A 117,181-nucleotide genomic window follows, 5' to 3' on the forward strand; every position below is an offset into this window, starting at 1 on the left:
TGACAAGATATCAGATTAATTTTTTTTTATGAAGACAAATTAAGAATTTAACTACAAAAAAATATCAAGATACGTGTATATTGAGTTGGGCTACGTACGGTACTTCGCGAAATAAAGCGAGTGTTTTACTTCACGTCTATATCTTCAATTTTAAAGTTTAAAACGTCGATCCGAACCATTCAAGTTGATCTCCATATTAAATTTTGCTTGGAGACCAAATTTTATATTTTTTGAATTTTTTTTTACTATTTCTATAGAATTTTTGAAAATCGTTGTTTTTGATGGTATATATATATATATATATATATATATATATATATGAAGCCATATCAAGACTTTAGTCTCCTCATTTATATATAGGAAACAATTCTCGTCTCTATCATCATTCATTAATTTTATTTTCATCTAATTCTTTAGACCTTATTATTGCTTCATACAATATCATGTTAATAGATTCATAGTCACCTACAGAGCGCGCGGATCTACTTTCATTATTTCTAATTTTTTAATCAATGTAAATTGAAACTTAATTATTTTTTTTCTAAATTATACAATTCAATTTCTCATAAAATAATAAATATGTACTTGTAGCTTTGTGATTAATTTGAGTTTCACTTTGTAATTTATAAAGACTTGAGTTCAAATTATGAGGACCACACATTTTATGTACGTTTGAGCCTTCGATCTAAACGAAGGAATAGAAAAAGAAACCATTAAATGAAGATTATATAATCAAAATGTTGAGTTAAGGGCATTAAAAGAAGGAATAGAAAATGAAAACGGTTCACACGTGGGATTGTCCTCTTGTAACTTGTAACGACCGAATAGCCGCACCATCTACCACAAGACCTCTGTTGATCGTGAGAAGTCATATTATTCTAGTAATTTATAAATATATATATGTTATATATGCTGGGTGATACACATGAGTGCTCTAAAGATATGGTAAATATTGGAACCATGTTTCAAAAAAATCATTCGTTGATCCAACTGTACAAGGACCCAATAGTTATATAAAAATCTACATGTTGACATTCGTTTATGATATCAGATGTGATATTGTTGTTCGGTTTTTGGCGTCTAGTCTTTACATAAAACAAACTTTGTAAGATTGTGTTGTAATGCTGTTACAAGTTGTAATTACTTAACCTAGAAATTGCGTTACATAGTAAATCCAAAGGCAACACTAACTAAGGTATGGTTCTTTTTTCTCAGGAAAGTGTAGGCACTGCTATTTGTTTCATTGATTGAAAATCAAACCCCAAAGAGAGAATTTAGATCCAGTGAAATACATGACGACTACAATGAGATCTGAGTCGTCAGGTTTAATCTGGCACGAATCTCAAAACGGACACTCTATATCTGTTTTTTTTTTAGTAAGAACAGAGGTCAAGCCCCTGTTTTGTATAGTGGTTACGAAGTTTGGGAACCCTTTGTTGAAGTGCCACAGAAGATCTGGAGTATACCAGGATGGAAGGTGGTGTGCAATATTTGGAAGGCAAGCTAGAGATAAATCTTTGCTGTATACCATTATTATTTGTTGCATTATAATATTATGTAAACATAGAATTAGTCAAGCTAAGTTTGGAAAGTAGAATAAGGCAGATTGTTGCCTTCTTACGCATGACTCCTCTGTATATTGATATATCTCATGTAAGCAATGTACACAAGAATTGATATTCCATTAAATAAAATTGGGAGGGAAGGGAGTTTTATGGGAGTGCTGTGTTCTTTATTCCATTAAATTAATACCCTTTGGGTCCCCTGTGTGTGTGTGATGAAGGAAATCACAAAAGAAAGAGAGAGCCTGGGTGAGTTGCAAATCTCGTACCGCATTGATCTCTCGCATTTTACAATCTCCTCATCTGGTACCAAACCCAGCATACTGGTACCAACAATAGGGACCATAAGAAAAAAAACAGTGTGTCAACTGAGCCCTATAGAATGTTGCCTAATGGTTATATAGTCTTCAAATTGGAGATCTAGAGACCAAATTTCAACAGGGATTGTATTTGAGCTTTAATTTCGGGAGAGTGTGCGAGTAGTGCGTGTGTAATTACAGACTTGCAATATAAAAAAAAAGTAAAAAAGAGTACCCATCATAATACAAACCATTAAAGCTACTTTGTAGTACCTATCATGGTACAAAGCAACCTCACATTACTGGTACTTTACACAGCCTGACCTTTTTTCATAGATTGCAAACTCTTTTAACTTTTATGTAGTGGCAGGACCACTCTATCAAAATAGCTTTATGAAAGGGCATTCCACCTGTAATTACTAAATGAGGATTCTTCAAATCCCTCTGATGTTTCTTTTAATGATAAAATATCTCTGCTTATTCTTTTGACAGTTGCTCTATGGTTAACACTGCAAAGCACCATGGGCACACAGATTACATGATGTTCAATCTTTGTGCTGTACCAGTTGGTGCTTCTCACTATGAAAAGAACATTTTAAAAGGTACTTTTTTTAAAAATTGTACCAGCTCAAAACGTCTCGAGCGCTGGTAGAAATGTGTTGCAGTTGTATTTCTTTGGAAAACTCAATGAAAAGAATGAAAAAAATTGCTCAGCATCAGAATAACAGGATATATGCCGCATAGCAACCAAAATTAATCAAATTTGTTATTGCCAGAAACTACAATTGATACTAAAATTAGTACCAACCAGGTACCAATACAGATTTCTACTTCAGTGACATGCTCAAAAGGGCCAAATCAAGAAATTGACAAGCTTGACAGTTGACACCAAGACATACCAGCTAGATGTATATATGCTGACTTTAAAATGTTTTTTTTTTATGTTAAAAAATTCCATCCAACCAATTCAAAATATACAAGCACTAATTTACACAAATGGTCCTTAAATCATCATGCTTTTCCTATTTTTTTTCTTCGGAAAGCTCAATTCTCACTTCTCTCATCCAACTTAATTTCTATCCGGTCTATCAGATCAATTTCATATTAGTAAATGGATGGATGCCTTAGTCAGCAATTGGATAGCCTAATTTTTTTGATTGATGTCGAATTAGTCAAACTCATTCCTGATGAGAGCCAACAAGATTTCCCACACTTACCATGCATCTTTTTTTTTTTTTTCTGACTAAAACAATGACAGCAAGGACCACTGTGCTATGAATTGAGATGTGTACAGACTAAATAAACTATTAAACAGGAAGGACCAAAATGTAAATCTGGGACTGGTAGTACCCAAAGTACCATCTCATGCTGTTAACACTACATCTTTCCCATCCTTTAAGAAACAATCGCCAAATAGCTGCACTTGGTTGAAATGACACAAGTGTCACTATATTTTCAAATCAAGTGCCCACGCATAATGACATAACATTAAGTATTGGATTAGTTTTGTGTCATTTCTACCAAGTGCCACTACAATGATCATGACATTGGATTAGTTTTGTCAGGTACATTACCAAGTACCACTATATTTTCAAATCAAGTACACACTACTTAATGTTATGTCAACCTGTAGCTGCACTTGGTTGAAATGACATAGATGCACTTGTTAACACCACATCTTTCCCATCCTTTAAGAAACACACTCATAATAATCCATGTCAGGTACATTACCATAAGTGTCACTATATTTTCAAATATTTTCATGCCTTTTTCTCTAGAAGGCCACCATGTGTGCAAACCGAAAGCAATGCAAGTAGTGCCATCCTGTCACTCATGTTGACTCAGTCCAGGAGATGAGGATTCATTCAGTAATTTCATCGAACACTTGCAGAGCATCATTCAAGCTACCTCATTTTGCAGAACTAGGGTGTTCTTAAGTTCACCAAGCTCCTTGGTGAACTCAAGTCTAAAACCCATCGAAGAGCTTAGTGAACTCAAGTCTAAAACCCATTAAATCAGCTTCAAATGATGAATCTGAACCGTTAAAACCCACCTACCTTACAAGTGATGTGTCTACATGTGAAAATTTTAAACATTTGAATTAATTTAATATAAATTCAAGCGGTCAAAATTAGAAGGTTAATAAATTAATTTCAATGCATTCATTTTTTTAACCTTTTTTGACTGACTCTATGAAAATTAATTTCAAAATTAATTTTTTTACATGTAGATGTATCACTCGTAAATAAGCAGATTTCAACGGTTCATATTCGTTGTTTGAAGCCGATTCGATCAGTTTTAGACTTGAGTACAAATGTGTCCAAATGCCCTTATTCGCTTTTTAGAAGAAGCCTATGAAGTGGTTTAATTACCTAAAGTAAGCCTCTTACTCCTTGAACAGATAGTTAATAAGCTCACAGCCATGTAATTATCTGAAGAAAAGCTTGTATATTTGAAAAATGTGAAATACTTCAGCAAAACCTCTTCTGCGCATGCAAGCGGTAATAAAATGTTCCATGTATCTAGAGTTTTATGCATGAGAAACAACTTACTTTGTTTCCTCATAAATCTGAGATTTATTATAAATACTAGCTAACACTTTAAAGGTGACACCAGAGGCCTCAGAGCTCAATGAAGGTTCTAGAATCATGGGGCAGAGTAACAAGACATAATGGAGATAAGAGAATTGATCTGTTGTAGGTCTCATTATTGATGCGTTACCAGATAACGATCTCAGAGAACTTCCTAATATTTAAATAATTTGAAAGAACAAAACAAATTTTTCAGGCATTTCATCGAGCACCCTGTGCGCATCAGTTCGACCAATAAGGACTTTTCGAGATTGCATTTTATGGCCTTCACATGGATTAACTTTTCATATAAAAGTTTAAACTACTAGACGCTCCAAGAGCACTAGAAGTAGTAGTCTCATTTGCTAATTGCTACAGGGCCGTTTAAAGGGCATTGCAAAGAAAAGGCCCAGGGCCCGGTTTGGTACAACTCCTTGATATACTGTTCACCCAACTGCACACCAGAACAATTACAATATTCATTAAGATTTAAGAAGAGTATTAACAACATCAATGAAAAAAAATAAAGTAACTTTTTATAATAAGGCCGTGAACTTGGTTCAAGCATGACAACCAATCGGATGAACCAAGAGCAGATATTTGGATCCAGGCCCGAGGTGGAATGCAGATCGGACGATATGGATTAACACTCAAGATTTGAGGTACCCTAGGTGATATGAATCATTTACTGGCCAGTGGCCACAGTGGCCAGGGCCAAAATGTGCCATGCAGCTATGCTTAATTTTGCACGGAACAGAACGATATCTGCTAATTGCAGCAATTAAAAATTTAATTACAAAATTGTAACAATTGATAAATTAGTAATATATTTTGAAGTGTCCGTCATCATTCGCAATTTTTTTATGTCTTAATTTAAGAAATAAATAATTTTGTTGAAAAGATATAAAATAAGATATTAAAATGTCAGATTTTTTTTTTAAAGGTCAGTAGAAAAATGTCACAAAAATTGACATTAAAATGTATTGCAGGGATGAAGTAGTTCGAATTAAAGTTCGAGGAAATAATGACAAAAATTGCCCCCATGTAGTGGGAACAAAATATATTTATTACAATTGTAGATGAAGATAAGGAGATGAATATCATTGTTTCTTGCTGATTTTTGTTAAAGTTAGCTATATTTTGTTATGATGTTATTTATTTGCTTGGAATAAGATTGATCTGGTAACATTTGATTTCAATAAAATAATCGGTGAGGATATCATCACTTTTGTCATAATAAAAAGGTAGATAAATTAGATGTTTTAATAAGTTAATTATAACTTAAGAAGAACAATTTATATTTAGGCCCTTGTAGAACACACTACATGTAACAAAGCTTACTCTTTATTATTCAAATTGAGGAAGTACATATGCAAATCATATGACTTGCTAACATGATACAACAATCACTCTCTTTCACAATTTAATTATCACTTGCATCAACATTCCTCTGATATTGAGTATCGAATTGCTCCGCGCTCTGGTATTGAAACCTAGGATTAAAGATAGCCATCTCCTCCCTTCTACTATTCTTGAGTCTCCTTGCTTGTTCTATGGTAATACGATAAGAAGCTCTCAGCACATCCAAAGGTAATGCACGGAAAGTAGATGTCTTCCCGACAAGTTTATTAACCATGGCATTTTGGTTGGTTTTGAAAGAGACCCATTCAAACTGCTGCTGTTGGTCAGCCCTTTTAAGCACAACATAGTTCTGAGGGATCAGCAACAATTGTTTGCTATGGAGTTGGCCGTCAAACACTGTTTTTCCTTGGTGGTTGACTATCTGGACCCTTCCGCGTCCTCCTGTTACATACATCAAGCTATGTGCATTGATGTTCCAAAAAGGAGTAAGCACGGCATTCTGCAAAGAAAGAAGAAAATAATTGATACAAATTAATATCCATTTTCTTATATATTTGTTTCTTTTTGGCATAGAATTAAGTACTTCAATGTAAATATATATAATGCTCACCCTTCGAAGAACCACTCGGGTAGCGCTCATTTGAACATTGTTCAAAATAGGAAGTTTTTGGCTATTTAGTCTTGTGATTCTTCCACCTTGAGGGTTGAAGATATCAGCGCTATTTGGATCATTGATATTTTGTCGAATTTTCATTGTGCAGAAGTTTTCATCTAGACCGTTGGAAATAGAATAGTTACTTCCCGGTCCGAACCTCTCGTGCTCAAACCTCTCACCTTGATACCTCTCTCCCTCGAACTCTTCTCCCTGCTGACGCTGTTGTTGTTCCTCTGGGCTCCTAAAAGGTCTGAGCAATTGAAGTCCACGTTCTACTCGAACTATTTCACCTCTTTGATCATCTTGGCTCTGAAGTCTTCTAGCCAACTCTGGATTTACGCCAAAAGCTTCAGCTAATAGCTGGGTATCGAAACCATTGAGGATATTATTTCCTGATATTTGTTGTCCCAATTCATGGAACTGCTGGCCACTTTGGTGCCTTCCAGCCAGGAAAAACTCCTAAAAAAGAAAAGGGCGGTGCCATTGAGTTTTATTATAGGAAGAAAATTTGATAAAACAATATTAGTATTGAAAGCAACTGTCATATCAGTTGTTGCTTTAAATTGTAAAAACTTTTATAATTACCCTGCGTCTAGGCTCAAGCTGGTTAGCACTGTTGCTTGTGTCAAAAACCTGAACAAGCACTAGAGGGATATCACCATCATTGTAGCACCAATGAGTGACACCAGCTGGCACTGCAATCACATCTCCTTCACGGAAGCGATGAATCTTCTGGTGCTCGTCCCTTCTCCATTGTGCCTGACTGATGCCTTCCTGTTGAAGCTGTTCAGATTGTTGGAGTTGCTCAAATTGTTGGAAAGACTGATATGTTTCCGGACAACCAGGGAAAATAAACCCCGTCAGGCCTCGTCCTGTAAAAGAAAATTATAAGTTTCTAATTTGAATTTTGTTGATACCAAAGCTTAAAGTTTAATTTTTAGGAGACCTTGCACTATGTAGAAGAGAGACGGAGCATTGGCGAAGGTAGGCAATAGAAGGCCTCTTGGATCAATCGTACGACGGAGTGCAGATACACCAGCGCACCGGAGTTGTTCTTTGTTCTCCTCGTAGAATTCAGTGAGACCAGCTTGAGACTGCACACTCCTAGACGGGTTAAGTGCAGCAAGATTATCGAATCGACATGCCCTTTGACCTGCCCCAAAGCCAAATCCACGGGAGCTCTGCCATGGGCTCTGCCCACTAAAACCAAACTGTGCTAAGCACCCATGAAATAAGGCCAAGATGCAAAGAGAAAAGTAGAGAGAATAAAGAGTTGCCATTGTTGAACTCCCTTTTAATTAAACTACTAGAATTGACTGTTGTGTGAAGAGATAGGTGAGATCTACCAAGTATTTATAGGCGAACAAGATCAAAGATGTATAGGTTTGGATAAACATGAAGTTTGCATAAAAGTATATATTAGATAAGAATGATGAAATTTGGTAGTAAAAGGAATGTGTTTTTGGAGTTATACACGATGGTTGGTGAAGTATGGACAAATAAAAGTTGTAGAAACTTGAACAATAGACGAGGATAAAACAATTGCACGACTAACAAAACCATGTCGCCGCGCGCAGTGTTATTTCTTAATTACCAGAAGGATTTGTAATTTAGTAGAGAAGATAAGTGGATTTCAAGATATATATACAAAAGAGTTGGTAAAAAAGGACGGTGAAATTCTGTCAGTATGTGTAGAGGTAAGGAACTCTCCCACAATTAAAATGAATACTGCACCTAGTTTTCGTCTAGAAAAGTACTAGACAGTGTTTTCATGGATAAATCAAATTATGGTTTAGTCTAGAGAAAGCGTTGTAAACCCACCTACAAATAACAAAAAATTAGTACTGGACATTATGGAAATATAGTTAAGTTAGGGATAATTATAATCATGTACCCATTCTAAATATCCAATTTTTCCGTCAAAACTTAAAAATTACTCATTTCTTCACTAAAAAAAGAGAGAAATGTTTTGGTACCTCGAGCTATCATATTCGAGTGCGTTCTCTAAGTAGTTTAACATAAAAAAAAACCTTCCAATATTGTTTAACTTCTATTTCTAGCACTAATATTCAAATATTTAAAGTTATGTTTATAACATTTTAAAATGTTACTCACAAGCATATAAACCTTTGTCTGAAAATATTTCTAAATAGTTTTAACTCTCAACTACTTTTGTTTTCAAGCCGAAAAAGAAAAGATTCATTTCACCCACTTTTATTTTTATTTTTTCTCTGATCATTCTTATCTATTTTCTCGACGATTCGTGATAAATTTTACGAATCTAAAAATATAAAGATTTTTTACCTGATTTTCTCTTTCAAATGAGATCCATGAATAATAACTTTCGAGTTATATTTGTGTCGTAATTTTTTTAATCAAATGTTGAATGCTAATGTGCAAGTTTAGCTCCTAAATTTGTACTGATGTAAAAAACTAGGTTTGTGTAGGTAGAAGTGACAAATTCATAACCATTTTCTTTCTTGCTAAGTTTGACTTTGCAAAGCTGTCAAATTAGCTACAACAATTTATCATGTCCGTAAATCAATCTCTAAATTTTCATTTGGAGAGGATTGATAGTTATTAGCAAATTTATCAATTGATTGTTATTTGGAGAGGATTGTATATTTGAGTTTGTTTCATGTAAGGTTTTTGCACCAATGACCCTAGAACTTTCAATAACTTGTTTCCCAAAATCATGTTTTATGACAAACCGATTAAACCTTGCCCTCAGTACCCCATTAAAAGTTTCAATTAATCCAATTTTACTGGGCTCTTAGAAGTAAAACTCCATTTTTCATGTGCATCATAACATTCCAAGCCTTATTTCAAAATTACAAGTCATTTATGACAATTGTTGATATGTGATAAATTATCAACTATTGCCACACCAAGTAAAATACAGTACATAGCCTGAGAGTTTGTCAATAAGAGAAGCTGTATATTTTACATATAAAAAAAAAAGTAAGGAAGTTCTGGCTTAATTTCCCCTATAACATATAACACATTGACATACTGAATATATACTCCTTCGTACTTTCTGATCTCATAATCTATTGCCCGAGAAAAATGAAAAATCCAAAAACAATTAGAATATATACAAAAAGTATATCTAACTGGGCTATCAAAATCAAACATGTGAAAGAGTTAGTGCAGATTTACTTTCATCCCAAAAAAAAGAAAGATGCACGGTATCTAAAAATTGAGCCATATCATGGACTAGAGTGGTTATGTTCGCCATCATATGTGATAATGAGCATCGACGAGTCATTTGCATCCCGGTCAATGACCTTTTTGGCATGGCAGCCTCTTTCATGACACTTGTAGTAGCGTCTGTACAAGGGGATACAAAAAATTTGAACTACATTTGCATTTAGAAAGGATAGTAGCATTATAGAGAGAAATGTTTAGAAAAAATTAAGATGAATATATTACTGGCGATAAGGATGATCCACCAGCTTTCTCGAATCATACTTTTGCCAAGAGTACTTGTCAGCATTCTTTGCGGTTTTTGCTGGTACACGTATACTTTTATGTACTGGATGGCTCCTGGTTTTGTTAGGATATCAGATTTATATTTGTCAATTGATTGTCATGCATGTAATTTATGCTTAAAATTAATAACAACAACCTCCTAGTTATGAAAAACCTTCTTACTTCCAATAAAAAAAGGGAAAAAAGAAGAACAAAAAGAAATAAGGTGCAATAACTCACGATTCAACAGAAGGTACGTGATATATTGATGCACTTTCTTTCTCTATCTCCTTCCTCTTTTCATTCATCTCAGCAGCTGGTACAGAAAAACAGCACGGCATTGACATAGCAGGAGCTGCTGTCTCAACAGTGACAACGGATTGAACAGTGAATTCCTCCCATCCGATTGCGTGCAGATCTTCTCTCATCTCCTCTAGAGATAGAGATGCAGTGCAAAGGGATACAAGAGGCACTATGTTGGTTCTTAAGGAGGATCTGAGATGTAGAGATCTGACTGAATCCATTATCTCCGCCTAATTTAGATGAAAACTTGATATTAGAGCCTCTCAGCTAGAAATCTAGAATATCAACCAGAGAAGTACAAATCAAGTCAAAATGAAAAAAAAAAAAAAAAAAAAAAAAAAAAAAAAAAAACTGAGAAAGGAAAAAGAAAGAGGCTGATAGTATTGCACAGTGTACTAGTCTTTCACAGACTCGAAGGTTACCAGAATTCAAGTATTAATTGAATAGCTCAGTTACAATATATTAATAAATGTCATAAATTGAGACAAAATGCCTTCAATTTGTTTGAAGAAGAAATGCAGAGGTCGATGCCTCTAAAATGCCTTCAATTTGTAAGACAACAATGATGGTAACCATTGATTAAATGTTTATTTTTAACCATGGACAGGGAACGAGGAAAGATAATAAATCAACCAATATAGTATTCCATCTTCAATATGCATAAACTAACTAATTTATCAGAGATAAATCAAATTTAACCTAGAATTTCTCAAAATAGCACCGGACTACAAACTCTGATAAAAGCAAAAGCAAATAGTGTAAATTAATAGGGAAAGAAGCAAACTCCCCGGTGTTATAATAGCAGATATTAACAAAAAGTTTCTCTTCACGCACCTTATTTCGCACATTATTTTGACAGATTAAGCACGCATTTAGTAGTGTGAAACGAAATCGACTAGAATTCCATAAACTAGCCTAATTTGAGGCTGAATTGCTTTATAGTATATCTAGATTTTGATCGAGAGGAAGGGAAGAAAGTATCTACCTTTTCTTGAACTTTTTTGTTCTTTTGTCTTCTCGCTGAGCTGCCCCTGTTCGTACGATAGCAGGACAGTCGAGTAGACTAGGGACAAGTTTAAGTTTTGCTTTTTTGTTTTTTGTTTTTTTTTTCTGTCACCAGCAAAGTTATTAACGGATCGGGTGGGGCCGGTCCAACGACTTATTCGACAAATTTGATCCGAATTGTCCGTGTAAATTTTGATTAAATGAGACGATTCCAATAAGAATCGAAACTAATTACGAATTTATTAAAATTTTATAATATCAACCTTTTAAAAGTAGTCAGTAGAACAATATGATACTTCGCCCCCGATTTTTTTATAAATAAATATATATGATAATGGGTACAATTTAGCGAAACTTCGAAATATAAGAAGAACCGTTCATCAGACATTATAAACTATAAAGTTCCGCTAATTAATCTGAAATCGCTAATTAATAAAAAAAAATAGATGTTATGATTCATAACATCAATACTGTAGCATTTTTTTTTTTCAGAGATCAAAGTGAACTTCAGCCAGTTGATGTTTTAAAATGAATATGTGCAACGTATTTCACACAAATGGTTAGTTTTAAGTGCAATAAGATTCTCAGTTAATTTAATTTTATTGCTCAATTTAACAAAGATCTTTATCTGCATAACCAGTGCTGCTTTGGATCTTCATTCTTTCAATAGACCAAATTAATTATATTTGAACAACCTGGAACCCCCAAATCAGCATTTTCAGCTCTAATTTAAAGGTTATTTTGCATTTGTTAACTATTCCGGTGTTGTTTCGTCTCCTCGAGGCTTTTGAGAATTTGCTTTTGAACTTTGAAGCGACTCGTTTGGGGTCTGATCGGAATGGTCCTTTCTCACTCAAACGAGAAATAGAATCGGAATTCATTCTCAATAAGCTGATCAGAACACAGAGAGAAATGATTTGACGAGATTTCAGGAGCCCCAAATCATGTGAAAAAATCACTGGAAAACCGATGGTATTTGTCTAGAATTCGTTTTGCGAAAAGTCATTTTTACCTTTGTCTTCTTGGAGTTGACACAGAAGAGCAGTGGAGGAAGAGAACTGGGTGTCGAGGCTGGGGAGCAGTAGAGACGGAGAAGGAGAGGGGGAGAGAGAGACTGAGGGGAGGAAACTGATGAGTTATCTGATGGACTAGGAAGCAGGGAAGAAGCTGAGAAGAAGAGGGAGAGTGAAAATTGATGCGAATGGGAAGGGATAGGTGACATTTTCAATGCATGCATTGTAATTCTAATGAAAATTATGACTATTTTTCTTTGCCTTCAAATCAAATTTTTTTTTTAATTCAATCATTCCAATCATTAAAATTTAATTCTAAATCAATCCTTTTGAACTCTATTGTATTGATGAACTTTGTTTTATTTTCGTTCCAATCAGATACTTATTCAGTAGAATACATTTTGAAACATAACCTCAAGCGGTTCACTCACTGGTCGTGGGTCGGGATCATAAAAAGTAGAAAGGTAAAAAAAAAAAAATTGTTGAAGACAAAATTTAATAATTGTATAGTATTATATTGTTCTAGAAGTTCAATGCTTTGTGATATGAGAAAATGTAATGTCTCCCGGGCTACAGTCCCCCAAAAATTTCCGTGTATAAAAGCCTTCCTTTTTTAGCTTAGTTCTGACGCGTTTTTAACTGCCACAACTGCCATAATTTCAACTGCTATAATTTCAAGTACACTATGTATGTTTATAGAATTATATGTGTATGTTTATAGGATAATATGTGTATGTTTACAGGATAATATGTGTATGTTTACAGTATATTATGTGTATGTTCACAGAAATAAAAGGTAATGTTTACAGAATTATATGTGTATGTTTATATGATAACATGTGTATGTTTACAGGATAATATGTGTATGTTTACAGGATATTATGTGTATGTTCACAGAAGGTGGTCCCCAACAGCTGTCACGCGTTTTCAACAGCTGTCACGCGTTTTCAACAGCTGTTACGCGTTTTCAACAGCTGTTACGCGTTTTCAACAACTTTCACGCGTTTTTAACAGCTTTCACGCGTTTTTATGTTTACAGGATTTGTTGAATTAGTTTACAGAATTTAGTATTGATGTTTACAGGATTTAGTATTGATGTTTACAGAATTAGTTGAAAATCTCCGGGGATTTTTGGGGGACTGTTAGCTGCTTCCTTGTGATATATGTATTTTTTTTTCTAACCGGATTTTGAAAAATAATTTTAATTTTTGCATAGCTTGAAAAAAGTAACGATGATGCATTTTCATATTTGTTGAACATTTTTTGTGAGCATTCAAAATTTCGCATTTTTTTTATCTATTTTATTGTTTAATTTTAAAGTGCTTGAGAGTGTCGTTATAGTTTTCTTCTTACTATATAATTTAATTACTATCGACATGATATAAGTTGGCAACTTGCCACGACTCTCAAATAATTTAAATATAAATAATAAGACAATTAATAAAATAAAAAAATCAACCAACAATTTAAGAGTCATTTAGTAGGACATGAGATATACTCAAAACTCAATTTGTTAATGAGTCATTTAGAAGGACATGATATATTCTCAAACTCAATTTGTTAATGAGCAAGTTAAAAAGTTATAAACGAATTAGAAGTTTGAGTGATTTTGTACAAGCCTACTCGAGAGCCGAGACATTACATAGATAATCTTTTTAATACTTGACTAAAATAACCGCTTCAAGACATTTTTTTAGAGATTTGTACATGCTCAGAGCCTCAGAGTCTTCCGAAATCAAAGAGACCCTTGCATTCCTGATCTGATTGGACGTTCTTGATCTAAACAAAAATATCCTGTTACCTGCAAGAGGATATGGACTCTGCCTTTTCTAGAGCAGACTTATCCTTCCCTCCGCTTCTCCAGGAAACGAATCTGCTGAAATTCTCGTCTGTTCACAGTGTTTCTGAAATTTCCGTTTTTTGCAATCCAGCCGTTAAACTATTTTGAGATGCGTGGACATAAAATTCAGCTGTTTTGAGATGTGTGCATAAGAAAAATTGAACGGCTAGATTTAGAATTTCAGAGATTTAATACTGTTCACGGGATTGCAGCAGATTTCAATTCCTTCTCCAGTCGTCCTCCCTCCCTATACAAAGTTCTGGAGAAAATCGGAGCTTCGTGTTTGCACTCCCACCTGCTCCTATCGCACCGGTTTAATTCTGCTCTCTCTGGACGATTCTGCCCAAATCCTAGACAAAGGTACTGTCCTCTATCGCTCTCTCTCTCTCTCTCTCACTGTCTTTCTACATAGCAGTTTGAAAACTGTGCAATATATTGCTGTAGTTTAGTTATTCTCAATTCAACCAAATTAGAACTAATTGACTCTGAATTGTTCAATACAACACCGGACACAATAAATTTTCGTGATCTTTAAGAGAATTTTATAGTTTAAGTCTCATACAGGTGTTTGTCATGGTACTACCGCCGTGAAAAAAATGATGATAAATTTAATTTCAAAATGTGAAATTATTGGCTTTAAACAGAAAATTGATAAATAAAAGTTAATTCAATAAATTATAAAATTAAGTCATCTCCCATATTTTTGTTGGTTTTCTCATTTTGTTTTATTGCTCAGCAGCTCAGCATTACTTCGTCTTCCTCAGAGTCAGTGAGCGGCTCTTCAACTCAACTCGGTTAGTTTCCAAACCAAATCAGACCAAATAAGAATCAGATGGTGTCAACCTTATCTCTTGCCCCCTTCTTTTCACTATCACCTTCAGCTTCCCAATACCAATACCAATACCAATCCCCATCCCCATTCCCATTTGCTTCTCACCGAGGCCTCTGTCTTGTCTGCTACGTGTCCCCCCCGTCTAATTCTCAATCCGACAGACCATATCCATGGCGTCAGCCGCATTGGAAGGGTATGCCTGAGAAGGAGGAGAAAAGGGGGCGCTGGAAGGCGGATGCCATTTCTGACCAAGAGGCGATTCACCAATTTGATCAGTTGTTGGCTCTCAAGAACCTCCGTCAAATCAATCAATACCTCAAGGACTATACCAAATTCTCAAGCAACCCTCTCTCCACCGCCTTTTCCCTCTTCACCCGCTTAATCCAAGCCAAAGGCATCAGTCCTAATGAATACACCTATGAGATCTTGATGGATTGTTGTGCACAAATAAATCAGGTTAACCTACTGTTTGGTCTTCTGGGACGGTTTCTCAAAGAGGGTTGTAGAGCTAATGTCATGATCTTCAGTCCTATACTCAAAGGCCTCTGTTGGGAGAAAAGAACTGATGAGGCTGCTACTATAGTGCTCAACAAAATGCCCAAGTTAGGATGTATACCCAATGTAGTCTCGTATAGTATTCTTATAAATGGGCTGTGCAAGAAAGGTGAAATTGAGAAGGCAATGGATTTTGTAGATGTCATGATTTCCAAAGGGCATGAACCAAATGTTGTGACCTACAACACTCTTATAAAAGGGTTGTGCAAGAATGGTAAAATTAAGAAGGCATTAGATTTTCTAGATGTCATGATTTCCAAAAGGCATGAGCCTGATGTTGTGACCTATAGCACTCTTATAGATGGGCTGTGCAAGAATGGTGATATTGAGAAGGCAGTGGATTTTGTAGATGTCATGATTTCCAAAGGACATGAGCCTAATGTCGTGACCTACAACACTCTTATAGATGGGCTGTGCAAGAATGGTGACTTTGAGAAGGCAATGGATTTTGTAGATGTCATGATTTCTAAAGGGCATGAGCCTGATATCGTGACCTACAACACTCTTATAAAAGGGCTGTGCAGGAATGGTGAAATTGAGAAGGCATTAGATTTTCTAGATGTCATGATTTCCAAAAGGCATGAGCCTGATGTCGTGACCTACAGTACTCTTATAGACGGGCTGTGTAAGAAAAGTGAAATGGAGAAGGCATTGAAGTTTCTAGATCTCATGATTTCCAAAGGGCATGACCCTGATGTCGTGACGTACAGCACTGTTATAGATGGGCTGTGCAAGAATGGTGATATTGAGAAGGCAGTGGATTTTGTAGATGTCATGATTTCCAAAGGGCATGAGCCTAATGTCGTGACCTACAACACTCTTATAGATGGGCTGTGCAAGAATGGTGACTTTGAGAAGGCAATGGATTTTGTAGATGTCATGATTTCCAAAGGGCATGAGCCTGATATCGTGACCTACAACACTCTTATAAAAGGGCTGTGCAAGAATGGTGAAATTGAGAAGGCAATGGATTTTGTAGAAGTCATGATTTCCAAAGGACATGAGCCTGATGTCGTGACCTACAACACTCTTATAGATGGGCTGTGCAAGAATGGTGAAATTGAGAAGGCAATGGATTTTGTAGATGTCATGATTTCCAAAGGGCATGAGCCTGATATCGTGACCTACAACACTCTTATAGATGGACTGTGCAAGAATGGTGAAATTGAGAGGGCATTGAATTTTGTAGATGTCATGATTTTGAAAGGGCATGAGCCTAATTTCGTGACCTACAACACTCTTATAGATGGTCTGTGTAAGAATGGTCAAATTGAGAAGGCATTGAATTTTCTAGATGTCATGATATCCAAAGGGTATGACTCCGATGTCTTCACCTATAAGAATCTTATAAATGGGCTGAAGAAGGGTGGAATTGAATAGGCATTTCACTCTTATAGATGTTGACTGTTGCTTAATGAATTAAATGAGGCCCTCTGCTTTGCTCTTTTCTTTGACATTTCCTTGATGCCTTTCCCCCTTTCTGTTAAGCATGTGATGTGTAATTGATCTGATTTAGTGAGGCTTTGAGCCTTTGCTCCTCTCTCTGACACATCCTGATTGCTACTTCCCTTTTTCTGTGATAATGTGTTGTGGGGTAAATTAATTCCTCACTTGCATATTTCATCTTTGAGGCTGTACTTGATGTGCTTGACTTTGTGAAAACCTATACTTGGTACTTGATCTGATTTTAGCCCAAGCTGTGATTGTATAATGTCAGTATTACTTGCTTGTATTGCCTCTTGCTCATGCATTGTGCCCTTTTTGACTCAAATATAATGAAAAGGTAATACTTCTCTCTGAACAATTTAGGTTGTGATCAGAACCATCTCTTTCCATTTGAAACGAGAAATGGAATTGATGAATTTCTAAATTCTCTGATCAGAATGCACACTGTGATGAGAGTTGATTTCATTTGACAGGATTTGACAAGAAAATTATGCTCTGACAAATTCCGACAAAAAAATTTGAGATCTGGCAAGAGTTCGTTTGAGAAAAACTGATGGAGTCCACACATTTTCAGGTACCATGTTTCTTTTTTCATGTGCCTTCGATTTAGAACATTTAACACTAGTCATTTACTGCAGTGGACAATTTGATATTCATTTATCTTTGCCATTGGAAATTTTACGGTACACATTTATTGGATGTCAATTTTAGGCGTTGGAAGAGCAGCTAGGGATTCTTCCTTGGGCTATGGTTATCACCTGTGTGAAACTAACCTCTAGATATTCAGGTTTCCTTTTTTTGGTTATTTTTTTTTTTTTTTAAAACCGCTTCTGCGAAGTCATGAGGGGGAATCAAACTCTCGACCTTTGGGTACAATAACTCTAGGATTTTTTCTTAGCCAATTGTGCTACCTCCCATTTCTCTGTTTTTTATTTTTTTTATTTTTTTAAATTAAGATTTTAATTCTGTACCAAATGAAGCAGCTGTGCTGTTCAAGTAATGACAAATTATTAGGATATTTTGAATATATTGGCATGTATTTACCACAAACAGGGACATTTATACTATTAGTGTCAAAAAAGAATAAAATGCACTTTTGTTTTAATACAACTCTTTTGATCCACAGTTTGACAAGATTGGGACCGGTACATTACTGTCAGAAGCAATGAAGGTCTCAACCAGATGCGCACCGGTCTAAGTTTATGTAGAATTATCACTATCAATGCTGATTTGTATACTTCATCAGTATGACATGTCTTACCTAAAATATTAATTTTAATTATTCAGATATCTGTCATGGTTATATGAATGCAACATTAGTCATTCACCAGTAAGATAAACGCTCCTTTTGGCAAGATTCTAGGTTCCACTTCTAAATGTCGCTTTATTATATTGGAAAAATAGAAGGTCTAATCTAAGATTGGTCAAATGGGCAAATTGTAACGTTGCATAATAGGGGGTGGTTTTTTTCTATATGGAAATAAGCTTAGTGTCACTTTTTTTTTTTTTTTTTAAATATGTACTTTAAGAGCATAAAAGTCATTTTTACTCAAATGATCGTTTTTTGTTTTTATTAAACTAATGCATTGAATCATATTATGCATTGAATATTTCAATAATCAGATTATGCATTGAAGAAATGTTTTTTTAGCACAGAAAATACACAATGATGTTTTAATGGAACAGTTAATTTAAGTACAGTTGGAATGTTATCAGTTGATGATTTTTTTTTTTGTTATCCCTGTACATGGTTATATCTTCATCGATCTTGCGGGTTATTCTTTTCCCCCTTTTTTCTAATATGTATGGATCATATGCTTAATGTACAAGTTCTTTTTATAATGCAGTCACTTTTTGGTTTTTGATGAGGAATTGTAACTTTCTATTAATAATTTGCGCGGTTTTGCATTTAATATGTTTTCTATATTTGACTATGCCAAAAGGGGAAGCAAGGGTTGAAAAACCTTGAAATTAAATCGGTTTTAAGACAATGAATTAGTGCAAAAAAAGCAGCTGCAAGTGTAAGTTGACCTACTGATCAGATGTAATTTAATCCCAAAGAGTAGCATAAAAGGCAATATTATTGATTTGCATGTGCGTTAATTTTCAATCTCCAACTTTGCAATTTTTTTTTTTTTTTAAATCTTCGCAGAAGCTGCAAAGTCATGAGGGGGAATCGAACTCTCGACCTTTGGGTACAACAACTCTAGGACTTATTCCTAGCGTGTCACCTCCTCTTTCTCTCCAACTTTGCAATTTTTCACTGCACAATTTATCGACTTTTCTATTAAAACTCATTTAAAATTTATGAATTACCCATTTTACACCCTTATACTAGAAATTTAAAAATTACCAAATTTATCGACTTGGACCATATCGGTGCAACCAAGTGCCACATGGCTCTCAAAAATATATGTGTGATCAATGATGGCATTCTCAAGGTAACTAGTTCTAAATAGTGTCGCTGTTCTGCGATCAGAGCTGTAAAGGAATTAGGCACATGATGTATTTCAAGATTGATCTCCAAAAATTTTTAAAACCCTATAATCAACCGCTATACGTTATTTCAAGAAGAAATGTTGGTAAAACAATATGGCTTTTTTTCGTAAAAAAGTTGGGTTGTGGGTGCTAGTCTGCTAGATGATAAAGTTGCATTTTGGATCTGTAAGCAAGAATCCAAATTTTCAACACAATTATGGCACAATTGATTGTTATTTGAGGAGAACTGTATATTATTTGAAGTTCAAACAACCAATCTGAACCGCTCAACATGATCTCCATATGTAACTGCAACTAAATACCAAATTTTATATTTTTAAGAATATTTTTACTACTGTTGGATGGTCAGTCCAGAATCTTTAGATCATAAAATTTCCTACCAATCTAAAAAAAATAGTAAAAAAATTCTAAAAAATGTAAAATTTGGCCTCAAAGTTTATTTTCATATGAAGATCATGTTTAATGGTTCGGAACGACTATTTAGACTTTCGAAGCAAAAAAATAAATAAATCATACAGCTTGATCTGCACATTGCAAAGTACCATAGCCTTACTCATGGGAGAATTCTAAGAGGGTAGACTAGTATACTGGCTTACATGCCTAGACTAGAATTAAGGTTCAACTAATTTTCTCTTTTCCAGGGAGGAGCACCTTACTCTTTTACAATTGATTCTCATGAATGAAATTCCTCTTTTTAAAATTAATAACAACCACCTCCTAGTTATTAACAACCTTCTTACTTCCAATAAAAAGGAGGGGAAAAAAATTAAAATGCACTAACTCACAGTTCAACAGAAGGTATGAGATATATTGACACACCTTATTTCTCTATCTCCTTCATGTTCCCATTTTTCTCAGCATCTGGTACAGCACAACAGTACGGAATTGACATGGAAGGAGCTGCTGTCTCAACAGTGACAACAGATTGAACAGTGAATTTGTCCCATCCAATTGTGTGCAGATCTTCTCTCATCTCCTCTAGATATAGAGATGCAGTGCAAAGGGATAAGAGAGGCACAATGTTGGTTCTTAAGGTGGATCTGACAGGTGGGGACAGATGTAGAGATCTCACTACATCCATTATCTCTGCCTAATTACAAATAAAATCAGGCTTAATTATGATTAATTAGAAAAATAGAAGAGCTCCCCTCAGAAGCAACAGATGATTGAAAAACAAAGGCTAGAGTAGTACTAACATTTCCAGGAGCAAAGTAGAACCCAAAAGGTTTATTATTTTCTAACGGCGATTGTGGAACAGAATAAAGAAGCAAAAGACATGCATAAGCTGAGTAAAACCCAAAAGGTTAATTCCTTTCTGATGGCAATGGAACGGAAAAAAGAAGCAAGAGACATGCATAAGCCAAGTTTAATTAACCAAACATAAAACTGGTTACCTAAATATTACCAACAATCACAAAACTGAATCAATGGTGTTTTCCCTCTTTCTGGATTAGTGGGCAAGTGGCGGTAATTTCACTACTAAATTGTTGCATAAAGGAAACAAGGTCCCAAACTCCAATCAAACATGGAAATGGGATTGCATTGTTCTTTGACCCTTCGACTTAATCAAACAAAAGAAATAATATAGTCTAACTTTATAGAGAACTAACCAGAGGTTGACTCAAGAATTCCCAAAATTAGATATGCAGAGGAATAGTATTTCAGTTTTGCCTTCCAATTCTCAGTCCATCAGTACATGAAGTTCAATTTACTGAGCCACAAGAAAAAAAAAGGTTTCTTTTAATTGTTCCAACCGCTCCCTATAGAGATGGTCCGCTATGGAGACCTGGCCGCCCATGAGTGGGGCGGTCAGCTATAGATTTGTAAAACTTTTTTTTAGGGTATTAATAAAAATTTCCATATTTCATCAGACCTCCATTTTTCTTTTTTATTTAAATAGTAGTTTCATATATTATTTATTACATTAAATTTATTATCAGTTTATGATTTTTTCGTATTAAAATTTTTATTGCTGCTAATATTTTGTATATTTTCCAGTGTTTTAAATAGCGCGCTATAGCGCCGCTATAGCGTTTTCCGACCAAAAAAGCTATGGCGCTATGCCCAAATAGCGCCGCTATAGCGCGCTATTCCGCGCTATAGCGCCGCTATTTGAGCATAGCGCGATTTTTTCAACCCGTACGCTATTTCGCGATAAACGCTATTTAAACCATTGATATTTTCATATCATTTATGACTAAAGGTTATACAACCAACAAATCGATTTTTACTTGGTTGTTACTATCTTTACTATTACTATTATTATCAATATTATAAATATAATGATTATTATTATTAAAAACAGTGTTGTTTTAGTTAACGCGCAAATTATTTTGTTAGATTAATCATCTTAACAGATAAATTGTAAACTTTATTTTCAGGGTAAGTTCATGAGCGACCGCTTGCAGGCACAATCAGGAGATGTAAAACAGAAAAGCAAGATGTGATGCATGAACAAGCCACGATTAATGAGACCAAGAAGAAAAAGAAAGAAAAAAGGAAGAACGGATTAGATGTGCAGTGGAGATTGTTCATCACTCCATAGCAAGATCAAATTAAAGCAACCTGTTGGTTTGGCTTTGTTATAGAGTGATGAGCTATCTCTGTACCTGTACTGCACTCTCTCCAGAGAAGGATCAGTCTTCAGCAGTGGTACACACTGGTCTTGAATTGATTACTCCTATGTGGCTGAACAAGGGCTGATCGGGAACTCTCCTAAAAAACGGTTGGAGGTGCCTCTCTTTGCCCCAAGACGTAGTTTGGGCCTCAAAGTGCTGGGTCTTTCCTTTGCAAATGTCTCAAGTGCTGCACAAGTTAAGGTGCAAGACATCAAGAGTTCGTTCCATGTTTAAAAATTAGCTCCTCTTTACTCTTATTCATTCCATTGGAGCACTGAACGACAATATAAGAAGCTATGAATTTGAAATTGGTACTCAAAGTGGGAAACAAATGGAAGAAGTGTTCCGTATAAATGCCACTATACCAGTAGAGCACTACAGATATATTGAAATTCTAAATATGCACAATCAGCTGAAATTCATTGCAGACAGAGATTACAAAAAGACAAGAAAATATATGAAAGAAAAGATAAGAGGCAACAAATATCCATGTGGCTGCAAACATATATAAACAACAGATAACAACTATGGAATTGCGTGGTTATGTTGGCCCTTGTAAGTGACGGTGCAAATTGAAGGGTCGTTTGCATCCCGGTCAATATGCTTTTTGGCAAAGCAACCAATTTCACTGCACTTGTAATAGCGCCTGAGAATGGAGACAAATATTAGCTTAGAAGTAGAATTTACATAAATATTAGGTAGATTGAAAACGGACAGGTGGGCGCGGCTGTTATACAAGAATACAGCCTACTGCCTGCCCTCATATTTGAAGGTGAAATTACAAAGAAAAAATAAAAATAACAAAAACTAACCAGTAGGGATATTCAAATAAGATTTGGCAATAATTAACCCTCTAATTTTGTGGAAACCAAGACTGTACGAAATGTTATCTTCAAATTTTGTTACTTTGTTTTATAGCAGGATTCAAGAACTCAGCATTTACCGGTACAGTGCAAATTTGAGTACCTATCAGTGTCGGACTAAGTAACATCAAAGCAACTTTTTTATTTAATTCTAAAGCAGATCACCTGAATAAATTATGAGAAGTTTGGAAAGAGAACCCACACACAAAAAGGCCCTTAGAAAAGTATCATATTTCAAAAGAAGCTATACTAGACAATAAAAAAGTGATAGAAGCTTAGACAAGACCAAAGATATCATGGCCTAATAGTCTTTTTGCTGTAATATCATAAAATGAGTGAAAGGCAGGAATTTAAAATTTTGAAATCCAACAAAAGAAAACCTGAGCTAACCTGAAAACATGCAGCGGGTTCTTGAGTTTTGATGTACCGATACGGTTCAGAATTTGTTCTGTAAATAAAAATGGGCAGTTTTGTATATGCTAAGGGGGCTATATGACAGGGTTTTATTTGGGTTTGTTTAATTTTACATAAATATGTGAACTTTATAGAGACAGTTTTGTTTCAGTAAATTGAAACATGTGGCAATCAACGCTTAGCTTATCTTAAAAAAAAAAAAAATGAAAATAAAAGCTAACCGGTTATAAGGAAAACCGGTTATCCTCATGCTACCACTTGCACGCCAAGTGTATGGATCTGCATTTTTTGAGCTCTTGGCCAGGACTTGGATTGTTGCAATCTCCCCAGAGATCCTATTTTTTTTTAATATGAAAATAGCTCAATGAAAATATCACAAATGATGAAGTGCCTTTCCCCTTCTACTATTTGATTTTGTTGGTACCTGATAGTAGACACTGGTAATGGCTGTCAGGTCTTAGCAACCATAATAAAATTGTCAACATGCCTTCACATAATGAAGTCAGTCAAATGGCACATATTGGAACTATAGCCGCAGCTATGCAGGTACTGCTCACATAGACTAGAAAACAAGCATATATAAGGATATCAATTCCAGCTTGGCCTGTGTAACCTGACCAAGCCAGACCCAAACCGCAGTCTGTTAGAAATGTCCTACGGACCAAATTATTTGGGTTTAAATTAACATGTTACTTTCTGAAAAGTAAATATGGATTAAATCATATTGGACCGCATGGATGGGCCAAAATTTCTACCATCTCTCTAAATAGGTGCATCTGAATATGTGCAAACAAATTGGTACAACCTAATAGCTACAACTTAATAGGTGCCAAACAGACCTATAGGGTTATATATATGCAGTAACAGTTCAGATTATTTTAATCAGTCTGAATACACACATATTTCCACAAACGAAGAGAAAGTGAGAAAGAGGGGACTGTCTGTTCAGTGCTAGCACACCGACTCACAGTTGTTTTCCAACTTGTTCATGTAGATACTAGTAGACATGGCTGCTATTGTTGTGTACATCCGACATGACGATGAGGAGACGGAAAATAACAGCTAGAGTTGCAAAGAGTTTCTGCTGTGTTGCTAGTGGTAACTTCTATCTTGGATTTAATTTTACACATGAATCCTGATCCTAGTAGGAACTGAATTGAATTGTAACCCTACCCGAATTCCCTACACAGTCCACTGTTCTATCACATCAGCAGTCAAGCTGGCCCAAGCCCAGGCCAAACCTTTCTAACCGTGCCATAGTGTGTAGTACTAATGAGAGGGACATTTCTTTCGATAAAATATATGTTCACTAGGCAGTATTGATTGCAGAGACTAAAGAAATACTGAAAATATGCATTACGGATGAGTGAAAAACAATGAAAACTGCAACAACAAAAAAATAAAAATAAAAAACACCTTAGTCCAGGCAGGGTTTGAATTTTCAATTGGTCGAGTCAGGCCATGAAGTTGTGACTTACAGTCAGCTAGGCCAGGTTGGACCAAACATTTGGGTTTTTGAAAATGTGGTCCAGCACAGCCCATTGACAACCCTACTTGTAACTCTACTATTTGCTCAACTTCACCCAAAAGAGCCTCTTGATGAGCTCAATAAGGTAGTTCATATTACAGAATACAGGTACTATTTAACGTGCATTATTTTCATTTCAGCTAACAACAAGACATCTAGTCAGATCAAGCACCCATTTCAAATTGCATATTAAAATTAGGATACACAAGGCTTGTTGTAACAGCCAAGAGAAGTGATCAGGCACCTTTTGTCGCACTAGACATAAAAAATAAAGAGCTTTGCAGAGAATCATTGAGGTAGACTTACAGTTCTTTGACATACTTGTTGGCACCTTCCTCTCCTACAGAAGATTGTAAATCACTTCTTTCATCATTTCTACTCCTGTTAAAAGAATTAGAATTTACCCCAATAAAAATGGAGAACCAGAATTTTAATAAGGGCATAAAGTTATCAAAGTGTCATGCTGGCCCAAAGCAGATGCTACTGATTTGCAATCTGTGATAAAACACGGAAAGCTTTCTTTGAAAAATCAGTAAATTGCAAACCATGTACATTATTGTCCATCATTTATCAGTGAATATTGTATAACATTTCATTCTAACTGATTAACAGAGGTTCTTTTCCAGCATAACGATGATACGATTTTTACTTTTATTTTTTATGTTTTCCTTTCTGTCAAGTACAGGTTAATGTTGATGTCAACAAGTGTTTTTTTTATTTTGAAGGTTAGCAATTGTATTGATTTAGAAAAAGGATATTTACAAGTTCCTAATTCCTAACTCCACAATATTTGAAAAAAGATGTCAACAAGAGTTTTGCACAATCAAGGTCATTTTGTAAATAAAAAAAAAGCAGGGGTATTGTTTTTAGTCAATTTTTTGAAAATCTCATAATGTTGCATACTAACCGCTTGTAGGGAACACCAGATATGTTCATACAACCACTAAAGCGCCATGAGCACTTGTCAGCGCGTTTCTTGACTACAGTCCTTGCCTTCTTAGAACTGTTTATAAGTATATCACATCGAGTAATTAGGTCTCATTCCGTTCGTTTAAGGTGCTGGTAAAAGAAGCCTTTCTACAGGAAATTTGTATGTTATACAGCTCCTATGTATTACATCAGTTTAAGCATTACAAATGTGGCAAAATGCTGAATATAAGAAACAAAATATCAGATAATCAATCTCAAACCTCAAAACTTGTAAGCTAAAAACAAAAGCAGTAAAGGTACATTGACTCACAATTTCAGACTTGGCAGTTCACAAATTGACAGAGCACCATTATCCTTCTCCTTCAAATTTGCATTTGTCTGAGGAACTGGTCTCACAAAAGAGAGCGAAGGAGACATGGCTGGAACCTTTGGTTCAATTGTTTTGACAGACTGAACAGGGCATTCCTCCCATCCAATAACTTGCATGTCCCGTGTCACTTCCCGCACTGAGAGAGCAGCAGCATGAAGGGAAATGAGGGGTACTGAATTAGTACTTGTGGTGGTCCTGACAGGTGGGGTCATGTGTAGAGATCTCACTGCCTCTATTATATCCTCCTATTTCAGGAAGAATTAGATATTAGAAGTATACATTGAGCGAAGCCCAATAAATTATAAGCACACACACAGACGTGCATTTGTGTGAGAGTGCAAGCATGGGAACACAGACAGAGACTGATAAGTGTATAACAGGTACACATATGAGACTGACTACATGAAAAGTTGGAATTGAAATAATTAGCAAATAGAAGTAACTTTTTATAAATCTGACCTTGGAAGAGTTGCCCAGCTGTGTGAAACCATGAATTGAGAGGATCTGTTTCGAAAAGGTGGTGCTGGTAAATTAGAATATTGGAATCTTTTAAATCATGATTGACAGATTGAGCATGCTTGAGAGAGAGGGAGAGATACCTTTTTGAGCTGGCTTATGGTGAGGTTGTCAGTACAACCACCACTATAGAAGGTGAGGTAATCTTGTAAAATCAACGGCTTGTGTTTGTTCCCTTGCATAATTTTTCTGTGGCTCGCTTATTTCTCCTAGTTTTCATATTTGACTGAACATTGAAGTATTCATTGAATAGCTTGGTTACAATATATTAAAAAATGCCATAAATTGAGACAAAGATGCCTTCAATTTGTAAGCCAAAAATGATGCTAACCATGGACAGGGAACGAGAAAAGAGAATGAACCAATATGGTATTGCATCTTAGATATGCATAAACTAACTAATTTATCAGAGATAAATCAAAGTTGACCTAGAATTTCTCAAAATAGCACCGGACTACAACGAACTCTGATAAAAACAAAAGCAAATAGTGTAAATTAATAGGGAAAGAAGCAAATTCCCAGACAGGATTAATTTGCTCCGCGTTATAATAAGAGCAGAAATTAACTAAAAGTTTCTCTCCACGCACCTTATTTCGCACATTATTTTCACAGAAGCGTGAAACGAAATCGACTACAACTCCACAAACCAGACTAATTAGAAGCGGAAATGCTTTTGGTTGAAGAGAAGGGAAGAAACTATCAACCTTTTCTTCAACTTTTTTGTTCTTTTGTCTTCTAGCAGTGCTGCCTCTGTTCGTACGATAGCAGCATGCCAGCATGGGACAGGTAGAATAGAGACAAGTTTTGCTTTTGCTTCGTATTTATTCTCTCCAGGCTCCAGCAGGGAACCGAATCGTCTGCCCCCGGCAGAAAATTAGAGTCACTCCGGATGACCTCATTTAAAAACAGTAACAGTAATTAAATTTTTTAACAGTAACTGATCTCATTCTGCAGTGATTCTGGAGGCATGAATTTTCTGCACCCCAAGGGGCAGAAGATTCGGTTCCCCCCAGCAGAGCTATTAACGGATTGGAGTGATCCGATGTCAAATTCGGGTTCGATATTTGATCGACAAGATTTGTACTGAAAGTTGTTCGTAGTTCGTGCGAATTTAGATGCAAACACAGACGGTTCTGATTTGATTTGACATCGGATCGGACCTCCTCTAATTCTTAATGGGTCGGATTCAAATCGAGATTAATCCAATATTTTATTGACATATGGACATGGTAGTACCAGCAAATCTCAATGTATTAGAAGGTGGCTAAGTCATCTCTATAATTTTAAAATTTTAGTTATGTATATTCAAATTTTATTTTATTTTTTTTTTTTTTCATAATTTTCTATATAGGTGAGCCCCTTCTCAATCATAATCAAATATTTATTGTAATATAGTAGTTAGAACTTTAGTTATGCATATTGAAATTTAATTTAATTTTATTTTTTCATAACTTTCTATATAAGCCCTCTTAATTTGTAGTCTATTGATTAGAGGCTAGAGCTCTAATTTTCACAATTTAACGAATGATCAAATTAATTAATTTTTATAAGCTTAAATTATTGTTTTATTTTGATTATTTCGCTCTCTTATTTTTGCTAATTAAATGTATATCTAAGGATCTAACTGACTCTTAATTGAGACATAAATGCCCACATTAAGTTAGCTGGTAGACAATTGATTTAAATTGAGACTTTGTTTACATAACTGTGCTCGGCTGGACTTAGAATTTGGATTAGCTTTGTTTTTTCAAAGTGTGATCCAATTTGAATTGTAAATTTAATAAGATTAATAAAGCAACTCAACAGCTCCGCCAATTCGAAAAAAAAAAAAACAGACCTCTGATCCAAATTTTCTTTTTCCCATGAAAACTCATTGTTGAAAGAAAAGAAAAAAAAAGTAAGTTTTTGAAAAATGAGGAGGGATCCACTTACATCTTCTTTTGGTGACATCAGATTACAACTTACATTTTTAAAGTCCAAATAGTTGATCCAAACCGTTCAATATGATGGATATATTAAAATGTACTTGCAGATCAAATTTTATATTTTTATGATTTTTTTTACTATTTATTAAGATGGGTACAAAAATTTAATTGTATGAAAATAACAATTTTGTAAAATACTTAATAAATAGTAAAAAAAAAATTTAAAAATGTAAAATTTGATTTGCAAGCGCATTTTAATATATCCATCATGTTGAACGGCTTGGATCGACTGTTTAAACTTATACAACTTTGAAAATGTAAAATATAATTCAGTATCACCAAAAAAAAGTGTAAGTGAATCCCTCCTTTTGAAAAATATACTTGCGTGTCGAACACCCTTCAAGAAAAAATACCTACAAACTGATTTTAACCGTGAAAACCCATAGAAAACTCGGCTACCAAACAAGCAATGTGTTTTTGAGTTAGATGACTATGTTAGTTTATTATGAATGTACAAATTAAGAATAATTATTTTAATTCAATTGAATTATATGACTAATTATAATTTAACTTTTTTTTAATGTATGTGAAATACAGCTTTGAAGCAGCTCAAATCATATTCAGTACATTCGAATAGCATTAGTTATTAACTTCAAATTTAATTATAAATCTAATGAATAAAATTGTCTTCTAAATTATTCATATACGAATCTAAAGAACTATCAAATATACACTTTAGACTTATTTATGCGGATTATAAATATTATTCATTAACAACTCTAGTCTCAAGGCTCCAAAAGTTAAATGGGATTGATTGTTTTTCTAGAATTTAGAAATATGATTTATTTTAAATATACAGAGATTATTTTTTTTAATTTAAATTTTTTAATGGAGTTGATTTTTATTTTCGAGAAATAATGCGGTTTCATGAAATGATATAGAGAAATTAAATCCCAGGCCATACCGTTTTTTCCATTTTAAGTTTGAAACAGCCTCAGAGAGTCATAGTATTCAGATATAGAGAAACTAACAATTCGCGTGCCTACCGATTTTAACCAAAATAAAACAAAATAAATAAGGAAGCGTCTAATTGTCCACATCCTTTTGTTCATCATTTGTCCACAGCTTTAATTTGCGCGAATACTGTTAAATTACTTCTACATGTTGTATAATTATACAATATATCACATATAATATATCAGTTAATCACAAAATATCCAACAATTATTTGAAGTGGTCCCATGATAGTTAGAAAAAGATTGCAACTTGCACAATAGGATCTTGTATACTGTAAAATTGAATCTTGTATACTGTAAAAATTTTAAATAATACTGTAAATTTTCAATTGAATCTTGTATACTGTAAGATTTTCAAATAATACTGTAAATTTTCAATTGAATCTTATATACTGTAAAATTTTCACATAATACTGTAAATTTTCAATTGAATCTTGTATACTGTAAAATTTCTAAAACTAAACCATAAAATAATACCATCTATACTGTAAGATAAAATGTAACAAATGCTACATTTCAGTTTAAACTACAACCTACGAAGAATCATGTATACTGTAAAATTGCAAAATATAAACCATAAAATAATACCATGTATACTCTAAAATTGCTAAATCACATACATCCATCATCATACAAAAAATATGTTCACCACAAAACAACATATGTTCACCACAAACAACATTTGTTCAACACAAGATAAAAATATTCACCGCAACATTCAGAATAGCATAATAGCAACAAAAAAAAACCAAGCTTCTAAATAGCTAGCTATAGCGGTCTTGGACCTAGAAAGCTAAGCTACGAGGTAAAACTGCGCTAATCGAGCTACGACTGCTATAGCGCTAATAATGGTCCGCTATAGTGTGTAGCGCGTAGCGGCAATAGCGGTCCGCTATGCTACACGGGCTTATGATTTTGTAATTTTAATGGGCGTTAATATCCAGATGGGCTTTTTTTTACTTTATCAAACTATATCAATATAATGGAAAATGTGCGGGCTATACCGCTATATCAATTAAATTTTGTATTATGCATTATTGTTGGGTTTTTCAAAAATAAAAAATTAAAACAATGCCTAGGGACCTTGTCCGTGAGAAATTGAACTTCAATATGAATATTATAACTTCTTAATCAATTTGGTATTTTTTTTTTCTCGATGAGACATGTTTACTATTAGTAGAAATATAAAATATAATTTTTGAAATAAGAAAATGCTATTTGTGATAGCTTCCGCTATAGCTGCGCTATTCGCTAAAGCTTTTTTTTTTTGTCTCCCTGCTATGCCGCTATAAACGCTATTTAGAACCTTGAAAAAAACTATGGACAAATAACTTTTACATTAAAAATCTCATGTGTTCATTGTTCGGATGAGTAAGAAGTCTCATCATAAGAACAACACGTTCTTTTGAGATGTCAACCTGCATAATAATAAAATAAACAATGAAACAAATTCGATTTATAACAAATAAGAATTACAAAATAATATTACAAGTTATTTACCTAACTAAAAATCATAGAAGTGTCTGTAATGTGAAAATATTTCAATATGCACCAATACTGTAAAATTCACCATTCAATGCTGTAACTTAAATAACAAATCCTACAAAAAAACGTACTTCACATTTTCAAACATCCAGAAACTTTCATAACAGTTAGATATGACATTTTGACTTAGAATTATAGCACCTAGTCTCTTGCCAATAGTAAGAAGGTACAAACAATTTTAGAGTGGTGCAAGCCCTGTTACTAAAATTTCGAGCGAATTGAGATATTTTTCAAACATATTGAGTGTCTATGTACCAATCAGCAGGAACTAGGCAGGAACTAGACTGTGAGCAGCAAAAGAAAAGGTCATAGTGAAAATTCACAAAACTAATTCATTGAGGCATTGAGGAAAACATCTAGAAGATAAATCAAACCAGACTATCTAGTCGGCTTGAACACCACTCAATAAGTTCCCTCGCCGAACACTTCCTTCTTCAAGTACAGATCAACGATCAGCTTCCGCGAGTTGCTAGAATCATCGTCGCCTCCTCAGGTGGTCATTGTGTCTTCGATCTGATTGGTAGAGATCTGGCGGAGGTAGGGGTTACGGCGTCTGAGACCTCAAATCCGTCTTGAAATCTCGTGTGATCTATCTGTCAAGCCTATGAAATGGCAGCGATCAGAAGCTCGGTGCTATCTCTCTCTAGATCAATCTCCGATCGGATTCAAAGAGAAGAGACCGATCGGATTCAAATAGAAGAGAAGATGAGGCGATTAGTTTTGAAAATTCTAATTTGGGGGATTGGGTGTTTAAATAGGCCGTTAGAAAGTGGATAGCGGGGAGACAGTTGAAGACAATTAAACTGGAAATAAATAGTGCAGTGGACAGATGGTGGACAAAACCTAATGGACATAAATCTTTTCTGAATAAATAACATTTAGCGGCTAAATAATTAAGAATCCATCTTAATCTCTTAGCTAGATCACCATTCATGTAAACACCTGTCAAACTTGACGTGGGCTCCACACAATTTTGTCTAGACCAGTGATTGTGGCGTATTACTCCAGGCGTACTTAGTTTATATTTTGGATTCTGTCATGAGTCATGACGAATTCAAAAAATGTTACATCTTGTAATTAACATTTTATATTTTACAGTGTTCTAAACAACGCACTATAGCGTTTTTGGACCCTAAATGCTAAGTTATGGCATTAAAACACGTTATTTGAGCTATGTCCGTTATAGCGCATAGCGTGTAGCGCAAATAGCGCGCTATGCAACATGAGTTTTTTTTTTTTTCAATTTATATGAGCTTTAAATAAAGGCTCAAATTGGATTTTAACTGTGATTTTTTTTTTTGCAATTGACGTATTAAGTCTTATATTAAACTATTAATTATTAAATGAGAGATCCATCAAACGAAATCAAATAAGCTAGCTACAGTGTGCAATGCAACATAAGCTGTTTTTTTTTTCAATTTATATGGGCTTTAATTAAAGGCTCAAATTGAATATATTAAGATATTTCTTAAAGTAACAAAATGATATTTGTTATATGGTAATTTGAATATTTTTAATAGATTAAAATAGTTAATTATGTCATGATGTTTAGGTTGTTTTGAAATTTAAATAGAAAAAAGATGGATTATGCCATGATGTTAAATATATTTTGAATAGAAAAATATCGATAGTTTATGATATTAGTATTACTATGGATATTTTGAGTCGCAATTTGAACTTTGTATTAGTTCAATATGAATATTATAATTTTTTTAATCAATTTGATGTTATTTATTATTCTATTAGACTTAGATAATATTGATATTTAGTACAAATATATGATATAATTTTTATAAAAATAAAAATACGCTATGTAACATAGCTTTCGCTATAGCTTTTTTTGTAAATTTTTCGTTATAACGTGATAAACACTATTTAGAACCTTGCTATTTTATATTTTAAACCACTATTTGATAACACTCGTGCGGTCGTGCCATTCCTTTACGTCGTCAAAAACTACTGAAAGTATCCACGATTATAGGCTTATAGGTTTTGAGAATCTCCGTTGACATGCATCGTCAATTTTTCCTTCCTTTCAGGTGGTGATTTTCTCTTTCTTTTTCTTCCATGTTTTTTTTTTCTCAGTATAGAAAACCTTAATTATAACTTTAATGAAACAACTGATAAATATCAAGAAATACATGGAATATTTTCATTGATTGAGACTAAATTAATTCTTAATTAATTCTTTCCATTCCATAAAAATTTTGATCAAAGAAGTTCAATTTTAAATCAACTTTATTCTATTCTATTCCAATGAACTTAAATCATTTTTTTTTTTTAAATTTCATCAAGGTCATAAGGTTTTGACTCGAGGTAATATAGGGTTTTCCTGTGCGGAGGAGCGAAAAAAAGGTCAAAAAAGTGTAGATCGTTGTTAAAGAAAGGAAGATGAAAGATAAATCGGATCTTGATGACATCAATCGTATCTGATTTGTATGATAAAAAGATTTGAGACGGTTTTTTCGCGAGTCAAAGGTAATAAAATTTACTCCTCGATCATACATTGTAGTTTCATATATTATTTAGGAGCCTGATAGTTGTACTTCAAATAAAATCTCCGAGCTCATTTTTCAAGTAATTTAATAGAAAAAACTTCTAATATTATCTAACTTTCATTTTCAATGCTAATATTCAAACCAAGGTTCTAAATAGCGTTTATCGCGTCATAGCGGGGAGCCTCCAAAAAAAGCTATAGCGAAAGCTATTCCAAATAGCGTTTTTTATTTTTATAAAAATTATATTATATATTTGTACTAAATATCAACATTATTTAGTCTCATAGAACAATAAATAATATCAAATTGATTAAAAAATTATAATATTCATATTGAACCAATACAAAGTCCAAATTGCGACTCAAAATATCTATAGTAATACTAATATCATAAACTATCGATCTTTTTCTATTTAAAATATTTTCAACATCATAACATAATTTATCTTTTTTTCTATTTAAATTTCAAAATAACCTAGAAATTGAAAAGAAAAAAAATCATACTTCTAGTAAAATAAACAGATGATCCTTGAAGAAATTCTTGTTAGTCCCTAAATTTTTTATAATTTAGCAATTATTTATTTGATTTATCATCAGTTAAAAAAAATCCAAGAGAAAAATGGAAAAATTATTATAGCGGACTTGAATTTGATATAATGTAATATTCATTCAAATTAAACAATATCTTCACCATTTATTTATTTTAAAGCTCATATAAATTGAAAAAAAAAACAGCAAATGTTGCATAGCGCGCGCTATTTGCGATACACGCTATACGCTATAGCGGACCGCTATTACCGCTATAGCGTCTGTAGCGCAAATAGCGTGTTTTAATGCCATAGCATAGCGTTTGGTCTCCAAAAATGCTATAGCGGCGCTATAGCGTCGCTATAGCGCGCTATTTAGAACACTGATTCAAACATTTAAAACTCTATTTATAATATTTTATAATGCTATTCGCAAGTATTTAAACCTCTATCTGCAAGCATTAAAATTCTAAATCTGTATAGTTTTAACTCCTAACTATTTTTGTTTTCAAGCAAAAAACGAAAAAATTCATTTTACTCACTTTTTTTTTCTAATCATTCTCATTCATTTTCTTAACGATCGATGATGAATTTTGCGAATCTAAAAATGTGAATGTTTTTTTACCCGATTTTCTCTTTCAAATGAGATCTATGAAGAATAACTTTTGAGTTATATTTGTGTCGTAATTTTTTTTACCCACTTTAAATCTTTGTGACTTTCAGTTTTTTTTTTATTTTGCTTCAAAATAATTTAAACCTCTATTTACAAGCATATAAACCTCATTAATAACACTTTAAATATCTAGAATAAAACATATAAACCTTATGTACAAAGAATTTAAACCTCAACAATAATACTTCAAAGCATATAAACCTCAATAATAACACTGCATTTACAAAGCTCGTGTACAAAGCATATAAACCTCATGTACAAAGCCTTTAAAATTTTAATAGCTGTAGACTGAGATTTAAAAACTTAAAAATTTAAAGTGCTCATGAGTTCTACTTTAAAAAACAAATGACTTTAAAATTATTCAAAAGTATTTTTTCATGGATCTTATTTGAAAGATAAAATCGAATAGAAAATGTTCGTATTTTTAGATTCGTAAAATTCATCACAGATTGTTGGGAATATAAATTATAATGATCAGAGAAAAAATTAAAAAAAATGGGTGAAAATAATATTTCATTTTTTGGCTTGAAGACAAAAGTAGTTGAGAGTTAAAACTATCTAGAAATACTTTCAGACAGAGGTTTATATGCTTGCCAATAACATTTTAAAATGTTATAAACATAGCTTTAAATGTTTGGATATTAGCACTGGAAATGGAAGTTAGATAATATTGAAAGATTTTTTCTGTTAAACTACTTAGGGGATGCGTTCAAGTATGATGGCTCGAGGTACCATAACATTTCTCATTTATTATATTGTGCTTAAATTAACATATTTAAACCGTTGGTGTGTTTCATATCATGTCAATTACATGTGTATAAGAAATTATAATATTGGAGCCTGATAATTATATCCCAAACAAAGTCCCCGAGTGCGAACCCCCAAGTAGTTTAACAGAAAAAACTTCCAATATTATCTAACTTCTATTTCCAGCACTAATATTCAAACATTTAAAGCTCTGTTTATAACATTTTACAATGCTACTCGCAAGCATTTAAATCTCTATCTGCAAGTATTAAAATTCTAAATCTGTATAGTTTTAACTTCTAATACTTTTGTTTTCAAACTAAAAACGGAAAGATTATTTTTATTCACTTTTTTTTCAAATTTTTTCTCTGATCATTCTGATTCATTTTCTTGACCATCCGTGATGAATTTTGCGAATCTAAAAATATGAACGTTTTTTACTCGATTTTCTCTTTGAAATAAGATCCATGAAGAATAACTTTTGAGTTATATTTGTGACGTAATTTTTTTTACCACTTTAAATCTCTGTGACTTTCAGTTTTTGTTTTTGCTTCAAAATAATTTAAACCTATGTTTATAAGTATATAAACCTCATGTACAAGCATATAAATCTCATTAATAACACTTTAAATCTCTAGAATAAAACATATAAACCTCATGTACAAAGAATTTAAACCTCAACAATAACACTTCAAAGCATATAAATCTCAACAATAACACTACATTTACAAAGCTCATGTACAAAGCCTTGAAAATTTTAATGGTTGTAGACTGAGATTTAAAAACTTGAAAATTTAAAAAACAAATAACTTTAAAATTACTCAAAAGTATTTCTTCATGGATCTTATTTGAAAGAAAAAATCGAATAGAAAATATTCGTATTTTTAGATTCGTAAAATTTATCACGAATCGTCGGGAAAATAAATTATAATGATCAAAGAAAAAATAAAAAGAGTGGGTGAAAATATTTTTTTCTTTTTTGGCTTGAAAACAAAAGTAGTTGAGAGTTAAAACTATCTAGAAATACTTTCAGACAAATGTTTATATGCTTGCGAGTAACATTTTAAAATGTTATAAACATAGCTTTAAATATTTGGATATTAGCATTGAAAATGAAAGTTAGACAATATTGGAAGGTTTTTTCTGTTAAACTACTTGGGGAACGCGCTCGGGTATGATGGCTCGGGGTACCAGAACATTTCTTTATTATTTATTATATTAAATTAAGTATCAGTTATGATTTTTTTCATATTAAATTATTATTATCTCTGCTAATATTTTGCATATATTTTTATATCATTGTATGATTAAAGGTTATACAAGGAATAGTTTTTTACTTCGTTGTCACTATCTTCACTATTATTATTTGTTACTATTACTATTATTATTATTATATTATTATAATTATATTAATATTAATATTATTATTATTATTATTATTATTATTATTAAAAATTAGCTTTCAATTGAAATGAACGATAATAATTTAAAAAATGAATACTATATGAAGAGCAATCAAAATGAAGATTAATATTTGAATATTTCTCGATATAAAATGAGAGAATAAATCATAAATAAAAACAGAAGCACATAGTTTGATTAAGCATACTTATCATAGAAGACCATGTAGCATTAAAAATAATAATAGAAGTACAAAAACCCATATAATTGCAAAAAAAAAAACCCATGTAGCATAGCGGTAGCTATAGCGAGTCGCACATAGCGGTAATAGCAGTCGTTGCTGAGTTAGCGCACTTTTATCTCACATAGTGGTAATAACGGTCAGCTATTGTAGCTTAGCGTTTATAGTCCGGAAAAGCTATAGCGCCGCTATAGCTAGCTATTTAGAACAAATGGTTAAGGCCCAAATTTGTCTTGTTAGATTAATCATCTAAAGAGAGTATTTATTTAGTTAATTGTAACTAACTTCTGTTCTCAGGGTAAGTACATGCTAGATGGCTTGTTGGCACAATCAGGAGAGGTAAAACAGAAGAGCAAGATGTGATGCATGACCGAGCCACGATGAATGTGACCTAGAAGAAAAAAGAAAGAGAGAAGGAAGAATGGATTAGATATGCAGCGGAGATGGCTAGCTCATCACTCCATAACAAGACCAAACCAACCTTGGTTTGGCTTTGTTAATTGTTATGGTATGATGAGCTATCTCCGTACCTGTACTTCCTCAGGCACCTCTATAGCTTAATTATGGACTTAATTCATTCCCAGTTTTTTTTTTTATTTCTAGCTACTCCTTTAATTTCATATTTTGCTTAAATCTATATTTGTACTTGTTAAAATGCATTAAGCATAATGTGATTGTATATGGTACAATTTGTGACACTAATTGCTATGCATTTGTAGAACTCAATTAATATTTATGCTTGAATTAATTAAGCTTGGAATTATTCATTATAAGTTATTTTATTTATATTTAACTATTTATCAATTATTAAAATTTTAGTGTGTAATATATTATTTTTAAGAAACTGTGATAATTAATTTGTTAGATTTCAGTTTAATTAGAAATATTTTTAATTGGGTAAAATGAAAAATAAGATCTGCAGTCAGTCATCTTATTCCCGTGGACATACGCACGGACATGAAGGATATAACAGTGCATCGCTTATTCCCGTGGACATACGCACGGACATTATTCCTGTGGACATACGCACGGACATTATTCCTGTGGATATACGCATGGACATGAAGGAATGAAGGAATAACAGTGCATCGCTTATTTCCGTGGACATTCACATGGACATTATTCATGTGGACATACGCACGGAGATGAAGGATATAACAGTGCATTGCTTATTCCCGTGGACATACGCACGGACATAAATGTCATAACAGTGTCAACATAGATCGCTGGTCCCACGTAGTATTCGCGAGGCTATTTTAACCTTATCGCGAGGATATTTCAAAGCCTATTGCGAGGCTACTCTTATCGCGAGGCTATTTGAAGACTCTCGCGAATTCATTATTGTTATCCTCGCGAAAACCTGTATGTTCTTGTGGTGTCTGTCTCCTCCTTGAGGTACCCCTTCTGCACCAGATGAGCTCTCTCCAGAGAAGGACCAGTCTTCAGCAGTGATACACATTGGTCTTCAGTTGATTACTCCTAACGTGGCTGAACAAGGGCTGGTTAGGAGCTCTCCTAAAAAACGGGTTGGGGTGCCTCTTTTTTCAACAAGACGTAGCTTGCGCCTCAAAGTGCTGGGTCTTTCTACACAATTAGGGTGCAAGCCATAGATAATGATAGTGGATCTAGTGCACGTATACCGTTACTTACAAAATTTTCTTTTAGTAGATTAACAATTGAAGAAATCAAGAGTTTGTTCCATGTTTACAATATTTCTCTTGGGTTAGACAATGCAAGGAGATGATAGAATGGCGTTCCAGCAAGCACTTCATATCTTGGATAGAGACCAATTTGAGGCCTTTTTTTTTTACTGGCTTTAGAAAAGAATAGAAATTCAACTCATGCTAGCTGTGCCATAATAATAGATGATGTGGAGGGTGACCTTAGTATTTTATGAATCTTTTAAATGGGAATATAAGGTATCAATGCTACTAGGAAACGTCAAATCTTAGCTGAACATTATTCATGCTCATAAAATAGATATTGTAGCTGTTCAAGAAACTTAACGTATGATTTTTTTCCTCATAGGACCTTAAGAAATATTTCTTATATTATAGATGTGTGGAAATGCCAATATACCAGTAGATATATTGAAATTCTAAAATGCACAAGCTACTGAAATTCCTTGCAGACAGATTACAAAAAGACAAGAAAATATATGAAAGAAAAGATAGAGACAAAAAAGATCCATGTGGCTGCAAACATATATAAACAACAGATAACAACTATGGAATTGTATGGTTATGTTGGCCCTTGTAAGTGACGGTGCACATAGAAGGGTCGTTTGCATCCCGGTCAATATGCTTTTTGGCAAAGCAACCAATTTCACTGCACTTGTAATAGTGCCTGAGAATGTACACAAATATTTAGTTTAAAAGTATAATTTATATAAAATTTAGGCGGATTGAAAAACAACAGGTGAGCAATATTTTCTGAAAAAAGAAATGGCTGTTATAAAAGAAGCAATTTTAATAGTTTTGGTAGTATATATTAAAATGCCAGTGTTATGGTTAAGAATACAGCCTGCCCCCATAATAGAAGGTTAAATTATAAAGAAAAAGTAATAATTATAACAACTTCTAACCAGTAAGGACACTCAGTAAATAATTGGCAATTTATACTCTCTCTAATTTTGTGGAAACAAGACTGTACAAAGAGAAGTGCATCATCTTCAAATTTTGTTGCTTTGTTTTACAACAGAATTCAAGAAGTCAGCATTTACCGGGACAGTACAAACAGTGCTCTATCAGTGTCAGACTAAAGCTGATCACCTGAATAAATCATGAGAACTTTAAAAAGAAAACCCACACACAAAATGGCTCCCTTAAAAAATGTATCATATGCCAAACCAAGCCTATACTAGACAATAAGAAGTGATGGAAGCTTAGACAAGACCCAAATATATCAGACTGACAGTCTTTTTGCTGTAATATCATAAAATGAGTGAAAGGCAGGGATTTTAAAATTTTGAAATCCAACAAAAGCTAATGATGTACTGATGCAGTTCAGAATTTGCTTTGTAAATAAAATGGGTGGTTTTTGTATATGCTAAGGGGGCTACATGATAGGTTTTTTTTGGGTTTGTTTCGCTTTTACGTAAATATGTGAAGTTTATAGAGAGTTCTGTATCAGTAAAATGAAACATGTGGCAATTGCTGCTTATCTTATTTTCAAAAAAAAAAAAACAAAAAAAAAAGCTAACTGATGATAGTTTTTTTTTTTTTTTGGTTTGTTTAGCTTTTATGTAAATATGTGAAGTTTATAGAGATAGTTCTGTATCAGTAAAATGAAACATGTGACAGTTGCTGCTTATCTTATTTTCAAAATAAAATAAAAATAAAAATGCTAACCGGTGATAAGGAAGACCAATTATCCTCATGTTACCACTTCTATGCCAAGTGTATGGATCAGCATTTTTTGAGTTCTTGGCCAGGACTTGTATTGTTGCAACTTCCCCAGAGATCCTATTTTTTGATCTGAAAATAGCCCAATGAAAAAAGATCATTAATCAGGAAGTGCCTTTCCTCTTCTACTATTTGATTTTGTTGGTGCCTGATAGTAGAGTACACTAGTAACAGCTCTGTTGGATCTAGCAACAATAATAAAGTTATCACCATGCACATACTAGAGTAGACACTAGGCAGTATTGATTGCATAGATGAGTGAAAAACAATGGCAACTGCAAAATCAAGATTGTAATAAGGAGTAAAAGATGTCTACTCAGATCGGCACCCATTTTTAAAATGTGGCCCAGCCCACCAGCCCAGCCCATTGACAACCCACTTGTAATTCTACTGTTGGCTCAACTTCATCCAAAAGAGCCTCTTGATTAGCCCAATAAGGTACTTCATATTACAGAATACAGGTGGTATTTAAAGTTCATTATTTTCATTTCACCTAACAACAAGACATCTAGTCACATCAGGCATCATTCAAATTGCATATTAGAGAATACATTAAGTTCACCAGCAATTGAGTTTCATTTCTTCTGATGGCTATAGAAAATTAGGATACACAAGGCTTGTTTTAACAGCCAAGAGAAATGCTAAGCAATGTATGAAGCAAAAATAAAGAGTTTTGCAGAGAATTATTGAGGAGATTTACAGTTGTTTGACATCCTTGTTGGCACCTTCCTCTCCTACAGAGGATTGAAGATTACTTCTTTCATCATATCTCCTCCTGTTAAAAGAATTATAATTTACCCCAATTAAAAAGGAGGATTGGATTTTAAAAAGGTCATCAAGTTAATTATCAACACAGTCTCTAACATCACTTTACATTTTGGAAGGAACCACTTGATAATGGATTATTAACAATCTTGACAATTTTCTTCAGATCAAACCACATAGGTTTGAAAATATTAAAAACCAAACTTATGGATATATTGTTGGACATATAGATAGGCTACCAATCAAATTTCATGCAATATGAGTATCATTTGACAATGCATCAAGGATCGTTAATTTAAGACCATATTCGATGAACATTATTTTTTATAGGCATGATATATGCATCGTCCATATATAATGCCTACAATTTTAGATTTCAAACTTAAAAATTTATTTCGAAAATTGTCAAGATAATCCACTGTGAAGTAATCTTTCCCTTAACATGTTGTTATAGTTAATATAAATACTAAAGGTTCAAAAAGCCAATAAGAGATAGTGTTTCTTTCTCCTACAAAGAAGAGACTTTTTTTGGCAAATACTAAAAAGACTAGAGGCCATTTTGCAATTCTGGAAAATTCACCATTAGAAAATTCATCTCTTGGTTGAAAATTATAAAAGGTAGGATACAAACCGGTAATGAGGGGAGCGCTTGATGCTCATGTGACCTGTATTACTCCCTGGACAGCTCTCGTCATTTTTTGAGCTGATTGAAGAGACGAGCACTGTTTTCTTTCTTTTCTTTGCTTTCGACTTCCTACATTACATAAACAAGGTTATTCACACAGCACATCTGTTATGGCCATGACAGTGTTCTTATTAAGTAATTAGCAAACAAACTTTGACCAAATGTTTGACTACACACATTTAATAGTTGGGTACAGTACTTTCGCAACCTTATTTACCGATATCTTGGCATTCTAGGGCTCTATTTAGCAAGTAAACAGTTAAATTAGAAAAGAGAATGAAAAAGATGAAAAATATAAATTTGTCTAATTGACACCAAAATGTACTGGAATAAATACTGTCAATCATAATTTTTTTTTATAGAAACTTACTGTTCTAGTTCATCCTTGTGCACTTTTCCCATGGTTTTTAGGGAAAGCAAAGCAGATACAATCGACATAAGCTCATTTTCCTTTCCTTCTCTAACATTACTCTCCTCTTTCACCTTCAATGTCTTATTATTATTCGATGTCGCAACACAATTCGGCTGTGAGATCGAGTTGTCAATTTTACCCTTCCCAAGAGGATCTGCTTCGACCATCATGATTTATAACGAATAATCCCGAGTAAAACTAAAAGGCACAATCAGATCCTTAGAATTGACAGCATCCTTGAAATAGTCATATCCAATGGCAAGGATAACATATTTTCTGAGAGAGAGAGAGATGGAGCTACTCCATTTTTGCTACCATGGTTAGGAGAATCTATCGGCAGCTGAGGAGCCGACTATTGCGCGATTTTGCAAACCGACTGGATGGGTTTTGGTTTTACGCGAAAGAACGATCGAATCGGAAGAGTTTCACTGTGCGATTTCCGTCGATTCTTCCTCCTGTTCCTCCTAATCTGTTTGCGACTGATGTGTCCTCAGTGATGCATTTTTACAGAGTACGTTTCCTCTGAGATATCTCAATTTTTGCGTGACCAATGTGTCCGGTGCCTATTCGGGGATAGCGCAGGGGGCCAGTATTATTTTTGCTTTGAGAGTCGTGCAAAACTATTTAAACGGTTGAGAGATTCCAAAAAGTCACGCAAAGTTTGAGATATCTCAGAGGATGCGAATTCATTTTGACCGACTCTTCTAAGTCGCTGCGGTTGATGATCGGGAGAAATTGGAATTCTTATCACTAATAGGTAACTCAAATTTTGAGTTTAGATCTGGACTGCCGGATCTATTTTGGCATGAATATTAAAGGTTCCACCTCCGGACGGATTGGCACAGATTCTGATCGTACAGTCAAGTTCTAAATTTTAAATTTCAGGTACTTTAGGGTACGACTCGAGAATTGTGGGTTACTTAAAAAGGAGTAATGCTACGGTGCTATAGGTTGCATACACAGCTACGGTGCTATGGTTTAATATTTGAGTTTTCAAAATTTTAACGGTCAATTCGAACCATTCATATTAATATGTGTTTGGAGATCAAATTTTATATTTTTTGAAAAATTTTACTATTTTTTTAGATAGGTAGAAAATCAAATATTTGAATGGTGCAAAATTTTTTAAATTGAGTGATTTTCTACCTATCTAAAAAAATAGTAAAAATTTTCAAAAAAAATATAAAATTTGGTCTCCAAACACATATTAATATGAAGAACAAGATGAACGGTTCGAATCGACCGTTAGGATTTTGAAAACTCGAATATTAAGCCGTAGCATTGTAGCCCTCTATGCAACCCATAGCACCGTAGCCTTACTCATAGAAAAGAAGACAAATTTCTCGGTCCGAGTTAGGGCTGCAAACGAATTGAACTGAATCTAACTTACTCCAATTTGAATTTGGTTTGAATTAATTTCGAACTAAGTTTGATTTTAATTAATTTTGAATCGATTTTTTTACGAACTCAATTTTAAATCTTTTACGAACTTTTTTACAACAAGGAAGAGTGATCGTAGTCGCCGAAAGCGAGAGATGAAAGTCGTCTAGGGTTTTAGAACTGAAAATGATAGTTACGACTTACGAGTTATGACTTATGGCTGAACGACCTTATGTTTTAACTTTTAAGTCATCAATGGAAATCAACGGTTCACGTTAATTTGAATTTCGAACTAGAATAATTCATGAACCTATTTTGAACGAACCAGGTTGAGTTTGAATTTGGTTGGAATTAATTTCGAATCAAATTTTTTACGAATTTTTTCGAATCAAACTCAAATCAAATCACGAACTACGAATTTTTTGTGCAGCCCTAGCCCGAATGTTTAGATATTTATTGGGCCAGTAATATAAATTATAATAATCGATTTAATGAGTAAAGCTAGGGTGATGTGCTTACCAAGAGGGTTTGGTTAGTACAACTCCAAAGTATATTGAATCGATTTTAAATAACGAATTCAAATCGTTGAAATCCATGTACTTCATTAGTGATGCATGGGCATGCAAAATTATGAAAGTTTTGAGTTTATTTGCTACAAAGTCAAGCGGTCAAATAAATAAACTAATTTATAAAAAGTTTATTTCTTTGACCGCTTGACCTTGTAGCAAATAAACTCGAAACTTTCAAAATTTTGCATATACATGCGTCACTTATGAAGTACATGGATTTCAACGGTTTAGATTCGACGTTTCAAATCGATCCGATATACTTTTAGAGTTATGCTCACCAAACTCTCTTAGTGAGCACATCATACCCTAGCTTTGCTTAGGACTGCTAATGAGCTAGAACTCGCCTAAAACTCGCCCCAGCTCATTCAATCTTTCATTAAAATCCGACTCGACTCGGCTCAACTTTGAAGGGTAAAGCTCGACTCGGTTCAGTTCATTGGACTGTCTAGGCTCGACCCGAACTCGGCTCAAACCCAATTGATTGTATTTCTCCTGGTTACTATGCAAAGTGTTTTGTAATATATATTATTTTTGAATATTACGGTATAGTTTTGATGTGTATACGTACAATCTATGCAGCAAAAAGCCAAAAAGGTCGCAAATCAGTGCTGCCAGAATATAAATTTGGATATACCTGTGTAAATTTATATATATAGAGAGAGTGTGATTAATATGTATTCGGTAGCACTTCGGCCGAAGTGCTACCGATTCATTTTCCAATTTTTAAAGTCCAAATAATCGATCAAAACCGTTAGATGTCATTTCCATATTAAAATGTGCTTGGAGACCAAATTTTACATTTTTTTGGAATTTTTTTACTATTTATTAAACCACTTTGAAAATCGCTGATCCAACGGTAGCTTCTAATTTTTACTGTTTGGTAAGCCGTATATATATAGAGTGACTACACTATTTCGTGAATTAATGGAGGTGTTTTAATTTACGCTCATATCTCTAGTTTCAAAGTCTAAATAGCCGATCCAAACCGTTAGATGTTTAATTTATATTAAAATGTGCTTGGAGACCAAATTTTATATTTTTTTGGAATTTTTTTACTATTTATTAATATTTATTCAGATGGTTTGAAAATCGCTGTTTTATTAAAATTCTGCACCGTTAAAAAATAGCGATTTTCAAACCATCTTAATAAATAGTAACAAAAATTTCAAAAAATATAAAATTTGGTCTCCAAGCACATTTTAATATAGATTAAAAATCTAACGGTTTGAATCGGCTATTTAGACTTTAAAACTAGAGATATGAGCGTAAATTAAAATACCCCCATTAATTCACGAAGTAGCGTAGCCTTACTATATATATATATAGAGTTAGGCTGGGGTGCTATGGATAGCATAGTGGCCTCTATGCTACGGCTCAATATTTGAGTTTTCAAAATCCAAACGGTCGATCCGAACCGTTCATCTTATTCTCCATATTAATATCTGCTTGGAGACCAAATTTTACATTTTTCTGAATTTGTTTACTATTTATTAAGTATTTTACAAAATTGTTGATCCAACGGTGGCTGCACAAAACAGTAAAACCGTTGGATTAGCGATTTTCAAAGTGGCTTAATAAATAGTAAAAAAATTCAGAAAATTATAAAATTTGGTCTCCAAGCAGATATTAATATGGAGAATAAGATGAACGGTTCGGATCGACCGTTTGGATTTTGAAAACTTGAATATTGAGCCGTAGCATAGAGGCCACTATGCTATCCATAGCACCCCAGCCTAACTCTATTATAATTTAGCGAAACTGAGAGAGAGGAAGAGAACTGGAGAGGATTTGGACAAAAAATTTAGCTGAAGAGATTTTTAATCTGGTCTGTTGATTAAAATAATGATATACGGTATAGATTTGGAGGTTGAATGGAGGCACGAAGAATTGAGGCAGTGGAACCCTCCTCATATTATAATTTTGTTAATATATTCATCAAATATACAAAATTAAACACTTGCCAGTCCTTGCAAAAAGTGCAAAATATTTCCCTTATGTAGTCCCTTTTTTTTTTTTTGAAATGTAAAGTAGCCACTGGCAACCTGTTTCCATTAGCCACTGCAACAGTAACATACTAAAGCATCACCAAAAATCGAATAAATAAAAAACTAATGCTTGACCAGTTACAATTTGTCTCACTGCCCCCTATTAATCTTCCTATACAACTACCAGATTTTGACTTAGGGTTGAACTCTGAATCAATACCAGTAGAAAGATTACATACATTAAGTGCTTCATTTCGTACAGACCAGAACCAGAATCAGTCTTCAAATGAGTAAGTGGAGTGGCAAATGTAACCATGAAAATTAAAATATGAGCCACAAAATAATTACAAATATAACAAAATTAAATCCCTTGATGAAAATCGGACAAGCTTAATCACAAAGTGCAAATATGTCCCTACAAAAAGCGAAAATACTAAAGCAGACAATTAAGCAGTAAAGACCCTTAAAACTTCTAATTCTTCACTGGCATCATTTGAAGAGGCTGAGTGAATCCTTCGTCTTCCGAAGTTATTCCTTCTCCAATTTTTTAAATAAAGACCTAATACCATAAGATGGAATATTGTTACTTATTTAAATAAACACTTGACAAGTTGCATACAAAAATCCATTTCTAATTTTGAATTATGTCATATGTCATTTGTTGAAGATAACAAGCTTAAATTTATAATTTTAAGCTTGTTATCTTTGCTAACCTTATCATGTACAAGTTGCTGGAGTGTTATACTGGTAATAGTTAAGAGAGGGTCCATATTGCTTTAATGTGAGGTTATATTCAAATGAAATGATCACAAATTCACAACACCACAACAGCTTTGGGCCTTAAGATGTCTCACAACAAACGTTGATATTGTCAGTAAATTAATTTATAGAGGTTCAATTCTTTATGTACTCACATGCATGTTTGTGAAAGAAAGCCGGTGCTGTTTAAGAAAATTTATAATGTAGGACAGTATATTAAAAATATAACAAAAAAGATGAATAAAGGAGGAATTTTTTTTTCATGATAATTTCTATCTTTTATTATCATAGCATAATATGGTAATGCAAAAAATTGGGCTCACCATCCTAAAGGACCAGTGGAAAAGAAATGTGGAATGGGGACTGTGCAAATAGTGTTTGATTCAGGGTCAATATCGAAAATTGACAGGTAACCTTCTATATCTCATTCTTTGAGGATCACACAACTATAAAGAAAGATTAGCACTTACAACTGGCCTCTTTCTCTTTGAGCCACCTCGTTATTTTTTCCTTTCTTGGGATAACTGTTGTCGTACTAAATGAAAAAACTTCTAGATATTCAATTTTTTTTTTTTTTGACAAAACTTGAAAAGTACTTATTTTCTCACTAGAAACAAATATCTTTTCTTATTTTTCCTTTCTTTAATTAAATTTTAAATATTTATTTGATTGATTAGAACCCTGTTTTTGAACTTTCAAACTTTAAACTTTTATTTAGTTTAAAATTTTAAACTGCTTACTCAATTTTCCATCAATACAAATTCAATAGCTAAATTTGCACATTAGCATTCAACATTTGATTTAATGACTTAATTCAAAGAGATGGATAAATTAATCATTTCATCTTAAAATAAAATATTAATAATCAGCTCAAAAGAAAAGTTTAAAATTAGATTAAATAAAGAGAAAATGAGAGGTGCAGACGCATATTCACGGATAACATGAAGGAACACGAGATACTGGCAATGGAAATTGCACAAGAAGCTCAGAGTTGGTTTGGAATAACATGAGATATAGTAGCTGTTGATTAGTGACAGAAGGAAGGCCTTTAGATGTTACATGTTACAAGTTCTTTATTTACAGTACTTTCATTAATTAGTTGTAGTTATTTTATAGCTTCCTTTATTGTAATTTAAATTTCGAAAATGTACTTTTGACACCCCTGGTGTCTACATATCAATAGGAATTTGGGGGCTGGACCTCCATATTTCATCTCAAAAAATAAAGAGAAAATGAGAACTACTGTTTGTTTTTAGTGGGAAAATAAAAAAAATTCAGGTTTTGATGGGAAAATTGAATATTTAAAAGCTTTTGATGTCCAAATTTTTATTAATATCCAAAAAATACAAAAATTGACAAAAATTTGGAATCTGCCCAGTCCAAGAAATTCTTCTGTAGATTCAGTGCCTGGATCCGCAAAATAATTTCCCGGATTGGGTAGATATCCTATTTCCGGTGAATAATTTACTGGAATAGGATTTTCTAATTTTTATTTTTATTAATTAGAAGATGTTATGATTTTTTTATTTTTTAATTGAACTATTAGAAATATTTGTATATTTTTTTGAAAATAATTTCTTTTGTGTTACTAAAACTAAATAAAAATGTTTTGAATCTGAGTTATTGATCACAATCTAAAAGTCATTACTGGATAAAAGAAAAAAGAAATTATCGTAGACCTTTTAATACATTCAAATTTTTTTTGCCGCTTTCATATATTATTTAACTTATTTAATTAATTGTACTTACAGATTTCTATATTAGTATTATTATATTTTTTTCTGAAATTAGTAAAATTGATTGTCCTACAAAATCTGAAATTAGTAGAAACTGGCAACAACAAAACAAGAACAGTTGGAAGTAGCTAGAGCTTTTCTTGGCAGCAATTCCTTCCTTAAAAAAGAATTGGCAAAACAATAGAGCAGAATCAGATGGAGCTTCACTTTGCTTTGTTGTTTCTTCGAAACCATGCAGCCAATAAATTAAGAAATTGCAAGCATACCAATATCAAATATTGAGCCAAGGTAAATCACACAAAAATTAAACACCATCATTTTTTTTTTCTTCTGACACCAACTTTGGATAACTTATTGAAGAAAGAACATACTGGATGCAACAAAACTCACTCTTTATTATTCAAATTGAGAAAGTACATATGCAAATCACATGACTTGCTAACATGATACAATCACTCTATTTCACAATTTAATTATTACTTGAATCAGCATTCCTCTGATACTCAGTATCGAACTGCTCCTCACTCTGGTATTGATACCTAGGGTTAAAGATAGCCACCTCCTCCCTTCTACTATTCTTGAGTCGCCTTGCTTGTTCTATGGTAATACGATAAGAAGCCCTCAGCACATCCAAAGGTAGCGCACGGAAAGTAGATGCTTTTCCGACAAGTTTATTAACCATGGCATTTTGGTTGGTTTTGAAAGAGACCCATTCAAACTGCTGCTGTTGGTCAGCCCTTTTAAGCACAGCATAATTTTGAGGGATCAGCAACAATTGTTTGCTATGGAGTTGGCCGTCGAACACTGTTTTTCCTTGGTGGTTGACTATCTGGACCCTTCCGCGTCCTCCTGTTACATACATCAAGCTATGTGCATTGATATTCCAAAAAGGAGTAAGCACGGCATTCTGCAAAGAAAGAAGAAAAAGATTGATATAAATATGCATTACATTATACTTTTTTCTTTTTTCATAGAATTAAGCACTTCAATGTAAATATATATATCGCTCACCCTTCGAAGAACCACTCGGGTAGCGCTCATTTGAACAATGTTCAGAATAGGAAGTTTTTGGCTGTTAAGTCTTGTTATTCTTCCACCTTGTGGGTTGAAGATATCAGCACGATTTGGATCGTTGATATTTTGTCGAATTTTTATTGTGCAGAAGTTTTCATCTAGACCGTTAGAAATGGAATAGTTACTTCCCGGTCCAAACCTCTCATGCTCAAACCTTTCGCCTTGATACTGCTCTCCCTCAAACTCTTCTCCCTGCTGCTGCTGTTGCTGTTCCTCTAGGCTCCTAAAAGGTCTGAGCAATTGAAGTCCACGTTTTACGTGAACTATTTCACCTCTTTGATCATCTTGGCTCTGAAGTCTTCTGGCCAACTCTGGATTTACGCCAAAAGCTTCAGCTAATAGTTGGGTATCGAAACCGTTGAGGATATTATTTCCTGATACTTGCTGTCCCAATTCATGGAATTGCTGGCCACTTTGGTGCCTTCCAGCCAGGAAAAACTCCTACAATCAATTTCAAAAAGAAAAGATTGGTACCATTGAGTTTTATTATAGGAAGCCAATTTGATACAACATTAGCATTGAATGCAACTGTAATGTGATCAGTTGTAACTTTTAAGTTGTAAAAACTTAATTACCCTTCGTCTAGGCTCAAGCTGGTTTGCACTGTTGCTTGTGTCAAAAACCTGAACAAGCACTAGAGGGATATCACCGTCATTGTAGCACCAGTGAGTGACACCAGCGGGCACTGCAATAACATCTCCCTCACGGAAGCGGTGAACCTTCTGGTGCTCGTCCCTTGTCCATTGCGCCTGACTGATGCCTTCCTGTTGGAGCTGCTCAGATTGTTGGGGTTGCTCAAATTGTTGGAAAGACTGATATGTTTCCGGACAACCAGGGAAAACAAACCCCGTTAGGCCTCGTCCTGTACAAGAAAATTACAAGTTTCCAATTTTAATTTTGATTATACCAATAATGTTTAAAGTTTAATTTAGGAAGTTATGTGAGGCAAGTTGACCTTGCACTATGTAAAAGAGAGATGGAGCATTGGAGAAGGTAGGTAATAGAAGGCCTCTCGGCTCAATCGTACGACGGAGTGCAGATACGCCAGCGCACCGGAGTTGTTCGTTGTTTTCATCGTAGAATTCAGTGAGACCTGCTTGAGATTGCACACGCCTAGATGGGTTAAGTGCAGCAAGATTATCAAATCGACATGCCCTCTGACCTACCCCAAAGCCCAATCCACGCGAGCTCTGCCATGGGCTCTGCCCACTAAAACCAAACTGTGCTACACACCCATGAAATAAGACCAAGATGCAAAGAGAAAAGGAGAGAGAATAAAGAGTTGCCATTGTCAAACTCCCAAGTTAAACTATTGAAATTGATTGTTGTGTGAAGAGATGGTTGAGATCTACCAAGTATTTATAGGCAAACAAGAGGAGATGTATAGGTTTGAATAAACATGAAGACGTTGGTGATGTTTGTATAAAAGTATATATTAGATAAGAATGATGAAATTTGGTAGTAAAAGGTATGTGTTTTGGAGTTATACACGATGGTTGGTGAAGTATGGACAAATAAAAGTTGTAGAAGCTTGAACAATAGATGAGGATAAAACAATTGCACGACTAACAAAACCATGTCGCTGCGTGCAGTGTTATATCTTAATTACCAGAAGGATTTGTAATTTAGTAGAGAAGATAGCCAACTGTTTATAAAAAAATAAGTAGATTTCAAGATATATATACAAAAGAGTTGGTAAAAATGGACGGAGAAATTTTGTCAGTATGTGTAGAGGTAAGGAACTTACCCTCAATTAACATGTATACTGCACCTAGTTTTCAGTTAGAAAAGTACTAGACAGTGTTTTCTCTAGATAAAGCGTTGTAGACCCACCTACAAAATAACAAAATAATTAGTGGACATTATGGAAATATAGTTAAGTTTATTACACAAAGGATAATTATTGTCATACCTATTAAAAACTTTTAAATATCCAACTTTTCTATCAAAACTTGAAAATTACTCATTTCTTCACTAAAAACAAGAAACCTTCCTCACTAGTCTTTTATTTTAAAATAAAACGAATTTACCCTAATATTTAAACGAACACATTCTTGCAGTCCAATTACGATCAATAATCTTTTGCATTTTAATCAATCAAATGTTGAATGCTAATATACAAGTTTAGCTACTAAATTTGTATTGATGGAAAGACCAAGTTTGTTTTGGTAGAAGTGACAAACTGATAATCATTTTCTTTCTTGCTAAGTTTCATTTTGCAAAGCTGTCAAATTAGCTATAACACTTTATCATGTCCGTAAATCAATCTCTAAATTTTTATGTAGGGTTTTTGGCTTTTTGCACCAATGACCCTAGAACTTTCAATAACTTGTTTCCCAAAGTAATGTTTTATGACAAACTGATTAAACCTTGTCCTCATTACCCCATTAAAAGTTTCAATTAATCCAATTATACTGCGCTCTTAGAAGTGAAACTCCATTTTTCATGTGCATCATAACACTCCAAGTTTATTTCAAAATTACTAGTAATTTATGACAATTGTTTATATGTGATAAATTATCAACAATTGCCACACCAAATAAAAATACAGTACATAGCCTGAGATTTTGCCAGATTTTGCCAATAGAGTCACTGTATATTTTACATATACAAAAAGGTAAGGAAGTTCTGGCTTAATTCCCTCTATACCAAATAACACATTGAAATACTGAAAACATACTCTTTTTGTACTTTCTGATATCATAATCTATTGCCCGAGCAAAAAAAAAAATTCCAAAAACAATTAGAAAAAATTACAAAAAGTATATCTAACTGAAATATCAAAATTTAACATGTGAAAGAGTTAGTGCAGATTTACTTTCATCCAAAAAAAAAAATAAGAAGATTTATGGTATCTAAAAATTGAGCCATATATCATGGACTAGAGTGGTTATGTTCGCCATCATATGTGATAATGAGCAGCGATGAGTCATTTGCATCTCGAACAATGACTTTTTTGGCATGGCAGCCTCTTTCATGACACTTGTAGTAGCGTCTGTACAAGGGGATACAAAAGTTTTAAACTGCATTTGCATTTAGAAAGGATAGTATTATAGAGAGAAATGTTTGGAAAAAAATAAGATGAATATATTACTGGCGATAAGGATGATCCACCAGCTTTCTCGAATCATACTTTTGCCAAGTGTACTTGTCAGCATTCTTTGCGCTTTTTGCTGGTACACGTATACATCTATGTACTGGACGGCTCCTGTTTTTGTTAGGGTAATCAGATTGATACGTGTCAATTGATTCTCATGCATGTAATTTACACTTAAAATTAATAACAACCACCTCCTAGTTATGAAAAACATTCTTACTTTCAATTAAAAAAGAGGAAAAAAAAAGAAAAAAAATCAGGTGCATTAACTCACAATTCAACAGGAGGTATGTGATATATTGACACACTTTCTTTCTCTATCTTTTTCCTCTTTTCATTCTTCTCAGCAACTGGTACAGCAAAACAGCAGGGCATTGACATGGCAGGAGCTGCTGTCTCAACAGTAACAACCGATTGAACAGTGAATTCCTCCCATCCGATTGCGTGCAAATCTTCTCTCATCTCCTCTAGAGATAGAGATGCAGTGCAAAGGGATACAAGAGGCACTATGTTGGTTCTTAAGGTGGATCTGAGATGTAGAGATCTCACTGAATCCATTATCTCTGCCCAATTTAGATGAAAACTTGATACTAGAGCTTCTCAGATAGAATATCAATCAGAGAAATACAAATCAAGTCTAAAAAAAAAAAAAAAAACTGAGATGGTTACCGAAATTCAAGTATTAATTGAATAGCTCAGTTACAATGTATCAAAAAATGCCATAAATGGAGACAAAATGGCTTCAATTTGTAAGCCAACATGATGCTAACCAATGATTAAATGTTTCTTTTTAACCATGGACAGGGAAAGAGGAAAGACGATATATAACCCAATATGGTATACCATCTTAGATATGCATAAACTAACTAATTTATCAGATATAAATCAAATTTGACGTAGAATTGCACCGGACTACAATAAACTCTGATAAAAGCAAAAAACAAATAGTGTAAATTAATAGGGAAAGAAGCAAACTACCAGGCAGGATTAAGTTCGTTTCCCATTTCTTGATTGACAGGATGTATAATTTGCTCCACGGTATTATAAGAGCAGAAATTAACTAAAAGTTCTCCACGCACCTTATTTCGCACATTATTTTCACAGATTATGCACGCATTTGGTAGTGTGAAACGAAATCGACTAGAATTCCATAAATAGAGGCTGAATTGATTTACAATATATCCAGATTTTGGTCGAGGGGAAGGGAAGAAAGTAACCTTTTCTCTCTCGCAGTGCTGCCCCGGTTCGTACGATAGCAGAACAGTAGAGTAGAATAGAGACAAGTTTTTCTTTTGCTTGGTTTTTTTTTTTTTTCTTTTTCTTTCTCTCCAGCAAAGTTATTAACGGATCGAGTGGGGCCGGTCCAACAACATACTCGACAAATTTGATCCGATTCGTACGAACTTGATCCGATCTGTCCGTGTAAATTTTGATGTTAAATCAGACGACTCCGATTTGATATCGGACTGCTCCCGATTTCTAACCGATCGGATTCGAATCTAAACTAATTACGGATTTATTAAAATTTTATAGTATCAACCTAGTAGAAGTAGAACAAATACGATCCTTCGCCACGTTTATATATATATTTATTAAAATTTTAACTTGCACAGAAAATGAGTGCAACCAGTGAATTGCATTCCCTCAAAAAAAACAACCAGTGAATTGTAATGTGGGTGGGTACACGCATTCGTCAGATGCAAAGTATTGAATAGCGATTATCGTATTACAGCAGAAAGACTTAAAAAAAGAGTTATTGTGAATAGTATAGTTATAACGAAAGCTATCATATATAATTTTTTTATTTAAAAAATTATATTTTATATTTCTATTAATTATCAATATTTTCTAAAGTCTCGTAGAGCAATAAGTAGTGTATTAATAATACTCGGGTCGGGTATACCCTACCCTGCCCGCCTGTGCCTGCTGCCCGGGGGTACCCGTGCCCTAGCCCGGGTATGGATCGGGTACACGGGTACGGGCAAAAACCGGATTGGATCCTGTTTTTTTTGGCAAATACCCGACCATACCCTACCCGACCATACCCGTACCCGACCATACCCGTACCCGACTTTACCCTACCCGGGTACCCGTCTAAACTTACCCGTACCCGTACCCGTACCCGACTTTACCCTACCCGGGTACCCGTCTAAACTTACCCGTACCCGTACCCGTACCCTTATACCCGACCCAATAATTCAAACCCCAAATTCAAAACTGTTTTTTAATTTCTGTTTTTAAAATTCTGTTTTTCAATTTCTGTTTTTTAATTTCTGTTTTTAAAATTCTATTTTTATTTCTGTTTTTTAATTTCTGTTTTTTAATTTATGTTTTTAAAATTCTGTTTTTATTTCTGTTTTTTAATTTATGTTTTTAAAATTCTGTTTTTAAAATTCTGTTTTTAAAATTCTGTTTTTAAAATTCTTTTTTTAAAATTCTTTTTTTAAAATTCTGTTTTTATTTCTGTTTTTAAAATTCTGTTTTTAATTTCTGTTTTTTAATTTATGTTTTGTAATTTATGTTTTTAAAATTCTGTTTTAATTTTTGTTTTTTTATTTATATTTTATTGTTTTAAAGTAAAAAAAAAACATAACAAAAACAGAAAAAAATAACAGGAAAAAAAAAGAAAAAAAAAAGAAAAAAAGCGGAAAAAAACAGGAAAAAAAAAACGGACCTACCCGGACCGCCCTACCCCTCAAGGCTACCGCGGGCACGGGTATAGAACGGGCAGGGCAAGGTTTTTGAAAAAAATACCCAAGATACCCGTATACCCGCCGTACCCGTGCCCGACCTCTACCTATGCCCCTGCCCGGGTATACCCGGCCCGCCCGTGCCCTGCCCGAGATTAATACACTAGCAATAAGTAATACACAATTGATTAAGCTAATTTTTTTTTTCCATTTGTGGGTTAATAAAATACAAACATGAATTAGGGTTTTAACGGATGGAATAAATAAGGAAAGAAATTGCTGGCATAGTCAAGACTTGTAAAGAGGAAGGTGAAGAAGAGTGACAATTTTTTTTTATTGTATATATGATATTTTTTAACTCTCATCCATTCAAAGAACTCATATATTTAGATTCATGAGAATTTTCTACACACTTTATTTTTAAAGAGTAAGACTTGATGATAGGTATATTATGAATCCATCCATGCTATAGATCCATTAATTTAATTTAACCTTCTCATTTAACTTTTTTTTTTTTTTAAATAAACTTTTATTTTTCATAATATTCTAAAAAACTACAAATATTAATTTCAACATATAAAACTACAAACATTAATTGTAATGTATAAAAGGAGGCTGGCTAAGATTAAAGTAATATAACCAAAATCTTGATACTACTAATTCGTTTTTATAATTTTCAAAGTTCAAATTAGTGATCTGAAATACTCAATATGTTATTCATCTCAAACAAAACAAGATCAATCCTCCTCATAGCAATTTGTCATATGAAAAGAGCACTGCAAAAGAACATTCACTGATACAGAAAAGGACATACATGAACTGGTACAAAAAACAATAGACCAATGGAGTTATAGCTCAAGAAGAGACATACCGGCCATTGGGCAACAAAACAACCAACACATCTATCTTGGCAATTTTGTTTATGCCAGATATTTACTATTTCTATGTATTATCTATCTAATTTCTTTCTCAAAGCTCATACTAATGAGCTTAAATTGTACTTTCAAACACTAGTTGCAAATATCTGCAACCCTATCAATACAACAAACTAATGCTAAGACATCAATTTTTACTCATAAAATGTACTTACAGATCAAATTTTACATTTAAAAAAAAATCATTTTTTTTTTATAGATTTTTGATATTCACTGTTTTTAGATTTTAAAAAATACACCGTTTTATCTGACTGTATAAATTGTAGAATATTTTTTAATTTTTAGTGATTCTTCCATGTTTGTTGCGGTTAAGGATCGGGAGAGAAAAAGTTTGCATTCAGATGCAACGCAGTACCGGACTGTGTAGAATGAGATCTGAGTCGTCTACTTTATTCTACGAATCTCAAAGAGGATCCCCAGTGATTTTGACTCGGCTAGGAATATTCTACAAGGTCCGGTACCGCGGAGTATCCTTGCTGTAGAAATTGGGGTGTAGCGGAATTTCGGAAAGGATGTTTCGTTAATTAAAAGTTAGGATAGAAAGCACATTTTTCGGTTTAGAGATTTATTGGGCCAGAAATACAAATTGTAATAATTTATTTAATTGTTTTAGGAAAATGATTTTGCTGTCTAATAAAAGATATCGGACCGAGGTCCCTCATCATTTTTGTTTGAGCCACCTCGTAACAATTTTTGTATAATTGTTATACTAAAAAGAATGCCTCGTGTCATTCATACCTCATATTTTATATCTTCATTTTTAAAGTCCAAATTATCGATCTAAACCGTTCAACATGATATATATACTAAAATATAGTTAGGGATGAAATTTTATAATTTTTGAAATTTTTTTTTACTATTTTTTAAGATGGATAAAAAATCACTATTTCTTTAAGGCAAAGGCAGTCACTATTTTTTTTACTATTTAATAGTCCAAAAGCAGTGATTTTGTATCTATCTTAAAAAATAGTAAAAACATTTAAAAAAAATATAAAATTTCATCTCCATGCATATTTTAGTATAAATATTATGTTGAACGGTTCGGATCGACAATTTAGACTTTGAAAACGAAGATATAAAATATGAAGTATGATGAGGTATGAAACCCTCCTCTACTAAAAAACTAATATATTCTCTCATAATTTTTTTAATTCAATTTTAAACTTTTAAAATAGTTCAGTTTAACCTTTTGATGTTTTATTTAATTTTAAACTTTTAAACTGCTTGCTTCGTTTTTCCATCCATACCAATCTACTAGCTAAACTTGCACATTAGTATTTGTCGTTTTATTGATTATAATGCAAAAGAATATTAATCATAAATAGATAGTAAGAATATGTTTGCTGGAAGAGGAGGATAAATTAATCATTTTATCTTAAAATAAAAGGTCAAATAAAATTTTAAAATTAGATTAAAGAAAAAGAAAAATTAGAAATGTTATTTGTTTTTAGTGAGGAAATAAGCAATTTCAAAGTTTTGATGGATAATTTGGATATTTAGAAGCTTTTGTTGGGTATGATAACACTTGTCCTAATTTAAAATGGGAAAAAAAAGATTCATTTTAATTTGTCATATATTACTCAACTCATTTAATTAATTGTTTTATTTTTAACTTAGCAGTGGCTGCTAAGCTGTACCAGTAAGTAAATTACATCCATCTACTTCCTACACCAACAGCAGCTATGAAATTTGAAAACAATAATAGCAAAAAAAACGTCCTCTTCAACAGCCAAAGAAGACTAACAATTCCTTCTCCATAACATCCCCTCGAGCACAATCCGGTCCGCAAGTTTATCAGGAGGCAGTGTCTTGTCATTTAATTAATTGTACTTGTATTATTAGAAATTTCTCAAAAACTAGTAAAATTGATTGTCCGACAAAGTCTGATGGTATATATAAACTGGCAACTGGCAAGAACAAAACAAGAACAGTTAAAAATAGCTGGAGCTTTTCTTATTTGAAGGCATTGAACTGATCACATGGCAAATGTACGTCTTGGCAGCAATTCCTTGCTTCAAAAAGAAATGGCAAAACAATAGAACAGAATCAGATGGAGCTTCACTTTCCTTTGTTGTTTCTTCGAAAACATGCAGCCAATAAATTAAGAAACAGCTAGCATACCAAAATCAAATATTAAGCCAAGGTACATCACACAAAAATTAAACACCATCAATATTTTTTTCTGGAAATTAAAATAAGCACCAACTTTGGATAATTAAAGAGTTCATACTACATAACAAAGCTTACTCTTTATTATTCAAATTGAGGAAGTACATATGCAAATCACATGACTTGTTAACAGGATACAACAATCACTCTCTTTCACAATCTAATTATCACTTGCATCAACATTCCTCTGATATTCAGTATCGAATTGCTCCTCGCTCTGGTATTGAAACCTAGGATTAAAGATAGCCATCTCCTCCCTTCTACTATTCTTGAGTCTCCTTGCTTGTTCTATGGTAATACGATAAGAAGCTCTCAGCACATCCAAAGGTAATGCACGGAAAGTAGATGTCTTCCCGACAAGTTTATTAACCATGGCATTTTGGTTGGTTTTGAAAGAGACCCATTCAAACTGCTGCTGTTGGTCAGCCCTTTTAAGCACAACATAGTTTTGAGGGATCAACAACAATTGTTTGCTATGGAGTTGGCCATCAAACACTGTTTTTCCTTGGTGGTTGACTATCTGGACCCTTCCGCGTCCTCCTGTTACATACATCAAGCTATGCGCATTGATGTTCCAAAAAGGAGTAAGCACGGCATTCTGCAAAGAAAGAAGAAAATAATTGATACAAATTAATATCCATTTTCTTATATATTTGTTTCTTTTTGGCATAGAATTAAGTACTTCAATGTAAATATATATAATACTCACCCTTCGAAGAACCACTCGGGTAGCGCTCATTTGAACATTGTTCAAAATAGGAAGTTTTTGGCTATTTAGTCTTGTGATTCTTCCACCTTGAGGGTTGAAGATATCAGCGCGATTTGGATCATTGATATTTTGTCGAATTTTCATTGTGCAGAAGTTTTCATCTAGACCGTTGGAAATGGAATAGTTACTTCCCGGTCCGAATCTCTCGTGCTCAAACCTCTCGCCTTGATACCGCTCTCCCTCAAACTCTTCTCCCTGCTGACGCTGTTGTTGTTCCTCTGGGCTCCTAAAAGGTCTGAGCAGTTGAAGTCCACGTTCTACTCGAACTATTTCACCTCTTTGATCATCTTGGCTCTGAAGTCTTCTGGCCAACTCTGGATTTATGCCAAAAGCTTCAGCTAATAGCTGGGTATCGAAACCGTTGAGGATATTATTTCCTGATACTTGCTGTCCCAATTCATGGAACTGCTGGCCACTTTGGTGCCTTCCGGCCAGGAAGAACTCCTAGAAGCAATTTCAAAATGAAAAGGTCAGTGCCGAGTTTTATTATAGGAAGAAAATTTGATAAAACAATATAATGATTGAAAGCAACTGTCATATAAGTTGTTGCTTTAAATTTTAAAAACTTGTATAATTACCCTGAGTCTAGGCTCAAGCTGGTTCGCACTGTTGCTTGTGTCAAAAACCTGAACAACCACTAGAGGGATATCACCATCATTGTAGCACCAGTGAGTGACACCAGCAGGCACTGCAATAACATCTCCCTCACGGAAGCGGTGAACCTTCTGGTGCTCGTCCCTTGTCCATTGCGCCTGACTGATGCCTTCCTGTTGGAGCTGCTCAGATTGTTGGAGTTGCTCAAATTGTTGGAAAGACTGATATGTTTCCGGACAACCAGGGAAAATAAACCCCGTTAGGCCTCGTCCTGTACAAGAAAATTACAAGTTTCCAATTTTAATTTTGATTATACCGATAATGTTTAAAGTTTAATTTAGGAAGTTGTGTGAGGCAAGTTGACCTTGCACTATGTAAAAGAGAGATGGAGCATTGGAGAAGGTAGGCAATAGAAGGCCTCTCGGCTCAATCGTACGACGGAGTGCAGATACGCCAGCGCACCGGAGTTGTTCGTTGTTTTCATCGTAGAATTCAGTGAGACCTGCTTGAGATTGCACACGCCTAGACGGGTTAAGTGCAGCAAGATTATCGAATCGACATGCCCTCTGACCTGCCCCGAAGCCAAATCCACGTGAGCTCTGCCATGGGCTCTGCCCACTAAAACCAAACTGTGCTACACACCCATGAAATAAGACCAAGATGCAAAGAGAAAAGGAGAGAGAATAAGAGGTTGCCATTGTTAAACTCCCAAGTTAATTGAACTACTGGAATTGATTGTTGTGCAAAGAGATGGGTGAGATCTACCAAGTATTTATAGGTGAACAAGAGCAGATGTATAGGTCTGGATAAACATGAAGACGTTGGTGATGTTTGCATAAAAGTATTAGATACGAGTGATCGATGAAATTTTGTAGTAAAAAGGAATGTGTTTTTGGAGTTATACATGATGGTTGGTGAAGTATGGACAAATAAAATTTGTAGAAACATGAACAATAATAATTGGATGACTGACAAAACCATGTCGCCGCGCACAGTTTTATTTCTTATTTACCAGAAGGATTTGTAATTTAGTAGAGATATAGAACAAGATAGCCAACTGTTTATAAAAAGAAAAATAAAGAAGATAAGTAGATTTCAAGAATATATATATATATATATATATATACAAAAGAGTTGGTAATAAATGGACATAGAAAATTTGTCAGTATGCGTAGAGGTAAGAAACTTACCCACAACTAACATGAAAACTGCGCCTAGTTTTCTTTAGAATTTTATCCAAAAAAAAAAAATCATTTAGAAATATACTAGACAGTGTTTCTTGGATGAATCAAATTGGGTTTGCAGAAAGCGTTGTAGGTGAATAACAAAAAATATTTTGGACATTATGGAAATATAGGTAAGTTAATATGTTTAGCGAATTTGAAAAATATAAAAACTTATAATCACTAGAAACAAGTAACAACTAATTTACTTAACCAAACGAAAATAGTTTCTTTTATCAGAAATTAAATATAGGCCCTAAGTTGATATTTAGCAAATTTACCAGCAAATTATATTGTATTTTACTATTTAAAAATAAACGTCAAAAAAAATGAATACTGAAAGTTTTTTCCATTATATATCCTCCAGGTCCAGGTAGCTTCTCCTAAAAAGGAATGACCCCAAATGTAGTAGGCCATTTGATATTAATAGGCCCATCTAATTACTTAGGCTGTAATGCAACTAGCGTTATATCTATCGTTTGCATGTAGCCCATGGGCTCAGTCTCTGGGACGAATGTCCATATCCAACCCGAATCCGGTTTATTGGAGTAACGTTTCACGGATTGAAATTGAATATCGGATAAAGAATTTAACAGAACAAGTTTGGTATCATGCAGCACAAAGACTATAGAATTAAAAATACGCTGCAGATAGTTTATGCGCTGCCTGAAGCGAAAACATTTTTGTTAACATATTTACCCTTGGATATCGATTCGATCCGTCACCTGTTTTCGGGGTAAAGCTTTTAACAGAGTACTTCTTACTTCATGCAGTGCACGAACCATATACATCGCTCTTTTGATTTTATAGTACGTGCACTGCATGAAGTTAAAACTACTCTGTTAAAATTCTTTACCTGCTTTCGCCTTCCAACTCTAATCAGATGCCCCCATCTCTATCTCTCTCGAATCGCTTCATTTATTAATCCCTGAGTACCCCCCAACCCCTTTCTTCTTTCAACTAGGGTTTACGGCTTGTTCCTAATCGATCCATATCCCGTCAATGGCGACAGCTCAGACAAACGGCGCATCATCCGCTAAGCGCAAACCGGTGTTCGTAAAGGTGGAGGCGCTGAAACCTGGCACAGGGGGCCACACGCTCACGGCGAAGGTGATATCTGCTAAGTCGGTTCTCCACAAAGGATCTGGCGCCGGACCGCGCGCGACTAAGATCTCTGAGTGCCTTATTGGTGACGAGACTGGAGTCATCCTTTTCACGGCGCGGAACGAGCAAGGTATGGATTCGGTTAGAGTGATCTTTGCTGATCGTTTATCGTGCCTTTGCTTAAGTCGATATATGCAGCGATTAATCTTCTTTTAGTTGTTTTAGTTTAAGGTTCCGTAGATATTCTCTTTCTGATTTGATTCCCTATGCAAAGAAGTTTTCTTTTTGTAAAACAGATTGGATAGTTTCCCACATTTGTGAAGATTGCTTGTAGTTTCTTATTTTATATGCTGATAACATCCAGCAGTTGATGAAAGAATTAGATCTAGAGAAAAATGGCACAAGTGTCTGTTAGCCTTGTATACTTGATTTGGTTAAGTCTATACAAATGAAAGGAAATGAATAAAATTATATGCAGATAACTGCCAACAGTTAGTGGAAAAAATTAGATTTAGTGAGAAATGACAGCAAGTTTCTGTTTGCCTTATACTTAATTCAGCGAAGCCTATACAAAAGAAAGGAAATGAATTCATTTACTTCAATGTATTTTTATTTTTATGTTTCTCATAATCAGAAAGGCACAGAAAGAGCCATTTATTCAATAGTTTTGATGCCAATTCAAAGATGATTAATAAATGAATTGGTTCAACCCTTATGTTTTTGCATTGTGTATGAATCATATTTATTTCATGGTTAAATTATTGCTGCCCAGCATCAATTATAATTTAACTAAATTGGATTATTACACTCATAAATTAAACAAATTTCTGACTTTTTTAATGTATAATGTTTGGTTTACCAAAAATTCACCTAATCCAGTGCTTTCAAAATGATGTAGAATTTTAATTTGAGTTCCTTTCTTGGTAGTTCTTATGGTAGTTCTTATGGCAAAGTATCCTTATACTTGCTATTAGTATGCTAATAGACTTTGTGATAAACGTAAAAACTTCCGCTTGATGTTTTTGAACCTCTGTTTAAAGTCATGTTATATGTTGGGACAATCATTAATTATTTTATGATATGCCACGGTTTAGGCATGCAACATTTTTTTAGGCTGAGAATTAGGAATAGCTTATGGACTTTGTATTTTTATGGCATTTATTTTGCATATTAGGATATCATATTGATTATTATTTTGTTAATTATTATATATTGGTGCATCAATTTTGTTCCTCTTTGATGGGAACCATGAACCATCTGCTTCTTTCTTTGAAATTCAACCCAAGTTTTGGAAGATAATTCGTTTTCATACTTTCTTCTGTGATGATGTTTAGATTACATGGAGAAACCCTAACTAAAATGTATTATTACTTTGTAACAGTTGATTTGATGCAAGCTGACACAACCGTCATTATTCGCAATGCAAAAATTGATATGTTCAAGGGATCAATGAGGTTGGCAGTTGACAAGTGGGGCCGCATAGAGGTCACTGAGCCAGCTAGTTTTACTGTGAAGGAAGAGAACAATCTGTCACTTGTGGAGTATGAGCTGGTGAATGTAGTGGAAAAGTGAAAGTGGGTACATTTTCGTAAATTGCTTGGAGATGTTGCCCCTGACCTAGTTGGTCATATATCAATTTGAAAATGAAAAAGGTTCTTATGACAAATTTGATTTTGTTGTAGGAAACTCTTGAATTTGCAGTTCCGAGATACTGGTATTAGTGGCATGTGATTTTTTTTTTTATTTGTTATGTTGTGAGTGGTCACTATATCATCTTTTGTTTCCATGTAGCTTGCAGTGAAATTTGATTTTAGAATGGCTTATGATTGGTAGAAAGGCTAAGAAAATATCTTAGGAAAGAATTATCACCTCTATTGTTGTAAAACAGCTTGTCAAAAGTTGTGCTTTTGATAACATAACTGGAGACTCAAAAACAGTTTACTGCCTACGAGGGTGTTTGGTAAGGGTCACAGTTTAAAATTTAAGTTGCACCAAGGAGAGTCCGTTTAGTAATAAAATTAAAGAATTATTTTTTTGAAAGGATCTTAAGCTTGAAAAATTGCTCAAGGTATGTGGAATCAAGACTTAAAATTTTGGACAAGTTTAAAAAAAGTTTGTAAAAGGAGGACCAAGAAAGTAGTGCACTTGTTCGACAATCTAGCTTAAAAAAAGTTGGTAAAAGGAGGACCAAGAAAGTAGTGCACTTGTTCGACAATCTAGCTTAAAAAAAAGTTGGTAAAAGGAGGACCAAGAAAGTAGTGCACTTGCTCGACAATCTAACTTAAAAAAAGTTGGTTAAATGAGGACCAAGAAAGTAGTGCACTTGCTCGACAATCTTAAAGCTCCTTAGGGTGGTAAGGAGCTTTAAAGAGGTTTAATATGCCTTTGCAGAACACCAACGGGCATTAACTAAAAAAATCTGAGAATATATAGTTAAAATTGGGGCTGCTTGAAAATGTAGAGCATATATGTAGCTCTGCGAAGTAAATGGGCCATAAAACGGCCTATCTAACCTATGGGCTGCCTTGTTTTGTATTTTGGATTTGCTAGTGGCATATGGATATTACAACATAAATATCATCTCGAGTAAGACCTTTGCATAGATCGGTCCGTACTAGAATTTTTATTTTTACTTTCGAAGTTGAAACAGTCTAATCTGAACCACTTAACATGATAAAAAAAATTGTGAACCGCTTAACATGATAAAAAAAATTGAGTTAATTGTCGTCTGCAAATTTTGTGAATTTTTTTTTCAACAAATGATTTCTTGGCTGCCGACATGTTTCAACTCCAAAATTTGTGAAAATCAGATGAAAAAAAAAACTAGGATATAGAGGCCTGATTTTGAACGCTCTAGTTTTTAGTATAGGAAACATGGCATCAAATACAAGAAATCATATCGTACGACAACAAAGACTAAAAAAAGAACATCATTAACACAAAAATAAAAAAAATTATCAAACAGTGCTCCTCGAATTGACCTATCTCTTAAAAAGGAAATTTACCAAATGTGATACAAAAAAGTTCTGTTACTGAGATATACAGATCCAAATATCAAAATAGACCTACCACATCTCCTCGAATTATTAAAAAGGACGAAGAAAAGAGTTGCTACTATCGCCGTTCCAAGTCATCCATCTACAAGTACAATAACCAAAACTAAGTTCCAAATATATGGCAAATGTCTTCAATTTATGGAATTTGGTACATCAATCGGAATAGTAAAAAGTAAAAGTAGAAATGAAGTCTTCAACCCAAGTGCTCTTCGTGATGACTAATCACAAGTCTATAACAAATAAAAAATCAAGGTCAGGAAAAATATTCTAAAAGTTATCTTTCTTATGTACATGCAAGCATAAATATTACCCGGTGTAGCTTAAAAGTAATTAAAGAAGAACAAAACAATTACAGCTCAAATTCATTTAAATTCGCAGTATAAATCATGTCATAACAAAATCCAATCATTATTTTATATAAAATAAGAAATTTGCTCTATCAGTAAATCAACACTGATAAGAACTCGTGAAATATGTCAAAAGATAACAAAAAATAGGAGGTCAACCAATATAGGCAGGACCATTCTATCAAGGAAAAAATGCTTGCAATGTGAAATGACCACAAGATGTTTAAAAAATATTATATGATACAGTTTATATATTTTTATTTCAAATATATCATCTAACCTGTGTCTTTGAGAAGATAATTATTCTTCTACACATCATCTTTTCCAGCTGGTTTAGAAAACAACAATCAGTATACTAATTATAAGTAAAATAATGATTTATACATTGCCGAATGCTAAATTCTACAAGAAACAACACTGAAGAACCTATCTTCTTAATTAATGATTCAAAGAAATTCAATGTTTCAGGAAATACTATATCATCCAAAAGATTAATTTTCTATAAATAACATAACACCAATTCAGTTCTTTCAAAAACTGTAATATTCAAACACAAGGAACAGACTATACGATTGCAAACAGAAAAGCAGCAAAAAGAGCACAATATGTGAAAACAAACTTTTATTTGCATCTTTATTATAATAAATTATTTGTAAGTTGTAAGGAATAGCGTTATAAAATAATAAACCAATAATTTACGTGTTTGTGTATATTTTAGTCTAGTCACCTTTTCAGCCTTGACCTTCATCTAGTTTCATCTTGTCCTACAATAAAACAAAAAAATACTATGAAAAAACAACTTTTCCTTTATAAAAGAACTTTTATGACACTACCCAAACATAGCTACTGACTTAAACCTTATGTTATGATTATTAATTATACTTTCAGAATATTTTTTAATATCATCTCCAAATCAGAGCACTTAACATTAGACATTCTAAAAACAATATGTTAGTACAGAGAATATAGGGTCAATTTAGCTATTTAAAACAGAGAACAGTTCAAAAAAAAATTCGAGAAGAAAAACAATGGTAAGAAGAACAAAAAAAAGAACCAATAAATTCACTGTAGGGTTTCATGGAAAACAAAAGCACTTTTTCAATATCAAATTTACAATTCCAAGCACCAGAAAGAAAACCACACTCCCAACAACCCAAGTTTGCATTTATTAAATAACGAAAAAAAACTAAAGAGAGAATCTGATACCTTCAGAAAGCCAACCATAGCCCCTTCTAGAAACAGCAAGAAGAGAGGTCATGACAGCTGAGGCGGTCACACTATGCATTGGCAACAGCGACTCCACACAGAAGGAACTCATCTCCAGAGGAGACCTTGTAACAAGAGAGAACTAATGAGCATTTTAAGAACTTAATCAGTTTTCTCCAATGTTATGTAACATTTAAAATTAGTTGTTGATTTATGACTTTATGCTTGTTTAAAGACTACTTGAAATGATAACGCTCCATTTGTTATATATATCGATAACAGTATAGGTACAGATGTACAGTACAGGCTGATCATTCAACATTGGAAATTTCAAATAAAACATGAACAAAATAGCATAATTCTTCTATTTGTGAAAAGAAGTAAAACCTCAGGAATCAATTATGATTAATACTTAACTCCCATCAATACCCATGTTGCAATGAGGCACCAATGCTGGCAGGATAACCTAGTACCAGCACTAACACGAGTTTATTTTTAACTTAACTAGAAGTTGCATTTAGACCTTGGATTGCATCTTCCCTAAATACTAACACTAAACCGCAAAATGAACACAAATTAAACAAAAGGGCAGAAAATCGACAAGAAACACAATGATCTGTATCCACGACCGCACCTACGAAATTAATCTCTTTTTATCCAACACATATAAGGAAGAACTTTTATCCAACCTTAAAAAACGAGGAGCTTGTGCAATTGCGCCGCCGCGCTTAGGGAGATAAAAGGACGGCGCGCGAGAGGATCTGGCATGAGATGCGACGTTAGTGGCGGCGCTTCGAAGGGAAGATGACGATCGGAAAACGGATCTCGCGGCGGCGAAACTAGCCATGCTGGCCTGACGATAATCAAACTGTAGAGCAGTGTTGAATTGAAAGAATCACAAGTAAAAACCCTTTTTAGGGTTTATAGGCCTGTAGATTGTGGATACACGGGCCTATTGTTTTTAGAAGGTATGGACTAGGCCCACGGCCTGAAAAGTAGAATTATGGGCCATAGACTTGTACTATTTCAGAAATTAAAAGTTAAATTATTTTTCAGTATCTGATGCATTTGTAAAACATCAATTACTCATCTGAGTCATGCAATAGGGACTTTAGGTGAAAATAATATGACCGCAAGTGCAATTTCAAGAGAGATTTGCATGATCACGTCATGGATAAAATGTGAATTTTACATTTTAAGGCAAGGCACAGCTTGCCATTTGGTTCAATTTATAAGTTTTATAAACTTTTTAATTTAATTATAATATTGTATCCTTTTTTTAAGAAAATTTCATTATTAGGTGTTTTTTAGTTTCAACAAATGATGTTTTTCTCAAATAATAAAAAAAGAAAAACTTGTTTTCTATATTTGGCAAACAATTGCATGGCCAGAAAATTAAATTTAGATTAAATAAAAGAAAATTGTAAGATTGATTTAAGTAATGGGTATTATTACAAAATCTATTATATTGGAGTAGATATGCAAAATTAATACTTATTATTAAATATAGCAGAAATTGAATTTTTTTTTTTACAAATAATGTATTGCATAAAATTTAAGAAATACATTCAGTAAAATGCAATACATATATATACAATTTTATTAAATACCTTTGCGTTTATTATTCCATTTCATATATGACAAAATAAATTCATAGGCTTTAAGCTGAAATTTTTAAATATACCATTATTCAAAAAATAATAAACCAAAACACCATTTTTCTGTGGAAATTCTAAAAATGACATGGCCGCATCCCCTAGAAGCGGCCACTTTTTTGGTGGCCGCATCTGCAGAAATCGGCCACTATTTTGGGCCGCCTTTATGGGCTGCAGCCACCCAATTTTTTTTATTTTTTTTTGTTTTGATTTATTGTGTTTTTGGTTTTGATTTATTTGTTATTTTTTGTTGTTTTAAAATAGTTGTAATTGTTTTTTTTGTCTCTTATTTTGAAAATATTTTACTTTTGTCAAAAGAAATTAACATGTCGTTACGTTTAAATTTTACTGTGACGCCAAAATGATAAAAGATAAAAGCAGAATAGTATGATAAATAAACTGTATCTGACAAAATAAGCATCCTGATATAACAAATCACAGTATCTGACATCACTATAGTAAAAAAAAAACGAATCACAGTATCTGACATCACTAATAGTCAGAAGGAGTGAACGGCTGCCTCGCCCTCTTAGTCCTCATACTCCGAATCAAAACTGTAATCGGTGTATGATCATCCATAGAATCATCTGAGTTATCGGGCGACTGCTGGTTCTCTGCCTGAGCATCCTCTACCTGAGCATCATGAATCTCAATGTTGGTCGACTGCTGGACTGCAGGACCGAATGCTACTGTCTGTCCAGTCTCAGAAGGCGAGAATAAACCGTAGGCACATCTCATGATAGGGATTGAGAACCAAATGAAATTGTGACAAAAAATGAAACCAGCGGCCACTATTTATAGGCCTGAGGGGTGGCCGCATCCCCTAGAAGCGGCCATGGCTGCAGCCCATAAAGGCGGCCCAAAATAGTGGCCAATTTCTGTAGATGCGGCCACCAAAACAGTGGCCGCTTCTAGGGGATGCGGCCATGTCATTTTTAAAATTTTCACAGAAAAATAGTGTTTTGGTTTATTATTTTTTGAATAATGGTATATTTAAAAATTTCGGGGCTTTAAGTAACTAACTGGAGAAACATTCAAATGTTACCAATTAACTTACATATTTTTGAATATTTAAGTTTTAATTTGTTGTGCTTGTATGAGTTACTATTTAAGTTCTAAATGTAAAAAAGAGACAATATATATATATATATATATATATATATATATATATATATATATATGAGGAGGGTTCAAATGCACCCAAATTTTTGTGCACCCAAATGCACTCTATCTTTCAAATCTTTTTTTTTCGTTTTCAAAGTGCGAATAGTCAATCCGAACCGTTAGATGCGATCTATATATTAAGATGTGCTTGGAGACCAAATTTTACGTTTTTTGGAATTTTTTTACTATTTATTAAGTCACTTTGAAAATCGCTGATTTTACATTTTTCTGGACCATTGGATCAGCGATTTTCAAAGTGGCTTAATAAATAGTAAAAAAATTCTAAAAAATGTAAAATTTGGTCTCCAAGAACATCTTAATATATAGATCGAATCTAACGGTTCGGATTTACTATTCGGACTTTGAAAATGGAGAAAAAGAATAGGGTGCATTTGGGTGCACAAAAATTTGGGTGCATTTGAACCCTCCTCTATATATATATATATATATATATATATATATATATATATATATATAGGGTCTGTCTAAATTGCTGCTGGCAGCATTTCGGCAGAGGTGCTGCCGGGGCTATATTTAGCCGTGTGATGTCCAAACAACAAATCCAAACCGTTAGATGTTTAATCTATATTATAATCTACTTGGAGACCAAATTTTACATTTTTTGGAATTTTTTTACTATATATTAAGCTGGTTTGAAAACCGCTGATTTCAGTAAATTTCTGCAGCATTGAAATCAGCAGTTTTCAAACCAGCTTAATATATAGTAAAAAAATTCCAAAAAATGTAAAATTTGGTCTCCAAGTAGATTATAATATAGATTAAACATCTAACGGTTTAGATTTGTCGTTTGAACATCAAAAAATAGAAAAAACGGTGGCAGCACTGCCGGCAGCAAATTAGCCACAGCCTATATATATATATATATATATATATATATATATATATATATATATATATATATATATACCGATTTTTTTTAATTAACATTTAAAAAAAAATCGGAATTAAAAAAACATTGAAAAGTTTTCAAATATTTACGAGAACACAATAGATATTTGTCTCCTTGTGAACAGACGCATAATTAGGGGTGACAAAAAAACCTCGTAGCTCATGGATTGATTGTGACTCGCATCTGACTCGTTTGTTAGTGGACCGAGCTATTAACGAGTTAGCTCATCACTAGCTCAATGCAAAAGATGTGTGGGTCCCACTTCAGTTTATCTTATGTCTGTTTATTTGAAAATCTCTGATTTGGTGCGCAAATTTAATCGGCGACCCAATCCTTATTTTTTTACCGCATCCATACAAACAGTCAAAAATACGATGAAAAATGAATACATAAAATAATTTATAAAATGTTTATTTTTTTTAACCGCTTGACTATGTACTAAATGAATTTGAAACTTTAATTTTTTTTTGCATGTACATGCATCACTCACGAAGTACATAGATTTCAACAGTTGAAATTTGTAGTTTAAAGTCAATCTGATAGTCTTTAATTTGAATGTGTGCTCACTAACCCCTCTTGATGAGTACATCACACCATAGTTTTGCTCTAGATATATATCGCATGTACAGTGTTATTTACAGTTAAATTGGCATGGAATTTTGTAAATAATTAAGTTGATAATCAATTGATAAGTTTTTAAATAGTTTACAAACAAGAGGAGGGTTCAAATGCACCCAAATTTTTGTGCACCCAAATGCACCCTATTCTTTTTCTCTGTTTTCAAAGTCCGAATAGTCAATCCGAACCATTAGATACGATCTACATATTAAGATGTGCTTGGAGACCAAATTTTACATTTTTTGGAATTTTTTTACTATTTATTAAGCCACTTTGAAAATCACTGATCCAATGGTCCAGAAAATGTAAAATCAGCGATTTTCAAAGTGGCTTAATAAATAGTAAAAAAATTTCAAAAAATGTAAAATTTGGTCTCCAAGCACATCTTAATATATAAATCGCATCTAACGGTTCGGATTGACTATTCGGACTTTGAAAACGGAGAAAAAGGATTTGAAAAATAGGGTGCATTTGAACCCTCCTCTACAAACAATTGGTGTAGAAAAAAAAATTATCGTCTCACTATATATTTGGTTGATTGCATAATTGTATAAATCCCAGTTGTTTAAGGGTCATAAAAGAAACTACTAATATAAGGGGGGCCAAAATGGAAGAAACAAAAAAAAAGTTAGAAAGGACCATTTATCATTTTTTTTTTTATGACATAAAACTAATTATGCGATTTAGCTAATACTGTTGTTGTGAAAATAAGCAAACAATACAAGTCAGCCATGTGGCCGTGCCAGTCAAAACTCTTATCTTCATTGATGCAAATAACAAAATAAAACAAACTTTTATCTACTTTAAAAAAAAATGGGAAACCAGAATAAATAAAAAATAAATAAAAACTTGACATAGAATATTTGGAATTGCATAAAGAACATGGATTCATTGAACCCACATCATATTTACAAAAGTACAATAGGGATCACTTTCAAAGAAATCTTTATTAAAAATGTGACCATAACAACAAGCATGAACACTTTTAGCAGAATCTTTTATAACCAAAACAATCACAATATATCAAACCAAATTTGTCTCATATAAAAATCAACAAGCAGTCTTACATATATATATATGTCCATTGTCCATATATATATAACAAAGATAATACACCATATAAAATACACACCGTATAAAGTGAAGTACCAGTTGATAAACTCAAAACACACACCAAAAAAAAAAAAACAACTCTTAAACATACAAAACACAATAAAAGTTCCAGATACGAATAAATATATAGGACATAGACAATAATATTGAAACACCCAGACTTAAATTATCTTATAAATATTTTTTCATTTTTTTCATTTTTTTTTCCTTTTTCCTTTTTTTCCCCTTTTTTGGATTTTTCTATAGTTTTCAAAGAACATCAAAGCATCAAATAAGTTCAACAGTTACACAAAATTATACAATCTCCCGGCAAATTGTAGACTTAAGAAGATGGATAACAAATTTCTTTTAATAAATCAATGGAAAATCTGTTTTCTGTAGTTATTTTGTTTTTTCAGTTTTTTTGTTGTGGTTTTATTTTTGATTTTGCGGATGAGGTGGTGTGGAAGGTTGGGGTATTGGAGGTGGAGGCAGTTGGAGATATGGAAAGACAGCAGAGAAGAAATTAAAGAAAGTGAGCAAACAAGTCCAGCCTAAAAAAGATTCCTAGCTTTCTTCTGCAAGAGAAACAAAGTTGAGAAGAAAAGATTAGCATCTTATAGCAAACACATTACTTACTATGTAAAATATGGCTATTAGATGGATTATATATATCGCAATGCCAGAATTAATTACTAACAAAAAAAAGCTATTATTTTCTTTCTCATGCTTTTAATAGTTATAGAGACATGTCCGTCATAGATACATTGAAGTATGTAAACAGAAGCAGTTCAAAAATGAATAAAAAAGTTTTCAAGTTCTTTCTCTGACATGCTGCTGTTTGGAATACAAGATTTCTGTTAATGAAATAATTTCTTTTGGGAAAGACTATATATATCTTGTGCTTCTAATTTTTTTTAGAAAATGTAGCAAAAGCTGTGACTAATCCAAAGGCACAATTAAAGATGCTATGGCGACTTTCTTTAATTGATTTCCATGTGTATTTAGAATTGGTTCACTGAATAGAAGTTTTGCAAGTTAGGAACAGAACCAAGGAGAATAAAAAAAGTGTGCCTGGGAAGTGGGAAGTATATATATGCACGGTATACCAACAAACGAGAAACCAAAGCATGAAAAGAGGAAAGAGATCAGGTACACTGGTACTGTTCTTTTAATAGATATATGCATATATCTATTAAAATATATATGCAAATATTGCAATGCCAGCATTAATAACTAACAAAAATTAATCAAAAGTTATTCTCATTACATGGACGTGTTGGTGAAAAAAAGATATATTGAAATATGTAAATGGAAGCGGTTCAAAATTAATCAAAAGTTATAAATACTTTCTATGAAATTCTTATTGTTGGAGAAAAAATATACCAGAATCTGTGACTGAAATCCTTAGGCACAAAAATGAAATGAAGACTTCGATTACTCAATAGAAGTTGCAAGTTCGAAACAGACACAATGAGAATAAAGAAAAAAAAAAGGCCAAGAAAGTGTAAGTATGGTATACCAACAAGGTAGAAATCAGAGCATGAAAAAGGAGAAAGGAATGAGGTCAGAAACACTAGTACATTTGATGAATGTTGAATGATAGCAGCAGTTCAGCACAAAACCAGAATGCAAGTACTGGCATAGCCAGGAATGGATTTACGGGTAGGAATAAAAGAAAAATGAATTTTAAAGTAGGCAAAAATCCACATACATATGGGCATAAGCTTAATTTTTAATACCGAAAACTCATTTTTCAAAATCTAGAGATAGACAACTGCATTCCCCTAAACTAATGTGGCTCCGCCACTGACTGCAGGATAATACCTTACTTCCCTATTAGTTACAGTTTTAACCAAAATCAGGACAATTATATTTATTCATGGTGCCCTTTAATAGTCCTATCGATTTTAAAGTCACAAAGTTAAACAACAAAAATTTAAACCTTTGGTGAACTGGGGGGGGGGACTCAGAATTAGCTTACCTTCAATTGGAAATGTCACGATGGCGCTTCCTTCGTCATTAAATTGGACCCCATAACGGCCATCCTTGTTGAACTTGTTCGTCAGGGTTGGACAGTTTGTAATTTGCAACTCACGAAGATTCCTGGGTAGTTCTTTTAATTCACATAGTTTTGGACAGTCTTTAATTTGCAACACACTAAGGTTCATGGGTAGTTCTTCCAATTTACATAGGTTTGGACAGCGATCTAGACTCAGAAACTGGAGAGATGCAAGATTTTTCAAGTTCTTTGGTAGATGGGTACTATTGCATTCTGTTAATTTCAAACCCCTGAGAGAGGTAAGAGACTGAAGAACCTCATCATCTGAGGAATCTCCTTGGAAGGAAGAAATTAGCAAAATTTCTATTGAGGGAATAGATTCATTTGATAGTATCAAATTCAATTGCAACAAGTTGTCAACTATTACATGTTGGAGAGGAGATGCATACTTTCCCATAGAAGATGAGGGGTTGATCTCTGGGCAGTGCGTCACTAATAGACGATAGAGTGCAGTTAATGAATTCAATCCTTCCAAACGACCATTCCATCTTGTTATATGCAGCTCCTCGAGACGAGACATGTGACCAACCTCTAAAACTCCCATTCGGTCCTTGAACAGTATGTCCCAGACATGAAGGACACGTAATACTGGTAAATTTGATTTGGAAAGAATAACATCAACATTTGAGCAATCCCAGAAAATTAGCCTCTCCAAGGAGGAAGGCAATGCTTCATTTGATGTGCTCAAATTGAGGCAGTCTTTTAATTCGAGCTCTATCAGGGAGGTCAATGCTCCAATACCTCCCAAGGAACTAAGAAAGTAGCATCCTCCAATAGTAAGAGATTGGAGCTTCTTCAATAAACGTAGGACTTCCTTAGGAGGAAGAGAGGTTATTGTCAGAATATTAGATAATTTTAGGATAGAAAGGGAAACCAGGCATTGTATGCAGTTGGATAATGCATCACTAGTAATGCTACAAGATGATATCTCAAGGTTAGTGAGTGAAGACGGTAAAACCAAGTTGGACTCTTCATTTTTGTTGAACATTGTTTCTATGTGGTAATGCATGAACATTTTCCACACATCCAAAAGCTGATCCCGAGAATAATCATCAGTGTAAGGGTGATATTTTACAATCTCTGAACAAATATTTCCATATTGTGAACTTGTAATGCAGAGTTCTGGTGCAGCCTCAAATCTTTCTTTCACAAACTGTAAAAAATACCTCACAGTCATATCAACTTTTAGGGGTTCTCGTAGGTACATTAATTTCAGGCACTCTACAATTTCCTTCACAACCTCAAGCTTGGATTGCTTTGTTTCTTCCTTCATTAACAAATCATCCTCAGAGAAATAATTAACCTGTGGAATTTGGTCCATCTCTAAATAAGTAAGATTTGGAGGAAGGGAAGGCAATTTTTTAAGGTTCATGAGCCCCCGTAAAATAAGACTTGTACAATTAGGAAGTGATTCATTAATGGATGAGATATATTGTACTTTCTCACAATAAAATAATGTTAGCGATGTGAGATTCATTAGTGAATTCCGACTTAGGAGCCAATTTGGAAGTTCATATCCTCCAAATCCTGAAAGTGTTAGAGCACTTATATAAGAATGAGGTTGCAATGCATTTAACAGTTGAACATGTTGATTAGAGAGATCAGTAACATTATCAGTGTCACTTTGGTCAAGTTTCCACTCAAATTCTAATTTCTCGAGATGTATTTTCTTTTTTATACTAGCCTTTCTAGCATCCATTATAATCCCTACATTCTCAAGACCTGTAATGCAAAATTCACCTCGAAGTTGATTCAAATTTTCTAGTTGGTGCAATTCACTCCCACGTTTCTTCCTTACAACGAATTGATCAAGGCCTTGGAGGGATGTTAGCCTTCCAGCATTACAAATATGGGACGTGGTCTCCCCAACTGTTTCAATGCGCCTCAAGCTAATGAGTTCAGAAAAATTATTGGGTAGAGATTCACAATTTGGCAGGACAAGAGTTTGGAGGTGGTAAAGTTTGCATATGGAATCAGGAAGCCTCTTAAGAGGTCGAGAGCGATAAACATCCAGGTAACGGAGATGCTTTAAATTTCCAATAAAGTCTGGTAAATCATCAACACACTCAGAAATATGTAATACCCGCAGTTTTTTCAAGCTTTTCAGTATCTCTCCCAACTCTTTCTTTGGAACAAAACCGTCAGATTCCACCCAAAAAGTGCATATATTGTCCATGAGGCATAATATTTCTTTTAGTGCTTTTATCATGCTTGCGGGCAAATAGATGTGGCGAATGTTTTTCCTTCTAGATAACATTGGGGTTATGTGGGAAAGAACTTCTCTGTAATTAGTTAAGTCTATTCTGATAAAATCCTCACCTTGAACCCGCTCTGCAAGATCATGAAGCAGGTCATGAAGTCGATAACATATTTCCTCTTTAAATACTACTTCTTCCAAAAAGTAACTCGATACGAGCTCATGCAAGTATTCTTCACCGATTTTTTCCAACCTCTTTTGCTTACGGGTTGCCCTGATAAAACCTTCCGCCATCCAAAGATGAATTAAACATTGTCTTTGCAAGATAGAGCCCTTCGGAAATAAGCCACATATTGAAAAACAACGTTGGAACTCTGGACGCAGCTGTTGATAGCTCCAGATCTTCGGTTGCATATTATCTTCTGACCAATCTGTTTCTGCTGCTTCTTTCCAATCACTTAGGTTAAGTTTTTGTCTCAACTGATCACCCACTATCTTTGCCGCACCAGGGTCTCGTTTTAGTTTAATAGCTATCTTTCGGCCCAGTTTTTCAAATTCCTCTTTTTGCAAATTGGAATTGCTAGGCCAAGCATAGTGCATAAAGAGTTCCAAAAATTGACCCTCCTCTATATCCTCTAAATTATAGGCCTCTACTTCTGTAACACCGGGAAGGCCAACTTGTTGTGCAACATTTTTGGATTGAGTTGTAAGTAGAATTTTGCTCCCTGACAAGCAACTACTTAAGCAATCAATGAAGTTCTTCCATTCATCCTTAAAATGCTCAACATCAGTCCAAAAATCATCTAACACAAGTAGAACTTTCTTGAGCATTAACATGCTTTTTAGCTGTGTTGAAAGAGCTTGAAGACTTGTAACGGAATCAAAATTACAATCAGAGAGAGCACCTTGTTTTGCCTTTATGATTCTCATCGTATCTTTCATCACGTAAATAGCCTTAAATTTGTGAGGAGTATGCACCCACAAATGAAGATCAAAATGCATCTGCCCAATCATATGTTTAAAAACATATTGGGCAAGTGCAGTTTTTCCGACACCAGAACGGCCTGTAATGGCAACTATAGGGGTAATTTGCCTAGTGTTGCTTACTCTAGGCTTAAAATTTACAGGTTCATTCGTAAGTAAGCCAACTATTTTTTCTTGTTCATTCATAAGTAAGCCAACTATTTTTTCTTTATCTTTCTCACGACCGAAAATTACAGGAGGCGGCCTTGAGCCCGTATCCCTGTCAGTGTTACTACTAGCATTTTCTTGTACCTCTAACAAATCACCAAATTCGTTTGCCTCCTTTGCAATTTCAATGAGTTTGTCTATACAATCCTTTAGCATGATTTTTTGTCGGGAAAAAATAGATAAGCCATATTTTAACTTAATCAACGGATGCCGGGGTACACATTGGGATGATAAACTAACTCGGGTTCCCCTTTCATTCTTTACCTTTTGCTTAAGTTGTTTATACTTGAATAGGTCGATTGCTTGCTCAGCCTCATAGTATGCATTCTTCAGCCTATTGAGCCAGTCCACTAGCTTGTCCTTGTTGGGGCTCTTTTCAATTTTCTCAATCGCCAGAGAAAGGCGAGGAAGTACTACGGCCGCAAGTTTCTCCCTTCTTTCGTCGATGCCGGTGCCGAGATAGTCATATGCTTTGTTGAAAAGCTTGGTTATCCCGGGTGCTACCAGCCACCCTAAGGAGGCTAGAACAGCTGCCTCAGCCATGGTTGATCTTCTCTTTGTACGAGATTTAAGTTGGATTGCTTAATTTTGACACATGTTTTGAAGAAAGTTCAGAAAAGTGGAAAGGAATGCTAGGAAATGAGATGGTAATGTGGGAAATTTTTTGGGTGGGTAGGGAAAGGACTACCTGATCAAGCTCAACGGTTGTTTCTTTACTTTCTCTGGTTTTCTTCCCATAGAATTAGAAAAGCGCGGTGTCTTCATTATTGAGTATATCTTTAATTTTTTTATATATAATAAAATGACAACTTGGAATCAATTTTGAAAGTCTAATATACAGCGGCTGCCGCCTCATGTTTTTAAGTGAATTAACGAATTTTAAATGGTAAGACTGACGAGGTAACGTACTAACGTACCCTCTATATCCTTGAATAAGAGTAGAGGCACCGTCAAAGCACGTTCAAAGTAATCTCAAACTTCGAAGAGCATTAGATCATTTTTCAATTTTAAATTCTAGGTAGTCATTTTATTTATAGTTTTAATCTCAGGTAGGTATATGATAATTTCATAAATACATTTTTTTTTAGGATACGTTTGGATGAAACAAGAAATAGGATAAGAATAGAGCTAATCTTAGGTTTTTTTAAATTTCATGTTTGGATGAAACAAGGAATAGAGGAAGAATAGAGTTAATCTCAAGTTTTGAGAATAGTAGCTAACTCAACTTTTGATTGAGTTTAGTAGAATAGTGAGATAACTCATATAAGACAAATAAAGAATAGTGGGTTAGTGTTATTCTTACTTCATCCAAACATTGAATAACTCAAAAGAATAGTGTTATTCTCGGGTCAGTGCTATTCTTGCTCCATCCAAACGCACCCAATTGAAATTACCATTATATTACCAAAAATATTATTTTTTTACTCATTCATCAATCTCAGCATTAATTTTTAAAATGTATATAAATTATTTTTGATTTTTGAAATTAATCGCATGAATGCAGTATTTTTAGATTAAAATTAAAATAATTTTAATTATTAATATGTAGAGGAGGGATCAAGTTACAACAATTTTTTAGTTACACAAGTTATAACAACCATTTTTATATTTTCAAAGTCCAAATCGTCGATTCAAACCGTTAGATATGATCTCTACAATAAAATGTGCTTGGAGACCAAATTTTACATTTTTTTGAATTTTTTTATTATTTATTAAGATGAGTACAAAAACTAGTCAAATTCAGACCATTGAATTTTGTACCCATCTTAATAAATAGTAAAAAAATTCCAAAAAATTGCACTACTGAAAATATCACTTTCCGTCCAACTTGTATGTGTTAAGCATATGCCGCGCGCCAGTCTTCATGATTCTGAGCCAGAATCAAATTCTCCTGTACTGATTTTCTTTTTTTCTGGCATTTTAAAAATAAACCGAATAACTAGGATTTATGAGCATTTCTATTTTTAACATGTCCAGACTGGCTGCTAATGAGTCGAGCTGGCTCGCGAATCAATGAGTTGAGCGGCTCAATATTTCATAACGAATCGGACTCGAAACTAAAAAATGCCCTAACTCGACTCGGCTCACTTTTGAAACAAAAAAACTCGGCTCGGCTCAACTCGACTCATGTAAACACTTGGCTCGACTCGGCTAGACTTGTGAGTCGGCTCATATTACATGTTAAAAAAATGATCATTTAATTATTTTAAAGAAATTATTGAAGTGAGATAGATATATTCTTGTGACTTTAAATTACATGTTGAAAAACTTTGATTATTTTTTAGAATAAATGATCTAAAGAAATTTAAAAAAAGATCATTTTTTTAAAATAATTTCAAAATGCCGGCTCATATTACATGATGAAAACTTTGAAATTTGAAACAGGAAAAATTTGAAATTTCAACAAATTTGAAATCTGAAAATTTTGAAATCTGAAAAAATTTGAAATTTGAAAAAATTTGAAATCTGAAAAAATTTGAAATCTGAAAAAATTTGAAATCTGAAAAAATTTGAAATCTGAAAAAATTTTGAAATCTGAAAAATTTTGAAATCTGAAAAATTTGAAATCTGAAAAAATTTGAAATCTGAAAAAATTTGAAATCTGAAAAAATTTTGAAATCTGAAAAATTTTGAAATCTGAAAAAATTTGAAATCTGAAAAAATTGAAATCTGAAAAAATTTCAAATCTGAAAAAATTTGAAATCTGAAAAATTTTGAAATCTGAAAAATTTGAAATATGAAAAAATTTGAAATCTGAAAAAAATTTGAAATCTGAAAAATTTGAACTTTTTCCAAATTTGAACTTTTTTTTAAATTTCAAATTTTTTCAGATATCAAAATTTTCAGATTTCAAAATTTTTCAGATTTCAATTTTTTCAGATTTCAAATTTTTCCTTTTTCAAATTTCAATGTTTTTCAACATGTAATATGAGCTGACATTTTGAAATTATTTTAAAGAAATGATCGTTTTTTCAAATTTCTTTAGATCATTTCTTTAAAAAATAATCAAAGTTTTTCAACATGTAATTTAAAGTCACAAGAATATATCTATTCCACTTCGATCATTTCTTTAAAGGAAGCGTCTAATTGTCTACAGCCTTTTGTCCACCATTTGTCTACAGCTTTGACTTGCGCGAATACTGTAAAATTACTTCTACATGCTGTATAATTATAGAATATATCACATAAAATATATCAGTTAATCACAAAACATCCAGCAACTATTTGAAGTGGTCCCATGATAGTTAGAAAAAGATTGCAACTTGCACAACAGGACAAAATAAATGTACTTTCAAACTGTACTTTCGGAAATTACAGTTATAGGAAGTTATTGGCAGTTAGAGTTAGTTATTAGCGGTTATTAGCAGTTAGAGTTAATTATTAGCGTCCGCACTGGGTTGAATCTTGTATACTGTAAAATTGAATCTTGTACACTGTAAAATTGAATCTTGTATAATGTAAAATTGAATCTTGTATACAATAAAATTTTCAATTGAATCTTGTATACTGTAAAATTGAATCTTCTACACAGTAAAATTTACAATTGAATCTTGTATACTATAAAATTGAATCTTGTATACAGTAGAATTTTCAATTGAATCTTGTATACTGTAAAAATTAAATCTTGTATACAGTAGAATTTTCAATTATATCTTGTATACTGTAAAATATATACTGTAAAATTAAATCTTGTATACTGTAAAATTTTCAAATCATACTGTAAATTTTCAATTGAATCTTGTATACTGTAAAATTTTCACATAATACTATAAATTTTCAATTGAATATTGTATACTATAAAATTTCTAAAACTAAACCATAAAATAATGTCATCTATACTGTAAGATAAAATGTAACAAATGTTACATTTCAGTTTAAACTACAACCTACAAAGAATCATGTATACTGAAAAATTGCAAAATATAAACGATAAAATAATACCATGTATACTCTAAAATTGCTAAATCTATACATACATCCATCATCACACAAAAAATCTGTTCACCACAAAACAACATATGTTCACCACAAACAACATCTGTTCAACACAAGATAAAAATATTCACCGCAACATTCAGAATAGCTAAATAGCAACAAAAAAACTATGGACAAATAACTTTTACATTAAAAACCTCTTGTGTTCATTGTTCGGATGAGTAAGAAGCCTCTCTATCATCTCTTTCCTCCAGATTTTCACAAAATGAATACTGTAAAATTACAAGATGAATACTGTAAAATTACAAGATAAATACTGTAAAATTAACAAATCATCTCTTTCTTCCAAATTTTCACAAGATGAATACTGAAAAATGACAAGATGAATATTGTAAAATTAACAAGGCAATATTGTAAATTTAACAGATCAATACTCCATATCGCCTCTCTATCATCTATTTCCTCCAAATTTTCACAAGATGAATACTGTAAAATTAACGGGGCAATACAGTAAAATAAACAGATCAATACTCTATATCGTCTCTCTATCATCTATTTCCTCCAGATTTTATTTGAAATGCTAGATCTGTTACTGCATACAACGAAAACAACAAATTCAACAGAAATGACTTATTGGATTTGAATTTTGCCGTGCTCTTCAACAAAAACAACTTATATTCGATCGCACTCCACGATTGAAGGTTCTATTGCAATCATGTATAAAAAACGAGATCGAGTCAGTAATCTCAATTAAAATCGACATTGCAAAGGAAAAATAAATCAGAGAAGGTAAATACAAAAAAAACAATAATTACGATTTTGTTGTCGTCGCGGCCGATCCAGATTATTCTTCCGATCCGATCCGATCAAGATCTCCGTCTTTGGCACCTTGCAAGATCAATAAGGTATCGTACATCAACACTGATTTAAGTTAAGAAAGGGGAAGAATATCTAGCCGCGTGGCGAGCTCGAGATTTAACTCGTGAAACTCCGAACCAACAGTTTGAGACTGGAGGAGTATTCTCATACGGCTACGACCTGAGCATCATCAGATAAAATCAGGAATCGACGAGGTTTACAGATCGAAGTTAAAATTTAATTCAAAATTCACGATCAGCCAGACGGGGGAGAGAGAATGAGGAGAGAAATCGCGAAGGGAAATTGCCTCAGGAAGAAAAAATCAGATCGGGAAGGAAGGTTTTTAAGCCACGCCTAAAGCTTCTTCAGTAACGACAATAGTTTGAATGAAATAGCGAAGGGAAATAGGAAGGAAATGGTGTCATCAAGTAAAAAATCTGATCGGAAAAGAAGGTTTCAAAAATGAGATTAAAAAAAGGAAAGAGACAATCGGACAAAGAAAAGTTTATATACGCGAATTTGAGTTGTCGTTAGAAAGTGGAGATCAGAGTCCGTTAAAAACAATTGAACCGGGAGTCGGATAAGGCTGTGGATAAATGGTAGACAAAACGTGATGGACAAGAACCTTTTTTCTTCTTTAAAATAGTTAAATGATCATTTTTTCAACATGTAATATGAGACGACTCGCGAGCTCACGAGCCGAGTCGAGCCAAGTGCTTACATGAGCCGAGCCGAGCCGAGCCAAGTACTTACATGAGTCGAGCCGAGCTAAGCTTTTTTCTATTAAAAGTGAGCCGAGTTAGAACCGAATCATTTTACTTCTCTCATTGAGCCAAGCCGAATTTGAGTCGAACCTTAATCATTAGCAGCCCTATGTCCAGTTAAACTGGGTATACGAACTTACAAACACATTCTTCGTTTTTTGTCATCCGGTTAGCTCACCGCACCAGTGGAAAATATGGAACCAGGATCGGTTATATACGCATATTAGTATCGGAATACAACCGATCCTGATGAAGGCGATACTGATACTACAATAATCTGGATCGGTTGTTTAAACAACCGATCCTGATACTTTTTTTTTTTTTTTTTTTTTTGCAGAACCTCCAATTTTCTTTATAAATGGAGAGTAAAGCTGAAACCAATTTGTACCAGTACATCTAAACTGATAAGTTACCAAATGTAAGTGGTATGGTATATCACCTTGAAATATATGAAAAATGGAGATTTAACAAGTTCTTGAAGAACTCCATCCAAGACTTCCTTATTTATATGATTGACGGTCTCATAATCGCAACAGCAATCCTCCACCATACCAGAGTAATTCCTTGCATCCTATTTCAGAAAATAAGCATGAAAAATTTAGATGAATTGTTGTTAATTCGTGCATTACTTCACAAAATTCGTACTTAATCTGGAAAAGAAGGTTTCACACTTTCACCCACGGAGCATTTACAGTTGTTGCTCGATATCCAAAGCTTCGGGAAGCTTCTAGAACTGATAGCTGTCGCCAAGAGAATCGCTGACACTGCACCGACCACCGCCATCAGGCGCCATAAACGGCGACTCTGCGGCGTCTTCTCCCTGCCTTCTCGCTGACAAAGAGTACTGAGGATTTTGAGAGGGAGATACGGAGACAGAGAGAGACGCTAAGTTGAAAATGAGAGGCACGAAATGAAAATAAGAAGAACCCTAAGCAGGTTATATAAGGAGTTATCATTAGGATCGGTTGTTTATAAACAACCGATCCTGATACTATTTTCTTTTCTTTTTTTCTTTTTTTTTTGCAGAACCAACTTTGAAAAAAAAAATAGTATCAGGATCGGTTGTTTATAAACAACCGATCCTGATACTATCACTGAGGTAAACCCCACTCATATTGATGGGCTATCAACCATCAAACGGCTACCATTTATTTTCTTTTCTGTTTGGTAATACATGTACACGGATAAATATTAAGAAAAATGTGAAAAATATAAAAAATATAAAAAATATTTATTTGTGTTTGTATGGCCAAATCAACTCTACTATGATCAATTTTGTACAATTTTATTATTATTAATGGCATCAAATTGTTAAATGGAATGCAGGCCGTTCATTTCTGCATGATCATCCAACGGTGGGTCTGTAATTAAATGACATGTAATAATTTTTAAAATGATCAAGATATAACATGGAACTTTAATAACGTAAAAGTGCCGAAGGCCCGACAACTGTAAGTTTTGATCCAACGTAAACTATTTACGGCCATGCGATGTTGCTATATTGTTTTGCTTTGATGAACTAGTAAACGAATCCCGAATTGTATCAAATTTTATAATGGTGAAATTAATATGACATTCTTTCATTTTAACGGTTCCGATCGACCAAATGCTGATGTTCGTATTCGTTCCTTCACAACCCCACACAACAAGGGTTCAAGTCCTATGTATATTATTATATGGCACAAGTCATTGATGCATCATGCATGATTGTATAAAAAAATTCAATAGTCAAAATGACTTCAAAATGAAATATCAATGTCAAATAATTAATTATATTATCACATAAATTTTAATAATATAAATTACATTAATTTTCATCAAAAAAAAATTATAATTGAACCATATGCCATATACAACAGCCATATATATATTCTATTAATCACCACACTAATTACATATAACACAAATGCCTAATTACATATACTTCTCAATATTAAAATTACAAACATAAATATTTTAAAATATTGAAAAAAAACTAATTTGTAGAAATTTCAATTCATAAATCAATTAAACTTAAATTTAATTATAAAATAAAATTTGTTATCTTAATTTTGAAGCTGTCACTGTACCAATTTGTTTTTAATTCAAACGGAGCATTTTAGACTACAGCGCACCACACAAAGTTGGTTCTGTAAAAAAAAAAAAATAGTATTAGGATTGGTTATTTGAAACAACTGATTCTAATACTATTTTTTTTTTCAAAGTTGGTTCTAATAAAAATAAATAAATAAAAATAAAAAATATCAGGATCGGTTGTTTATAAACAACCGATCCTGATACTATTTTTTTTTTTTTTTGCAAGTATTAGGATCGGTTCTTAGCTTAGAACCGATCCAGGTACTATCTAGATCGGTTCTTAGCTTAGAACCGATTCAGGTACTATCTAGATCGGTTCTTAGCTAGGAACCGATCCAATTAGTTCATGTGCTGTGCTTTCATTAGCTTTTAGTGTCGGTTTTATTGATAAAACCGATCCAGATAGGTATTAGTATCGGTTAGTTCATACAGCCGATCCAAATAGGCCGATCCTGATTTCAGTTTTTCCACTAGTGCCGCTGTATAAGCCATATATAAAAGAAAAGTTTGATTGGTTCAAAGCCAAAAGTGATGAACATTTTGTTGAGTAAACAACAGGGGTCAAGCCCCTATTTTCATTAACCGCGATTGGTTACATAGTTGGAGTTTCTGAGGAGAAACTCGGGTTTAAAACAAAGTATTTATGATAAAACAAAGAAACGAAAAATAAGAAATATGAAAATACAATAGGTGCAACTAATTTCTAATTCTCACGATTATTGCTATTCATCTCTCTTCTGGCTGTGCGTCCCACGGTCCGCCATATTTCAAATATATCTTGAATTAAGTCTTCCTGATTCTTTTGTTTTTCTTTAAATACTCAATTGCACCGTTCTCGCCAGATTACAAAGTGAGATAGCACCAACAAGGACTTTCCTTCTTTGCTCATGCTGCCTTCGATGGTCGCTCTAATACCATGCAGTTGCAATGATGTTGTTTGTATGTTTTCCCTTCGCATTACACTCATGTAAATCCCGTTGCTGTAGGTACACCCACTAAACAAATGCTCAACCTACTCATCTCTCGCTTGACACATATAGCATATACCGACCAAGTTATATCCTCTAATTTTGAGATTGTCTGTCGTTAGGATCTTATTTCTTTGCAGCAGCCATTCAAAAACCTTGAAACGCGGGGGGCCTTTAGTTTCCAAATTCGGTGATATATAGTTGGTATTGACCTGTGTTCCGTTTTTCATTTGATAGTATGCCGATTTAACAGTGAATTTACCTTCACTATCCGGCTTCCATCGCACCTCATCCGGCAGCAATGTTTGGTGGTTATTATATTCTTCCCTCAGTTCTTGCATTTCAGTTCGCAGCCCCGCCAGCTCGTCTAATGCTTGCAATGACAGGACCGGTTTAAAGAGGTCTTTGATATCCGTTGATAATATGACCTGTTGGAGTGTGACCTCTGTTGAAATTGTGATGAACATTTTGTGCTTGTTGCTTTTATGAGATGAGAACAAACAAAAAGATATCTTCAATGGAGCGGTGGTCTGGCCGGCTGACATAAAAAAAAAAGAGAGAGGATGTGTCGATGTAGATATTTAATTTGTGTTCGCGGTTCAAAACTGAGAACATGATAAAAATTAAATTTATAGAAAATCAAACTGTGGATATTTAATTTGTGTCTGTAGTTTGATAAAAATACAATTTACAAAAAAAAATAAGTTATCTGGTTTATCTATTTTTTTAAGATGGTATAGAAAAAAAATTCGGCCTTACGTAACTGTGAGTTTTTCATTCTTAAATTTCTTATCAGAGATCTTTCAAATATGTATCATGAAAAATGTTTTTTGAATTCCGAATGGGAAGGTTTTTTCTTTGGATGCGAGAAAAAAATTCGGTTACCCCATATCTTATCCGAAAAAAAATTTCAATTACCTTTGCTCCACCTTTCACATCACAAATGTGCCATATGTAATCAAATTTTGAATTTTTACGAATTTTGGTGGGTGCACCGAAAATTATATATTTCGGTTACACATCAAATTTTAAATTTTTGGTTACATACAAATTTTGATTTTTTTATTAATTTTTGTAACTGGTTATTGGGGACACATAATTTGAATTTAATTAATATATAATTACCATAAACGAATAAAAATTTTGGTTACTTTACTTATTTTAATATTTAATCATCATAACTGAAGATAGATTCGGTTACCCTTAAATTTGATTAAATTTGTAATTTTAATGAAATTTATGGTGTGGCAAAGGGGTAACCAAAAAAAAAAATTATTTTCAGTTTTTGTATTTTTTGTAATGTGAAGAATAATCAACTAATAGGAATTCAGTGCATATCCTTCCTCCACTAATCGGAATTAATTCCACACGGCTAGTTTTGTTCTCGCGATCCCAATTGAAGAACGGAGAAATTTTCTGCAAATAAGTATAAATACAATTACTTCTAGAGTTCTAGTCACGCAAGCGCTCTTCCAAGAAATCAATTTGAAAGCTGCAGTTTGCTGAATTTCTTAAGGCCATTAATTATGGATCCTAATTCCTAGCCCTCATCTGTCTCATTTTTAATTCACGAATTTGAATGCATCGGCGTAATAAATGCAATACGTTTCAGGTTTTCGCGGTATTTCAATTCTTCAGGCGAAATATAACAAATCAGGATCTTGCATTTATAGTTAAGTTTGGTAATGCAACACCTTATATTTTAACACAAGTATTAAGAATTTAAGTATCACTCCTCCAATAAATTTTGTTAGTGACATGAACTAATTATCACCGAAAACACACACTTAGTCTACTAAATTTCTTTTTCTATCTTCCATCCAAAACGATCACGTAATATTTTTGTATTTGAAAGGCAAGGAAAAAAATAAACGCTCGTTAATCTCACTGTAATGACTAATGAACATTAATTGCAGTTCGAAGGAAATAATAGAATTTGATTATGTTTGGGTTAGCATGAACCATCAATCTTGTTGTATTTAACATCTTTGTTTAATGGAAAGTAAAACCTAGCATGCACCACAAAATCTTAATAATTAGATTTTATATTTTTTTTATGAAGTGCTTTGAACTGTTTTAGATTTTTTTTATTTTTTATTTTTGGTTGAGAAATAACTGTTTTAGATTTTTGAGGGGTTGAATTGTAAAAGAGGCAGAAGCTATGGGAAACGGCCAAAATAAAGGCTGTCGATTTTCTTAAATTATATTGTATTTATTCACGAATATCATATATTATTCATCAAAGATCATGTATTTATGTATGCATTATCATTACAATATATTTTAATAAATCTTAAAATATATATAGTTTGTGTAAGAAAAGTAATATGTCTGTCCGACGGACCCGAACTGAGGTTTTTTTAGAGGGAGAATATTAACACCAATTTCAAGTAGTGGGAATATTAATATCATATATGATTGACTTAATTTGAAAATTAATACAGAGAAGAATAAGAAAATGATGAATTTGATTTCATGTATTCAAAAGAGAGCTGTATAGAATTCTTATAGTACAAGGTTCTGTATCTACTAAATAAGCTAAGAAATAAAAATAACAAAAGAAATCTCCTAAAGCAGAAAGCTACTAATAACCTGATTGTGCATATCTTGCATATCTCTACATATCTTACAATATCGTGTAGCCATTATATTACTAATTTTAACACTCCCTCTCAAGTTGGAGTGTGTAAGTTTACTACACCCAACTTGCCTTGAAGAAACATAAATTGACCACGACCAAGTGGTTTAGTAAAAATATCAGCCCTCTGTTCATTTGTGCGAACAAACACAGTCTGAATTTCGTCAGCTTGAACCTTTTCACGAACCACATGACAATCAATTTCGATATGTTTGGTACGCTCATGGAACACAGGATTAGCAGCAATATGCAATGCGGCCCGATTATCACAATGCAAATTCATGGGCTGAAAATGATGCACACCTAAGTCTGCAAGAAGTGACTTTAGCCATACTCACTCGCAAGTCGCAACTGCCATTGCTTGATATTCGGCTTCAGCCGAGGACCTCGAAACCGTGTTTTGTTTTTTAGTGCGCCATGATATTGGGCTATTTCCAAGAAAAGTGCAATAGCCAGTGATAGAACGTCGAGTTGTCGGGCAAGAAGCCCAATCTGAATCACAAAACGCACTCAATTGAAGATTATTTTCTGAAGGCATGATAATTCCTTTACCTGGGCAAGACTTCAGATATCGAAGAACACGAGTGGCAGCATCCATATGAGGCTGTCGAGGGCTATGCATGAATTGACTAAGCATGTTCACAGCATATGTTATCTCAGGTCGTGTTATGGTCAAGTAAATAAGTCGCCCAATTAAACATCGGTATGTACTAGGATCCTCTAGTAGCTGATCGGTTTCAGGATACAATTTCAGGTTCTGTTCCATGGGAAAGTCAACTGGCTTGGCTCCAAGAAGACCAGTCTCCTTCAAGATGTCGAGAGCATATTTCCTTTGAGATAAAAATATACCCTTTCTTGAGCGTGCCACTTCAATGCCAAGAAAATATTTCAAAACACCAAGGTCCTTAATGTGAAACTGGGAATGGATAAAAGATTTGACTGATGCGATTTGAGCTTCATTGTTCCCTGTTATTATCATATCATCAACATAAATAATTAGGAAAGTTGTGTGAACACCTGATTTCAACACAAACAAGGAATGGTCAGCAGAGGATTGCTTAAAACCAAAACTTTGTAGTGCATTAGAAAACTTTGAGAACCAATTACGTGAAGCTTGCTTCAGCCCGTAAAGTGACTTGTTTAGCTTGCAAACAAGATGCTGCCCATTCTCCCCCTCACGAGGAAAACCGGGTGGTAGATGCATGTAAACTTCTTCGATTAAGTCACCATGGAGGAATGCCTTATTAACATCTAATTGATATAGAGGCCAATTCTTTGGTGCATATCTTGCATATCTCTACATATCTTACAATATCGTGTAGCCTTTATATTACTAATTTTAACATAATTTTCTATATACCCTTCAAAACTTCTTTAGTTTTCTATTTACCCTTCTACTCCTTGTTATATTTAATATATCCCTTAACTTTTGTCTTCTTTTTCTATTTAACCATAGAGTTAATTATTCACAATAAAATATTGTCTAATTTATTTGTTTTCCATTATGCCTTTGCCATTTCCATGTGATGTACCATGCTACTGGAAAACCACCTATGTCTTCAAATCAGAAAATTATTTTGCAAGGTTATATCCGTATGGGTTCCACCGTCAACAAGTACTAGCCAATACATCTTGGTACTTAAATTGAAGTACCAGTAATTTACAAAATCTGACTTTCCTCCCGATTGAATTTTTTTTACAAACCATCCCATTAGCTTTTGTCATAATTGAATGAAATCACCTACCTGATTTCCAAAAGCATAACCGTGCCACTATTTTCATGATTATTACTAATATGGTATATGTACCAGCTAATACTTCCTGGTACTGATTGGTTGATAACATAGTATCTGTACTTGTACCAATACTCTGGGTCTTGTCTGGAAATTCTAAGCCGTATGTAATGTAAATATGTAAGCTACCATCCCTGATAGGTAGTGCACCACGATCGAAAATGTGCTCCGTGCCATTATATAGCAGATTATGTGTTGAAAATTGTGAACAATATCTCATTTAAGCATATGAGAAAACTTTTTTTAATTCCTTGTTAAATATTCATTTTTTTTCCTTGTTACATGTGTTCATGGATGTAGCTACTCGACTGCTGTAAATTGCTTATCATATGTACGAAGGTTATGATTATTATCTATTATTTCATTCATAGCACCCAAAAATTTCAGTTTTTAATTCAGTTAATAATTACAATGCAATTGTTATCCCGATTAAAACTAAGAAATTGAAGATAGCAACAGACGTCGCTACCACTAAGAAATCAAAGATAGCAACAAATACTCAAATACCAGCACACAAGCTGGAGATGTACAAGAGTTAACAATAATACTACCTTCGCTGCTCCTACTATCGTTTATATGTGTTCTTTAAATTAAAAATACAATTTGAGTTCCCAAATATATATACAAGACTGAATTTTCTAATTTATATTTCATTGGTAAATTTAATCAAAAAAATAATATTTCACTGGTACAGAGGCCTTTCAGCTAATAGAGAGTAAGATGCACGTCTAATTCACTGGTACAGAGAGAGGCCTTTCAAGGAAAATATTATACAATTTGGTGGTTGCTTGTAATTCACAATTCATAAGTAAGCAACATGCGTGTCTAATTTATAAAAATAATGCTTGTCTAATTAGTAATTATGTGAGAACTGAAAATAGAAGGGAAAAAAGAGAGCTGGAGAGCAAAAAGGTAATACATATCGAAAGATTAGCACAATAAAAAAAAAAAAGGAGAGCAGTAAAAAAAGTTTCTGAAAAATAAGCTTAGGAGATTGCTAACCACGAGAAAACATGAGACAACATGAAAGAAGAGACGATGAACTTCCAATACAAAATAGAATAAAATAAAAAAGGGTATTTTTTACTTTTATTATTTTAACCAGGGTTTTCACTATAGTTAACTTCATAGTTAAAGTATAATGGATAAAAAAGAAAGAGTTTGTTAGAGTTTAGAGATAAATTAGATAAATTGAAGTGTTTAGAGGTAAACTAGTATCGTGCCCGTGCGTTGCGACGGAAACATATTATAAGATTAAAAAAATATGAAAAGATTTTTTTATTGACATTGACACATAATTAGTAACTTATGAAATTAAAATATTCTATTATTCAAATTATTATCCGTGTATATTTGAAATGTTCTAATTTGATTTGGAAAAAAAATCCTTAAATTTGGTTATTTGAAAATGACAGACTAGAAACATTATTACTAAAATATGTTATCAGAAACTTTAGTACACCCAAGTACCCAACTATTTTGTTAATATTATTTATATATTCATCATCACATTATTATAATTCATCATCATCATCATTATTATAAAAGAGAAGTATGCATGCACTTGATTTAGATAGGACTGAGTCCAACTACAACCTAAAAGCAAATGAAAAAGATATACCAACTATGTTTGCAAGCAAAATTAGAAACAACAGTAAGCACAATAAATTTAGTGATCATTCTTCAAGCAACAATAGAAATATTTCTTACATATCTTTTCCTTTTCTATTTTTTGAAAAATACTGATAGAAGCTATCAGTTGTGCATTAATAATAACAAAATACATCCCACATAGTGCTATTGTTCCTTTACATCAACGAAATCAAAACAACAGAAAAAACAAAACAATAGCACAAAAACTGCTCACTCAAATCTCCTATCGCCTATTGAATTGGTGAACTCCACATCATCTGAGCCACATCTCCCCTTCTCCCCACGCCTTGTCAGTCACAATTTTGCTTGGTACCCTTTCCCCCTAAGTACAACTTCATTTCTCTGTTGCCAAAGGTTTCAAAATACAGCCATACTCCGTACCACCTATTCCTCCTTCATGCCTCCTAGATTTTTGGCGAAATGCCATGACCCCTCCCAAGATTCCTCAACCGAAATCGAGCTCCTCATCATCTTTAGACCCCACTTTTCCTCTAATCTCCTCCATACCTGTGTCGCGTACCGGCATGGGTACATGAGGTGTACCGCTGTCTCGGTTTCACTCGAATTGCACATGACACACTTCCTTTGACAAGGAATTCCCCTTCTCAACATCACATCGTGCGTTTAAATTATGTCTTGCAAGAGGAGGTATGTGAAAAGTTGTACCTTTGGCGGTGCCCGACCTTTCCATATCTCCATGTAGTGCCATCTAATCTTTCCTCCCGATATCAATATCCTGTAAATCGATGCTGCTGAGTAATCTCCTTGTTGTGACCAGCGCCACCATAGCCGGTCCTCCTCATTGTTAAAATCCAGGTTTGCCATTTCCTGTGTGTGTGGAGATTGAGTCTGTGATGCAAAAGCTGAAATAAAAGAAATAAATAAAAGCTGACATAAAAAAGCTGAAAGAAATAATGGAAAGAAATAAGCGGCAGCTATGGACCTGGAAATAAAATTGAATTATGGAAAGAAAGAAAGAAATAAAAGCTGAAATATGAAAGGAGAATAGTAAAAAAACATAATTTAAGAAAATGAGGAAATTAGGAAATTAGGAAAATTGTGCTTCTGTTACTCAACTGGTATCCTCCTGTGCAAGGCTTTAGCGCCCTCAAGCAAGCTTGTCAGACTTTCTATCTAGACCTTTTAGCACATTAGTCCCTCAATTTATTTGCTTATTATTCTCTTGCTGGAATTATAGTATCATTGATCCCAACTTGTCAAGTGTGCTTATATCATTCTTTCAGGTCTGTACCATGCACGCAAATTGTGTAGTACGTACGTACCAATTTACTTCGGAACAACTTCCAGTACCAGTATCTGGATTGTATCTAGATTATAAATAAATCAATAATCAGATCAAGATGTAAAGGGCAAGGACTTACAAACTGGTGATAATGAAGCGTCACATGATTGCGACCAGCATATCCATATTCTTTTGGCAAATTGAATATGAGCTCTACACAAATTAGAAAAAATAAAATAATAAAAAACAAGAAAGGATTACAGTCTAGAATTATAAGAACGCTACTGAACTATAACAACATATGAACTCACTGGTCTGTAGTTCCGTACTAAACCAAATTCCCCTATTCTTTCTATTTAGCACCTTTGATTTTTTTTAAAATCAGGTAATTCATGTTGCATACGTGTTTCAAATGACTTGCAAGGGTAGGAGAAAGAGAGGGGGAGGTTTGGATTCGGTGCTCGGTAGAGAAAGCGGATGAAGGAAATGTCAGAGGGTTCTAGTCGTAGCAGAACTGCTTCTTGAGAGTATACAACTTATTAAGACATCTTTCCTCTTTAATATCAAGATAGCATATTGAAATTACAAAACTGACTGGTACCAATTTTTCTGCAGGACATCGAGTTGTTGTAACAGTGTCAAGAATCCAATAGGAGCATTAGAGCATTTGTACAGTACCTTATAGAATTAATACCAAATTGTATGGTCACAGTGTTGGTTTTGAAACCAAAAGTCTATATCAAATCACATTGACAGCCCCTGCTTTTCAGATTCTTAATCATAATTCCAACCACAAATGCATGTGTGACCGTATCAGTAATTAAAAGCAAATTGGTAATTAACAAGCAGATTAAAATTTGAATGGTAATTAACAATTGAATGAGGATTAATTGAATTTTAACAATCAAATTGGTATTGGTAATACAAATAAAAGACATCGTACAGGAAAGCAATTAGCACAATTGGTAATTAACAGAAAAACAATTAGGACAATTGGTAATTAACAATTTCACTAACAGTCGAACCTTATAGGAAACTCCATTTTTTCTTTATTTCAAAGCAACTAACCGAATTTTAGTAAGAGGGAAGACAAATACTAATGGAAAACATATTACAACCATCTGCGGAAGTAAGAGTTGTACCGTCGAATTGGAAGAGAAAAGAGGCGGAAGTAAGTTGTACTCGAATCGGACGAGAAGGTGTACGCAGGAAGAGAAGAGGCGGAAGGGTATGACCGTCGAATTGATAAATCGATTGGACAGCGAACGATCGGCTAAATAATTGATATTCACCAATTCTCAAGGATACATCGCCTTCGCGCACGACCGAGGCAAGGCGCTCGAGGGAGGGGGTAGAGGGAGGCGTGCGGTAAAGGTAGGAGGGGGCGCAAGGGGGAGGTGAACGATCCTTCTTCCCCTTTTCTCTCCATCACTTTCTCTTAGGTTTTTTTTTTCTTTTTCATTGGAAGAAAGGTCGGGGAGGCCTGGGAGGGGATGGGCACTTGGGCAGCAACAAATTTCGCTGGGAGAGAAAAAAATTCAGATCAGCGAAAAAAATTTGCGGTTATTTGCGAATATGCGTGGCAATATGTGTGGTGATATATATGGCATGTATACTTTTCACTAAATTTAGACTTCTACACAGAGAAATGGTGTATTTAATCAAAAGAAGACATATTATTTGTTTAGATGGCTCAGATTCAATCCGGATTTAAATCAATAAATCCTAGCTACACTGCTTTCTATCATCCAAGTCAATTTAAGGTGCATAATATAGAGAAGAGATAAGAAATTAGAAAAATCTATGAGGGTATACAAAAAAGAGGAGGGTTCAAATGCCTCCATTTTTTGTGCCTCCATCATGCCTCCATTTTTTAAAACTTTAATAACTCAAGATTTAAAACTTAAAAGTCAAAATAAAACCGTTAGATGTGATCTATGTTATTTTCTCTATGTGCTCATAAAAAATTATCACATTTCAATTTTGTTTTTATTTGAATCAATAAGTTTAAAAATCAACGTTTAGAAATTATCCAAATTAGTGCATTTTTTACAAGCTCTTGATGACAATCAAAATAAAATTGAAATATCATAATTTTTTACATGTGTATAGATAAAATGATGTAGATTATATCTAACGGTTTTATTTTGATTTTTAAGTTTTAAATTTTGAATTATTAAAGTTTTAAAAAATTAAGACATGGAGGAGGCACAAAAAATGGAGGCATTTGAACCCTCTTCTACAAAAAATTAACCTATGTGATTTCAATACATACTTTTTGAGAGGTTTTTTAAAAGCTTTATTCCCACTACCAACGGACCCGAACTGGCGTGCAAACACCGTAAAATAACACAAATTTCAAGTTTGGATCCAAATCGTCCGATCTTCTTTGGCACGGATATTAAAGAAATCCAGGCATTTCACGTCGGTTCAGATTGACCAGTATTCTGATCGGACGTCCAGATCTAAACTCAAAATTTGTGTTACTTTAGGTATCCAAATTCCCAAATCAATGGAATAAACCAAAAGGCCGTACCGCGCGGCCACATATGGCGTTGCTGCGTTCATCGCTTCTCACTTTCTTTGTCCTCTCTGTTTTTCTCTCCCTGTTTCCATGGCAACAGACGACCCTCTCCTCTCCTTCCTTCAGTGCGTTCAATCTGCCGCACTCCGTTCAATGGGCCCCACCGCCACCGACTTCGACCCCAAGCTCTACGTCGACCTCCCTCTCAAAACCGACCTCCCCGTCGCCATCTCCGCTTTCAAGTCCCTCCCGCGCCAATCAGGCACCATCTCCATCTCTGATTTCAATCAATTCCTCAAACAGTTCTTCGACGAGGCCGGTTCCGATTTGGTATACGCCACACCTGTTGATTTTAAACCCGAGCCTGAGGGATTTTTGGTTAAAGTGGAGAATGAGGTGATTAGGGGATGGGCTTTGGAGGTGCATGCCATCTGGAAGAGCTTGTCGAGACGGATTTCAGATGCAGTTAAGACACGGCCCGAAAGGCATACATTACTGTACTTACCAGGTACTGTTATTGTGCCAGGATCGCGGTTTCGTGAGGTTTATTACTGGGACTCCTATTGGGTTATCAGGTGAATATTTTAAAGATTTATTTAGAAAGAAGGGAAAATCTTACACAGTAAATGCAAAATTGAGGAAATTGTTGTTATGAAATTTACCTGATCTGGCACAGAATTTACCAGTTGTAGGACTTCTACATAGCAGCCTCAAATCAAAGAATAACAACAATAAACCTTCTATCTTTCTTTTAGTACTTCACCTTACCTTTCAAACGGGAAACTCCAACATCAGCGACCTTACAACATGGCATTAGCAATTCTTTCAAGTTTTTCAGACCTGAAAATTTTGCAAATATTCTATCATCAAATTAGGACCTAAATTGTTATAAAGAGTATTGATAAACTTAAACAAAAGAATGTAAATCATAAAAGAATTGCTTTTAACCTGACAAATGTTTCATGTCAGCATCAGTAATACATTTGCAATACCTTAAATTTAGGGATTCAAGCTTTGCCAAACTTACAAGACAAAACAAAATTTGATTGGAATTTTTTTTAAAAGTCAAAACTTGATAAAGCAGAGTATGGACAGCAAAAGTAAATAGTTAACAACAGAACAATTTGATAACTAAGAAATGGAAATAGGCCTTACAAAATGGCTGGACAGTACAGGTACACTACATAGTGATACTGTGTGTACATCCAATCGAGCACATCTAAGAAAAATAGTGAGGCTATGGTACTAGGCATAGCGCATATTAGTCCGTACTATGGATCATTGTTTTCGTTTCCAAAGTCTAAATAGTCAACCCGAACTGCTCATCTCCATATGAAATTGTACTTGGAGGCCAAATTTACATTTTTTAGAATTCTTTTACTATTTTTTTAGATAGGTAGAAAATCAGGACTTTTGGATGGTCTAGAATCGTTAGATCAAGTGATTTTCTACCTATCTAAAAAAATAGTAAAAAAAAGTTCTAGAAAATGTGAAATTTGGCCTCCAAACACATATTCATATGGATATCATATTGAGCAGTTCGAATCAACTGTTTGGACTTTAAAAATGGAGTATGGATCCATTGTATAGATTGATGTGCACTATGCATAGCACCGTAGCCTCACTCTTAAATAAACCACCTTTGATATGAACCCGACCGCCACAGATGTTTGAACATCTCTCCAAATCCAAATTCACCAGATTGACCAACTTTGAAAGAGCTTTCATTCCTTCTGTTGTAATACCAGAATTTTTCTTCAAGCACAGGGCAATCAAAATTGAAAGACCTTGAAATTCAGAAAATTGTAAACCAAGATTATTCTGATTGATGTAGAATAGGAAGCATTTGTGTTTGCATATCAGTCTTCTTGCAAGTTCAACCGTGTTTGTGTATTTATTTTATCTTCAAGTGTAATCTTTGTTCCTTGTGATGTGCAAGAATCTTTTTAATTTTATTTTATATATTTTTATATTCAAATGCACCACACCACTATAACTAAGTATTACTAACAATAAAATAAATGGATAAATAAAATTAAATGTTTGTAGCACATAACATACTATACCAGCCACACTCCAATCATTTGTTTTCTCTACCCTTTCACATATATGTTTATGTAATAGTTATTTGCTCTGTACGCAGTCAGCCACAGTTTTATTAGTTCTATACTAAAATTAATTATACCTGTATTAAGTGGTCTTGTTGTTGTGCCAGGATAGTGGTTCTGAGAGATTTTTACAGGATTTCTATTGGTTGTATCAGTTGAAAATTGTTTTACTCAAAAAGCAAGGACATGTGAGTATATCGCAAATTCATGTTGCTATTGCTGAAATTTATCTATTAAGAATTCAGGGCACTGAACTGATTAGTTTCTACCTATACTGGTAAAAGTGTGCTCCTGCTTACCAGCTGATCCAAAAAAATCAAGGAGTCTCCCAACTCCTAAATGATCTCAAAACAAAACAAAAAATATAAGGCATTTAACAAAAGCACTATTAGTATGTACCATTGTTGATTCTGCTGTAATAATGGAATACTAAACCTTTAAATCTACTACTATATTGCAGGGGCTTGTTGGCGAGCAAAATGTATGACACGGCAAAGGGAATAGTATTTAACCTTGTATCTTTAATTGAAACCTATGGGCATGTACTAAATGGTGCGAGAACCTACTATACTAACAGGAGGTGATTGCCATCTCAACACACAGGACATTGATGTCATTTCAAATATTTATTTATATTGACAAAACTGACTGATTTCTTTCATGCAGCCAGCCTCCTCTACTAAGTTCTATGGTTATGGAAATATATATGAGAACTGGAGATGTAGAGCTTGTTAAAAGGGTACTTCCTGCCTTGCTGAAAGAGCACAGCTTTTGGGTCTCAGGTTTTATTACTATATTTTCTAGTTTTGTTAACTAGTTTTATCTTGATGCGTCATTATATCTGAAGACATTGTGTAGATATTCATCAAGTGACAATTCAAGACCAAGGAGGCCGCAAGCATTGTGTGAGCCGGTACCATGCCAGGTGGTACCGACCTCGGCCAGAAAGTGCAACCATTGTAAGTACCTCATGCCCTAAAAGAAAAATAGAAGAAGCAGAATTTCATGGATAACATTGCAAACTTCAATATATTTGTCCTTCGAAAAAAAGAAAATATCATGATTACCCCTGCAAAACTCACAAGCTCTCACATTTACCCAATTTGAATGCTTTTTACTTTGACGTCCAATGGATGGACAAATAGAGCCTCCTGAGTTTTGGATGGGTAAACTACTAAATATGATATTTTCAATTTTTTGGAGTGGTAATTATGCAATTTTGGAATCACGGAAGGTATAAATGTAATGATGTCGGTGGACCGATGTCGTAACTATACAAGTAGAATTGCCTACGTCCTGCTTCAACTATAAGAACCCAGCCGGACATAAAGTTTATTAATTGATTGAAAGAAAATCAATAGGACATCTTACCAAACTAGACCATTTAAGTATCAAAATAACTCTTGTTATGTGCCGAGTACATACTGGGATCTGACCTGACTTTACCAGTACTGAGATCGAAATATATTGTTGCATAGGTTGGAGTGCCATGTTATCCTGAGAAAATAAGTCTGACACTGAATGGATTTAGCACTACTGGATCTGATCAGGGGTTTCTAAAGTACACAATTTTATATTGCATTTTTTTGTACTAGGATGAGGAGTCGAGTCTCAAGCTTTCAACCCCTTCTGAGAAGGATGCTTTTTACCATGAGATTGCATCAGCAGCAGAATCTGGTTGGGATTTTAGTTCTCGCTGGATGAGGTTCTAATTTTTTTTTTCAAAATATGGAAGTTTGCATAAGAGTCGTTGTCGCCTTATTCCTTTTAAATTACTTAAAAGTACCTCCTTTTATTTTAAAACAACTTGAAAAATGAAGCCTCCTACAATAGTTGCAAACAATACCTTGAGTCCAAGGTATTATTCTAAAATGACAAAAAAGTTAAATGAGTTAAAATATTACATTTTGTTTTACTCTAGAAAAGTTACCTTTGGTGTGGTACTAATTTATGTTCTTCTAAATTTGTTTATATAATAATAGGAATTCATCTGATCTGACAACAACGGCAACTACATCGATCATTCCTGTTGATTTAAACACATTCATATTCAAGGTATATTTTGAAATTTGAACAATACCAGAACCAATTCTTAGCAACTGCCTAGAGGTGACAATTCCTGATTTTACTCGACACGACAATTTCGGAAAGTAAAATTGGCCCGAGCCCGACATAGAAATGACCCAAATCAGTCTATTCAAAGCTGGGAGATCTGAAATTTAACCTTACCTGAACCAAACAACCCAGAATTCGAAAATAATCCAAAATTGGATGATCCCAAACCCAACTCAATGCCAAATGACCTGTAGCCCAACCCGACTGGATGCATCAGATTGCTACCTCTAGGTATTCTGTAATCGGAAAATCTTAATCGAACTTGAGGAACCTGTTTGACTTGGCCCCTGCCTAAATCCGATCTGACCCGATATGATAAGTTTGAAATGTCAAACTGAACTAAACCTGAGACAACTTGAAACTTGTTTATCCAAATTTGGATGACCCAAAACCCGACCAGGCCCAAACACGAATGAACCTGAAACCCAGAAATGATACAAAGCCAGTTGACCCTAAATTCTACCTCAGGCCCACCTCAGCATGACCATATCCCGACCCTCCTGACCCAAACCAAGTCGACCTGCAACTGGTATCCAATTTTACATAAATATGCTCTATAGATTTTCTATCGGCAGCATCTATGCATAAACATCAATTATGAACAATAGTACTAACACATGATGGGCGTTCTCTATGTACCGCAGCTGGAGCAAGACATATCCACATTTGCAAAAATCATTGGAGATAATTCAATGTCACAGAAATTCATTGAGATTTCTAAATCTAGAAAAGCGGCAATCAGATCCATTTTATGGAACCCTAATCTGGGCCAGTGGGTCGATTATTGGCTTGACAAACATGATGCTTATCAGGTGCTTGTTTTAATATTTGCTTATATTTCTATATTCTCTACTAGTACCAATTTCCTACAATACCAGACAGACATTTATTATGGGTTCCTTACCCGTGTCATTCACCAATGATACTGGTAGAGTCAGGCCATTATATTAAGCTTTGATAGCACTTTTAATGTTAAATCAAGTAATCAACGCTTTTTTTTCACTTAGATTATAATCTGTTACTGTCTGATTATGCTAGGGTGTTTATAGCTGGAATCCTGGCTCTCAAAATTGCAAAATATTCGCATCAAATTTTGTGCCTCTGTGGCTTCTGTCACATTATCCAGGTTTTTCCCTCAGTTCATATTATTTTCAAAGATATCCAAATGTCACAAAATCTTTTAGCACCATCAACTGAACCATTCTTGTTGTCAAGGATATATTGCTCATATTGAAATGCTATAAACATTTCTGAATTCTTACTAAAACAGTGCTTTCGTATATTCAGATCAACTTACAGACGAGTATGATGAAGAGTTGATTATAAACAGCCTAAAGAAATCAGGGTTAATTCGTGCATACGGGATTTCTACTTCCCTGTCAGATACTGGGCAACAATGGTTGGTCATTCCTTTCTTATAAAAAGAATAAAAAACTATAAACTGATAATAGCAATGCTAACATCTTTTCTCCAGGGATTTCCCAAATGGATGGGCCCCATTACAGCACATGATAATTGAAGGGTTGGCCAGTGCCCATTCGAAAGAAGCAACACAATTGGCAGAGAGTATCTCCATAAATTGGATTAAAACAAACTTTGTTGCTTATAAGAAGACAGGTGCAATCCATGAGAAGTGCAATGTAGAGTCGTGTGGAGAATTTGGGGGTGGCGGCGAATATAAGCCCCAGGTAAGTGTAACAATTAATCCTGATTTCCTTGTGCTACAGCTGTACCAGTTGGGGCCTTGATATGTCAGGTTTGGGTTAGGTTGACATTCGTTTATTAAAAAATAACAGGCATGTTCCTATCCAATGCACAGGCAGATCAACAAAAAACTTATTTACCGCTACTTTAGTGTTTGGCAGAGTTGAGAAACCAACAATTCTGCATTGCAGAATATTTTTTTGGATTATTTTTTTTTAGTTTTGTAACTAAATATTTTGTTAATTGGGAGGTCAGCCTTGTATATCAATAAACAACTGAATAAGTCCAAAGTGGGTCCCAAGACTTCCTATCAAGAGAGACTAGCCCGTGTAGAACTCATGAACCCATCAGCCCGGTCTTAACCTTTTCAAGTCAGGTCGGTACCAGCTAGCTGCACAAGTATCAGTGTCCTGTTGGTACATAGTTCATTAAAAAAACTGCGAAAATTTGGTATGATTGATCCATAACTCTTTTTTTATTAAGTACAGGCATTTTTTTGTTTGTTTAGAGTACTCAAGTTTATCGATTAATTTTCCTTGTTGAGTCCCTCAAAGTTTAAAAAATATTTTTGGTGCAGACTGGTTTTGGTTGGACAAATGGTGTGATCTTGGCATTATTGGAAGAGTTTGGATGGCCTCGTGATAGAAATATAACCTGCTAAACTAAATTGCAATGATACTATGGAATTTGAAGTCAGTGGAACCCAAGTCCGTATTTCTTGAAGTAACTCAATTTTCAAGTTTTGATCCGGACTGTCTGATCAGAATTCCAGGCCAATCCGGTTGATGGTGGAACGCACGGAACTTTTTTTAATACTCCTGTTAGAACAATTCGGACGGTGCAGATCGAAACACAAATATTGTATTATTTAGGAGATCCGAATTTGAGGAACCCTCATATTTATTTAGGATCTAAGGAATTTTAAAATATTAATTACTCATCTGAGTCATGCAACAGGAACTTTAGGTGAAAATAATATGACCGCAAGTGCAATTTCAATAGAGATTTGCATGATTGCGTCCAGTGGTGTCAATGATATATTTTAGCTGTTTAGCCGATGCGTACCGTATTGATAAGTTGGGTATAGTGGATTGATTTTGCCCCAGTCGGGTATACTCTGCCCTGCCCGTCCGTACCCTATGTCCGGGGTACCCATGCCCGAGCCCGGGTATAGGTTGGGTACGCGGGTAGGCGGGTAGGGGCAAAAAACGGACCGGACCGGTTTTTTTGGGACAAATACCAGACCATACTCTACCCGACCATACCTGTACCCGACTATACCCGTACCCGACTACCCGACTATCCCTACCCGATACCCGTCTACTGTTCACTTTAATTCAAAAATCCAAAGTTCCCTCCCACCGGTTCAATCCCATCCGGACCCGAGCGGCCGGACCCACCCCGACCGGACCGGACCGATCGGATGGGCTGTAAAGTTTTTTTTTTCTGTTATTCTTTAAAAAAATTAAATTTAAATTTTATCTCTCCAATCAAAATTTATTTAAATATTCCTCTTCCTCCCTTCATTTTCACATTTCCATCTCAATTCTCATTCTCTCAATCTAAATTTCTATTATTCTCAAATTTTAAATTTATTGTTTAAAAAAATATATAATTGTAAATTTAATTCCTTCTACAAATACGCAAACGGAATTACGAAGGTATCAAAATTACGAAGTTCGGCACCTCCCGCAAGATTTTTCCGAGAGATTTAAAGGTTACATTTATTTCATGTTAGATTAATTTATTTTTGTAGAGTAAATTTAGTTTATGTAGATTTATTGGATGTTAAGTAATTAGATATTTATATTTGTTAGATTTATTTTATGTTAGATTTGTTAAATTTGTTAAGTAATTAGATTTGTTAGATTTATTGAATATGTTAGATTTATTTAGTTTATGTTATATTTGTTAGATGTAAAGTAATTAGATTTGTTTTGAGGTTAGATTTTATTTTTGAAATTCGGATTTATTTTTCATAGGTTTAAAAAATATGCTATATTTATTTTTGAAAATATGTTAAGTAATTAGATTTGTTTTGAATATGTTATATTTTATTTTTTTCAAATTCGGATTTATTTTTCATAGGTTTAAAAAATATGTTATATTTATTTTTGAAAATATGTGAAGTAATTAGATTTGTTTTGAATAGGTTATATTTTATTTTTTTTCAAATCCGAATTTATTTTTAATAGGTTAAAAAAAGATGTTAGATTTACTTTTGTGAATATGTTACATTAGATTTTATTTTTAAAATGTTACAATAAATTTATTTTTAAAAATGTTAGATTTATTTTGAATAGGTTAGATTTATTTTTGTAAATGTTAGATTTATTTTGAATAGGTTAAATTTATTTTCTGTTTTTTAATACTTTTATTTCTGTTTTTTTTATTTCTGTTTTTTAAATTCTGTTTTTTAATTTCTGTTTTTTAAATTCTGTTTTTATTTTCTGTTCTTTAATTTCTATTTTTTAAATTCTGTTTTTTTTATTTCTGTTTTTTAAATTCTGTTTTTTTATTTCTGTTTTTATTTTTGTTTTTTAATTTCTATTTTTTAAATTCTTTTTTTTAATTTTTGTTTTTTAATTTTTGTTTTTTAGATTTATTTTTGTAAATGTTAGATTTATTTTGAATAGGTTAGATTTATTTTTAAAAATGTTAGATTTATTTTGAATAGGTTAGATTTATTTTTGTAAATGTTAGATTTATTTTGAATATGTTAGATTTATTTTTGTAAATGTTAGATTTATTTTGAATAGGTTAGATTTATTTTTAAAAATGTTAGATTTATTTTGTAACTGTTAGATTTATTTTTGAAAATATGTTAAGTAATTTATGTTTATTTTTTTAATAGGTTTAAAATATGACAACTCCTCATCGCGACTCGGAGAAAGATTTTGCTTCGAGATTGTCGGCCTCACTTTTTGGGCCCGATATGCCATGATCTAATTATTCACAAAATTATCCACCTAATTATCTTGATAGTTCTTCCTCCCAAATGCCACTACCTAATTATCCACTAAATTATCCACAAGATTATCAAAGAAGGGACCAAATGATTCAAACAAATTATCAACATCCCCCACAAATGAGTGCACCACCACCGTATTATACTTCAAACGATCCAAACGCACTCATTCCACAAGAAACACTTCAACCGACACCACCGTATTCATATGGAGGCATGGGCTCTTCTTCCGTAGCATCGAGTCAATTCACAGACACTGCCCCTGTAGAAGGTACTCCTTCGACAGGTGAACCTGAAATTCAAGAAGAAGTTGTCTCTCCCTCGGTAAGTGACCCGCCACAAGAACCAGCAGGAAAGAAGACTAGAAGAGAAAGACCTCCTCCTGAATACAATCAACCATGGGCGAGATTTTATGACATTACCAGAGATAAGTACCATATTATGCAATTTCTAGAATGTAAGGTAAAAGGTTGCAAAATTTTGAGTATAAACAAAGTAGTGGTATGACTAGCTTTAAGAGACATGCCGAAATGCACGAAAGAAAGGGTGAGGTTCCAGAGAAAAAGGCTGGACCGAGACAAATCCAAACACTTATAAACGCGGATGGTACCAGAACCAACCCAAAATTCGATGAATAAAAAATGTTTACTGAATTGGCCCGGTACATTACCCATAAAGAACAACCAATAAGTATAGGTAGTTGCTTGAGTTTTTCCTGGTTATGCATTTGGGGGTTAGGTCAAACAATGTACAAGAGGGTCCATCATAGAAAGATGGTTAGTGAAATAAAAAAAAAACAGTTTACCTCTAAAAAAAGATGATCTACGAGCTACATTTGCATACCAAAACAATAAGGTCTCAATTACATCTGATATATGGACTGCCGGTAAACATGGACTTGGGTACTCTTGTGTTACCGGGCATTGGATCGATGATCATTGGGTATTACAAAAAAGGATATTAAGTTTTAGAGTGTTGGATTCCCCGCACATTGCAAATGTAATTTTCAAATCTATTATTGAAGTTTTAGAAGAGTATAACCTTAAGAGGAATTTGGATAACAAGATATTTTCTATCTCATTCAATAATGCTAGCAACAACCTAGCTTCCATTGGGATTTTTAAACGGTCACTAAACCCGATCATGAATGATGAAATGTTTCACCAAAAGTGTGCTTGCCACATACTTAACCTCGTCGTGAAGGCGAGTCTTAAAACAGAAGCTGTAAACCTATTGATAATTAAATTTAAAAATGCTCTCAACCACGTTGTTTCAAACCAAGAAAGAAAACAACAGTTTGGGTCTTTATGTATCAACTATGGATTTGACAAGTTGAAAGTATCTTGGAATATAAATACCCGTTGGAACTCTACTATAGGTTGTTGAACCGATGCATTCCTTACAGAGCTGTCATAGGGGAGTTTTTGAGAAGCTCCACCCCCGAGGCACTACAATTGGAACTCACCGACGAAGAATGGGAGCAACTACAAAGGCTATGCAATTTCCTTGGAACCTTTTTTACAGCAACCGTACAACTGTCCTGCTCGTACTCACCGACATCATTTCTGTTGTTCAGACATCTCTATGACATCTCCAAGGTGTATTGTCATTTGGAATAAGCTGAAATACACGATAAATCTCTCACGCCAATCGTAGATGCCATGAAACAAAAGTTTCTAAAATATTGGGAAGATGTATCACTCGTCGCGATTATCGCGAACTGCCTCAACCCGGCATACAAGAAGTTTTAAACGATCAAAGTAGTTCAAAGGTACAAAGATAATCTACGTTTAGACAAAATCGGGGTGGAGGCATACGTGGATTCAAAGTTCGAAGAGATGTTCAACATATACAACTCAAGAAAGAGTGCCAACCAAAACCCGTCTTTCTCCCGTGCCACCTCTAGGTATGAATATAAATATACATGTGTTTTTTTGTCACACCCCAAATCCACCGGGGTCTGACAGCCTGCCGCGTGTATAAATCAAGCGTCACATATACACGCAAGGCAGTGGATCTTTTATATGCATTGCCAATATCCTCATTTGCTGCGTCCGTGTAATGAACCTGAAAATAATCGGGAGAGGGGGTGAGAATAAATTCGCAGTGCGAATTTGCCACAGTTCAGACTATTGGACTTGCAATCAAACTCTATATTCAAAAATGAAACCCAAACAATAAACAATGCAAACAGATACATATAATCATAAATAACAGAATGCCAATGCACGACAACAGTTAATTCAACCTGCAACACAGTTTACGGAATTTCCAAGATGAATTTCAAACACAACATATATTTTGGCTTAACTCGATTCATAACTCAGTTCATTAGGGCTTGTAGCAATTACAGATGTTCTTTCGAGCTGAACCTTTATCAAACCCACATCTGTAGGGTTACTGACACCTACAGATGGCCAACCGCTGGACCCTTTATCTGACACTCATCTGCAATCGCTTGGCTTAACAGTTCATTAAGGTCTGGTTCGAATCATATAAAGAAAATCCACTTTGGAATCATTCCAATAGTCGTAATATTCAATTGACCTTTCAAATGCATTAACACGTAGGAGAATGCCACCGAGCCATAGACGTTACACAAGTCACCCACGACCTCAAATCACATATCATAACATATCACATATCATCACATAATCACCCTCCCTCGTCCCAACCGGTACTGGGAATATCGAGGGCCGTTCACCTAAGGCCATTTAGGATCCTGGGAATCCAAGTCAGCATACAGCCCGACTTGGCAAATTCATTGGATCCAAGTGCTTAACTTCGTAAATCCATTCACATACATTCACATATTCAATCCAATCGTGGTGACTTTCAATCAAGATCAGATCACAATAGATCAACATAACCTATAACCATACCAGCATGCAAATCATTCAATTCAGATCAATTCGCGTTTAATTTGATTGGGCTATGCAAATGCTTTACACAATTAAGATGCAATCAATGATATTCAACATGACAAACGAATACACAGTTTAATTCCTGAAAATAAAGTATCAAACAAATCCAAGAATCCCGCACCTTATTATGACGAGCGTACCGCTTAATTTAAAGATCAGGCGTCTCGAATTGCCTCGCGAAATCTGGCTCGACTGAGCCTACACCTATATTATACGATTACTTGGTTTAGTTCGGTTACATTCTCAAAACTTAATTTCCAAAAGCCGTCTTTCAATTCGTCAATTCTCTTATACCTTTCGGCTCATTTATAATCATTTTAATTCAAGTCCAATTCCAAATTTACATATACACATCATGTCATTTTCATTTCAATTCGATTCAAGTATATCCCAACCGCAAAGTCACGGCTATCATTCATATAAATTTACATCTTTTTCATATTGGTCCTCAATTAATCTAATTTCACACATTGGTGTCTACTTTGCAATTCAACCCTTTTATTCCTCTTTATTACTTAACATTTATCCAATCTCACATAGGTCTTATATTTCATAATTCATACCCCTTATTTTTATAAAAATTCCCAAGGCTAGTATTTTGCACAAAACAACCTTCAATTTAATTTATTTACATTTTTGGTCCCTGTCAAGTCAAGGACTGGTATACACCCAAAATCAGCACCATACCAGTAGTATACTGGGCTGGTACCACTGGTACCAGCACTTCGCCATTCATACACCCAACACAGCCATGCACAATAAAACCAACAAAACAGAGACAAGCCACAGGTCAGATCAGAATAGGCACACCAGAACTCAATCAACACGGCTCAAGCCTCAAGTCAGCACCATTTACCGGGAAAATCAACAACCCGAGCAAAGGTGTAATTAACTATAATTCCCTTTAATTCATACAAATCACCATGGTCCTATATTTTACAATTCCGACCATTAATAAAAATCATTTTACAATATAACCCCTTATATTTAATTTATTCGGGCAAATCGATTGAGTCGGGAAAATCAACAACCCGTACTCGAAACTTAACAAATTCACATCCTACGACATTAATCAATTCATCAATACACACAATTCACGAATTTTAGAAATTAACCGCAAGAGAGGATCTCAAGAAAAGTGATCGGTTCCGAGGGTTTCGCCTCGCCTCGCGGCCATCTCACTCGAGCACAAGCAAGCACCATAGCAGCACCAAGGGAGCACCGGGACAGCACCAATCAAGCACCGAGGCAGCACCAAGCCTAAATCCTAGTTTCTAGGGTTTCAAGGGAGGGGAGGGGAGGGCAGAAACCGAGAGAGAGAGGGGGCGGCTGTGGCTTTTCCGAACCGAGAAAGAGAGAGAGAGGAGAGCAGTGGGGCGGCGGCGGCTGGCCGTGGCAGCGGCGGAAGGAGAGGGGCGGGGCCCCCTGTTTTGGTGTAGAAGAGAAGAGAGGGAGAAGGGGGGCCGGGGCTGGGGCTCTCACGGCCAGAGAGGACGAGAGGAGAGCAAGGGGGTGGTTTCGGTGGGGTTCGCCGGCGACGAAAGAGGGGAGGGCGGGGCCCTCTCTGGTTTTGGCGGAGAGGAGAGGGAAGGGGACGGAAAGGAGAGGGGGGGGCTGTCACGGGTAGAGGGAGAGGAGAGGAAGAGAGAAAGAGAGGGGGGGTTGTATTAAGTGGGTTGCTTCAAGATTCGTGCTGGTTGGAATCCAAGAGTTGATATAATTCCAAAATTTAAATTACAACCTTTAAGATCCGTGGTAGATTTAATCGGATGGTCCAAACAATTTCAGAATTTCATTATGGTCCTTTTAATTGGTTTCAACTCCGTTTCTTTTATAAATTCGAATCGAAAATTTCATAATATTTTGTAACTATATTTGTACATATAATTTGTGTATTTATCTCTCAATTTAACATTCGAATAATTCGTTCTCACCTTAAGATTCGAATAATTCGTTCTCAATTTATATAATTTTTATATATTCCATTAACTCTCTAAAATTCCTAAATGAACTAGTTTTATAAATTCTAAAATCCAATTGTACAAATAATTCCGTATAATTATGCTCTTATTTGGAAATTCAATTTATTTATTTATTTACACGAATCTAATTAAATAAATTTCTTCTTTCCTAAAACTTAAAAAGAATTGTAACGGATTTTCTAAGTTTCTAATTTACCGAATAATTATAATTTTATTTCTAAATCTCTAAATTTTATTATACATAATTTCATACATTATTTATATTTCGAAATTTTAGTTTCATTTTAGTCGGTCAGAAAATTTCTGAACGATTGTTAAGTTAATTAAACTTTTTATTTAAGCCAATTGATCGATTTATCAATTTAATTAAGTTTTAAAATTTCGGAATGTAACATTTTTAATCTTTATTATTTATAATATATGCATTATTTGTTCACTAATTTTAAAAAAAAATTCAATAGTTTCACTTCTAGGAGCACTAGCAGTGGTGGTTTGTTAGCAGATTTTCAGTCGAAGATCGAACCACAAACAACAAGCGAGATAGTGACCTATGTATCGATGATGAATTAAAATGAACAGGGACTTGACGTCATGGCATGGTGGAGGAGGCATCAAAGGTCCTTTCCAACACTGGCGATGATGGCCCGCGATGTATTTGCCGTGCCCGTGTCAACAGTCCCTTCCGAAAGTTGTTTTAGTTCGGTGAACAGGATCCTCTCCGATAAACACAGTAAGTTGGGTGCAAATGTTTTTGAGAGACTTGTGTGCTTGAAAGATTGGATTCAAGCTGAAGAGCGCAAGCAACATGTGCATGAAGCATCATCATCCGAAGTTGACACTGAAGAAAGCGGTACCGAGGCGCGGCACAAGGCTAATTCGGATTCAGACGGTGCGGAAGAGAGCGAAGAATGGTATAGGAATGATAACTTCTAGATAGGTACTGTCGGTATAAATTCCTAACTTCTTTTCATCTTTATAATTCTTTTTTAAATTATAAATTTCTAAATATTCTAATTAGTTTTTAAATTATTCATTTTAAAGAAAAATTACTAACAATAAAAAAGTTAGAACTCCGCCTATGTTATTTTACATAGCCGGTCCCAAGCCCGAAATAAAGGAGGGTAACTTTTATTTTTTAATTTATTGCTTTAAAATAATTCATAATTATTATTAAAGTAATTGATTTAAGAAATTTTTCATTTATATTTTATTGTTTTAAAGTAATTGATTTAAGATAATTTTTATTTATATTTTATTTAACCTATTGAAAATAAATGAACGTTTACAAAATATATTATCAATTTTAAATGAACGTTTAGAAAATATATTATCAATTTTAAATGTAAACTAAAAATTTCGAGATATAAATAAATTATGAAACTATATAATTACAATGAGAATTTGAAAATAAAATAAAATGACTCGTGTAAAGAAATAAATAAATACAATTGTACTTAGTCGATTAAACATACAAATTTTCGCAAGAATAATTCTTAAATATAAGTTACAAATTTTATATATGTAGGAATTATAAAAATGTGACTCAATAATTTTATGTGTATATATATATATACTATTTGTTATTGAACTATTCAGATTTTAAAAGTCGAATTATAAACCCGTAATAATATTTATATGACACTGTTAAAAAAATAGAAAAAAAAGGACCGGACCGGCCCGCCCTGCCCGCCTACCTGGACCGCCCTACCCCTCAAGGGTACCGCGGGCACGAGTATAGGACGGGCAGGGCATGGTTTTTGAAAAAAAATACCCGAGATACCCAGCCCGAGATACCCGTATACCCGTGATACCCGTGCCCGACCAATACCCCTGCCCCTGCCCGGATATACCCGGCCCGCCCTGCTCCTGCCCGTCCTTAATACAATAGTTGGGTATGAATAATTTTTTTTTTCATTAAATAACTAAAGATTATTCTGTATCCGTTATCCTATAGGGTAATTATATAAAATATAATAATATGATAATGTTTGAGCAATAATTAGTAATTACTTTTCTTATTTTTTTTGTTATTTAGTGTATTATTTTTGTTGTATGAAAAATATTAAACATTTTACTTTTTATTTGCATGTTTTATTCTTTAATTAAATAATTGAATTTGTCAGAAGATATATTCTTGTTTTTGAATTCTCTTATTTTATAAAAAATATAATTTAGTTGAAATTGATTGTATATTTATTTTTATTTTTTATTAGTAATGTCATTGCATATGTATGAAATAAATAAGTTTTGATGTTCTATTTATAAAATATAAGGTTTTAAATAGCAATTATCACGTCATAGCGGAAAGGCTAAAAGAAAACTATTGCAAATAGCGAAGCTATAACGAAAGCTATCATACATAGCATTTTTTGTTTAAAAAATATATTTTATATTTCTACTAATTATTAATATTATCTAAAGTCACATAGAGCAATAAGTAACACAAAATTAATTAAGAAATTAGAATATTTATATTGCACCAGTACAAAGTCCAAATTGTTATTTAAAATATCTCTAATATCATAAACTATCTATCTTTCTTCATTCAAAATAACATAAGCATCATGGCATAAACTATATATTTTTTCTATTAAAAAAACATAGGCATCATGAAATAAACTATCTATTTTTTTATTTAAAAGGAAAATCAATCTGGACCTTGAAAAAATTGATATTTAAAATTAATTTACAGTTTTGTCTTTTATATAAAAGCCTATGTAGCATAGCGTGTGCTATAGCGCGTAGCGTGTAGCGCAAATAGCAGACCTCTATTACCGCTATGGCGGTCGTAGCTGAAATAGTGCACTTTTATCCCATAGCATAGCATTCAAGGTTCGAAAACGCTATAGCACTAGTATTGTGTCGCTATAGCGTGCTATTTCGAACACTGATAAAATATAATTAAACTAATTATTATACTAGTATTATTTGTTATTCACTTGCTACGTTTTTGTTACCCGATAATTTTAACGGATAAGGATAGAATAGGATAAGATCAATTTTTAATAGTTAAGAGTAAGGTATAGATAAGGTCATTCTTAGTGAATATGAGTATGAAAATATTTTCATCCTATCTGTATCGTATCCATTGACACTCCTAATCACGTCATGGACAAAATGTGAATTTCACATTTCTTTTTTTAAAAGCAAGGCAGCTTTTCATTTAGCTAAAAGAATCGTGGTTGATTTTCCATTTCTTGTTTTTAAATTAAAAAAATAACAAAAAAAAGGGAGAATAAAGGTAGATCAGGTACTTTTCACAAAAGCTAAAACACCATGTTTGGTTGTGGCCTAAAGGGTGGAATAAGGAGTTTAGGCCTCGTTATTCCACCAAACGTGTCTTAATTGAGCTGGACTAAGATGGCATAAGCCGATCTTTAGGCCGGCCTAAATTAAACCACCTCACATGGTGGTTTAATTTTTATTCCACCTCATGGCCTAACTTGAATAATTATAATAATATTTTATTTATATATAAATATAATTATTATATTATTTTTAATAATTATTATTAGTATATAATTATATAATTAATATCTTATATTGTTAATATATTAAATAATTATTATAATAATATTATATAATTAATATCCTTTTATTAATAATGATTATTAATAAATAATTATATAATTATTATGTTATATTGTTAATATATTAAATAATTATTATATAATATTGTAATATATTATAGTTATTATTAATATATTAATATTGTGTAATTAGTATCTTATTAAAGATATGTAACTATATAATTAATATGTTATATTGTTAATGTATTAAATAATTATTATAATAATATTATAATATTTTATAGTTATTATTAATATATTAATATTATATAATTAGTATCTTATTATTAATGTATAATTATATAATTAATATCCTATATTGTTAATATATTAAATAATTATTATAATAATATTATAATATATTAATATTATATAATTAATATTTTTTTATTCATAATTACTATTAATATGTAATTATATAATTAATATGTTATATTGTTAATATATTAAATAATTATTATAATAATATTACAATATATTATAGTTGTTATTAATATATTAATATTATATAATTAGTATCTTATTATTAATAATTATTATTAATTTATAATTATATAATTAATAATTAATATTGTTAATATAGTAAATCATTATTATAATAATATTATAATATATTATAGTTGTTATTGATATATTAATATTATATAATTAGTATCTTATTATTAATAATTATTATTAATATATAATTATATAATTAATATTTTATATTGTTAATATATTAAATAGTTATTTTAATAAGATTATATAATTAGTAACTTTTTATTAATAATTATTATTAATTTATAATTATATAATTAGTATTTTATTATTAATATATAATTAATATTTTATATTATTAATATATTAAATAAATTTTATAATAATATGAGTTAGGCTGGGGTGCTATGGATAGCATAGTGGCCTCTATGCTACGGCTCAATATTTGAGTTTTCAAAATCCAAATGGTCGATCCGAACCATTCATCTTATTCTCCATATTAATATCTGCTTGGAGACCAAATTTTACATTTTTCTGATTTTTTTTACTATTTATTAAGTATTTTACAAAATTGTTGATCCAACGGTGGCTGCACAAAACAGTAAAACCGTTGGATTAGCGATTTTCAAAGTGGCTTAATAAATAGTAAAAAAATTCAGAAAATTATAAAATTTGGTCTCCAAGCAGATATTAATATGGAGAATAAGATGAACGGTTCGGATCGACCGTTTGGATGTTGAAAACTCGAATATTGAGCCGTAGCATAGAGGCCACTATGCTATCCATAGCACCCCAGCCTAACTCTAATAATATATAATATATTACAGTTATTATTAATATATTAATATTATATAATTAGTATCTTATTATAAATAATTAACTAATTTAGGCTTTCAAAATTTTAGTCCTCCACCGACTCTAACCAAATAAGGAATAGTTTAAGCTATGATTTAATTTTAGGCCTCAATCAAACATGAATAATTTAGACCGACCTAAGTTGTAATAACCAGTTTAGGCTTCCTTAGCTTTAGGCCACAACTAAACATGGGGAAATAGTGTATTTTTAGACGGCTAATTCAGTATAGAAAAAATATTTTGAGTTACTCAGTATCTTCTTTGCTGATCTTTCACTACATTTTAATTTGACACAACTATATTTTATGGCTTGAACTATGATTATATGATAATGAATTGTGAGATTTTTTTCTATATTATTCTAAATTATCAGTGTTTTTTTACATAAAATATAGAGAAAATTAATTTATTTCAATATATATTTAACATAAACAAAATATTCAGGGCATAACTAATATATTATTATTATAGGAATCAAATGTTATATATAAAATTTATTTCATAAGATAAACTACTCTCTATTTTACATTTACAATTTCTATTAACTTATTAAATTAACTATAATATTCTCTCTTTTTTCCGAAATTTTATTTGTTATTCTTATTTAGTTCATGCAGTTTAGCAAACGTGGGTCTTTGAAACCATGGAAGAAAGTCTTGTTTTTTGTATTTATCAAAAAAATGTTCGATACAAAAGACATAATTAAATTTAGATTTGAATTTAAATTCAGTGAAATTAAATTGCTATTTGTTCTTTTTAAAAGAAAAAATTGTTTAAACTAAAACCTGTGCAGAGGAGAGAATGGGTGAGTTCGTAGAGATTAACACACGATAGAATGTTAAAAGTTATCTCAACAGTAGAATAGATTGTTTTCTAAAAACAAACATAAAAAGAGACCAAAATGTTATGTCGGACCATCTTGCAAAAGTAGGCAGTGCAATAGGTGAAGATTATACTATACAGGATATTAATATTAATAAAAATAAAACCTTAATTAATTATTCAAGAGCCAAAATGATTCACTAACACATAGTCCAGCCAGCATATATACTATAGTAATTTAGGCACACACCCAACTTGTAAGCTACAATATGAAAGGACCATTTGTTAACATATTACGCAATAAGCCGCCAAAGAGCAAAAAAAAAAAGAGCAACACCCCATATTTGGTGATTTCAAAACTCTAGCTGCCGCCGATGCTGTTTTTTCTCCTCACTTCTCTTTTTTCCTCTAGTTTGTTTTTCTCACTCTTCTAAATCTCACCTCTCACATAGGTCCTCTCCTCTCTCTCGGCTCTACTTTCTTGATTGGAGAGAATGAGAAAGAGGGGAGGGACCAGAGCCGATCGAAACCGAAAGTGCGGTATCGTCAAAACTCAGAATATTAAATCTCTACGTTCTCTCGATCGGAGCGCGTGTGAGCAGATCCGGACATCGGAGCGCGACGGCGATTGAAAGAAATTTAAGATAATAGAGTAATTATGAGTATTTATAGGTGAGATTATAATATTAGAGTTATTTTAAGTAATTTTGTGAATTTTGTGAGAATAGAAGATTAGATTTTTTTGTATTTGAGAGTTATTTGACTTATTGTAGTTCGATTTTCTTATCAAAGAAATTTTTTAGTTGGCACTTAAACCACTAACCTTAAAAAAAATATATATATATTACACAATTTTTTTAGCATATTAATTACCCAATAATTTAAATAGTTGCTGATATATATATCACCGTACATTTATTATCACGGATATACTATTGTTGGCTCCACTTGTTCACTCCTTTGTTCTCATTCTAATTCAAAACACTGTCATACTCATTTTAATTCCCCTTGCCATTCCCGTACCGACCAACTGCTCCATCGCCTCCTCCACACGACCGGTACGACCTATACTCGTTCGAATTCTCAGTTCTCACTGGTTTCTGACTCGGACCCATAACCATTCCTAGCATTAA

The 117,181-nt window shown here is 33.5% G+C and overlaps 12 protein-coding genes and 2 long non-coding RNA genes across 36 annotated transcripts; 3 read left to right on the forward strand and 11 right to left on the reverse strand.

Annotated features, from left to right (window-relative positions):
• Positions 1–5,760: 5,760 nt before the first annotated feature.
• Positions 5,761–7,768, reverse strand: LOC144546588 (cocosin 1-like). Of its 2 annotated transcripts, XM_078295123.1 has the most exons (5): positions 7,395–7,768; positions 7,034–7,320; positions 6,404–6,907; positions 5,925–6,292; positions 5,761–5,879 (listed from the first exon to the last, which is right to left on the reverse strand). In XM_078295123.1, exons 1-5 carry the CDS (start codon positions 7,726–7,728, stop codon positions 5,855–5,857), a joined length of 1,518 nt encoding a protein of 505 aa, XP_078151249.1. In that variant the 5' UTR covers positions 7,729–7,768; the 3' UTR covers positions 5,761–5,854. The 2 variants fall into 2 exon arrangements, with proteins under 2 accessions (XP_078151249.1, XP_078151248.1); XM_078295122.1 differs by having other exon boundaries at positions 5,761–6,292.
• Positions 7,769–9,152: 1,384 nt separating this feature from the next.
• Positions 9,153–54,243, reverse strand: LOC144546592 (WRKY transcription factor 22-like). 4 transcript variants are annotated; one of them, XM_078295133.1, is made up of 4 exons: positions 54,169–54,243; positions 10,160–10,489; positions 9,881–9,994; positions 9,153–9,778 (listed from the first exon to the last, which is right to left on the reverse strand). In XM_078295133.1, exons 2-4 carry the CDS (start codon positions 10,441–10,443, stop codon positions 9,658–9,660), a joined length of 519 nt encoding a protein of 172 aa, XP_078151259.1. In that variant the 5' UTR covers positions 10,444–10,489; positions 54,169–54,243; the 3' UTR covers positions 9,153–9,657. The 4 variants fall into 4 exon arrangements, with proteins under 4 accessions (XP_078151259.1, XP_078151257.1, XP_078151258.1 ...); XM_078295131.1 differs by lacking the exon at positions 54,169–54,243 and adding an exon at positions 11,208–11,308; XM_078295132.1 differs by lacking the exon at positions 54,169–54,243 and adding an exon at positions 11,057–11,194.
• On the forward strand, positions 14,330–18,216 carry LOC144547054 (uncharacterized). Of its 7 annotated transcripts, none has more exons than XR_013508977.1 (5): positions 14,330–14,440; positions 14,817–14,874; positions 17,387–17,487; positions 17,625–17,700; positions 18,040–18,216. XR_013508977.1 is itself a non-coding variant. In XM_078295663.1 (5 exons), exon 2 carries the CDS (start codon positions 14,913–14,915, stop codon positions 16,845–16,847), a length of 1,935 nt encoding a protein of 644 aa, XP_078151789.1. In that variant the 5' UTR covers positions 14,330–14,440; positions 14,817–14,912; the 3' UTR covers positions 16,848–17,250; positions 17,387–17,487; positions 17,625–17,700; positions 18,040–18,216. The 7 variants fall into 7 exon arrangements, 4 of the variants coding, with proteins under 4 accessions (XP_078151789.1, XP_078151790.1, XP_078151788.1 ...); XR_013508978.1 differs by having other exon boundaries at positions 14,820–14,874; positions 17,350–17,487; XR_013508976.1 differs by having other exon boundaries at positions 14,820–14,874.
• On the reverse strand, positions 22,321–26,987 carry LOC144546590 (WRKY transcription factor 42-like). 3 transcript variants are annotated; one of them, XM_078295125.1, is made up of 7 exons: positions 26,735–26,987; positions 26,595–26,639; positions 26,076–26,380; positions 25,743–25,838; positions 25,142–25,216; positions 23,529–23,642; positions 22,324–22,676 (listed from the first exon to the last, which is right to left on the reverse strand). In XM_078295125.1, the coding sequence occupies exons 1-7, from the start codon at positions 26,831–26,833 to the stop codon at positions 22,556–22,558; spliced, it is 855 nt and encodes a 284-aa protein (XP_078151251.1). In that variant the 5' UTR covers positions 26,834–26,987; the 3' UTR covers positions 22,324–22,555. The 3 variants fall into 3 exon arrangements, with proteins under 3 accessions (XP_078151253.1, XP_078151251.1, XP_078151252.1); XM_078295126.1 differs by lacking the exon at positions 22,324–22,676 and adding an exon at positions 23,058–23,142; XM_078295127.1 differs by lacking the exon at positions 23,529–23,642 and having other exon boundaries at positions 22,321–22,676.
• LOC144546591 (uncharacterized) lies at positions 39,314–42,999 on the reverse strand. 2 transcript variants are annotated; one of them, XM_078295128.1, is made up of 5 exons: positions 42,448–42,998; positions 42,024–42,146; positions 41,328–41,402; positions 40,574–40,699; positions 39,314–39,569 (listed from the first exon to the last, which is right to left on the reverse strand). In XM_078295128.1, the coding sequence occupies exons 1-5, from the start codon at positions 42,657–42,659 to the stop codon at positions 39,449–39,451; spliced, it is 657 nt and encodes a 218-aa protein (XP_078151254.1). In that variant the 5' UTR covers positions 42,660–42,998; the 3' UTR covers positions 39,314–39,448. The 2 variants fall into 2 exon arrangements, with proteins under 2 accessions (XP_078151254.1, XP_078151255.1); XM_078295129.1 differs by lacking the exon at positions 39,314–39,569 and adding an exon at positions 39,728–39,994 and having other exon boundaries at positions 42,448–42,999.
• Positions 49,297–62,037, reverse strand: LOC144546589 (cocosin 1-like). The gene is made up of 6 exons (XM_078295124.1): positions 61,433–62,037; positions 51,556–51,734; positions 50,948–51,522; positions 50,568–50,854; positions 49,930–50,433; positions 49,297–49,825 (listed from the first exon to the last, which is right to left on the reverse strand). Exons 3-6 carry the CDS (start codon positions 51,279–51,281, stop codon positions 49,388–49,390), a joined length of 1,563 nt encoding a protein of 520 aa, XP_078151250.1. The 5' UTR covers positions 51,282–51,522; positions 51,556–51,734; positions 61,433–62,037; the 3' UTR covers positions 49,297–49,387.
• On the reverse strand, positions 52,618–54,346 carry LOC144546593 (putative WRKY transcription factor 59). Of its 2 annotated transcripts, XM_078295136.1 has the most exons (4): positions 54,307–54,346; positions 53,364–53,726; positions 53,087–53,200; positions 52,618–52,987 (listed from the first exon to the last, which is right to left on the reverse strand). In XM_078295136.1, exons 2-4 carry the CDS (start codon positions 53,645–53,647, stop codon positions 52,867–52,869), a joined length of 519 nt encoding a protein of 172 aa, XP_078151262.1. In that variant the 5' UTR covers positions 53,648–53,726; positions 54,307–54,346; the 3' UTR covers positions 52,618–52,866. The 2 variants fall into 2 exon arrangements, with proteins under 2 accessions (XP_078151262.1, XP_078151261.1); XM_078295135.1 differs by lacking the exon at positions 54,307–54,346 and having other exon boundaries at positions 53,364–53,861.
• Positions 58,950–61,341, reverse strand: LOC144546587 (cocosin 1-like). Of its 2 annotated transcripts, XM_078295120.1 has the most exons (5): positions 60,611–61,341; positions 60,231–60,517; positions 59,593–60,096; positions 59,114–59,481; positions 58,950–59,068 (listed from the first exon to the last, which is right to left on the reverse strand). In XM_078295120.1, the coding sequence occupies exons 1-5, from the start codon at positions 60,942–60,944 to the stop codon at positions 59,044–59,046; spliced, it is 1,518 nt and encodes a 505-aa protein (XP_078151246.1). In that variant the 5' UTR covers positions 60,945–61,341; the 3' UTR covers positions 58,950–59,043. The 2 variants fall into 2 exon arrangements, with proteins under 2 accessions (XP_078151246.1, XP_078151245.1); XM_078295119.1 differs by having other exon boundaries at positions 58,950–59,481.
• A 338-nt stretch (positions 62,038–62,375) lies between the features above and the next one.
• On the forward strand, positions 62,376–64,396 carry LOC144546594 (uncharacterized protein At4g28440-like). Its single transcript, XM_078295137.1, has 2 exons — positions 62,376–62,703; positions 63,955–64,396. The coding sequence occupies exons 1-2, from the start codon at positions 62,472–62,474 to the stop codon at positions 64,143–64,145; spliced, it is 423 nt and encodes a 140-aa protein (XP_078151263.1). The 5' UTR covers positions 62,376–62,471; the 3' UTR covers positions 64,146–64,396.
• A 1,142-nt stretch (positions 64,397–65,538) lies between these two features.
• Positions 65,539–68,098, reverse strand: LOC144547042 (protein NUCLEAR FUSION DEFECTIVE 6, mitochondrial-like). 8 transcript variants are annotated; one of them, XR_013508973.1, is made up of 5 exons: positions 67,872–68,097; positions 67,183–67,307; positions 66,704–66,740; positions 66,257–66,304; positions 65,539–65,711 (listed from the first exon to the last, which is right to left on the reverse strand). XR_013508973.1 is itself a non-coding variant. In XM_078295646.1 (4 exons), exons 1-3 carry the CDS (start codon positions 68,027–68,029, stop codon positions 66,285–66,287), a joined length of 303 nt encoding a protein of 100 aa, XP_078151772.1. In that variant the 5' UTR covers positions 68,030–68,098; the 3' UTR covers positions 65,539–65,711; positions 66,257–66,284. The 8 variants fall into 8 exon arrangements, 6 of the variants coding, with proteins under 6 accessions (XP_078151772.1, XP_078151771.1, XP_078151774.1 ...); XR_013508972.1 differs by lacking the exon at positions 65,539–65,711 and adding an exon at positions 65,770–65,859; XM_078295646.1 differs by lacking the exon at positions 66,704–66,740 and having other exon boundaries at positions 67,872–68,098.
• A 6,351-nt stretch (positions 68,099–74,449) lies between these two features.
• Positions 74,450–78,614, reverse strand: LOC144546613 (putative disease resistance RPP13-like protein 1). Its single transcript, XM_078295155.1, has 2 exons — positions 74,606–78,614; positions 74,450–74,457 (listed from the first exon to the last, which is right to left on the reverse strand). The coding sequence occupies exons 1-2, from the start codon at positions 78,612–78,614 to the stop codon at positions 74,450–74,452; spliced, it is 4,017 nt and encodes a 1,338-aa protein (XP_078151281.1).
• A 14,145-nt stretch (positions 78,615–92,759) lies between these two features.
• On the reverse strand, positions 92,760–95,544 carry LOC144546655 (uncharacterized). The gene is made up of 3 exons (XR_013508848.1): positions 95,143–95,544; positions 94,140–94,213; positions 92,760–93,620 (listed from the first exon to the last, which is right to left on the reverse strand). It is a non-coding gene; the product is annotated as an uncharacterized LOC144546655 (long non-coding RNA).
• Positions 95,545–96,536: 992 nt separating this feature from the next.
• LOC144546897 (putative trehalase) lies at positions 96,537–103,396 on the forward strand. The gene is made up of 11 exons (XM_078295485.1): positions 96,537–97,099; positions 99,093–99,212; positions 99,299–99,414; positions 99,491–99,591; positions 100,228–100,337; positions 100,615–100,687; positions 101,392–101,559; positions 101,786–101,873; positions 102,035–102,146; positions 102,222–102,435; positions 103,029–103,396. Exons 1-11 carry the CDS (start codon positions 96,615–96,617, stop codon positions 103,110–103,112), a joined length of 1,671 nt encoding a protein of 556 aa, XP_078151611.1. The 5' UTR covers positions 96,537–96,614; the 3' UTR covers positions 103,113–103,396.
• LOC144546898 (uncharacterized) lies at positions 97,131–98,370 on the reverse strand. Its single transcript, XR_013508904.1, has 3 exons — positions 98,165–98,370; positions 97,473–97,546; positions 97,131–97,364 (listed from the first exon to the last, which is right to left on the reverse strand). It is a non-coding gene; the product is annotated as an uncharacterized LOC144546898 (long non-coding RNA).
• Positions 103,397–117,181: the final 13,785 nt, after the last annotated feature.

This window comes from Carex rostrata, chromosome 30 (genome assembly GCF_964058835.1).
Source record: "Carex rostrata chromosome 30, lpCarRost1.2, whole genome shotgun sequence".
Taxonomy (NCBI): domain Eukaryota; kingdom Viridiplantae; phylum Streptophyta; class Magnoliopsida; order Poales; family Cyperaceae; genus Carex; species Carex rostrata.

What these genes read in the sequence shown, in the direction of transcription:
- LOC144546588 (XM_078295122.1), bottom strand. Translation starts at nt 7,728, where the DNA reads ATGGCAACTCTTTATTCTCTCTACTTTTCTCTTTGCATCTTGGCCTTA. An exon ending in TCTCTTCTACATAGTGCAAG is followed by an intron (nt 7,321 to 7,394) that starts GTCTCCTAAAAA and finishes TTTCTTTTACAG; the next exon opens with GACGAGGCCTGACGGGGTTT. An exon ending in CCCGAGTGGTTCTTCGAAGG is followed by an intron (nt 6,293 to 6,403) that starts GTGAGCATTATA and finishes CTTTCTTTGCAG; the next exon opens with AATGCCGTGCTTACTCCTTT.
- LOC144546592 (XM_078295133.1), bottom strand. Translation starts at nt 10,443, where the DNA reads ATGGATTCAGTCAGATCTCTACATCTCAGATCCTCCTTAAGAACCAAC. An exon ending in CACGTACCTTCTGTTGAATC is followed by an intron (nt 9,995 to 10,159) that starts GTGAGTTATTGC and finishes TAACAAAACCAG; the next exon opens with GAGCCATCCAGTACATAAAA. An exon ending in GTGGATCATCCTTATCGCCA is followed by an intron (nt 9,779 to 9,880) that starts GTAATATATTCA and finishes CCCCTTGTACAG; the next exon opens with ACGCTACTACAAGTGTCATG.
- LOC144547054 (XM_078295663.1), top strand. Translation starts at nt 14,913, where the DNA reads ATGGTGTCAACCTTATCTCTTGCCCCCTTCTTTTCACTATCACCTTCA.
- LOC144546590 (XM_078295125.1), bottom strand. Translation starts at nt 26,833, where the DNA reads ATGCAAGGGAACAAACACAAGCCGTTGATTTTACAAGATTACCTCACC. An exon ending in CCATAAGCCAGCTCAAAAAG is followed by an intron (nt 26,640 to 26,734) that starts GTATCTCTCCCT and finishes TTTTCGAAACAG; the next exon opens with ATCCTCTCAATTCATGGTTT. An exon ending in AGCTGGGCAACTCTTCCAAG is followed by an intron (nt 26,381 to 26,594) that starts GTCAGATTTATA and finishes TTCCTGAAATAG; the next exon opens with GAGGATATAATAGAGGCAGT.
- LOC144546591 (XM_078295128.1), bottom strand. Translation starts at nt 42,659, where the DNA reads ATGATGGTCGAAGCAGATCCTCTTGGGAAGGGTAAAATTGACAACTCG. An exon ending in AACAAGGATGTCAAACAACT is followed by an intron (nt 40,700 to 41,327) that starts GTAAATCTCCTC and finishes GGCTATTTTCAG; the next exon opens with ATCAAAAAATAGGATCTCTG. An exon ending in ATTGGTCTTCCTTATCACCG is followed by an intron (nt 39,570 to 40,573) that starts GTTAGCATTTTT and finishes GTACATTCTCAG; the next exon opens with GCACTATTACAAGTGCAGTG.
- LOC144546589 (XM_078295124.1), bottom strand. Translation starts at nt 51,281, where the DNA reads ATGGCAACTCTTTATTCTCTCTCCTTTTCTCTTTGCATCTTGGTCTTA. An exon ending in TCTCTTTTACATAGTGCAAG is followed by an intron (nt 50,855 to 50,947) that starts GTCAACTTGCCT and finishes TTTCTTGTACAG; the next exon opens with GACGAGGCCTAACGGGGTTT. An exon ending in AGCTTGAGCCTAGACGAAGG is followed by an intron (nt 50,434 to 50,567) that starts GTAATTAAGTTT and finishes AATTGATTGTAG; the next exon opens with GAGTTTTTCCTGGCTGGAAG.
- LOC144546593 (XM_078295136.1), bottom strand. Translation starts at nt 53,647, where the DNA reads ATGGATTCAGTGAGATCTCTACATCTCAGATCCACCTTAAGAACCAAC. An exon ending in CACATACCTCCTGTTGAATT is followed by an intron (nt 53,201 to 53,363) that starts GTGAGTTAATGC and finishes TAACAAAAACAG; the next exon opens with GAGCCGTCCAGTACATAGAT. An exon ending in GTGGATCATCCTTATCGCCA is followed by an intron (nt 52,988 to 53,086) that starts GTAATATATTCA and finishes CCCCTTGTACAG; the next exon opens with ACGCTACTACAAGTGTCATG.
- LOC144546587 (XM_078295119.1), bottom strand. Translation starts at nt 60,944, where the DNA reads ATGGCAACCTCTTATTCTCTCTCCTTTTCTCTTTGCATCTTGGTCTTA. An exon ending in TCTCTTTTACATAGTGCAAG is followed by an intron (nt 60,518 to 60,610) that starts GTCAACTTGCCT and finishes TTTCTTGTACAG; the next exon opens with GACGAGGCCTAACGGGGTTT. An exon ending in AGCTTGAGCCTAGACTCAGG is followed by an intron (nt 60,097 to 60,230) that starts GTAATTATACAA and finishes AATTGCTTCTAG; the next exon opens with GAGTTCTTCCTGGCCGGAAG.
- LOC144546594 (XM_078295137.1), top strand. Translation starts at nt 62,472, where the DNA reads ATGGCGACAGCTCAGACAAACGGCGCATCATCCGCTAAGCGCAAACCG. An exon ending in CACGGCGCGGAACGAGCAAG is followed by an intron (nt 62,704 to 63,954) that starts GTATGGATTCGG and finishes ACTTTGTAACAG; the next exon opens with TTGATTTGATGCAAGCTGAC.
- LOC144547042 (XM_078295646.1), bottom strand. Translation starts at nt 68,029, where the DNA reads ATGGCTAGTTTCGCCGCCGCGAGATCCGTTTTCCGATCGTCATCTTCC. An exon ending in CAAGCTCCTCGTTTTTTAAG is followed by an intron (nt 67,308 to 67,871) that starts GTTGGATAAAAG and finishes TCTTGTTACAAG; the next exon opens with GTCTCCTCTGGAGATGAGTT. An exon ending in CTATGGTTGGCTTTCTGAAG is followed by an intron (nt 66,305 to 67,182) that starts GTATCAGATTCT and finishes TTTCTAAACCAG; the next exon opens with CTGGAAAAGATGATGTGTAG.
- LOC144546613 (XM_078295155.1), bottom strand. Translation starts at nt 78,614, where the DNA reads ATGGCTGAGGCAGCTGTTCTAGCCTCCTTAGGGTGGCTGGTAGCACCC.
- LOC144546897 (XM_078295485.1), top strand. Translation starts at nt 96,615, where the DNA reads ATGGCAACAGACGACCCTCTCCTCTCCTTCCTTCAGTGCGTTCAATCT. An exon ending in GGCCAGAAAGTGCAACCATT is followed by an intron (nt 99,592 to 100,227) that starts GTAAGTACCTCA and finishes TTTTTGTACTAG; the next exon opens with GATGAGGAGTCGAGTCTCAA. An exon ending in TTTAGTTCTCGCTGGATGAG is followed by an intron (nt 100,338 to 100,614) that starts GTTCTAATTTTT and finishes ATATAATAATAG; the next exon opens with GAATTCATCTGATCTGACAA.